At 40.7% G+C, this 107,229-nt stretch overlaps 5 protein-coding genes across 10 annotated transcripts; 3 read left to right on the top strand and 2 right to left on the bottom strand.

Moving 5' to 3' along the window:
• The first annotated feature begins 3,975 nt into the window (after positions 1–3,975).
• Positions 3,976–33,738, top strand: abcf1 (ATP-binding cassette, sub-family F (GCN20), member 1). Of its 2 annotated transcripts, none has more exons than XM_026300126.2 (26): positions 3,976–4,252; positions 5,076–5,122; positions 5,241–5,318; positions 6,506–6,620; positions 6,706–6,740; positions 6,834–6,920; positions 7,559–7,603; positions 7,792–7,881; positions 9,576–9,653; positions 9,740–9,835; positions 12,492–12,614; positions 12,767–12,867; positions 13,272–13,357; positions 13,444–13,583; positions 21,189–21,337; positions 21,429–21,512; positions 22,615–22,739; positions 23,256–23,368; positions 23,588–23,762; positions 24,534–24,608; positions 24,709–24,779; positions 25,706–25,738; positions 30,525–30,693; positions 30,766–30,830; positions 30,907–30,979; positions 33,462–33,738. In XM_026300126.2, exons 1-26 carry the CDS (start codon positions 4,192–4,194, stop codon positions 33,626–33,628), a joined length of 2,481 nt encoding a protein of 826 aa, XP_026155911.1. In that variant the 5' UTR covers positions 3,976–4,191; the 3' UTR covers positions 33,629–33,738. The 2 variants fall into 2 exon arrangements, with proteins under 2 accessions (XP_026155911.1, XP_026155910.1); XM_026300125.2 differs by having other exon boundaries at positions 3,977–4,252; positions 7,559–7,609.
• A 16-nt stretch (positions 33,739–33,754) lies between these two features.
• On the bottom strand, positions 33,755–38,454 carry mrps18b (mitochondrial ribosomal protein S18B). Its single transcript, XM_026300133.2, has 7 exons — positions 37,938–38,454; positions 37,325–37,463; positions 37,153–37,250; positions 36,991–37,059; positions 34,719–34,785; positions 34,571–34,630; positions 33,755–34,212 (listed from the first exon to the last, which is right to left on the bottom strand). Exons 1-7 carry the CDS (start codon positions 38,016–38,018, stop codon positions 34,013–34,015), a joined length of 714 nt encoding a protein of 237 aa, XP_026155918.1. The 5' UTR covers positions 38,019–38,454; the 3' UTR covers positions 33,755–34,012.
• Positions 38,455–38,497: 43 nt separating this feature from the next.
• Positions 38,498–48,745, top strand: ppp1r10 (protein phosphatase 1, regulatory subunit 10). Of its 5 annotated transcripts, XM_026300130.1 has the most exons (20): positions 38,498–38,578; positions 38,736–39,020; positions 40,268–40,318; positions 42,241–42,349; positions 42,469–42,555; positions 43,153–43,288; positions 43,373–43,424; positions 43,510–43,599; positions 43,689–43,817; positions 43,913–44,018; positions 44,145–44,248; positions 44,392–44,519; positions 44,883–45,039; positions 45,214–45,357; positions 45,438–45,684; positions 45,883–45,958; positions 46,072–46,290; positions 46,467–46,590; positions 46,705–47,079; positions 47,378–48,745. In XM_026300130.1, the coding sequence occupies exons 4-20, from the start codon at positions 42,243–42,245 to the stop codon at positions 47,536–47,538; spliced, it is 2,442 nt and encodes an 813-aa protein (XP_026155915.1). In that variant the 5' UTR covers positions 38,498–38,578; positions 38,736–39,020; positions 40,268–40,318; positions 42,241–42,242; the 3' UTR covers positions 47,539–48,745. The 5 variants fall into 5 exon arrangements, with proteins under 5 accessions (XP_026155915.1, XP_026155912.1, XP_026155913.1 ...); XM_026300127.1 differs by lacking the exon at positions 40,268–40,318; XM_026300128.1 differs by having other exon boundaries at positions 38,736–40,318.
• A 7,185-nt stretch (positions 48,746–55,930) lies between these two features.
• On the top strand, positions 55,931–59,101 carry agr2 (anterior gradient 2). The gene is made up of 8 exons (XM_026300353.1): positions 55,931–55,980; positions 56,359–56,480; positions 56,575–56,638; positions 56,744–56,796; positions 57,016–57,092; positions 57,591–57,654; positions 58,634–58,717; positions 58,838–59,101. The coding sequence occupies exons 2-8, from the start codon at positions 56,372–56,374 to the stop codon at positions 58,885–58,887; spliced, it is 501 nt and encodes a 166-aa protein (XP_026156138.1). The 5' UTR covers positions 55,931–55,980; positions 56,359–56,371; the 3' UTR covers positions 58,888–59,101.
• Positions 59,102–65,671: 6,570 nt separating this feature from the next.
• Positions 65,672–94,585, bottom strand: tspan13b (tetraspanin 13b). Its single transcript, XM_026301184.1, has 6 exons — positions 94,363–94,585; positions 89,338–89,505; positions 88,308–88,388; positions 67,813–67,926; positions 67,520–67,630; positions 65,672–66,311 (listed from the first exon to the last, which is right to left on the bottom strand). Exons 1-6 carry the CDS (start codon positions 94,423–94,425, stop codon positions 66,237–66,239), a joined length of 612 nt encoding a protein of 203 aa, XP_026156969.1. The 5' UTR covers positions 94,426–94,585; the 3' UTR covers positions 65,672–66,236.
• Positions 94,586–107,229: the final 12,644 nt, after the last annotated feature.

Below are 107,229 nucleotides of genomic sequence, written 5' to 3'. Positions count from 1 at the left end.
TTTTGGATCAAGTCAATTTAATGATACTGTCAGTATATTCTGTACTACATAGCAAAATTAAGTGTCACTGGCTAATTCTTATAATTCTTAGAATATGAGAGGGGCCTCACTTTGCAACCCACAGTGTAATTCACTATATCTGAGTAAACTTTACTTAGAACTTTACTTTATATCATGAGGTTTTTGAGATTTATTTAGTATCAAAGTTATGCACTGGAAGTTTTGAGTATACCCAGCACATAGTTAATAATGTTAATGTTAATAGTTTGATGTACTTAGATAAGACAGAGTTTGATCACCAAAGGCATTGTAAGGAGAAGTTTTTTTTTTTTATTCTTTTCTAGATTATACTTGTGAGCCAGTTCCTGCCACTACTTCTCACTGCAGCATTGAGTAATCCATCTTGAAGTCAAAATGCATGGACTAGTTTTCTGCTTCATTTTGAGACAGGATGTTCCTAATTTTGTCAGTATTGTGCAGGTGAAAGAAGGCAGTTAGAGAAATTTGTTTTATGTGTGAGGTAAAAGAGATATCCTGGCTCAATAGGGTCAATAACTTTAAAAAAAGAATAAATAAAGGTAGGATTGGAAATGTCAGATAAATACGTGTTGGAAAATGGGACAACTCAGGAGTCCAACTGTATTTTCTGTCGTCACTAATAATATCTTTGCAAATGTAATAGTCAATATTGCGAGATTGTTGTTTGCAGATGATGTATTTTTATGGAAGCAATGGATAAATATATCATATAGTCAGAAAAATGGAAGAAAGTAGCCTATTAATAAGGTTGAAATATAGGGCATAAAACGAGCATTTAAATGTTAAATGTAAAAAAAACAAAAGCTATGTACTTCCCAAGAAAGTTGGGGATTGCAGTTAAGGTAATTAAAAGAGACATTCAATTAGCATAATCTGAGAGAAGAAGTCATGTGTGCAGCATGGTGACTGAGTGGTTAGCACAGTTGCCTCACAGCAAGAAGGTCGTGGGTTTGCAACCCGGCCTTTCTGTGTGGAGTTTGCATGTTTTCCCCATGCTTGCGTGGGTTTACTCTGGGTACTCCAGTTTCCTCCCACAGTCCAAAAACATGCATGTTAGGTTGATTGGTGACTCTAAATTGCCCATAGGAGTGAGTGTGAGTGTGTTTGGTTGTTTGTCTTTGTGTGTCTATATGTGGCCCTGTGATGGACTGGTACCCCTGCCATCCACCTGAAAGAGAGCTGGGATAGGCTCCAGCAGATCCTAGATTAAAGGATAAGCGGGTATAGAAAATGGATGGATGTATAGGTGGAAGTCCTGTGTTTAACGAAATTACAGAAGTGGGACTCTGAAACCAAAGGAAGCAACAAGGAACACAGTAAAGAAAGAACAAGTAATAATACTTCAATATTGCATTGGTTGTAGTAATCCCAGCAGCACACTATTATAGGAAAACACTCAAAAGGTTAGTGTAGAATTTATCAGGAAGATGAAACGGTAACAGTAGGCTACAGCACGTTATCATCTCATGCAGAAAATATTTAGTGGAAAGGGCAACAGTTGTTATTCCCTTACAGAAATTCAAACCGTCAGAAACCAGTTTAAGAAATATTTTAGAATGTGAAAGAAGGGAAGAAGGATGTTATTTGAATAACTGAAGACTAATAAATAGAAAAGTCTGTAGAGTAACAGAACAGTTGCAAGGAGTAGTGACACAAGATGGCAGTAATGCAAAACCAGGGTGTCCACTGCTGTTTAACACAGAAGAAGAGTTTCTTCTTGAATTTCGCCAGACGTGGTAGTTGTTTTTTTTTTCTTTTCCTCCAAACTTTATTTCCATTAAACAAACAAAGGAAACAACATACAGAAGAGACACAAAGCATATATGGGGAAAAACATAATTTAGCACTACAATAGACAAATGGCAAAAAAAAAAAAGAGCAGCACTTAAAATATTAAAATAAGAAAGACTTAGAAATAGAATCCCATAGTTTCTTGGCTTTTATGTTCAGTTTAACCATAAATCTCAGCAATTTAAAGTAATTAGTAAAATAATTTAAAAAATAAGAGAAAGAGGGAGTACAACTTACATGCGTGTATGTGAAACTTAAACAAAAGTAACACAGGATTGACAGTATCAGAGACATCATTAAAATAGATTACATTTATATAAGAAAAAACAGGAATGTTGTCTATTTTTAAAGGCAGCCAATTGTGGATATTAGACCAGAAACGTTTAACAAAGGGACAATTAAAAAATAAGTGTTCAATAGTTTCAGGTTCTTTAGAGCAGAAGGTACGTGGATTAACTTCAAATTTAAAGTGCTTTTGTAAAAAATTATTCACAGGGTAAATTGCTGTGGCTAATTTAAAATGGGTTTCTTTAACTTTAGGAACAATAGGAAAGGAGAGATAAAAGGAAAATGATTTTTTACGCAAAGAAATGTCTAAACAATCCCTTGAATAAGGGATTCCACAGCAGTGCATTATGGGGTGAAAAATTGTGGGAAAATAACATTTTGCCAAAATTAAGGGCTTGTTTGCGGAAATTAGATAATTTCACAGGAATTTTTGTGATCTAAAAATCACATTTAAGCAGAAAATTAATCCCTCCAACCTTATTAAACAAACTATTGGGAATGTGGTACCATATTGATTGAGGTTGGGAAATACAATCTTTAAGCCATTTGGCTCTAAGAGCTGCAATAAAAGATTCAAAATCTGTGGCTTTTAAACCCCCATTTTCATAATCTTTAATTAATTGTGTTTTACGAAGATGCTTTGTTCTTCAAAATAAAATTCAAAATTTTGGAGTAATATGATCTGATAAATTTAGACAGATACAAAGAGTGGCAAGGGTATACAAGTCTAGATAATCCTTCTGTTTTAGATAAGAGAATATGGCCTAGAAATGATAAATCATGTGAGAGCCAATGATTTAAAGATTTCTGAGTGGCTACGATGCGAGGATTGAAATTTAGTTCCTCCCTATTCAGCAAATTTTTAGTTAAAACTAGACCAATATATTTGACTTTGTTGTTGACTGGGATGTTAGCTATACTTCTAAGGTCACAGTTGTGAATTGCGAAAAGTTCACACTTTTTAGGATTTAGGTGTAGGCCGGAATGGTTGTACTCCCTCTTTCTCTTATTTTTTAAATTATTTTACTAATTACTTTAAATCGCTGAGATTTATGGTTAAATTGAGCAAAAAAGCCAAGAAACTACGGGCTTCTATTTCTAAGTCTCCCTTATTTTAATATTTTAAGTGCTGCTTTTTTGCCATTTGTCTATTGTAGTGCTAAATTATCTTCCCCCCATATATGCTTTGTGTCTGTTCTGTATGTTGTTTCCTTTGTTTGTTTAATGGAAATAAGTTTGGAGACAAAAAAAAATAAAATTCTGTACCGAAAACTCGATTTGTACTGCGCATGTGCGAAACGGTGTCTACTTCCTGTATGAAATAAGTCGAAACAATTTACGGCAGTTTCGAGTATTTAAACTGCTGTTGTTCTACACTTGCGACCCGATCCGCCTTGTGTAATGCAGTTTAATCTTTTTCTATACACTTATTTGGTTTTTTATAGCTATATTTGTTTGTTATGCTGCTTTGAAATATTTCCTGGTTTGTTAAATGGTTGCAGCATTAATGCCCGTTTGTTTTAAAGCGTTAATAAGTTAATAAGAAATAACTACTTTTAAACATTTGTGAAGGCTAATATGTGGCACAAATTTACTTCATTAAAATAAATAAATGAGGAAATTAAAACTAAGCTGAATTGTTTAACTTTGTTAGACACAATTTGGGAAATACAGATGTGTATATATAAGTATCTTTATTTAATTTCATTGATGGTAATTGTCGAAGACGCCCGGTTCACTTTCCGACCTTCTGTCAGGAATTTCTTCTTTTAAAATAAATTTTTAAAGCCGTACATAAAATGTTAGCGATGACAGGAAGTGGCGTGAATTTCGCACATGCGCAGACCTAAACCTGAATTTTGTGTTTCCGGTACAGATCGTGTAGAGACAATTGTCAAGCATATCAAGCCCTTGGCAAGCAGAAGAAAATGGACTGAAACTCTGACGTCAGTAATCTGGCATCTGTAGCATTACGTCGTTGGGCCGCGTGACACGTGTGTTTCTCATAAACGTTACTGGATAGAAAAGAGCCGTAGTTGAGTTTGTTATATCGTCGCAATAGCAATTGTCAAAATGCCCAAAAAAACTAAAGGGGAAGCAGAGTGGGTGGACGACGAAGTTGTCCCGGCAGCTGGTGAGATAACGTTGACGGTGATGTTAGTACGTCTTGAGAAGCTAGCCAATAGGCCATGTAGCGTTATAGCTAGCTAACTAATACAACTAAGCCATCGCTACAGTTAATCTGACGTTAGCAGTGTCAGTTACGCCAAACTCCCTCTGGAAACCTTCAGTTTTCATTTTGAATTCCTTATTGCTAATGACATAATGTCATGTGATCTAATATTACATCTTTTCATAAACGACTATAACTTGATTCACGAAACTTTCTAATTTGTCTTCTGGGACTTTCAGATTTAAGGTGATTAGTAACGTTATAGCTAAAGGCGTTACTTTCAATAACAGTTTAACGTTGGAGCTGATGTAAGTTGTTCTTTATTGTGTCAAAAAGAGGGAAATTAGCGCTTGACAAGAATTTAGCTAGCTTTTGTGTAATGGTATCGCGGTGTCAGCATAGGGTAGATTACACCAAAATAACATGGCAGGTGTGTATCCACAAAGAAGCTTCTGTTTAACGTTACGCACTATATTTATGAATTAAGTTTGGTGTAAACAGTATTAAAACATACACCAGGCTCAGTTGGCCGACAATGGCTTTAAATGAATTTAAACAATCTTTGAACAGTAAAGGTTTGTAGCAAATGTTTCACAATGACCAACAAAGCACAATTCAGCTGTGGCAAGGTACGACGGGAAGCATCAACAACAGTTTACTGGACAAATTAATGGCATTCTTCTCAAATAGATTCTCTTATTTAGGATTGTAATTATAGTGGTAGTTTAAATACTTTGGTTACTGATGTTATTGTGATATAAAAAAAGTTGTTTTCCTCCAACAGAAAAAACAGTGAAAAAGGGGAAGAAAGATAAAAAGGAAAAAAAGAGTGTGAGTACTTACAATAGGTTATTTTACTTACTAATTATTAGAATGTTCTATATCTTATATTGTATTTCTGTGGCACAAAGGGTCTCATTGCCTTTGTTGTGTGATTGTTTTTCATCAGTTCTTTGAGGAACTCACCATAAATAGCAAATCTGAAAAGGCTGATGAAGCTGCTATGAAAGACACACAAGGAAAACAGGTAATCTTTACCCTGAAAATAGGTCTTTATACTTTAAGCAACTGAAAGGGGTCATTTTATGTGATTTATAACAAGGCAGTGGCAAAAGTTTTCTTGTGTCTTTGAGTTATTTTTGTTTTGTCTTATTGTCTAATATTCATTATAGATCCTATTTCAGACTTGAAAGACAAATGTTTCCCACTAAGCATAAACCTGATGGTTAGTGTGTCACTGCAGGATGTTTTGGTATCCATGCTGGTTAAATGTGCTGTGTATTCATAATAAATCACACACCAGCAAAGCACTTCCACACCATTACACCTCCTGTTCTGTATTTCATTGTCGGAAACATGTATGCCAAATACTTGTGGAGTCTACTTTCTCTGCTTCACAAAGAACACAGTACATGGAATCAAAAAAATCTAAAATTTGGATTCATCAGGCAATAGTACAGATTTCAGTTGTCTTGTGGCAATTCCTTTTGTTTTGTGGTCCTAGCAATTTTTAGTTGTATTGTCTTCTTCACTGGACAGTGATGCTGAGATATTTGTATTCTGGAAAGCTGCAGTTGAGTCAGATAGTTTAGGACCTTTCCAACTGTTGGAAAGTTGCTGTCTGTACAGCAAGTCAGAAACATTTACATTGTGGTAGATCTGATCCTGATTTGTCAGGAAACATCTTTAAATATATTTTATACATCTTTATCTAACATCTGTTAAATATCTAGACTGTTGAGGCTAAAAACTGATGTTATTTTAGGAAACTTCACATCTAATGTACCCAGATTTTGGGGTCTTTTAATACTTGTAGAGTTAAGTGAATAATATTCATAATTGTGGAGTAAAACAACAACAGGTTGTTTGCAGTATAATAAAATCAAAATCTCTCATTAAACAGCAAATTCGAAGCTTCTGTAAAAATTTTTATATTGAGGAGCATTATTCTGAAATTGTTCGACAATTTATAGATACAGCTTTTCACAGATTGATGAATCTCTGCTCATCTTTACATCTGAAAGACTCTGACTCTCTAAGATGCTCTTTTTATACCCAAACCTGTTACTGACCTGTTTCCAAGTAACCTAATTAGTTCCAAGATGTTCTTCCTAGCTCTTCCTTGTTAGTACCATTTACTTTCCAAGGCTTTTTATGACCATTTAATTACTTTTTTAATATTGTGATATTTTAAGTTGAATCTGTGCTTTTCAGACTCAGAAAAAGAAGAAAGATTGGCAGAAAGGAAAATGTGGCGATATAGATGAGGATGTCATGCTGAAGCTGAAAGAGCTCTCAGTGCAAGCAAGTGATGAAGATGATGAGCAAGGTATGTTTTATTACTGAATAACAATTTAAGTTTTTATTCTCAGATTTCTACTCTTATCCAGTGTGCTTGTCTTTCCTTTCCTCAGTCGTCTCTCCCAGTAAAAGAAACAAGAAGAATAAGGTTTGTCATAAGTTTGCATTAGCACACTGTGCTTCACCTCTACCCTCCTGATTTTTTGTTGGCAGTGTAAAGCATCTCTGGTGTCCCCTTCAGGATAGAAACATCTTTGCTGTTCTCAGTCAGAGCCAGAGTGATGAGGATGAGTCTGATGTGGATAAAGTAGATAAATCAGCTACAAAGGTACAGTTTGCTTGGCTTAAAATAAGCACAAACCAAAAGCAGCATTAGTGAGTAGAATTGACAATACCTTTTGGGCTGCTAACAAGATATAACTTTAATTCTCACATTTTATGACATTTGCTGAAATTGACATGAAACCAGTTCTCATCATCATCCAAAATAGAAGAGAGAGAAAGAAATGGTAGGGGGACTTTGAACCATGAGTGTTGTCTTAACTAATTGACAACAAATTGTTTCAGGGCTAGGACGACTGAATATGCCCTGTTAAATTGTTGTCTGTGTTGATAAACTTCTGTGTCAAGGTTATAAATGTATGAAAAGCAGGTTTTCGAGTTAGTGAAGTCATTACTGTTGACATCTCTTTATACATGCTAATACAAAAGGCAGCAGGTTGAGCAGAACATCTTAGTAACAGCACATTGATGACTAATCTGGCTAGTAACTTAAACGACCCTTCTTCCGGTTCTTCCAATACAAATAAATGTGTTTCTACCATGTGTAAGTTGATAGTTAAACTTGATATTGTTTGTAAAATATTTGAGGTGTTTTTTTATGTGAATTTTCTGCCACTACAGACGTGAAAATCCAACATTCTTGTATTGCGTATGTCTATACATGTTGGTGTGTGTTTTATACAGGAGGTCGAGAAGACCAACAAAAAAGAAAAATCAAAGGCCTTGAAGGTAAAGGTGAGTGTTGGAAAGCCTTTTTCTATCATATGTCATTGATTTCCCACATCCCACAGTACTTTCTTTTTTAAATATCTTCTCATGTGAGATTCTGTCCTTGATCTGACATACAGGTCTTCTCCAGTCTGAATTGTTTTCAGAGATGCTTGCTTACAATGATGTATGTGTAACCTGTGTATCAGGTTGCAAGTGATGAGGAGGATGATGCAGAAAAGGATGACAATGAGGAGAAAACTACAAAGAAGACCAGAAAGGCAGCAGTCAGTTCCAAGGTTGGTGTTGACTGAGATATTTCTAAATACATGAATTAAGATGAATAGACACTGTAAGGATTAAGCATGGTTTTGACATTGACATATTTCTGAATTATTAGACCCTACCATTAAACAGAAATTGCCCAGGCATAGTTTTGGAAGAGGAATAGATTAAACTGTATATTCTCATGTCAGCTGTGAACATTGATGTATCTGACTAATAGGTACCTGCTGTATGGTAGTAACTTGAGTGTTTTTGTGTTGTCAGATGCCATAAACTGCACTTCCGAAACTCATTACAGTTTCTACTTTGTTGCTGATAGTGTCATAAAACAGCAACATCACACACTCTCCTAAAAATGGGCTGTATGAGATTCATAAATGTCCAGCTGCAAGGTAGAACTCTTTTATTTGTCCTAGGTTAACTTTGTTGGATTCCAAGAGGTGTAGGACCAGGGTTCCTTTTTCTTCTATCTGTTCAGTGTGAGCATAAAAGGAAAGGAAAGCTAAAGAATGTTTGAAAATCAATGCAGGATAAGATATGTCGACACCTTTTTAATGTCCTGCACCTGTAATGTGTGGGTTCTTAGCTTTTTTTTAGTTTATTTGAAGTAGCCAGTGGCAACCCCAGAAATAGCTAGTAGCTAAATTTTATCTGCAATCCTTGGGCAGGAAAAACAACTACAGCAGTATAATGGCCAATAGAAATATTAGAAACCAATACAGTAATAAAGTTAGAAATAGCACAGAGTGAAAAAATACCTATAATGATCTATCCAGCAAATTACAAAATTAATTATGTACTACGCAAGTGATAGAATAATACCAAACAACGATCAGAAAGGAAAAATAAATCTAAAAATGCAAATTATAGGAAAATATGAACCATTGTCAAACTAGGTATTAAACGATACACCTCATTCTTAAATGAAGTAATCTGCATTACATTGCAGATTGATCTTTAACCACCTCACCTTAAATATGTTTTTTTAATGTCAGGTGAGGATCAAGTATACCTCTAGGGTATGTGAGTTCTTGTACAGTTTGCATTCTTTCACCATATGCATTAACATCAGGTAAAACACCTTTCTTTTTAATGGTGAAGAACAACTCAAAAGCCTCCTCATCTGCTCAGTTACTATGCACATAAAACACAATGTCATCAGCATACGTTTGTGACTTTACATTCAAACACACCTCTGGAAAATCATTGAAATACAAACTACACAATAACAGCCCCAAAAAAGACCCCCAAGGAACACCAATAGGACACAATGTCAATGGGGATACCTCTGCTGAAACCTGAGAAAATGTTTATGCATTGTCAATTAAGAATCCAATGTAACATTGCAAGAAAAGATAAAAGATGAAAGGTTAGAAAGAGGAAACATGATTTACCATATCAGATTCTTTACAGAGATCTAAAAATATACCTAACCCGTTCTACAACAGCGGTTTATGTTGAGTGATTTCTCTGAAAACCAAATTGTGCAGAAGACATGGTGCACCTCAACAAAAGTTCACAAGTTGCTCTGGTACTACTTTTTTAGCTACCTACAAAACAGTTGGCAAAAGAGAAATAGGTAGCTCAAAACATTAAATAGGTTAGCAGATTTAAAAATTGGAGAAATTATCCAAGCTTTCCAGCAAGAGGTAAAATACACTGCTTAATATACAAATTTATTAGCCGGTGCTTAACTGTGTCCATGTAGAAAGGCAAACCTGCTGAGCGATCCCACACTGACGATGAAGATGAGGTGGAGGATAGTGATGGAGGTGACATGATGATGGTATGTTTGTCCTCCACAAAGCTCTGTTCTCCTTCTCTGCTTTGGATCAATGTGTGTTAACCTCTGTTTTTGGCTGTTACCATCAGAGTGCTGAGGATGTCATTGCAGAACAAGACAAGCAGCAGGAAGATGACCCATTTGCTAATCTTAGTAAAAAGGAGAAGAAGAAGAAAAAGAAACAGGTAATGCAGTTAGGTTGTGTGAAACATATACAGTGGGGCAAAAAAGTATTTAGTCAGCCACCAATTGTGCAAGTTCCCCCACTTAAAAAGATGAGAGAGGCCTTCAATTTTCATCATAGGTATACCTCAATTATGAGAGACAAAATGAGAAAAAAAATCCAGAAAATCACATTGTCTGATTTTTAAAGAATTTATTTGCAAATTATGGTGGAAAACAAGTATTTGGTCACCTACAAACAAGCAGGATTTCTGGCTCTCACAGACCTGTAACTTCTTCTGTAAGAGGCTCCTCTGTCCTCCACTTGTTACCTGTATTAATGGCACCTGTTTGAACTCGTTATCAGTATAAAAGACACCTGTCCACAACCTCAAGCAGTCACACTCCAAACTCCACTATGGCCAAAACCAGAGAGCTGTCAAAGGACACCAGAAACAAAATTGTAGACCTGCACCAGGCTGGGAAGACTGAATCTGCAATAGGTAAGCAGCTTGGTATGAAGAAATCAACTGTGGGAGCAATTATTAGAAAATGGAAGACATACAAGACCACTGATAATCTCCCTTGATCTGGGGCTCCACGCAAGATCTCACCCTGTGGGGTCAAAATGATCACAAGAACGGTGAGCAAAAATCCCAGAACCGCACGGGGGGACCTAGTGAATGACCTGCAGAGAGCTGGGACCAAAGTAACAAAGGCTACCATCAGTAACACACCAGGGACTCAACACGCCAGGGACTCAAATCCTGCAGTGCCAGACCTGTCCCCCTTCTTAAGCCAGTACATGTCCAGGCCCGGCTGAAGTTTGCTAGATCCATGTAAAGGAAAGAATGAATGGGGCCATGTATCGTCAGATTTTGAGTGAAAACCTCCTTCCATCAGCAAGGGCATTGAAGATGAAACGAGGCTGGGTCTTTCAGCATGACAGTGATCCCAAACACACCGCCCGGGTAACAAAGGAGTGGCTTCATATGAAGCATTTCAAGGTCCTGGAAGTGGCCTAGCCAGTCTCCAGATCTCAACCCGATAGAAAATCTTTGGAGGGAGTTGAAAGTCCGTGTTGCCCAGCGACAGCCCCAAAACATCACTGCTCTAGAGGAGATCTGCATGGAGGAATGGGCCAAAATACAAGCAACAGTGTGTGAAAACCTTGTGAAGACTTGCAGAAAATGTCCATGTAAAAGACTTTTACATTGCCAAGTATGGTGATCCATACTTGGAATTTGTGCTCTGCATTTAACCCACCCAAGTGCACACACACAGCAGTGAACACACACTCACACCGTGCAAACACACCCGGGGAACAGTCGGGGGGTCCGGTGCCTTGCTCAAGGGTCTCACCTCAGTCGTGGTATTGAGGGTGGACAGGGCACTGGCTATTCACTCTGTGCCACCGACAATTCCTGCCGGACCTGAGACTCGAACCTGCAATTTTCAGGTTACAAGTCCGACAAAGGGTATATAACAAAGTATTGAGATGAACTTTTGTTATTGAACAAATACTTATTTTCCACCATAAATTGCAAATAAATTCTTTAAATATTTTCTGGATTTTTTTTTTTCTCATTTTGTCTCTCATAGTTGAGGTATACCTATGATGAAAATTACAGGCCTCTCTCATCTTTTTAAGTGGGAGAACTTGCACAATTGGTGGCTGACTAAATACTTTTTTGCCCCACTGTATCCCTTTTACAGGCATTATCTATCAGTTGATCGATCGATATAGAAAATCTGTAAAATGAAACGCAGAGATGAGCTGTTGAGTGAATGTCTGAGGCATCTTCAGACAGGTAATAAAGCTCAAGCAGAGGAAGTGCCATGGCAAGGGAGGATCTGGCACAGGATGAACCATTAATAGGGAGCTGAAGTAGCTGACAGTGGGAAATCCTACTGGTGGCTTGAAGAGGGTGGGCTAAGTTCTTGGGGTACTGATCATTGCTTCACAAGAACAGCCACTAAGCACCAGATCAATAGAACGCAGGGGTGTCGTACAATAGACAGGATGCTAGGTGCAGACCGTGCAGAGCAGCCTCAGACAGTGCAACATATAGTGGGAGGGTGCAAATTGCAGGCAGGAATAGCATACACTGAATGGTACAACTAATTTGCTGGCATTGTGTACTGAGTATTGGCTAGATCCCCCCTACTACCACCACCAAGTCCAGAGCCTTTGGGTCTTGCAGTTCCAGACACATGGAGGGACTAGGTAACTGCATTATGGTAGTATACAAGGAATAGAAGGCAGTGGTGGCAAGATGCAGCAAGTCCCAAGTGACAGCAACATGAGGAGTAGCCTATGAGAAACTGGAGAAATACCAAGACCTAAATTGGAGAGCATATGAAAAGTGAACACCAATGTGGTCCCAGTGGTGGTAGGAGCACTTGGTGCTGTGACTCTTAAACCAGGACAGTGGATCCAACAGATTCAGCATCAACAGCTAAACTTTCTGTTCAGAAGAGTGCAGTGCTACGAACAGCTAAAATGCTGTGCAGAACCCTCAAACTCCCAGGCCTCTGGTAGAGTGCCTGGCATTTAGAAGGACATGTGTAATCTTGTCAATATGGAGCTTATTGTAGCTTATTTTAGCCTAATTGGACGAATTATGTGAAAGCAGTTTCTCTGTTTTAAGTTCTTGGGTTCTTTCTTGTTTGTTATAGATGGAGTATGAACGTCAGGTGGCCAGTGTTCGTGCTCAGAATGCCCTGGAGGGAGATTTCTCTATTTCCCAGGCTGAGATGTCCTCCAGACAGGCTATGCTTGAGAATGCCTCTGATATTAAGGTTCCATTATCATTACAATGACTCTTCTCAGTGAATCAATTTAAATGTCGAATTCTGTGCTCTTGAAATATGAACTCTTAAAATATATATATGTATGTACTATAGAAACAGACTGTAGTCTCTTTAGTGAAAGTATGTTTTGTGTAATTTAGCTGGAGAGATTCAGCATATCCGCTCACGGCAAGGAACTTTTTGTCAACGCTGACCTTCTGATTGTGGCAGGAAGACGATATGGTTTGGTTGGACCAAATGGGTAAATATCTTTTTGTTTTTTTTAATTGGCTATGATTAAGAATACAGACCTGAATTTCCCTTTGGGGATTAATAAATCTTATCCCATCCCATCCCATCCCATCCCATGACATTACTGTGCTAATCAGGTATTGAGTTGTTTGAATAATAAACCTTAAGTAAGGGTATATATGTTTTACACCTTGATCATAATGAACTAGGTGACATTCACTCTACATATATTTTGATCATCCAAGTGCCAACCTTGTACAAGAAACAAAGTATGAGTACTCTAGCACTTTTCCTTGTGGTATGACCAATATCCAGGTTACTATGCATAGTATGATGTATAGTAGCCAATGTCTTGCTTCATTTTGTGTATTTTTAACTGATACAGAGTTTTCTTGTGATGGTTTTGTCTTCCAGCAAAGGAAAGACCACACTGCTAAAACACATAGCCAACAGAGCTCTCAGTATTCCGCCCAACATCGATGTACTACTATGCGAACAGGGTAAGTAATCTGTAACAATGTCCAGCATTTCTCTCCATCCATGTTGTTCTCGTCCACCAACCGTCATGTGTTTGTGCTTTTGTTAGAGGTTGTAGCTGATGACACGCCGGCGGTGCAGGCGGTGCTGAAGGCAGACACCCGCCGTCTCAAGCTTCTTGAGGAGGAGAGACAGCTCCAAGCTCGTCTGGAGAAGGGAGAGGACAGTGTTGCTGAGAGGCTGGAGAAGGTGAGTGTGTTTGGTACTGGTAATGGTAATGGTTTGTTACTTCAAAGCCAATTACAGTTTCATAAATTGCCATTAACTTCTGTTTAAATTGGGCTGCAATTGCTGTGCATATGATTTATTTTTTCACCTGTTCTGAAATGGGATAGTTTAACCACCTGTTCATCAATACACAAATATACTTTTGCCCAGGCAGATTGCCATAAAAATAAAACATTTTCATGTTTAAAATTAATTTGACTTGATTGATATGCCATATCAGTTCAAAACTACAACCAGAACTAGATAAATGTTTGTGATGTGTTCTAACAGCTTGTTTTACTGCACCCAAGTGCCCAAAAAATGTATTAAAATAAAATGTATTTAACTTTAACTATTGTATTTTTGGCCACCATTTTGCAATGACTAAATTGCACTGGTCAAAATTAATAGGTGAGAGCTGAGAAAGTGATATCACTAAAGAATTCTGAGCAGTCAGGCAATCGAAAAATTTGAAGACAGATCTGTTTTTTTTTTTTGTTTGTTTGTTTTTGTTTTTTTTGTTTTGTTTTTTTAGAACATTTAACCAAAGCATAAATAATTACAAAAATTATTCCCCAAACTGTTGCAAAATTTGGCATTTTTTCTGCCACCATAGGATCTCCAGCCCTGCTGGGACAGAAACGCAAGCACCATCCAGCAGTTGACACATTTATTTGCATTGTTGTTACTGAGCTGGCAGTTCCTTCTCCTGCAGCCATCTCGTGCAGACACTGTGTCTATCTTCCTCTAGCTCTTCACTTGGTGTGTAGTTGATGTCACCTACCTGTGCAGTCCTGCCTTGGTCTGTGCTTGTCTAGCTGATAGTGGAGATGTTGTTGGGCCATTTCCATTGCCACCCCTTTTGTCTCCTCTAGCACTTTTCAGCGCCAATGCCTGTCGACCCTCTCGATGCCAAGCATGGCCTGGCTCAGCTCCTCTACTGTCTGCTACCAACTTGCTGCTTGTCGTCTAAGTAAGCTGACTTCCCATTATGATCCCTGGCTGTTGGTTCCTTCCCTGTAATAGCTGAGTCCTCATGGGATAATCAGTCACCAGGGAGACTCCGCTGCCACACAAACATTTATAACAGTTTAAAGACTGACTTCAGGTTTCTGTCTTAATGCAGTACTTATTAGTGTGAATTCACACTATTGTTATCCAAACCTTTATTATTAGTGGGAGAGCACTTATGTTATCTCCGCTCTTTATTATTATTTCGCCCTTTTCTTCGGTCGCTATCTTCTTCCAGACGCTTTGGGCTAGAAACTCCATTCAAACTTTAAAACGTGCATCTTTCAGAGGACTTTTCTGCTATTACTTTTCTTCTTTTTATCTTTTATACTTTTTCTTTTATTCAACTTTTTTCACTTTTTTATAATGGTTTTCTATGGAGAAAACTTTCAACTTCCATGAAACTTTCCTCTTTATTTGAGCTTCCCAAATCGTCATACTTTGGGCTAGAAACGTCATTTCAGCTTTAAACCGGTCTAGACCCTTTAAACTTTTAGTCTGTAAGTCAGCTTCTTGATATCTTGATCTATCTTGATTCTTGATTTCTGGCAGTTTATATTTTAAGCTGTTTTTGCTCATTTTTCAACTTTTCCATTGGTGTGTATTGCGGAATCCTCTAGCTTTTGCTCTGCAGCTTTTTTCAAATTTTTTTGTCTCTTTTCTTCTCTTCTGGTGTTCACTTTCAGCTTTATGAACAATTTATATATTAAAGTAGTAGGGATTTTTGTCTTCTTTCAAGTAATGCTACTCTCACTCTGATAGGACCCACGGTTTTTCCACCAGGTGGCCAAAACCACAGAGAGTGACTGCTCAATCTCTCATTCACTCCCATTGTAAAAGAGCTACACACAGTTCTGGTGAAAAACACAAATGAAGGCCGTTTCTAACTCGCCACCAATCCTTCAATTTTTGGAACATCTACACAAAAAGTGGATCAATCTCTTTGCTGAAGCGTCCTGGTTCTGTTAGTGAAAGAATTATTTCGATAGGTCTTATAGTTTTTCTTTAGTCCTCCATTTTGTGAGGTGAGGTTTTGTTAGCTTCTCCTTCACTCAGCATGTGTAAAGGTCTATGTCACTGTCACTCCCCCTCCCACTCTGGCCTTAGTTCACCATAGCAACAGCTCAACACAAAGCAATAGCAGAACATCAGCTGTCTGTGGTTGGTAATTAGACTGACTGGCTGCCTAATGTCCACTGCTGTTAGACTTGGGGACTATTCCCATGTTGGAGGCCTTGTCCTCCAAACAGGATGTGACAACACTTTCACAATGCACATCATTTTATTCTTTTTTCATACTTCTTTCACTCCTTACCAAGCACTTGGCTCCTGGCAAATTGCTTTAGGCACCATTGTTGGCCTTGCTGTCTTTTAGTTTCTTTATATTCCTAGTTCTGTCTTTCCTCACCTTTCTTTCTTACTTTCATTGCTTTTCAACCAATTCTTATTCTTCCTGTACTTTCTTCTTTGTCTGTCTTTTTCTTCAGTGCCCGTCTTTTGAGTTCACTTGATAAAAAGCTTTGTTGATTGGTGTAACAACAACTGTCTAAAGCTCAATATTAAGAAAACCAGAGAACTGGTGGTGGACTTTAGGAGGAGCAGGAAGACCTCCGTCACTGTCTCCATCCTTGGAGACGAAGTAGAGATTGTGGACTCCTACAGTCAGCAGTCAAACAATACAGATGCACTCTTCAAGAAAGGACAGAGCAGACTGTTCTTCCTCAGGAGACTCTGTTCCTTTGGCGTGTGCAACAAGCTACTGAAGACGTTCTATCAGTCTGTTAGTAGCGAGTGCACTGTTCTTTGCAGTTGTGTGCTGGGGAGGTGGCATCAAGGCTGGTGAGGCCAACAGACTAAGCAAGTTGATCAGGAAGGCAAAATCTGTTGTTGGACTGGAACTGGACATTCTGGAGGCTGTGGCAGAGAGCAGGATGGTGGACAAAATCAACTCCATACTGGACAATCCTGCCCACCCACTTCACGAGGAACTGTGGCGAATGGGAAGTTCATTCAGCCCCAGAGTAATTCCTCCTAAAACCAAGACTGAGAGATTCAGGAAGTCTTTTGTGTTCACGGCCATAAGACTCTATAATTCCATAATATAAACAATAACACACACACACACACACACTCAAACCCCCCAAAACAAATTACTTTACTTTTCTACATACAGGTTAATTGCTTTATTACTTTAATTACTATCAATTTACATAATTTAAATAATATTAAATTTAATAACTTAAATAACTGCTGTAACAATTTAATTTCCCTTTGGGGATTAATAAAGTACTTCTTCTTTTCATGCTTACTTCTTGCCTTTTTTCTTTACTTTCAACTTCATTTTCCTTCCTTTTCTATCAACTTCTTTGCTTCCTTGGAACTTTTTTCTTTCCTCACCTTTCTTTCTTACTTTCATTGCCTTTCAACCCTTTCTTATTCATCCTGTACTTTCTTCTTTGTCTTTTTCTTCAGTGCCCCTCTTTTTATGCTTACTTCTTGTCTTTTTTCTTTACTTTCAACTTCATTTTCGTTCCTTTTCTTTCAACTTCTTCTACTTTGTCAACTTCTTTGCTTCCTTGGCACTTTTTTCTTTAGTCCGCTTTTTTGACTAGGTTATAAGTGTTGACTTTAATTTTCGTCAGCGCATCAGCTCTCCCACGTAATTTCTTCCGAAATTACCTTTTCTAGTTATTATTCTGACTTCTTCCGTACATTTTTTGTCCGCTATCTTCTTCCGCATACTTTGTGCTAGAAAGAGCATTCAAATGTCAAAATGTTCAGCTTTTTAAGGACATTTCTGCTTGTATTCAGCTTTTTGATATCTTTCATATTTTTTTTAAGATATTCAGCTTTTTTCAAATTTTTTGTCCCATTGAAATGAATAGAGAGAATGTTCAAATTCTCTTCAACTTTGTCCTCTTTCAGCTTTAACTACTTCAGCATACTTTCAGCTAGAAACACCATTCAACCTTTAAATGGGTCAGAAGGCATTAATCTATTAGTCTTGTATTCAGCTTTTTCATATCTGTTACGGTTTTTGATTCATCGCAGTTTAAGTTTTATGGGTTTTTTTTAGCTCTTTTCTGAATTTTACATTGGTGTGTATGGGAGAGAGCTGTCACTGATGACATCATGCACTCTAGCTTTTGCCCTTCAGCTTTTTTCAAATTTTTTTGTGTTTTCTGTAATCCTCCATTTTGTGAGGTGAAGTTTTGTTAGCTTCTCTTCTTTGCGTGTGTAAAGGGCTGTGTCACTGTCACTCCCCCTCCCACTCTGGGCTTAGGTCACCATAGCAACAGCTCAAAGCAAAGCAATAGCAGAACAACAGCTGTCTGTGGTTGGTAATTAGACTGACTGGCTGCCTAATGTCCACTGCTGTTACACATTCTCAGTGTGGGACATGTTGGACCTAAGCCCAGAGTGGGAAGTGGGGTACATTTAAAACAGCCACAGAGTCACTTGCTGTAAATAGCTGAGAATGGTCACCATGTGTAACAGCAGTGGACATTAGGCAGCCAGTCCTTCTTAATAACCATTCTTAATTGCTCTTTTCCAGCACATTTTTCCCTTTCAGCCTTTTTATCACTGCACATCTGTTTATTCTTTATTCATAGCCTACTGCTTCATTGCTTCATGTCTTCCCTTTTTTTCAGTCTTTCCTTCCTTCTTCTCTTCTTTCTCAGAAAACCTTCCTTCAAATATTCCTGGTTTGGATACACAGGCTTTACCTTCTGTATTTTTCAGCAATATTTATTGGTTTTTAAACTATACATTCTTTCTGTCTATACAGTCTTTCTGATATTTAACTTTTTTGCCTCATTCTTCCATTCTTTTTCTTTAACTCATATTTAATTCCTTTAGTTATTCCGTCCTTCACCACAGTGTCTTCTTTTATATTAGTATAACACTTCTTTCTTTAATAATTGACAGCCATTTTAGTTCTACTTCATCATATAATTCTCTTTCCACCCTTTTCAGCAATTTTGAATAGCTTTTAAGCTAAACAAGTTAAGCTTCCATCTCCGGTTTTACATTTCAGCTTCTAGGATTCTTCAGGATTGCATTTCAGCCAGTTTCAGCATTGTTGGGCAGCTTCATTCAGCTACTAGGTCTAGGTCTAGGTACTAGGTCTTATAGGTTTTCTGTAGTCCTCCATTTTGTGAGGTGAAGTTTTCTCAGTTTATGAATACTGCGTGTGTAAAGGGCTGTGTCACTGTCACTCCCCCTCCCACTCTGGGCTTAGGTCACCATAGAAACAGCTCAACACAAAGCAATAGCAAAACAACAGCTGCTTGTGGTTGGTAATTAACCCTCTGGGGTCTGAGGGGGTTTTTGGGGCCTGGACAAATTTTGACATGTCCTGACTTTTGTGCTTTTTTCAGTGTTTCTTAAACATATTAATGTCTAAAGTCTAATAACACTGTAATCAGCACAAAATTGGCTACAATAATATGTGAGCAGCAAGTTTATACAGTATTGTGTTTTTGAGAAAAAAGTGGTTATGCATGGTTAGTGAAAAACTACAATTTTTTACTCACTGAAATAAGACCATAAAACACAAACAGAACATTGAATAGTCATGTGATTTACCTGAGAACACAAAAGACGCACTGAACGACCAGACAAAGGCGCGCATAATGAGCCTTTCAGTCAATGTAGATGGGACGGATTAGTGCAGCACAATACAACACAATGAGGAGCCAAACAATCCTCATTTGAGTTAAAATCAGTGTTTTTACTCTGAGGACAAGCTAAACTATTTGTCTCTGTGTGGAATACAAGAAGCGCTTCATCACGTGCGTAACGCGCCATCATCCAAACGCGCCGAAAAAGTGAGTAAATTCTACGATGAAGTTTGATATTTTGTGTCATTTCTCGGGGGTGTGCACATATTTACCCGGTTCACCTGAGATTATTTACATGTGAACAGTGAACAGAGTACAAGGCGGGACCGCATTACCTGTAATGAGGTGAGACAGGAAAAAACGGACTTCTCCTTACGTTCATACGGATTAAATCAAAAGTGATGATTTGTTTTTGACTTGAATTGTTTCACTCAAAAGAAAACATTTCAAGCTTTCTAGCCATATAATTCTTATTTTTATGAGGCAAGTATTCGCTGAGATTCTGGTTGTTTTATTTACACGTCTGTGAAGAGAAATGGCAGAGACGGAAAAGTCCGAGAGCGCACCCTGTCGGCTTTTTTTATTTAAAAAAAGCACAAGGTTCTGTTGTTATTATGATGGTATACCACTAAAACTAGACCCTTTACAGATTTGAATGATATACTTCTTTTATCTGTACAATCAGAATTGACGGAGTAATTTAAGTTTGTTTCGGCCTTATCAGAAAAAGATGCGTCAAAACGCGCCGGCGCGTGCGTCGACCCCAGAGGGTTAAGAATGACTTGGCTGCCTAATGTCCACTGCTGTTACACATGGGGACCATTCTCAGTTATTTAGAGCAAGTGACTCTGTGGCTGTTTTAAATGTCATCCATGATGTCGTCTCCCAGCAGGCCATGCTTGGACTTTCACAATAAAAGTCTATAGTCATTAATAGGAAGATATTACATTTTTGTAAAGTATAAGGAACATTCAAAATAAGGTCCTGAGTCTAATAAAAGGTCCCAAGAGTCTCCTGCAGGACTTTGTCCTTTCAAGGTAAAAGCCCTAAAATAGCATTTTCTCAACAGAAAAGCCCTGAAACAGCAACTCAATATTAAAACGGTCATTGCCTATAGGCATACAGCTTCAGGCACCAAGTGAGGCCATTTTCAGTATCAGCCATGGTGTCTGCTACCAGGACATGGTGAGATTTTCACAATAAAAGTTTAGTTATTTACAGGAAGTTAACGCAGAGTTCCAAAGAATAACAAATAATAAAAAATTAAAGTTCAGATCTTAAGTCATGGTTACATGAGTCTTCTGCAGCAGGCTGCCTTTTAAAATAAAAGCATTTTTATTTCATGGTTTCAAAATAGAAGCTAAGAAATGCTAATATTTGCTCTTTTCCAGCACATTTTTCACATCTGTTTATTCTTTATTCATACTACTTCATATTGCTTCATATCTTCTCTTTTTCAGTCTTTCCTTCCATCTTCTCTTCTTTCTTCAAGAAAACCGTCCTTCAAATATTTGTGATTTGCTTACACAGCCTTTACCTTCTTTATTTTTCATCAATATTTTTTAGTTTTTAAACTATACATTGTTTCTGTCTATATAGTCTTTCTACAAGTTCACTTTTTTGCTGTTTCATTCTTCCCCTTTTTCTTTAACTCATATATTTGAATCCTTTAATTCTTCCTTCGTTCACTACACTGTCTTCTTTCATGTTAGTTTAACACTTCTTTCTTTAGCAATTTCTACATCATATGATTCTCTTTCCAGCCTTTTCAGCAATGTTGAATAGTTTTTTAGTTAAGTTAAGCTTCCAACTCCAGTTTTACATTTCAGCTTCCAGGATTCCTCAGCATTCCATTTCAGCCATTTTCAGCATTGTTGGGCAGCTTCTTTCAGCATTCACACGCATCTTCCGCAGGAAATGCAATTTTCTAGTTGTTTCTATTCTTCAACAGGTCTATGAAGAGCTGAGGGCAATTGGGGCTGCAGCAGCAGAGGCCAAAGCCAGAAGGATCTTGGCTGGTCTGTCATTTACCCCAGAAATGCAGAACAGACCTACCAAGAGGTTCTCTGGAGGGTGGAGAATGAGGGTCTCCCTCGCTAGGTAAACTATACCAAACATCATGGATGGAATCATTAGAAATAACCTGTTTGAAGTTCTTTTTTAATTCACCCTTAACCTTCTGTACCCACAGAGCCCTGTTTATGGAACCCACTCTGCTGATGCTAGACGAACCCACCAACCACTTAGATCTGAATGCCGTCATCTGGCTTAACAAGTATAAAGCATTTTAATCTGATGTCTTTCCTTAAATCATACCACAGAGCAATTGATAATGTTAGTTTTTAGTTAGGATTATGACTATTAAGGAACATTTAAATAAACAAAACTGCTGGAGGAGTTAAGGTCCAAAAGTTTGTATAGAAGAAGAATAATTAAACTGAGAGATGATGAACTGTCAGATTATGGTCACAAATTAACTGCACAGTTAATTTGTTTTAGATTGCGCTTTCAAATTATACCCCATGTTCTGTCATTCTTAAATGAGTTTATCATGTTTTTAACAGGAAACCAAGGGTTCTGTTTTTCTCGCTGAACTCTGCCAACAGAAGAGCATGTAGAAAAAATACTTAGAAAGAGTGGGCAGATTCAAACATCCCTCCCTGCCACACAGTGAAGAGCCAGTAAACTTTTAAGTGGTATTTATGGTCTGTCCAAAGTGCATGTTGGATGGTCACATAGCAGCAGAGCCCCAGCTCACACATGCCTTTTTGACATAGGACTGGTGTCTGTGTCAGCCAATGTCTGTAACCTTGAAAAACCCAGCAATCTGACATTCTGAGAGGAGGTCAAAGTAATGTAGATCTAATTCTAATTCCCCTGCCCTCCCCGATTAATCTATAGTCAATAACCTATAATAACTAAGTGTTGCCGAAGGTCAGAAAAAAAAGCCACAACAAAAACATGTTTTGTCTGTGTTCATGTTGTCATATGTTGAGTGTAGAAATCTATGACCTAAAAAGTGTGCAAAAATGACTGACTCTTATGACTATATATTCTGAGACAACTATTTTCCAGATATATTTCGATTGCAGCTGGACACTATATATATTTGTGCAGTAAATGGGCCCTGTGGATTTTGGTCATAGTGTTATGTTCATCCCTTGTGTGAAAAACTAAATAACACACATTTTGCCTCAATCTCCTCTGGTACGACCACCAGGCCAGAGGACAATCATGAATTTACATGATATACTTCTGTCCGCTACAGAAATATTGGTCATGGCTCATTATTAATAAGGCAGATGATTTTCTGTAACGCTATAATATTTGTCTGTGCTGGTCCTTCACGCAAATTTATGTACTGTGTCCATTTACAGCTACCTTCAAGGCTGGAAGAAGACTCTTCTCATAGTTTCCCATGACCAAAGTTTCCTGGACGACGTGTGTACGGATATTATCCACTTGGACAACCAGAAGCTTTACTATTACAGAGGGAACTACTGTAGGTATCAAATTTGGATCAGATTTGATTTGATCTTGATCTATGGCTAAGGGGGTAGAGCAGGTCAACAATGAACCAGAGGGTTGGTGGTTCAATCCTTGGCTTTCCTGGTCCACAGGCTGAAGTGTCCTTGGGCAAGACACTGAACCCCAAATTGCCCCCGTGGCTGTTCCACCGGTGTATGTTTCTGTTTAGAGCCAAGTTTTAAGATAACTTAACTAAAACTAAAAGTTTAATGGGACTATGAATAGTTTTGAATCAACCTCAAATATAATATGAAAAATAGGAAATCAGTCTGATTCGTATTTGTTGTAACAACTTTTTCAAAACAGTTATTGGTACTGTAGTGTTAGTATTGTTCAAACTTTAAGTGTGACAAACATGCAAAAAAAATAAAAAGTCAGGACTTCTTCACTGCATTGTAGCCCTAATGTTATGGTTTGACTACAACTGTAAGTTGACATTAGGAATCCTGCTTTATGTTATTACTTTGTGCCTTTTTTTTCCTTCTTTAAGTAACCTTTAAGAAGATGTATGTGCAGAAGCAGAAAGAACTACAGAAACAATACGACAAGCAGGAAAAAAAACTAAAAGAGCTGAAGGCTGGTGGCAAGTCAACCAAACAGGCTGTGAGTATGGCTGTGCCGCACATCCCTAAGATCCAGCAAGTTCCAGTTTGATATTTTTTATAGTTTTTGAGTAACCCCCTCATAAAAAATCTTTAAAACAGACATAATTAAAGAGTGAAATGAATATATGCAACATCTTCACTATTTCTGGTTGAAATTAATGCTTTAGTTTCGCATGGTTTTTTGCAGCTGAAACCATTTTTAAAAATGTCTTCTCAGGAGAAGCAGACAAAGGAGGCCCTGACCAGGAAGCAGCAGAAAGGCAAGAAAAAAGGTGGTCAAGAAGAGGAGAGCCAGGAGGCTCCAGAGCTGTTGAAGAGGCCTAAAGAATACACAGTCAAGTTTACCTTCCCTAACCCACCTCCTCTGTCACCACCCGTTTTGGGACTACACAGTAAGGATGTCCGCAGACTGCTGCAGCGCTGAGTGTTCAGGGCCTTAACTTTTTTTTTCCCAGAACTATGCAGAAAATGTTTCAATAACACAATTGTAAAATTGCAAGGAAGGGGGTAGTTAAGGAGTAGAGGAGATGGGGAATGTCATACAAAAATGCTCACAACATGAATGGTGCACTGAAGATGTTGTAGTTCATGGGCTGTACCTTAAGCTGCACACTGCCAGGGAGCTTGTGGCCATATTGATGGCAATCTTTAATTTAGAAGTTGTCCTGCCTTTCTTTTACTAAAAGGCATTACAGGTTGCCTAGTTTTAACATTTACTGATCATAATCATGGTTGTATTCAAGTGCTTTAATATGCAGTTTGAATTTATAAAAAGTGGGAAGAATTGAGACTACATAGGATGCACCCAACCACCTAGATCAGCTAGGATCAGCTAATTACATTCTAATGTAGCTAACCAGGCACCATTGTTACAAGTCACCCCTATCTTTCTCTTCTTTTTTTGCCAGTTGACATAAAAATCCACATGGTGTGTGGACGCATTTGTGTCCATTTCTGTGTGAATATTATCATTCCTCACAACTTCAAATAGGTGTTTGATCAATTAAGACTTACTATAGGTAAAATACCATTACTCCTGTCTTGGAAATGACAAACCTTAACATGCCTAATATAGTACATCCTCTTGTTTGTTTGCAGAAACGTAGTTGATGAAAACATTCAGACTTAGTTTATTTACTCCACTGCTTTAATCCCCTATGTAGGTATTGACTTTGGCTATCAGGGTCAGAAGCCTCTTTTCAAAAATGTGGACTTTGGAATTGACATGGACTCCAGGAGTAAGTATCTATTTAATCTAGGTCTTGTGTTGACCTCTTCACTTGTTGACCTTAATTTGTTTTGTAGTTATGAAATGACTTTCTTTCCTCTTTCTGCTAGTTTGTATAGTTGGACCCAATGGTGTGGGGAAGAGTACCCTGCTACTGCTGTTAACTGGGAAATTTAATCCTGTAAGTGTGTAGATATATGGAATGGTGAGAGAGTGAGTGAACCCTTTGGATATATTTTTATTTGTTTCAAATATGATCAGATCTTCTGTTAGCTTGGTTTTCCCACCAGTGTTGTGAATATTTGAGTGTGTTCCATTAAAGACCTGAAATACTATAGTTGTTCATATGTTTTAGTTTAAATGTAATGTGTTTTGTCTGCACCTTGCGGTTTAGATACGATAAGATAAACCTTTATTTTTCTCACAATGGGGTTTTGAACACAGCTACAGCAGCAAAGACACTCAGCAATAAAAATGGAAAAAGTACAAACAAGGTATTAATAATAAAAATATGACAATAGAAAGTAAATTTAGTATTGCACTCTACGTTGAGTATCCACAGTTTTACAGTCTAGGTTTGATAGGTCAGCTGGTGGGTCTACTAGGAGCAATGCTGATTCTACAGTCTTGACAGCAGCAGGAAGGTAGGATCTGTGCTAATGTTCCATCACTCACTTGAGGTGAAGCAGTCTGTCACTGACAGAGTTGCCCAGTGTTGTCAGTCTCCTACATAGGGTGGGAATCATTCTTTAGCAGGGATGTTAACATCCTCCCGTCTCCCACCATCTGAACTGGTTCAAAGGGGCTTCCCAGTACAGAGTTGGCCCTCTTGATCAGTTTGTCCAATTTCTTCCTGTCTGCTGTCAAAATGCTACTACCCCAGCAGACCACTCCATAAAAGATGGCTTATGCAACTACTGAGTGTTCCCTGCACTCCAAACAACTTTAGCCTCCACAGCAGGTAGAGCCTGCCCTGTAAAGTCCATGAGAGGAAGGTGCAGATCAAATCACATCTCATGACTAGTTAATGCAGAAAACCAAGTCATTCCAAAGGTTTTTTTTTGTGACATTATTTGTTAATGTGTTAACTGTATGTTTCTTCTTTAGACTAAAGGTGAAATGAGGAAGAATCATCGTCTGGTAAGTAGCTTCTTTTGACATTGGTCTTAAAATACATATTATACACAGTTAACCATATTCTCACACTGGGTTACTCTGACCTAACCTTTCTGGGGAAAACCTGGTCTGGTAGCGAGGGACGGCATCCATCCGACTTTGGATGGTGTGGCTCTCATCTCTGGAGTTTCTCTGGAGTTTGTCAGCCAACCTAAAGTTTGACAATCCAGAATGGGGACCGGGACGCAGAGACTGCCTCTTGGCAGTTTTTTTTTTTCTTAGAGCTGTTGAAAATAAAGCCTGTTCTCCGTGAGAACCAGAGGTGTCAAAAGTACTCACATTCTATAGTTAAGTAGAAGTAGAAATACTTGTGTGAAAAAGACTCTGGTAAAAGAAGTACTGATTCAACTCCTTTACTCAAGTAAAAGTAAGAAAGTACAGGGTCTGAAATGTACTTCAGTAAAAAAGTAAATGTTTTTTTTGCCATCAATGATACACAATGCATCTTTTGATAACTCCACAAAACTAAAAAAGTTCGACACAAAAAAGGGAAATTCTTCTTTTAACAGCTTGCACAGTGCTGGTACAGGGAACAAACCGCAATGCATTCCACATAAATCATTCTTGAAGCCGACAACATTGAACAGTTCTTTTAATTACAGCCATGGATGGGGAATTTCTTGCTTTTGCGAATCTGCTGCATCGTCATCGAACTTGGCAATAATCCCTGGATCCCTTTCTTCCTCCATGTTGCACTGCAAGTTTTCTCTCTATCATAACCTGTACACTCGCTCTATTTCCTTCTCTAGCTATGTTGTTTACGTCGTGATGTCACCTGCGGAGGTTGAAAAAGTAACAAGCCTGTTTTGATAATGTAAGTAGAACGTACAGATGTCTGTATTTAAATGTAGGAACAATTAGAACAATCAGTCTAATAACATGTAAAAAGCTCCCTGTAAAGCCGGAGCTGCATACTATTTTCCATGTCCTGTGTTTTGTGCTTCACGGAAACGGGCTGTGTGATCTTATACCAAAGTCTGTGCTACAGCTGAGTGGATTTCAACTCTACAGAGCGGAGAGACACACTGAGTTTTCTGGCCAAACAAAAGGTGGTGGAATCTGCTTCTACATCAACAGCAGCGATGTGACAATACTGTCTCAGCACTGTTCCCCACACCTGGAGGCCTTCACCATTAACTGCAAACCCTTCTACTTGCCTCATAAGTTCTCTGCTCCTTCGTTCTCGACGATGTTTACATCCCGCCGCAAGGCAATATGCGCGAAGCGCAGCATGCACTGGTACAAACCCAGACGCCTTGGTTATTGTCTTAGGAGATGTTAACGAAGGTAATCTTTCCCAAGACCTGCCTAAATACAAACAGTTTAAGTGCCTGCCCAGAGAGGGGAACTGGACCACTGCTACTCCACCATCAGCGGTGCTTACCGTGCTGTCCCATGTGCCTCACTGAGCCAGTCCGACCACATCATGGTGCATTTGATTCCTGCATACAGGCAGAAATTAAAACTCTGCAACACTCTTGTGAAGACATCAAAGAAGTGGACCAGTGAGGCTGCGTGGGTAGTTCAGGAGTGTTTGGACTGTACAATCTGGGATGTTTTTAGGTCTGCCACCAACAGTCTGGATGAGTACACAGACACTGTGATGTCCTACATTAACTTCTGTGAGGACAGCTTCATTCCATCACGCACCTGGGTGAGTTATAACAATGACAAACCCTGGTTCACAGCTAAACTCAGACAGCTCAGGTCAGAGAAAGAGGCTGCATTCAGAAGTAGGGACAGAGAAAAATACAAGGTGGCTAAGTACAGATTTAGCAAGGAGGTGAGAGGAGTCAAATCAGTGTATGGTGAGAGAATGGAACAGCAATTCTCAGCCAACAACTCTATCTCTGTCTGGAGAGGGCTTAAGGCGATCGCCAGCTACTAGCCTAGAGCCCCCCACTCTGAATGACCTGTGCCTGGCCAACTGAACGAGTTCTTCTGCTGCAATGGGACAAACCTGAGTTCCCCCACTCCTCCCCCCACCAGCCATTGACCAGCAGCAACCCCATGTCCATTTCCATACCTGGATCACATACACAGCTCCACACACCACACACACCTCTCTCCATCAAAGAAGGAGATGTGAATAGACTGTTCAAATGACTGAACCCCCACGACATCCCAGTCGTCCCTAAAAAGACAAGGATAACAGGACTTAATGATTGTAGACCCATCGCCCTGACTTCCGTGGTCATGAATGAAGTCTTTTGAGCGCCTCGTCCTGTCCTAGCTCAAGGACATTACAGACCCTCTCCTGGATCCCCTACAGTTTGCCTACAGAGCCAACAGATCTGTGGACAACGCTATGAATGTGGCCCTCCCTTCATTCTCCAGCATCTGGACTCACCAGGATCCTATGCCAGGATACTGTTTGTGGACTTCAGCTCTGCTCAGAGACGAGCTCTCCCAGCTGAATGTGCCTGACTCCATGTGCAGCTGGATCATGGACATCCTGACAGACAGACGGCAGTTCGTGAGGCTGGGAAAGCATGTCTCTGACTCCTGGACCATCAACACTGGATTCTCCCCTTCTATTCTCCCTATACACCAACGGCTGCATATCTGGTCACCAGTCTGTCAAACTCCTGAAGTTTGCAGATGAGACCACCCTCATCGGCCTCATCTCTGATGAGTCATCCTACAGGAGTGAGATGGACCATCTGGTGTCATGGTGCAGCACTAACAACCTGGAGCTCAACTCTCTCAAAACAGTGGAGATGATTGTGGATTTCAGGAAGGACCCAGCCCCCCTCCACCCCCTCATTCTCTGTGATACTCCGGTGACATTTGTCGAGTCCTTCCGCTTCATGGGCACCACCATCACCCAGGAGCTCAAGTGGGAGCAGAATAGGCCTGAACCCCCTCAGCCAGATCATCACTAAGACTGGCTTTGGATACCGACTACGAAATGGAGCAACCATCAGCCACCTCCTGTACATGGATGACATCAAGCTGTATGCCAGGAATGAGCGAGACATCGACTCATTAAATCTATATCACCAGGGTATACAGCAACAACATTGGAATGTCATTCCAACTGGACAGGAGCCACCGTCCAAGATGAAACAGCAAAGATCCATGCAGGAAGATGGCCCCAAGCAATGGAATATAGTGAACATCTCAGGCAACAGAAGCCCGATGCAGAGCAAGAGGAGCAAGAACCATCATTGCAGGACAAACCCCTGCACGGTATGTACCATCGACAGATACAAGAAGTGGCTGATATCGAAAAGTCCTACCAGTGGCTGGAAAAAGCTGGACTGAAAGACAGCACAGAGGCACTAATCGTAGCAGCACAAGAACAAGCCCTGAGCACAAGATCGATAGAGGCTGGGGTCTACCACACCAGGCAGGACCCCAGATGCAGGCTGTGCAAAGATGCCCCTGAGACAATCCAGCACATAACAGCAGGTTGTAAGATGCTAGCAGGCAGGGCATACATGGAACGCCATAACCAAGTGGCCGGCATAGTGTACAGGAACATCTGTGCCAAGTATGCTGGAGGTCACAAGGTCAAAATGGAACACACCTCCAAAGGTGGTGGACCAAGCTAAGATCCTGTGGGACTTCCAGATACAGACCGACAAACTGATGATGGCTAACCAACCAGACATAGTAGTGGTGGACAAACAGCAGAAGAAAGCCATAGTGGTAGATGTAGCAATCCCAAGTGATAGCAACATCAGAAAGAAGGAACATGAGAAGCGTGAGAAATACCAAGGGCTGAAAGAACTAGAAAAGATGTGGAAGGGGGGCCGCTGGTGGCGTAGCGGTAGCGTGCCCGTCCACGACTCCTGAGCCGGCTGTCATAAATGACCTGCATGTCTTCTCTCCCTGATTTCCTGTCTCTGTCTCCACTGTCCTATCAATAAAGGCAGAAATTCCCGAAAAATTTAAAAAAAAAAAAAAAAAGATGTGGAAGGTAAAAGCAACCGTGGTCCCCGTGGTAATCGGCACCCTCAAGGCTGTGACCCCCAAATGGGGAGAGTGGCTCCAACAGATCCCCGAAACAACATCAGAGCTCTCAGTCCAGAAGATAATCCATCTGGATCCATCGAGCTCCTCACCCTATCTCTCAGGGAGCGCCCGGCCACTCTGCGGAGGAGGCTTATTTCAGCCGCTTGTATCTGTGATCTTGTCCTTTCGGTCATGACCCAAAACTTATGACCATAGGTGAGAGTAGGAACGTAGATTGACCGGTAAATTTAGAGCTTCGCCTTCCGGCTTAGCTCCTTCTTCACCACAACGGACCGGTACACCGACCGCATTACTGCTGCCGATGCCCCGATCCGTCTGTCAATCTCACGTTCCGTCCTTCCCTCACTCGTGAACAAGACCACGAGATACTTAAACTCCTCCACCTGAGGCAGGATCTCTCCCCAGGCCTGGAGATGGCAAGCCACCTTTTTCCAGTTGAGTACCATGGCCTCGGACTTGGAGGTTCTGATTCTCATCCCAGCCGCTTCACACTCGGTTGCAAACTGTCCCAGCACACACTGGAGATCCTGGCTCGATGGATCCTGGAGAGCACTCTATCAATTACCATTTATAGATAAACTTCAGAGATAGCTTATCTAACAATATAGCTGTTTTAGATGGCATAGCGTACTACTGTGAAAAACTTTGGAATTAGTTTTGAGCATTTTATGTCCTTTAGCTCACACATAAAACAAATCTCTAGAACTGCCTTCTTTCACTTGCACTATAGTACCAAAAATTGTAACTGGGGTGTTTTGTCTCCCTACAGAAAGTAGGCTTTTTCAACCAGCAGTATGCTGACCAGTTGAACATGGATGAGACTGCCACAGAATACCTGATGAGGAACTTCAACCTTCCATACCAAGATGCCAGGAAGTGCCTGGGACGCTTTGGCCTTGAGAGTCATGCCCACACAATTCAGATCTCCAAACTCTCTGGTATGAGCATGATCCTTCAAATGTTTATTGTTGTGACTGAGAGTTTCTAAAATTATTTTTTTTCTCTAATAGGTGGTCAGAAGGCCAGAGTAGTATTTGCTGAACTGGCCTGTCGCCAGCCTGATGTACTGATTTTGGTAAGGTCACAAAGCCTTGTATTCACACTACTGGAAGCTAAATTCTGTACCGAAGTTTCTTGTTTTTCTCGCATAGGATGAACCTACCAACAATTTGGACATTGAATCAATTGATGCGTTATCAGAGGCCATCAATGATTACAAAGGAGGTAAGATTCAGTTAAAAGAAAATGGCATGTTCAAATCAAATCAGCTCGAGTGTTAGCAAAGTCAGCTAAACTACTTTTGAAGCAGATACTAGTACAACTTCTACTAGTTACTGAGATGAGCTGAACTGGGTGGAGTTTGTGAAAACTACTTTTACTGTACATTTCTGAGGCTTGTACACTAACACATTCAGACAAACTTTTAATGCCTGAAGGTAAATTCAGGTAGTCTTGTCACGAAAGTAATAAGTAGGAAGATTAGCCAGACAAAATCTTTTTCTGTTCTATACAAAGAATGTGTGGACCTTTGGACGTTATGCACCGTGAAAATGAAGCCAATTCAGTCACCATTTTTTACATCCATTTTATGGATGTTGCCATGTTGCTTTTGTGGAGCCAGAAGTACCATATTTGGACAATAAGGCAGTGTCTAGAGAACGTTCCCATAGCAACCTCTGAGCTAATCAGCAGTGAGCTTGTTGAACGTGCATGCCCCATGGAGAGAGCAGCAAAAAAAGCTCTGTCCGCATTCTGATCTGGCCTAAAAGGTTTTACACACCAGAGTCAAATTTCCTGAGATTTTTTTTTTTTCTTTTTTTTTTTTGGTGTGTCAATATTTTTCAGATCAATAACTTGTCAGTAGATCATTTCACACCAATGATGGAAGTTTACTGTCTGAAAAAGCGGTCGTTTTTTTCTGGAAATCATCACGAAATCCATTGTAGTGTGACTTCAGAAGCTTCAGTCGCATATTCATGTTGCATTTGATATCTGGTGTGTTTCATTCATCTCTGAATTTTTCACTTTTTTGTGCCGTTTATTTGCTTCGTTCCTGGTGTGTAAAGGCCTTAAGGTTAAATCTCAATATCTGTTATGCACAATTAATTCTATGTATAAATGGCAGGTGTCTGCGATATATATATATATTTTTTTTCTCCCCCCTTACCCCCCTTGCTTGCCTAAGCATCAGCAAATCCATTCCTACCAGGGAGGGCTGGGTAGCCTAAAGCCATAATGTGTATGGGTAAAGCAACCTGTCAGTCATCCCTACATGGGGGTGGAACAGGGCAACGTGGATTAATGGAGTCACCTGATTGGTTTGTTATTTACATTAGTATCTTGTGTTACAGAGCAATTATCAACATAAAAAATTCTGAATATTAAGAGCGTGTTCAAACTAAGATGATAAAGCCACACTGATTACTGTGGCAACAATAGTGACTTAGTAATTGGCACTGAAGTCCATAGGAGCCGGGGCTTGTTGGAGCCAACAGCTTCTTCCTATATGGCTTCAAACCCAGAAGCAGGCTCGTTATGTCTACCCCTTCTACTCACAGTTTTGTCCCATTTCAGGCGCTGCATCCTTCGAAAGCTGTATTTGAAGGTTGATTGAGTCAGTGTCATGACAAGGCCATCCCATTTCAAAGGCTCCTTCAAATGCAGCTGACAAATGCTGCCTTCTTTACCTGCTATTACTCTATTACTGTAGTAAATAAACTAAGCTAAAGTTTACACTGTCAGCCAAAAGTAACGTTGCACAATGAGATACATCACTCGCCGACGCTGGTGGTGTGAAGCATCTCATTCTTTCAAAATAATATGAATCCATCCATTATCTAGACCCACTTTTTCCTAATTAGGGTCACAGGTGTCTGCTAGAGCCTATCCCAGCTCCCCAGGTCCCCAGCTCCCCCAGGTCACCAGTCCATCAAAGGGACACATATAGACAAATAACCACACATGCACTTTCACTCCTATGGATAATTTATAATCCGCAATCAACCTCCCGGAGGAAACTGGAGTACCCATAGTAAGCCCACGCAAGCAGAGGGGGGGAACTCCACACAGAAAAGTCCCTGACGGGTTGTGAATCCGGACCCTTCTTGCTGTGAGGCAACAGTGTTAACCACTAAGTCAACATCAGTAATGGTCTCATAACAGTTGCTGACTTATTTTACCAAGATATTTATGTTGTGGTTACTAGTCTAATTTCATTAATCTGAGGCAGATTATGTGGGCCATTTATATTTGTTAGTCTGATGATAATCGACCATTAAATTAACAAATTTTTATAAGGTTAAAGAATTGTGACCAACATACAGTTTGTGTTGAGCAATATGCTGAAATGTGAAGAATGAAAAGCACTGACATTTCTCAATTTACATCAACTTATGAACTTGGTTAATTCCATCAGAAAAATGAAATTTAGTTTCTACTTACTTTTGACTTATATCATCTACTCTCATAATTCTGAAATTTATTTTTGTCATTCACAAGTTTTTTTTTGGCCATTTTATTTTCCCGTTGATGAGTTTCAATAAAGCACGTTACAAACTAAAATAATTAGCCTAGAATGTATTGGCCCTGTGTTGAAAGTATATTATATTCAAAAGATTAGTTAATAGATAAAGTGGTCCAGGTTTAAAATACTGACTTAATGGGTGGCTCTTTGCTACAGTACTTAACACTGTCCCTTCTTGTCCAGCTGTGATCATTGTGAGTCACGATGCCAGGCTCATCACAGAGACTCAATGCCAGCTGTGGGTAGTGGAGGACTGTACAGTCAACCAGATCGATGGAGACTTTGATGATTATAAGCGGGAGGTACTGGAGGCACTGGGAGAGACGATGGTCAACAAGGTCAACGCATGATGTTACAGAACTCAGGACACACTGTTGTGCTACACTCCCTGCATGATACTACATCTGTACTAACAAGCATTTCTTGTAATGTAACAGATAATAAATTTTAAAAAGTTGCATTTGTTGTGGAATATGTTCTTTCTTCTGGACTGGTGCATCTTTATTGGGTTGCAGCTACAACATACAACATCATGTTGAAAGTATGACAGTAGTAGAAAGCATGTTGAATAGTGTTCTGTGTTCCATTTTTTCATGTCATTTATTTTACATGCATATCTGTAACATAGGAAAACAGGATGAAAAGTCACATGGTCCAAAAACATATACGTAAGTGTAGCAGTTCAACATGTACATAAGTTACACTTGTTGTATTGACTGGTTCAGTAGTCTCCATCATTTCAAGTAAGCTTTATATGTCTTCTTGACTTTAGTCACTTCATTTTCATCAGGTGTTATTTCGCCGTACCATGTATACCAGGCATCCCCGGATGTTAAGGATGGGGCTGGAGGAGTAGACCCCACAGCACAATGAGAATTTGAGTAGTAGTCCTCTCCTGCAAATTCCACAAATGGAATCTGAACGGGAAGAAAACCTGCAGAGGACAGGGTGTTAGTGATACCTAATTATTCAAAACATGTCACTTCCGTTTGATGAGATTTAATACATTTAACAGACAAATCCCTTAAGTTTGATATGAAGATTTCATTGTTTAGAACCGAAGCAATACCTCCCACATCTCTTACCTCAGTGGTTGCTGAGATCTTAATATTTCTAAACATGTATTTTCTGAAAAGCTGGTGGTTTCTATGTCAGTTGTGAAGTAACCATGTAGGTAGTCTAAAAGTAAAACCCTTATGTAGAATAAGCTGTAAAAAAAGCTTTGAAGTAAAGTACTAGAGTTAAAATAAGGTGAAGGGCATTCATATGAAGCCTTGTTTCGTATTACCTACCGTGATCTCGTGCCATGCCGATTGCCTTATTTAGCTTCTTCTGCTGTTTCATGCATACTCCTATAGACAGAAACATGAGTCGTCTGCAAATCAACTGACAAACCCTTTTGCATCAGTAAATGTACTCACTTTCATGACTCTGACTTACCAGTTCGAGTAGGATCATGCACCATTCCAGTGTGGGGACAAACGAACTGCTGCAACAATTTCACATTCTACAAGAGATGATGCATTTGGTTCTATTACACAAATCTGTTTACATTCTATAATCTATATTTCTGTTGTGAAATACTGGGCAATTTTACATCTTCTAAAACTTAATCATCTGAAGTTCAGGCAACAAATTACTTGGTAACAGATATTTAAAACAATATATGAGACTCAATCTACATGCTTACTACTGTCCTTAAATGTCCGGTGAATTTAGACGCAAACATCAAATGCACCAGAGAGGACACTAAAGAGAACAGGCTAGCTTTTTTGAACTGTGAGGTCATCAACCTAGAGATAGAAGTCTACAGGAAACCCACACACACAGACCAATACCTTCTTTTTGACTCCCATCACCCACTGCAACACAAACTAGGGAGTCATCAGGACTTTACACCACAGAGCAAACAACATCCCTACATCTATGGAGGCCAAGAGAAAGGAGGACACACATCTAAAGACAGCCCTTGAAACCTGCGGCTAAACTAAGTAGGCTTTCAACAAGGTAACATCCACATCAGGCAGAAAAACAAGAGACATGGCTGAGCCTCAGGATCCATAGAGGAAAAACCTGGTCATTCCCTGTGTAGCAGGTGTTTCACGGCTTAAACAGATTTTTGGGAAACAGATTCATGGGTCATGGGTCCTCCAATGGGATAATGACCCAAAACACACAGCTAAAAATAATCAAGACTGCTTAAGAACAAGACATTGGACTATTCTGAAGTGGCCTTCTATGAACCCTGATCTAAATCCTATTGAACTTCTGTGGAAAGAGTCTGGAGAAGGCACCCTTCAAACCTGAGACAGCTGGAGCAGTTTGCTCACAAGGAGTGGGCCAAAATACCTTTCAACAGGTGCAGAAGTCTCATCGAGTTACAGAAATCGCTTGATTGCAGTGATTACCTCAAAAGGTTGTGCAACAAAATATTGTCTAAATTCCATTTGTTAATTTAAGGGAAATTTTTATTTTTACTTTTGTCAGCTTCAAGTTATTTCAGTGACCATTATAGGTTTTTCTTTCTTTAGTGGAAGGGTACCAACAATTTTGTCCACACCTGTAATATGGTATGCACTGGTTTAAGCTTCAACAATACATTTTATTTCAAATGTTTATCATACAATTTCAGAGTTTACATAAAATAACTAATTTTTTAAATAATTATTTATAATATAATAATTAAAGCTGATAAAATCAAAAGTACTGTATTTTCATTTGAAATGTATGAGAGTAGAAGTAGTAGAAAATGACTGATGAAACTGGCTGCTTGTATAAGTGATGATTATCAAGTCAACAGAAATTGACAACATTACTGATAATTAACTTACTGTCCCAGCAGAAATGAATAAATTATAGGCTCCAGCTTATCAAATTTATTACTCATACACTGAAGATGGCAGTTTCACCCAGAAGGACTAATTTAGAGAGCTGTCCAGCCGCAAAATAGCTGGTGGGCATTTTGGAGACAGACACGTTTCTGCCATTCATTTTAGCCTCTGATACAAATGGGGTAGACAAAATAACAGAAATGCTTGACAGTATAATGCAATATCATTTGACAGCAGCACAAACAATATCTGCCAACACAATCGACATGTCACTAAAACAGTTTCGACATAATCTGAAGATGTAGAAGGATATGTTGCACAACAACTGGATTAGACCTACTAGGTTTTAGCTTGGTGCACCTAATAAACTGCCCACAAAATGTATTTTATAATCTTCCATCTGACTAGTGTAAAAAAAATAAAATGAAGCCACAGCTACAAGGCTGAACAAATTCTGAATCAGGTGTGGGGATGATGGCACTACCACCTAGTATTTTGCATAGTAATATCTAAAGCTAGGTGGTAGTCTGTCAAAAAAATGTTAAAACTTTACACTTTCAAACAAAGTGTGTCAGTAAGTGAAGAGTCACAAAATGCCATCCTGGAAAGAGCATTAAATCCTTCTCTGAGGCTGTATTTGGTCCATGGATGATCAATTAATGCAGCAAAATGCTCCAAACACAAATATTGTCAACAATACACAATGAAATATTTTAAGTAACTGTTGGCATAGTGCTTTATTAGAATATAAACCTTCAGACTCATGAAACCTGATGGTTAAACACTGATAACTAATAAATAAACACTATGATGTTTCTCACACAATGTTGTGTGTGTGTATTTAAAGGGCAGTGAGGCTAGTGATTGAGATGCTAGCTTACCTGATGGTGGATAATAACATTTGGATCCCGACAAATTGGACAGGGGTTTCCACATATCTTATCTCCTCTCTGCAGTAAGCAATAACAGTGTTTTTTTAATTACAGATGGAAAGAGTGAAACGACTGTAAGGTATCTCAGGTGGATTCAAATAGAAATATTACGATGCAGGTCTTGCGTGTCTTTTGTGGGGGAATGCCGCCTCTGTGGTTCCTCCAGTAGCCTGTCCACACTGGACTGGCTCCATACCGTTCAATGTACTCTGTTAGGGGAAATGAATACATTGTACAACCAAATGTATAGACTAAAGCTGAGGCTGAATTTTGCACTGCATACCTTCACTCTCCAGGTAATCCCAGGGTCTGAAATTGTAGTGGGAAAGAGCCTCGGCAGTCTCATCTTGGAGCGATGCTCCTTTGCAGAATGAGTGACTTGGAACTACAAATGGAGAGACAGGCAGCCTCTGTAGGCAGCGCTGAATGCAAGAGAGAACCACCATATTATTGTCAGCACAAAATCCCAAACATCTTTGTAAGTGTCTCTGCCATCCCTGTATTCATTGTATGGATGGTAGCTCGTATATATTTATTTATGAATTATGGTCAAGATGGTCAGGATAACTACATTACACCGAAATGGATGCTGCTGCGTTGTCTTGATGCCGTATGTTGATGTAACGTTAAATAACGTTTGGTTCACCTTAGTCAGAGATTGTGTAATATTAACTCCGAGTTATACTGAATCAAATTAAGTACACGGGATCGTATATTTACAGTACAATACACCGCACCGCTAAAGTGACTCTTGGGTAACTAGCTAATAGCTACAAACCTGTCACGACACCGGAATCTGACACCAATGTTTTTCCATTATTACAGTATAAAATCAAACTAATCACATACACAATTATCGGGTGATTGATATATCATTGGCACAATTAATCTGATACCTGGTATCGTCGTAACGGACGTAAAACTGAGGACGATCGACTCCACCAAACCCTCGCAATGGTTTGTAAGGAGGCAGCCATTTTGTCTGTCAAAATGGGGTTGTAAGTGAAAGGTTAAAGATCAAGCGATATTGTCCCTATAATAAAGCATGATGTTTGATATTAAACTTTAATAAGTAGTAAATACGATATATTACGTTAAAAACACACCCCTTTATTTTGCATGCAGTTTCTTAGGTTTAGACTACTTTTAAAATATAGCGTTGTCTCCGCCCTACGCACGTTATTAACACGACAGGCAAACCAGTCGCCATTTTAAAGAAATATTAAAAATTAAATGCATATATGAAAAATACATATAATCCATCAAGGTTAATAATAAATAAGTTGGTGCCTATTGGTATTTTCATAATAACAGAAAAACGCAATGCTTTAAAGATAAATCTAGTGAATATTTTACAAAACTAGTTTCCAAACGTGAGATACGCCATTATGTCCTTGACGATACACAAAAAGGTCAGTTATCCGCCATTTTGTTGAAGCAGAAACGGAGAGAAAACGCTCTCGATGACGTCAAAAACGTCACTGAGTATAAATGGGAAGTCCCACCTCCTCGAGCTCATTCCTGGATGTGGTCAAAGGTAAGTGCAGTTAGAGATTCAACAGAGCTATAGTTCCCAGGATTTGTGTGCGAAATTTGTAGAGAATGTGTACAGAAGCCAACAAAACTCTTTAATACCGACGAAAAGCAACGAAACCTGTCAGAATTTAAGTGTGTTTTTTGTGTGTGTTTTCCAGGTATGAATTTGCTTTGCCGAAGACTGAGTCATCGAGGACCTTGAACAACTCTTCTCAAATTCATATTTTTTTCTTCAAGTAATGGACATTTGATTACTATTTTTGCCTCCACTTTGTTCCTGAAGGAAAGGCTAGCCTGTAGCTATCACAGCCCCACCCATAAGAAGTCTTTCAGTTAATATTAAAACCATGAACTTTGACGATATAAAATTTATGAAACAATAGATATAAGTACCTGAAAAGCATATTATATACCCGAGACGCTGAGGATCTATAGTTTCAATAGTAAGTTGATTCTTTTTGAAGTTAAAATTGAATCGAGATTCATAAAATGAAAATACTCGTAGATAATAGGCTAGCCTGGCTAGCATGCACCGTAAATTAGTGTGGTTCTTGGCAAACAATTTGAATATAGACAATAGTATGAGCTCACACAGGAAAGTGCACGGAAGCGCAAGGCTCCGTTTCTTTGTGTGTGAGACGGAATGGGCAACTTGTGCAAATAAAATTAATCAGTGAATTCGCCAAATAACCATAAGCAATCTATTCATAAAGATTGCCGTAGACATAGGAAGCAAATTTCAGATTATGAAGTCGGGACTTTTTGCCTGCCAAGACTTTGTAGGGGCTGCTCCACGGAACGAACACTCACCGCAATCTATACATAAAGATTGCATTAGTTTGACGATTGTGGATATCTGACGGTGAATTGTGATGAAAATGTTGATAATTATAGCGCAGGGACTTCCAGAAAACCCGCATCATGTACTCGACAATCTGTGGATAAAGATTGCGGGATGATTCGAGCGAAGTGGTCTTTCGAAGCACAGACGGGATTGGCAAATATGGTGGACTAGTGGCTTGCTTTTCGGACAGCTCCGGGGACTAGCCGTGTTCTCAGAGCAACGTTTGGAACCTTTTTTAATTTTTTTTATACAAAACTGAAATGCCGAACAAGTGTAGCCTGATGTTCATCTCCTCGTCAGATTGCCATATGCGTACAGTTCGCTAGATATCTGGTGCTCGTTACCTTGTTTTCTCCCACCCAGCATGTTCTCTGCTTTGAGAGCCATTGTGTGTTTGTGTAGGCATCGATTTGCCGTCGTCGAAGTGGTTAATGTGGAGGGAGGGCTTTGATGAGCAGTGAGCCTCTAGTTTCCTCCCCTTTGTCAAGCAGCTTAACCGCAGCAGCAGGCCTGTTTTAAGCTATGATAGGTTAAGCGCTAGTTTTTTATAGATTGCGTGAACCGTTGTTACATAACCGAGCTCATTTCATTCAGCCCTTAATTTATAGTGTCGTGTTCGCAGTCAAGTGTTGTTGCGCAACTGTTAAAACATTATTGTAAATATTTTTGATGTAGAAAGTTTGGTCATTGAGTGCAGTCAGATTGTTTTGCCCTGATGTGCCAGTGACATGTAATAACACCACAGTATGAATATGCACAAATCCACTGACCCGGGGCCATGTTCAACACTGATTTTGTGAATATGTATAACAATTGTGACATTTACAGGAGTTTGGTTATTTGCAGTGTTTTGGAGGTGTGAGACTATATAAAACATCTACTACAACAGTTACACGGGTAAGACCTAACTGATTCCTCACGTCATGACATTTCCAGTGAATAGATTTCCACCAGAATAACATGAATTGACAAAGTGGCAAAAAACTGTTCCATTATTAAATGCATTGCCATAAAAAAACATAAGTGCATGCTTACAAGGCTCAAGTATATGGTTGTATAGTGAACCATTTTAGGGTGTTTTATCACTTGAATTTTAAATTTCATAAAAGGTAAAGACTGCCACAAAGATCATTTGACTTAATCTTAGCTATTTCGATCTCATTGGACTTTTGAAGTAAAGCACCGTTCAGCCATGAGTTCGTTCAGTCAGATAAATGTGTGATAGTTCAAATCACTATAATGTGATGCTGTACTAACAATTGTATTAATTTGCCCTGCATTTCTATATTGTGTAACTACACAGAGTAAAGTGTCACAGTGTAAACAAAAACTAACCAGTAGGTGGCAGTAGGTGCCCTGACTGGCTGGAGCAATTGACAGTGCAGTCCTTAACACTGTTGTCCAACCTTCTGTCTGATAAACTTTGCAAGGACACACAGATAAGTGTTTAGCAAACTAATTCTACAATTTCCCAGCATTATATTCTTAATACAGTTGCAAATCCTGTTTTAATTTAGTGGAGCATATAATCTGTACCTTTCATTTGACCAGATGAATGGTGGTGATAGGTGTTTACAAGAAATTGATTTATTTTAAACATTTCCTTGTTCAGTTGCATTTCTGCAAAAATGTGAATGAATGTGGTAGACATACTATTAAAAAGTTCATAAATCATTATCAGTAACATTTCTTGCAAAAAAATGCTCTTGGGCTACTTTTATTCTAACCTTGACTTTTCCCCTCATTTTGTATTTCTTGCATATAATGCATATGTAGAAATAAATAATAGTGGTGGTAGTATATATTTTGAATGCGTAAATAGTAGAGGTCAATACTGTGGTTAAGAGATAATTTCATAGTGACCATGTGACGTTTTTTACATTACTGTTACAAACATGATTTGTGTTTGCATTGCTGCTCCCTCAATAATAATGATAGCTTGGACTGGAATAAACAGTGTTGCTTCACACACAAAAATGAACATTATGTCAGACTGTATGTCCTATCCTGGAAGGAAATGTCCAATAGAGAATTAGGCTACAGTGTTTTGCCCTTATGCCAACTGAACTGGTGTCAAGTTAGCCCCATGAAACATCCCTCAAATATCTCAAATATGAGGCAGTGCACTGGACTGTGGATGTTTGACTGCCAGAACAACAGAGTATGGTGTGGCTGGAGAATGCTGCTGTCTGTAATTTGTATTGTGACTGCATTAGCCAAATCAATCTCGATAATAATAGTTAGCTGTTTCTGTCTTCATGTGATATTCAAATAAATCTACTGGGTTGTAGGTCAGAGTGGTCTGCTCATGAATCACTATTTTGTTAGTTGGTTTGTAATTAGATCTGCTTTAGTAGCTTGATGATTATGCTGTTGCTCAAACCTTCACCGAATCTAAAGGGACCTTGCTGGCCACCTCATGGTGTTCCTCTAATTTGGCATCAGTTCGCAACCTTGATACAAACAGGCTGATGTTGTCAAATTGTGAACCAGTAAAACTGAGATGACTCAAAATAGAATATGAATGACGATAGTACTGCTGACTGCCGTAGCCCTGTTTGCGTAATACATTTTAGTTTTATGTGTTTTTTATGTGAAAATGATGTGTCTTTGTGGTGTTAACTCATAAATCCTAAAGTTAGATTGGGTGGAATTCTATAGTAAGGAGATCCCTTTTCTGTTTGACAGGCAAATAGTTTTGAATAAACAGCAATTCAGCATCTTAAATACAGACAAAATATGGTCTGTACACATCAGCAAGAGTAATGTGCCTCTGTCTTGTTGGTATGTGTATTGATGATTTGAGGTGTGTATTTCAGATATGGCAGGGGGACCAGTGGACCCCAGAGAGATTTTGAAAGGTGTGGAGTGTCTACTAGGAAAGGATGGAGAGCTCCGAAGCCTGGAGGGAGTCCCAAAGGTGTTCAGGTGAGGAACTGAAATTACATGTAATGTATCTGTATTCCGTAACTGTTAATGTTTTAACATTTGTTTCATTACACTCGCAGTAGGTGGTATTTCAACATCATTGCTCTTTTTCATTGTAGCCTTATGAAAGCTTCTACCAAGATGGTCAGCAGATGCATGTACCTGAACATCCTCCTTCAGACAAAATCCCATGATGTTCTCAACCGGTAGGTCCTACTTCACCTTTGTATACTAGAATTGTGGGTTATGACCTTTATTCCATTCAATATAACAAACTGAGGACTCAAAACACATTTTGCACTTTTGCATGCAATTCTGAAGAATTACTGGAGGGTTTAAGCTTGAATAAAAATACACAATAGGGGAAACACTATCTTATTCCTCTATGCCATAGAGGACTGTTGATAGAACTATTAACAATTAATACAATATTAAGCACATAAGTTATCCCCACTACCCCACTGGATGACATGTTCCTCCATTACCATGAAGACACATGATCTGTGGGTGTAGTGTCTGTGGTGGATGAATCAACTAAAGACAGAAATTATCAAAAGGTGCAGGTTTTTGTTTAGATCCATTTATTGACAATACTTACAATTTAAAAAAAATTATTGACAATACTTACAATTTTAAAAAAAGCACCAACCCTGTTGTTTAAGCAAATCAATACGTTTGCTACTCTGGATGCAAACAGTTATGGTACTCTGAATAACTGGTACTTACTTGGTAATTAGTGACTACCTCAGTTTGTCATTGAAGGCCACCTCCATCATAAATTAGTTGTTCCCTTCTTCATCCAGGTTTATCAGAGTTGGTGGCTACAGGCTGCTCAACTCCTGGCTCACCTACTCCAAAACCACCAACAACTCCCCTCTGCTGCAGCTCATCCTACTCACACTACAGAAGTTGCCTCTTAAAGTGGATCATCTCAAACAGGTACTTTGTGTATCCACCAGAATAAACTTCCAGTACCTTATACTGAAAGCTGCAGAAATTAAACCTGCTTTTATACTCTCCCAGAACAATACAGCCAAGCTGGTGAAGCAATTGAGCAAGAGTGCAGAGACTGAAGGTCAGTTTACTTGCACATCTCTTTAATAGTCTTTTATAAATACAGCAGTGTGTATCCCACTGATTTTCTTTTCCTTCTTTTGTAGAACTGAGGAAGTTGGCTTCTGTGCTTGTAGATGGCTGGATGGCAACAATCCGCTCCCAGAGTGTCTCAAGCAGCAGTAATTCTCCTGCTGGTACAGACTGATCATTTCCCTTTTTAAATGTGTTTTTCTTAACTTCTTCTCTTCCTACGAGTTTGTAACACACTATATTTATATTCTAGATAAGAAAAAGAAGAAAGAGGAGAGTAGGGTACCAGTACGAGATGTGAAGGAAAAAAGTGGAGATCAGGAGAAGAAGAAGGAGAAACCTAAAGCTCATGCTCCCAGTCACACAAAGATTCGCTCCATAGGTAATCATTATATTTTGAGTAGTGTTGTAGTTCACCCTAAATGTTAGATATTTAAAGTTCTGTATTAAATAACCTGTGTGTTTTGTATTGTGTAGGACTAGAGATGGACACTCCTAGCCTGGCACCTTCTAAAAAAGCACCTTCAGCCCCACAATTGGGTGACAAGTACAACATCAAGCCTCCGGTTCTCAAGAGGCCCAGGTAATGTACCTTGTTACCTGTAGCTCTGTGAGCACAGCACCATCTTGTGATGTATTCATGCAGCTGGCTTATTGTTTCCTTCAAGTGTCTCACATTAGTACTTCCATATTAATTTTCTGTCATCAGCTCTGGTCCATCTGATGCTCCTCATCAGGAGAAAAAATACAAACCTCTGAATACCCCTTCTAACTCTGCTAAAGAGATCAAAGTCAAGATCATTCCAGCACAACGTGAGTTAAAACATACATCACATTTTTTCTTCACAACTAATTTTAAAATGATATTATTTTTAAATAATGTAGTATATTGATAGTATAGTATATTGATGTAGCAGCCATCGTGTTTACCGGTCTTTTGTGAAATTTCATTTCAGCCATGGAGTCTCCGGGGTTTGGGGCTGCTTTGAACTCTGCCCCAGTTCCTGGGATCAAGATCAAAAAGAAGAAACCTGGTAGTGGTACTACAGCTAGTACCAAGGCTGTCTCCCCCACCTCTAACAAGGTACTGATCGAGTAGATTTTTAAATATATATTATAGCCACTGTCAGTCCAAGTGCTTCATAAAATATATATTTTATTCATTTTCAAAAATGTATATTTGTTATATATTATTCTATTTATATATTTATGTGTCATTATGATTGTATACTGAATTAATTATTTATTATTAGAGTTTTGTTTTTTTTTGCTTCAGATCTCCAGAATAAATCTAATTGGCTAAAATTAACCAAGCATAATGTACCACTACTATTGATGTTAATGTTAATTCGATTCCAAGAATTAGAAACTTTTAGCAGTCCTCATCTTTATTGTTTTATCATCTGAAATTTGTCACTTGTCTCACTTGTTCCTTTTTTGTCCTCAGGTGAGTCCATTTGACAGTAAAACCTCTGCGTATTCTTCATCTTCTACTAAACCATCATCTCCAGAAACTGCTGCTTTCACCACTCCTGATGAAAACCAAGAGCCAGAGCAGCCTGGGACCCCTGTTCCCTCGGAGGACCCTGAGGCCTCTGACAATGGTAATGTCCAGACCTTCTGTGTTTAATGTTTAATGACTGAGAATTTAATGACTTTCTTCATTATTCTAAATTGTATTTTTCTAGCTTCATTGCAAATAAGCCTTTTTCTCCTAGCATATTCTTTCTTTCTCCTAACATATTTCTTTCTCATTGTGTCATTGTTGTTATTTATAGGTGAGAAGCCTAATGCCCTGGCAGAACCACGTGGAGAAGAAGAAAGTTTGACCAAGAAAGGGAAAAAGAAGAAGACAGTTCACTGGGCTGAGGAGGAGCAGCTCAAACACTACTTCTACTTTGATCTGGATGAGACAGAGAGAGGTAAGACATGTTTTTCTGAATATCCAAAGTGTCTATGTTGAGTATTTAATAATTTTGATATTATTACATTTAATTCACAGTAAATGTCAACAAGATCAAGGACTTTGGTGAGGCCGCCAAACGAGAGTTGATGATGGACAGGCAGACGTTTGAGATGGCTCGTCGGCTCTCCCATGACACTATGGAAGAGAGGGTTCCTTGGACACCCCCGAGGCCCCTGACACTAGCTGGGAGCTTGGTCTCCCCTGGGGCCAACAGCACAGAGAAACTCACCCAGAGAGATCGTGAGATGGGCATCCTGCAGGAGATCTTCCTTAGCAAAGAGAGGTAGGACACTGGGTAAAAAATTTCTTTTTTTAAATTTTAAGTGTGTTTAACAGGAAATATGGGCTATAAATGCCAAAATAAAGACTGTCAATGAAAAATCAGAATATTTGACCCTTTCTATATATCTAGATTGAATTTCATTGTTAGAGGTTAGTATGCAGTGTGTGTTTATGGTCTGCCATTCTTCATTATCAATAGTGTACCTGACAGTCCACATGAGCCAGACCCTGAGCCTTATGAACCCATGCCTCCCCGTCTCATCCCTCTGGATGAGGTTTGTACATCCAAAAAACACACAAGTCTCTTCTCTTCAGTTCTTTGTCTTTTGTTAAGCACATTCTGTAAACAAGCGTGTAGTACCTTACCTGTTGTGTGTTTGCCCTGAAGGACTCGTCCATGTTGGATGATAGTTATGTTGAGCCCATGGACACCACATCACAGCAAGGCACCACCACAGCCCCGAATGACAATCCCAAGCTGCCTCCCGTACTGGCCAATCTCATGGTCAACCTGAGTAATAGTTCCCGCAGTCCGCAAGCTACAGCCACCGTCAACAACCCTGTGGCTCCCACTGTCAATGTACAGGAGCTGCTCTCATCCATCATGGTAAATTTATCATAGCATAATTAAATAGTTAGCAGGAGAGGGTAATTGTTGTTTTGTTATGTTATTGTTTGTCATGTTTAGATTTTCATAAAATTACAGTATTGTGTGTAAAGTATATCTGTGGTAGTTTGTGAAAATGAATTTTAGATGTGTAGCTAATAACTGTTTGTCATAAGGGTGCTTCTGGTAACCAGTCTACTGAAGATTTGATCAAGCAGCCTGACTTCTCGGATAAGATTAAACAGCTCCTGGGCTCCCTGCAGCAGACCCAAAACCAGACCCAGGGTGGCCCTCCACCAGGTAAAGTAAGCCTCTTATTCCAGTCTTAGATCCTCCTGCTATCATAGCAAAATGTCCACCTTTGCAGATCCTTCTGCTACTCACTGTTTTTAACCAGTTTTTCTCTCTGTCTAGTCAATCAGGGTTTACTGGGCCACGGTCCAGGCATGAACAATATGAACAATATGACCAACATGAACATGCACATGCAGATGCCCATGAATGGTGGCTACCCACCCAACAACCCGCCCGGTGGACCCCGATTTAGCCACCCCCCACCCCCTCATAACCACGGACCACCTTTTAATGCTGGTGGAGGCCCTCGCATGATGGGACCGCCTCCTGGCCAGGGCCGAGGCGATAATGGCAACTACTGGGGAGATGACTCCATGAGAGGAGGGCCCCACAGAGGGGGTCACTTTCACCGAGGAGGCCGAGGCAGAGGAGGAGAGCCAGGTTTCAGGGGTCGAGGACGAGGAGGGCCCAGAGGAGGACACAATAGCATGAATGGTATGTGAGACACAGAGCTCTCATTATTCTCAAATAATGTCTCAGTCTACAACAGAGTGATGTCCTACTCACCACTTTGCTTTCACTTTCTTTTTCACACAATACTTGCTTGATGGTTCATTCTTGACCTAAGAAACAATAGAACAGCATTGAGATAAATGGGTTTTTTACCGTCTGTATTATTTATTCATTTTTACTGAATTAGTTACAGTCACTAGTATTTATTAACACCGTTCTTTCAAAAGCTGGGTATGTTCCTATGTGGTGTGATTGTAAGGCTGTTGTTTTCTCTTGTCAGACATGTCCAAGCGTCCTGTGTGTCGTCACTTTATGATGAAAGGAAGCTGCAGGTATGAGAGCAACTGTGCTTTCTACCACCCTGGCGTAAACGGACCACCACTGCCGCCCAACCACCCAGCTAACAGCCAACACAACCAGCACCCACAGCATGGACATTAGGTGGCAATGGTCCCAATCCGGGTAGAACTGTGAACTAGAGGCCGGTGGAAGGGGCGATAAAGCCATCATATGGTTCCAACCCTTTTGTTTAAAGCAGCACAGAAAGAGGAGGGTCATTCTGTCCTACACTCACAAGTGTCATGAGAGCTGACTGTCCTGAGAGAGAACATAGAGAAGAGAGTAACTGAGAGACTCAAAGCTGTACTATGATCACTAATGCTACTGTGTTTTAATGTGATCATTTTAAACCATGAGACTGAAACACTTGACCACTATGTCTGAGTTGCTGCAGCTAGCTGCCTATCTGCTCTGCCACCTCCCATAACATTAACAAGGTCCAAAGGACAAGGACCAAATGGAGGTCTCCTGTTTTGCAGAAAGCTTTTCACACAACTGAATTATCTTCCTATTGTGGTTATTGTACCCTAGTACCTCCATGTGATATTGCTTTCACATATTCATATCTAGTTTTATTTGTTTAGTCTGGTTTGTAAAGTCAGATTTTTTTCTCTACTTACATGATTGTTAAATATGAGACAAAAATGTAGAAAGCACTTTATAAAGTCCAACAGAATTTAGCCACAGCTATGATTTATGGAAAACTGGACTTGAAAAAGAACCAAACTGCTTTATTTCATCCAATCTTGGTAGAAAATTAGAATTGAAGTCTGCTGAGCTGATGAGGAAGGCCTTGCTTTCTTCTTTCTAGCAGGTATTGAGACTGTGAAGAGCCAACAGCAGTATATGTTGTCATATGTCAGGCTGTGATGTGACAATCATGACTGTCAAACCTGCTATGGTTCTGTTTAAATAGCATCTACTTCTCCCTTCTACTCTATTGTCTACTCCCAGAGCTACTACCTGTGTTTTGTTCTCCCATCTAGGAGGGGTTTGAATCATCAGTGTTAACAAGTCAAATTAATGATGAACCACTCTATGGCTCAGCTAGGTTGGGTGTTTTCTGTGAAAACAATAACCTTTACGTCTCTTGTGGGACTATAAGAATGTAATGCTTTTTTTGTTGCCCCCCCCCCCACCCTATTTTTTTATATAATCTTGTCAATGTTGGCCCTTTTTAAGATGGGTTCAGTTTTTTGTGACTATAAAATATTTGTATTCATGTGTTTGTATGAATACAGAATACACTGTTATATTTTCAGTTGAATTCTTTTGTACAAAGTGTATTGAATAAATGTCAAAATATAAATGCTGCTATGTTTTCTTTGAAAGTGGCTCTGCTGTTGGATTAAACGAACAAATACAGGGAATTGGACATAATGTGAAGATCTGTACAATGTGTAATGCATACTGTACATTCAATTCAATTCAATTCAGTTTTATTCGTGTAGCGCCAAATTACACTATAATCATCTCAATGGACTTTACAAAAAACAAAAAACCCAACAAATCCCTTGTGAGCAAGCACTGACAGTGACAGTGGAGAGGAAAAACTCCCTTTGACGGAAGAAAAAACCTCCAGCAGAACTGGGCACAGTTTGTGCGGCCATCGTCCTTGACCGGTTGGGGTGAGTGGATAGAGGAGAGAGAAAAACAGCAACAATAAACAACAGACACTGCAGGTTGGTGCGGCCAGTAACTGCACATCAGCAATATACAGCTCCAGGACCAGGAGAGGAGCTTGATAGCTAAGGCTCTGCCTCCCAGTCTACTTTTGGAAACTCTGGGAACCACAAGTAGACCTCCACTCTGAGAATAAAGTGCTCTATTGGGATAATACAGTATTGTTCAAAATAATAGCAGTACAATGTGACTAACCAGAATAATCCAGGTTTTTAGTATATTTTTTTATTGCTACATGGCAAACAAGTTACCAGTAGGTGCAGTAGATTCTCAGAAAACAAACAAGACCCAGCATTCATGATATGCACGCTCTTAAGGCTGTGCAATTGGGCAATTAGGTGAAAGGGGTGTGTTAAAAAAAATAGCAGTGTCTGCCGTTGACTGTACAAACTCAAAACTATTTTGTAAAAATGTTTTTGTTTCTAGGATTTAGCAATCCTGTGAATCACTCAACTAATATTTACAGTGGGTACATAAAGTATTCAGACCCCTTTAAATTTTTCACTCTTTGTGTCATTGCATCCATTTGCCAAAATCAAAAAAGTTAATTTTATTTCTCACTAATGTACACTCAGCACCCCATCTTGACAGAAAAAACCAGTAATGTAGAAATTTTTGCAAATTTATTAAAAAAGAAAAACTGAAATATCACATGGTCATAAGTATTCACACCCTTTGCAGTGACACTCATATTTAACTCACATGCTGTCCATTTCTTCTGATCCTCCTTGAGATGGTTCTGCTCCTTCATTGGAGTCCAGCTGTGTTTAATTAAACTGATTGGACTTGATTAGGAAAGGCACACACCTGTCTATATAAGACCTTACAGCTCACAGTGCATGTCAGAGCAAATGAGAATCATGAGGTTGAAGGAACTGCCCAAGGAGCTCAGAGACAGAATTGTGGCAAAGGCACAGATCTGGCCAAGGTTACAAAAGAATTTCTGCAGCACTCAAGGTTCCTAAGAGCACAGTGGCCTCCATAATCCTCAAATGGAAAAAGTTTGGGATGACCTGAACTCTTCCTAGACCTGGCCGTCCAGCCAAACTGAGCAATCGTGGGAGAAAAGCTTAGGTGAGAGAGGTAAAGAAGAACCCAAAGATCACTGTGGCTGAGCTCCAGAGATGCAGTAGGGAGATGGGAGAAAGTTCCACAAAGACAACTATCACTGCAGCCCTCCACCAGTCAGGGCTTTATGGCAGAGTGGCCCGACGGAAGCCTCCCCTCAGTGCAAGACACATGAAAGCTCGCATAGAGTTTGCCAAAAAACACATGAGGACTCCCAGACTATGAGAAATAAGATTCTCTGGTCTGATGAGACCAAGATTGAACTTTTTGGCGTTAATTCTAAGCGGTATGTGTGGAGAAAACCAGGCAATCAGGTGCCCAATACAATCCCTACAGTGAAACATGGTGGTGGGAGCATTATGTTGTGGGGGTGTTTTTCAGCTGCAGGGACAGGACGACTGGTTGCAATTGAAGGACAGATGAATGCGGCCAAGTACAGAGATATCCTGGAAGAAAACCTCTTCCAGAGTGCTCAGGACCTCAGACTGGGCCGAAGGTTCATCTTTCAACAGGACAATGACCCTAAGCACACAGCTGAAATAACAAAGGAGTGACTTCGGAACAACTCTGTGACCGTTCTTGACTGGCCCAGCCAGAGCCCTGACCTAAACCCAATTGAGCATCTCTGGAGAGACCTGAAAATGGCTGTTCACCAACGTTCACCATCCAGCCTGACAGAACTGGAGAGGATCTGCAAGGAAGAATGGCAGAGGATCCCCAAATCCAGGTGTGAAAAACTTGTTGCATCATTCCCAAGAAGACTCATGGCTGTACTAGCTCAAAAGGGTGCTTCTACTCAATACTGAGCACAGGGTCTGAATACTTATGACCATGTGATATTTCAGTTTTTCTTTTTTAATAAATTTGCAAAAATTTCTACATTTGTTTTTTTCTGTCAAGATGGGGTGCTGAGTGTACATTAAAGAGAAATAAAATGAACTTTTTTGATTTTGGCAAATGACACAAAAATTTAAAATTTTAAGGGGTCTGAATACTTTCCGTACCCACTGTAGTTGTATGACCACAGTTTTTTATAACTGCTTCACATCTGTGTGGCATGGAGTCAACCAACTTGTGGCACCTTTCAGCTGTAATTCCACTCCATGATTTTTTAACAACATTCCACAATTCATTTACATTTCTTGGTTTTGCTTCAGAAACAGCATTTTTGATATCACCCCACAAGTTCTCGATTGGATTAAGGTCCGGGGATTGGGCTGGCCACTCCATAACATTAATTTTGATGGTTTGGAACCAAGACTTTGCTCGTTTACTAGTGTGTTTGGGGTCATTGTCTTGTTGAAACAACCATTTCAAGGGCATGTCCTCTTCAGCATAAGGCAACATGACCTCTTCAAGTATTTTGACATATGCAAACTGATCCATGAGCCCTGGTATGCGATAAATAGGCCCAACACCATAGTAGGAGAAACATGCCCATATCATGATGCTTGCACCACCATGCTTCACTGTCTTCACTGTGTACTGTGGCTTGAATTCAGAGTTTGGTGGTCGTCTCACAAACTGTCTATGGCCCTTGGACCCAAAAAGAACAACTTTACTCTCATCAGTCCACAAAATGTTCCTCCATTTCTCTTTAGGCCAGTTGATGTGTTCTTTGGCAAATTGTCACCTCTTCCGCACATGCCTTTTTTTTAACAGAGGGACTTTGCAAGGAATTCTTGAAAATAGATTAGCTTCACACAGACATCTTCTAACTGTCACAGTACTTACAGGTAACTCCAGACTGCCTTTGATCATCCTGAAGCTGATCATTGGCTGAGCCTTTGCCGTTCTGGTTATTCTTTCCATTTTGATGGTTGTCTTCCATTTTCTTCCATGTCTCTCTGGTTTTGCCCTCCATTTTAAGGCATTGGAGATCATTTTAGCTGAACAGCCTATAATTTTTTGCACCTCTTTATAGGTTTTCCCCTCTCCAATCATCAATAATAGTCATCAATAATCTAGCCTTGAAGTAACAAATGCATGAAGTAGTTTTTCTGCATCATTTTGAGATAGGATGTTCCCAATTTTGGCAATATTGCATAAGTGAAAGAAGGTGGTTCTAGAGATTTGTTTTATGTATGAATGTACATACATATTTCCTGGTCAAAAATAACTTCAAGGTTTTTCACAGTAGTGCTAGAGGCCAGGGCTATGCCATCTAAAGTATCTATAATTTTAGGCCCAAATACAGTAACTTCTGTTTTCTCTGAATTTAAAAGTAGAAAGTTACTGGTCATCCAGGTCTTTTTAGACACACCTGAAGACTGGCTAACTGGTTTGTGTTATCAGGTTTCATAGATGGATAAGGCTGAGTGTCATCTGCATAGCAGTGGTAATTAATAGAGTGCTTCCTAATAACGTTGCCTAAAGGAAGCATGTATAAAGTGAACCAAATCGGCACAGAACCTTGTGGAACTAACTTTTGTTTGCATGGACGGTTCATCATGAACATGAACAAACTGGAATCTGTCCGATAAATAGGATTGGAACCATTTTAATGCTGTTCCTCTGATACCAGTCACATGCTCCACTCTCTGTAATAAGATGCTGTGGTTGATAGTGTCAAATGCAGCACTAAAGTCTAGCAGGACAAGTATAGAAATCCATTATCTGAGGCTAAGAGAAGATTGTTGGTGACTTTTAACAGTGCTGTTTCTGTACTATGATGTGTTCTGAATCGAGTCAAATAAAGATGAGTTAATGGCAGGGTGTTTTTAAGCAGTCTAGTTGGGATGGGCTCTAAGAGACACGTTGATGATTTCGATGAAGCAACAAATTCAGAGAGATCTATGGGAGAGAAGCAGTCTAAACATAACTGAGGTCTTACAGATAACTCAAGAGCTACTGTAGTAGAAGATTCGAGCTTTTTTATATGTTTAATAGACTGTTTTTCCAGGCTAGATAAAATTTCTCTAAATTTGTGGAACGCCACTTCCTTTACAGCCTTCCACACAAACCTGCTGGGTTTACAGGAACCTTTTTTGCTGTGAGGCAACAGTGCCAACCACTCAACCACCGTGCTGCCCATATTTATTAAATAGTTATTTATACATATAGTCTGCATATTTAGTCTGCATAAAAATATGATCTTATATAGGGCTTCTTTCATAAATCTCTGACAAGCCATAGTAATTTTTACTAATCTGCATTAATGATTTGCCTGTACAGAGCATGTTAACCTATAACATAGCAATGGATTTTTTAAAATTTGTCTATATAATTTTGGGGGGCTTTTCTGGTGCTCTGTTTTATACAGAAATAATAATCATAATCATAATCAAAAGTCCATGGCTATCTCTACTTTTAACAATCCAAAGAAAAGGGAAATTACCACACAATTAATTCCAGACAAATAAGTATTGCTACTGACTTTCAAAGACATATGAAAGTCTTATAAAATAAGACCTGTGTTGATGTCTTACCTGAATTACTAATGCTCATTATCGGTCCTACTGGCTGCATCATCTTTTCATTTTTGCACAAAGAAACAGATTATTACATAACAAGCACATAAATTAAAGATTGAAAAGAGTAAACTAACTATAAATGGCGCTATACAAATTAAATTGAAATTGAAATTAAATTAAGTGATATAGGGTGAAACAGTAAAAGGTGTGTTAATTATTTTATTTCCTCTTTTTCTTATTATTATTTTTATTATTAATAATAATTTGTTTATTTTATGTTATTTAGAAAAAATTATGTGTTAGTATTGTTCAGCGTTGTTTCAGCAGAGTTCAAGAGCCCCTGTTTTTTGCTTCACTTTAAACCAACTATTTGCAAACCAAGTGTGTGTGTGTGTGTGCATGTGTGTGTGTGTGTGTGTGTGTGTGTGTGTGTGTGTGTGTGTGTGTGTGTGTGTGTGTGTGTGTAAAGAGTCACTGGCAGATCCGTGATATCAGGGCAGGGCTGAGTTTAGCCGGTGAATGTGAAGTGTTAATAGGAGTGGCCTTTAACCCTGCCTTTTAGTTCAAATATTGATCATGGTGCTGTGACAACACACAGTGACATAAAGGAAGGAATGGACTGAAAGCCGGTACAGAAAGAGTGGCGATTTAAGGACACCTCAGCACTAAACTGCTCCCACATCCTGGTTACAAGCAAACACACACAGCATCATCCTGTGTTTCATACTGTAGGCAAAGAAAAATAACACTTTGGCATCTTAGCAATAGGTAAAACCGATCTCTAGTTCATTTGGAGAATAGATTTTAGGCCTTTAAAAACACTAAAGCTCAAAGGGTCCCAGAATCATTTTTGTCGGTAAGGGCTGTAGCTTGTCACTAAAGCTTTAAGGTGTTATAGTTCAGACATTGATATGCCTAACGCCAGAGTGTTATTTTTCTTCTTTCTGCCATATGAAACCACAGACTCTCTCTCCTGATGGACAATATGTTCCCATCAGTATCTGTATTTATATCTTTATTTATTCCCTTATTACATTTATATCACCCTGTTACATATATTCTATTATATTCATCCTAAATACAATATTTCAAATTGAAATTTAGAGTCACCAATTAATCCAACCCCAATCTGCATTTGTTTGGACTGTGGAAGGAAGCTGGAGTACATGGCGAAAATATATAGGCTAAACTCCACATTGAGAGGCCCTGGGTCACCTGAAGTTTGAAGCCAGAATCTACTATCTGTGCTATCTATTTTTCTTTGCCCATATATTTTACATTATTCTGTGTGTAATTGGGCAGTTCTAGTTAGATGTATAAAACACACATGCAGGCAAACAAACAAAACAACAAAAGAATATATAGCATGCCGGTCAGGAGAGGACACAGTAGCAGGACAGCGAAGAAAGTAAGGAGGGTGAGTGAAGTGTAGAAGGACTAGGAGGCACAGGGAGACAGTTCGGTTGCCAGGAACAAAGCTGCCTTTGATAGCAGACGGGCACACTGAGCTCCCTGCTGCAGGACAGGATACTGTTGCGATGTTTCAAGATAAAGCTCAGAAAGAAAACACACAACATTTTCTAATCTGAATTCGATCATGTCATTTAAATTTTAGATGCTTTAATTATTAATCATAGGTTGGTTTTAGTGCTCATCAAACATCATTCACTGTTCATCTTCATGACTTCATGAACATGTTGCCTTTGCAGGAAAGACGCATTCAGCTGCGCCTTTGTGACTTGAGCCAATCACATAAAGCCCAGTCATCATCCAGCCTCTGATCTCGTTTCTCAGTTTTATGCTGACTTGTCCTTGGATCCGAACCAAACATCCCTTCTCACAGTGTAGCCCAAAAATGAATACAACAGATCAGTGTCCAAAGTGCATCAACTAATTCGTTTATAATATTGATTATTAGTATAATAAACTAAAGAAATTAATGCATTATTCCGTTAAATTAAGAGACCGTTCAGAAATACACGATAGCTATGTATAACAGCCCCACTTGAGCGACATTTCAGAAAAATAAAATGACTGTTCATTGTTGAATACACGGTATTCTCTAATTAGGATATATGCCGATTATTACCGGGTTATTCCGTTTTACAACGTAAAATGTTTGTGCTCATGACTTTACACGAGGATGTTTTTGGAAACAGACAAATTGCCAATTTCCACAAGGGAATTTGGTCCATAAGAAATCGTTCAGAAAGTTTTGCGTCACCTTAGCATTCCGGCACAGAGAATGTGCTTAGGGGGATGGGAAGAGGGCGTGACCGCAGGGAAACAGGCCTTTAAATACAGCACAGGTGATAGGGAAGGTACAGCACATCTTGGAGCTGCGGTCACCGTGTATTCTCACCTGATCAGTCCACAGCAGGTAAGATACAGGGCTTGTCTTCACAGGCCACTTTAATTTCACTATGCTGCATTTATGAATTTTATGAAAATACCGTTTTAGAGATGTCTTTGCTTTCTCTTCAGTGAAATAGTCTAGTTATTACATTACAGTCATGAAATTAAGTGTGAAGCCTGGAAAAATTGAACAGCTTAAAGTTCAGTAGCATTATATCAGGAAAGTAATCTGACAAATGACATACTGCTGTATGGTAGGAAACACTAGAGAATAAAGCTCATCACCTCAGTCTTCCACTCACACAAACCTGGTGTCAATTCAAAACTGTTTCTTGATTAATCACACAGTTTTGAACAGTTAACTAAGTTCTTTTTTTGCCTTTGTTTGGTCTTCATGTTGCAGTAAGCCTATAAAGATGATCAAAGCGGTGTTCTCTGTATTCTTGGTCCTGGTAGCTGTGTCCTCTACCTTTGGGAAATACATCCCAAAGACAGGAAAAAGGATCCCTCAGACTCTGTCCAGAGGTTTGTGACAATCATCTGCACCTCACAAGTGACTAAGAAGTATAGTAGAATCAGTTTTGAAATGGACCTTTAATGGTCCCCATGTTTATCTCAGGTTGGGGTGATCAGCTGATTTGGGCTCAGACTTATGAGGAGGGTCTTTATTGGTCTAGGTCAAGGTAAGAAATCACTTTAATGCTGTTGTCAAAATGCTGGTTAAATGCAGACACCAATGTTTACTGATGTTCATGACTGAATGTAAGTGAAGCTGATTTGTGTTTCAGAAACAAGCCTTTGATGGTCCTATTTCATCTGGAGGACTGCCCCCACAGCCAGGGTAAGTCTTACGTCAGGAAAAACATTAGCTGCTGTTATTTGAGTTATTAACTTACTCATGAATAGAATTTATGTTCTAGTGAAAGTGAATGAAGAACCAAACCTGTTCAAAGAGGAAGAAGTCATTTGTTTGTTCATGCGTAGAGTCAGCTCACACATCCTGGTGCTGTTCTGCACAGTGCTCATTTAGTAGAATTAAAAAATCTTGATTCTTCTGCAGCACTGAAGAAAGTTGTTTCTGAAGACAATGAGATCCAGAGAACCCTTGATGAGGACTTCATTGTCCTCAATCTGGTGGTAAGTAGCACAATTTTTCAAATCAAACTACCCACCTAAACAAAATATTTTCTGTTCTGCATTAATGTCCCTAAAAACGTGGGTTTTTTTCTTATAATATTATTATTATTATTATTATATTATTAATGACTATGCAAACTTCGGAAAATGCATTCATAGCAATTATTTACCAGACATTTAGGCAACATAAGCAAACAGTCCAATAACTGTCTTTTATATATATATATATGTTTATATATACTATATATATTATATAGTATATATATTATATATACTATATATTTTTATATAGTGAAATTCTGGCTGCATAGACATCACCTTTTTAAAACTGAAAGCCAGTGAGAAGTCAGACAAAAAAATGTTCAACAATAGCCAAAACTGCTCTTCAGTTCATTTAAAGAATAAATTTTAGGGCTTTAAAAACACTAAAGCTCATAGGTGTTATAGTTCAGACATTGATATCTCTAATGTCAAAGTGTTATTTTTCTTTGCCTACAGTATGAAACCACAGACAAACATCTCTCTCCTGATGGACAGTATGTTCCCAGAATCATTTTTGTTGGTAAGAGCTGTAGCTTGTCACATCATTCTTTCTGTAAGCATGTTACCATATCCCTGTGTAGATTATGTTACTTCCTGCTACAACAAAAAGGCATACTAAATCACTTGGTTTCAGTACAGTGGTATCAGCTGAAAATGTGAGGGGATAAAATTTTAACCTCTGACCTTCATCAGAATATAGACTATGTCAGCACCACTGGTACTAACTAATTTTCCTCCTTGCGACAAATAAAGTATTATATAACTAGAAGGTGTTTAATGGTATGTTAATGTTGATAACATGCAATTGTTCAGTAAAGCTGTAATAGAAGCTTTGCCAAATTACAGTATATAATGGAGGAAGAGAGATTCCAATGCTTTAATACAGCAAGAAAGATACAAAAGCGTATTACTGTAGTCCCTGCTTTGAAAATGTTAAATTAAAGTACATAAGTACATAAGTACACCACAATTTTGTGACACCAATACATTATTTCATTATAATCTTGGTCAATGATTATACTTGCTCAATGTTATCTGTAACTACAGATGACAATAAATGTAATGAAGTAAAAAGTTCAATATTAGCTTTAAATAAGAAGTACACTGAATCCTGAAAGTGAAATATTGTATGTCCAAGCATCTCACATTTGTACTTAAGTATAGTACTTGAGTAAGTATACTTCATTAGCAAAGTAAATGTTTAGTCACTCATACATACAACTCATACGTACACAGCATCAGCACATGCAAAAACAAATATGTACAGTATCTAAAACTAAGCTTAAATATAAAACTACTGAACAGTGGCCACTATGGCTACAAGTGGATATTACATGATCATGGCAAATGACTAAACGTAGCCTAGGCAAACAGTAGTAAAGAAGACAAAGTCAATGGACTGACTCAGTAATAACAGTTGCACAACTTTATCTGAATTTTGCTTATTATTATTTGCTGTATTAAATCTGACTCACACAGTATCTATAATGTCCCCCCAGACCCTACAATGACAGTTAGAGCTGATATCACTGGTCGGTATGGCAACCGCATGTATGCCTACGAACCAAGTGACCTCAAACTCTGTAAGTACTGCAACACACATTGAGGTTTACACAAATGTCTCCTCTGTCAGCAGTCTTAGTGTCCCTCGAACATGGAGTGAATGTTCGAGGGACACTTAATGTTTCTTGCTTCTTCCTCAGTGCTTGCCAACATGAAGAAGGCTAAGAAGCTCTTGAAGTCTGAGCTGTGAGCACAGGGATGACCCACATGCTTTCACTTGTGACCCTGTCACAACAGATGCCAATTAAGTGGTTTACTCTTGGTAAACTAAGCACTGGAAAGTTTCTTCTTCACTTTCCCTTGAAATGTCTCCTCCTTGAATTCCCTTCCTGATTCTTACCTTTGTTATTATTGCTGTATATTCAGAATGTCTTTTAAATAAATATTGAACTGTTCATACAAAATAGATAGTCTGCCTTGTTATTTGCCAGACATGATACTCATACAAGAATAATCATACTTCACTGTAAAAGCACACTTGCTATGGCTGGACTAGTATTGCAGTTACAGAACCTATAGACTATAAGCTATATTAGACACTAAAACAAGTATCAGTTGTGTGATACACTAAGGCAACTCTCGAAATTTATCACAGCAAATGTTATTAATAAAAATCAATAAACAATAATAAAAATACATTGCCGTTCCAAAACCCAATATTGCTTTACTTATGCAGAAGTAACCTGCTTCGTCACTTTTGTATATAGTGCTCTTTGCTTTTATTTTTAACTCAATAAGTTCATCTGCTTTGTGTCATATCGCTTATGACAGACGGACACTGATAAATATTGGATTACAGTACGCTACTGAAGACATCCTGCGCCAGGGGGGCCGACACAAACGTTCGGTAAAGTTAGCTCGATAATCACAGATTCGAACTTCCGGCTTCAATAAATCTTAAAAGAAACAATAAAAATAACACGCGTGATTCCTACCACGCAGACTATGTACTACAACCGCTTTTTTTCTTTTACATCAAAATCATTCATATTTCAGGCGCTACACACAACATGGCTCTAAATGAGCTGAGGCGACTGCTTAGGGACCGTTAATAAATGGCAATACCACAGCGGAGAATATTCAATAACAGAATGTGCACTGTAGTGACGTCAAACTCCTGTCACACATCAAGGGTGAACTCCTCTATGGACTGCAACTCTTACTTTGGCCATTTTCACTCTGCAATATTTTAAATGAATTTGTATTACTTTTTAAGCAATGTTATATTTCATATCTCCCATATTGTTTACTGTAATAACACAAAACTCTTGTCACTTGTCAAGTTAATAGTGGCCACTTCGTCACTTGGTCACTTTGGCCATTTTGGCCATTTTCACTCTGGGATAACTACAGTCACTCTATTAACAGCAAGAAATCATCCATTAAGCATCAAACAATAAACATACCTTCTTTATTTACAATAATTTTTTTCAGCTTGAAAAAGAGTGTCTTCATATTGTTCCTGGGGCTTTTTTACACAATACACAACTGTGTACCAATGCCAGTAGGGTCTGCCAAGGTAAACAGGTCCTAGGTGATGAGTCAGACTAAACCACCTTTATGGATAAATCAAGATTATGGACTGTGACATTGCACGGCATGGCGGTGCCGGGGCCCCACTCTGGAGCCAGGCCTGGGGTTGGGGCTTGCAGGCGAGTGCCTAGTGGCCAGGTCTCCCAGAAAGGATGACATGGGGCCATCCTTCTATGGACCCACCATCCACAGGAGGAGCCGTAAGGGGTTGGTGCGGTGTGTATGAGGGTGGTGGTCGAAGACAAGGGCCTAGACCACCCTATCCCTGGATAGTGAAACTGGCTCTTGGAACATGGAATTTCACCTCGCTGAGGGGCAAGGAGCCTGAGATTGTGCAGGAGGTGGAGCGGTACCGACTAGATGTAGTCGAGCTCACCTCCATGCATAGCTTGGGCTCTGGAACCCAACTCCTTGAGAGGAGCTGGACCCTCTTCTCCTCTGGAGCTGCCTGTGGTGAGAGGCAGTGGGCAGGGCTTACTTATAGCTCTCCTGCTAAGCCTGCCATGTGCTGGAGTTTTCCCCCGGTGAATGAGAGGGTCAGTTCTCGGCACCTTCGAGCCAGGGATAGGTCTCCATTGTTGTCTTGGCCTACGGGCACATGGCACCAGGACACCGTAGGCCAAGGTCAATGATCGATTTTGTGGTCATGTCATCTGACCTTCGGTGAGGAGAGAGGCTGAGCTGTCAACAGTTCACCACCTGGTGGTGAGTTGGATCCGCGGGCTGCAGGGAACATCTGGCTGAACCCTCTGTCAGAGATGTCTACAACTCCCACCTCTGTGAGAGCTTTGACCAGATCCCGAGGGAGGTTGGGGACATTGAGTCAGAGTGAACTATGTTCTCCACCTCCATTGTCACTGCGGCTGCTCGAAGCTGTGGTCGTAAGGTCTCTGGTGCCTGTCGTGGCAGCAATCCCCGAACCCGGTGGTGGACAGGGATGCCATCAAGCTGAAGGAGTCCTATCGAACCTGGTTGGCCTGTGGGACTCCCAAGGCAGCTGAGAGGTACCGGCAGGCCAAGCGTGCAGCGGAATACTTCGAGGATCTCCTCAATCCCACCGACATGTCTTCCATAAAGGAAGCAGAGGCTGAGAATTCGGAGGCTGATCCATTGATCAGCTGGGCCGAAGTCACTGAGGTGGTTCGGAACTTGCCACCGAGGTGCCCTGAGTACCTCAAGTCTCTGGATGTTGTTGGGGTGTCTTGGCTGACACGACTCTGCAACATCATTTGGTGATTGGGGACAGTACCTCTGGGCTGGCAGACCGTGATGGTGGTCCCTCTTTTCAAGAAGGGTGTGTTCCATACACAGCGGGATCACACTCCTCAGTCTTCCCAGGAAAGTCTAAGCCAGGGTACTGGAGAGGAAAATTTGGCTGATAGTAGAACCTTGGATTCAGGAGGAACAATGAAGTTTTCGCCCTGGTCATGAAACACCGTTGGACACTGTTGTCCTGCTGGCTTCATCGAGTCAGGCCTTTCAGCATGCACACATTTGTGGCTCTAGGAACATGGTAGCTTGATGCTTTTTGTGAAGATTCCAATCTGACTAGACTATAACTGTGTCAAATTCACTAAGTGTAGATGACAATCCTCTTCAATAGGATCACAAACAGAAGAGAGGCAACTGGATCCAAGTGCACAAAACACAGTACAGACAAGGTGAGTTATCCTAGGGTAGACTAACAATTTTTCTCAAGCTCCCTGCTTTTATACCTATGGTCAGGGCCCGTTACCAATATTAACTTCTCTTTTTTGGACATATTTGTGTATTATCTACACATATTTTTTTTTTCAAAGATGCTAGGGGGGATTACACCCCTCCCATCTTCTCCTTCTGGGCTTTGTCTGATTCCCCCTCCTTTCCCACCCTCAATTCTTTATTTATTTCTCGGCCAATGATCCAATAACAGGTGTTCTCTAATGTCTACAACCACAGCCTCTAAGCTTACTCAAGCATATCCCATCTTTGTCTATTCATGGTCTAAGTGCAGGTCATTAGTCACATATGTACTTATGAATTATTTTAGGTACTTCCTTTTGCATAGATAAGCTTTCAAAGACACACACACACACACACACACACACACACACACAGTTAGCTTGAGCATAAGGCACCAAATAGAACCCTGGGTACATCATCTTAAGGCTATTTTCCTTTCCTATTTTCCTAAGCTGCTCTAGCTTGCATCTATTCAATTCAATTCAATTCAATTTTATTTGTATAGCGCCAAATCACAATACAAATCATCTCAAGGCACTTTACAAAAACTAAAACTAAAAACCCAACAATTCCCTTATGAGCAAGCACTTGGCGACAGTGGAGAGGAAAAAACTCCCTTTAACGGAAGAAAAAAACCTCCAGCAGAACCGGGCTCAGTTTGGGCGGCCATCTGCCTCGACCGGTTGGGGTGAGTGGATAGAGCAGAGAGAAAAGAACAGCAACAATAAACAACAAATAGACACTGCAAGTTGGTGGGGCCAGTAACTGCACATCAGCGATAAACAGCTCCAGGACCAGGGACACCTGCAGAAGGTACAGAGAGAGAGAGAGAGAGAGGGAGGGAGAGAGCACAAACTAGGGGAGAGAGAGAGCACAAGGTTAGTAACATTCAATGGTGGAATATACATGAGGTGGGAGAGAAGGGGGGGGGGGGGGGGTAGGGTAGGGGAGCTCAGTGCACCAATGGTCCTCGGGCAGTCTAGGCCTATAGCAGCATAACTAACTAAGGGATGGTTCAGGGTTGCCTGAAGCCAGCCCTAACTATATGCTTTGTCAAAGAGGAAGGTTTTAAGTCTAGCCTTAAAAGTACAGAGAGTGTCTGCCTCCTGAACCCAGGCTGAGAGCTGGTTCCACAGGAGAGGAGCTTGATAGCTAAAGGCTCTGCCTCCCATTCTGCTTTTGAGAACTCTGGGAACCACAAGTAGGCCTGCACTCTGAGAGCGAAGTGGTCTATTGGGATAATATGGTACTATGAGGTCTTTAAGGTATGAAGGAGCTTGATTATGAAGGGATTTGTATGTGAGAAGAAGGATTTTAAATTCTATTCTATATTTTACAGGGAGCCAATGAAGAGAAGCCAATATAGGAGAAATATGATCTCTCTTGCTAGTTCCTGTCAGGACTCTGGCTGCGGCATTCTGGATTAATTGGAGGCTTTTTATTAAGATATTAGGACATCCAGATAGTAATGAGTTACAGTAATCTAGCCTTGAGGAAACAAACGCATGGACTAGTTTTTCTGCATCATTTTGAGACAGGATGTTCCTAATCTATGAAGCCAGCTTGCATCTATGAAGCCATCACCATTCTGTTTTTGCAGAATAAACATAACACATACATAGCCCCATGATCTTTGACGTGTGATAAGAGTTTGGTGTTACTACAGGAAACAATATGGGAGATATGAAATATAATATTGAATAAACAGTGATAAAAAATCATAAAAATATTGCATCGTGAAAATGGCCAAAGTAAGAGCTGTAGTCCATAGACTACACCCTTGACGTGTGACAAGGGTTTGGTGTTACTACAGCAAACAAAATGCGTGCGGTTGTACACCACACGCCACTGCCTAGTAGCTTGCTAGCTAATGTCCAGTCACTAGAGAACAAGCTGGAGATGTGAGGGGCAGAATACAGTACCAGAGGGAAATACGGGACTTTACGCAATGTTCGTGCCGGGATACAGTTCATCGCACCGACAGAACGAGTGAGTCTGGGAAATCAAGATGAGGTGGAGTGTGTCTAATGATTAATAAGAACTGGTGTTACAGTAGGAACCTTATTCCTCTCAAACACGCCTCCTCGACTAACCTGGAGCTCCAGCTAAAATGTTGCCCTCACTACCTGCGCCGTGAGTTTACTTCCGTCATCATCAACCATTATAGTCCACCCCAGGCGGATGTGACGGTTTTGCCTGGGTGGTCTGCTTTCTGCACAATGGAGACAGTGTGTGCAAATAGGGTTTCACTGATTCAGTACGAGAATAAACCATTTCCACAGCAATACTTCATTAACTCTGCTCTGTTTAATTTAAATCAGTTCTCTGTTTTAAAATTTGTCACTTAAAGTCTTTTTATCGTATAGTGTTTCAGTTGTGAATATAGATGGTACACACTTTCAATTAATTATAAATCACAAATCACTGAATGGAGATTCTACATGAAATACAGAGCAATAGTATTAAACTCACAATGAAGTGAAACATCCCCACCTAGAGGCGAACTTGAGCAATAACTTTACAATAACCTGTTTTTTTCTGAATTTAAAAGTACAAAGGTACTGGTCATCCATGAACATTTATTTGGACTGGTATTTGTCTTGACCAGATCAATCTAATTTCATTTTTAGCTGTGTTTTTAGTTACTATCTTCTCCTGCAAAATTATCTTGCTTTTTAGCTACTAAATGCTCATTTATGTTTACCAGTAAGTTTGTGTCTACTGTTAGCTCCTGAGCAGCGAGGTTTTTAGAATTTTGTCTTTAGAAGCAGCTGTTTAATTCTTCAACTGCTACCATGACAGCAGTAAGAGACAACAAAAACAGTAACGTTACAGGTCAAAAAATATAAACAATAAGCTGAAATATTCTATGAGGCTCTGTAAAGCTGAGAGTAACTGCAGAGATAATTCAATGTAGGAAGCAATATTTACATACAATCAATTATGTGATCCAGTGTTAATTTTTGCTGTACCCGCTTCAGTTTTGAAATTTTGATAGGTGGAGCTTTAAAGGTAATTATGTATTCTCTAATCATTACAACTACATAAGCAAACTGTGATTTTATTGGCCCAGGACTTCCTTGTGGTTCAGTGTACATCCTACTTAGTACAGAAGGAGGAATGTAATAAACAGGAAGCAGCATTGACCATATGGGTACAGAATTTCCTGAAGAACAACTGCTCAAATGCAGAACCGCAGTATAGCTAACAAAAGGTTTTTGTTCATCTGCTGGATGGACAGTTTAGTAAATGATTGGAAGGAATAAACTGTGAATTTAATCAGTTTATGATAACTCATGATTCTCATTTTAAACTGATAATAATCAGGTCTATATGGACTAAGATATGTCCAGTAGTCTGTTTATTTTTTTTAACATCCTGGATTGGTGGGTCCACACTGACAGCATTTTCTTGTTCCCAGGTTACTAAGCCTCAGCTGAAAATATAGTCCTGTGTAATCAGCTCCACAGAGCAGGAAGAGTGTGGTATTAGGTAGTTGGTCAGGATTTCAGTTTAAAATGTGAACATTAAATAAGCCTGTAGAAACTAAAAAATACCAGAATTCATTCTTTAGGACTTATTTTAAATATAGTAGAAGTGGGTTAGACACATATTCAGTTTACTGAATTAAGTTAGTCATAGAGGCAGGGGATTTCTCCCAATCCTAGGAGCTACAAGTTGACAGTGACAGAAGTTGATTTCTTTTTCTTCCACTAGTGATTTTATTGTGGTTTACAGTACAAAGGCTCAGACAGGTTACAGAATCATTACGGCAGTTCTAATACAGTAGCTTATATTTACAAAAGAGTCATGCAAATGGCCAAACACACAGCACATGGCCAGGAGAAGATGCACACACAGAAACGCATGTGTTGTCACATGAGCAAACACTTATCCTCATTACACATGAATCTGACTTCTCACATGGTCAAATCAGTTTGCAGAGTAGTGGTTGAAATTATTGCATTCAGTAGATCAAAGAAAAAATAAAATCGTGTTCAGGGTCAACATCAGGCAGTCTGCATGAATACATTTGCAAAGCAGGCTGTTTTTATAACCACAAGTGCTCACTGTACTAAATATAGGCCACTTGAGACACTTCTTATGCAGAGCTGTCATGCTGAAGGCACTGCAATATTCCTTCACACTCAACTGGTTTTCAGAACACACCATATCACATAACAGCAATCAGCTGAAACACAAAGGTCAGTGTTGTATTTACAGTTAAAACCCAGAGAAAGTCCAGAGAAGTGACATTGTAGAGGGGCTGAAGATGGTGCCATCTCACAGGAAGGCACTGGGATTTGCTCTGGGGTCCTTCTGATTCCTGTAGCAATAAGTGAGCCAAACTCCTAAAATCTGACACGGATAAACAAGGATAAAGTAATAATCATGAAGTAACAGACAGCCAGGTGCTCACAGCGCAGTAACATTTGCTTTTCTCTGTGCTAAATATTAGGACTGGTAGTATTTTGCACTGTTTTGCCAAAAAGTTTATAAACAGACCAAACAATAACTGTCTTCTAATAGTGTATTACTATGTAAACATATCTAAGTGTGACATATTTTATTCCTCAGTGACATAGAACCAGACTGTTGCACTGAGCAACATATTCCTTCATGCTGTTTTGGGAAATTACTGATCCATACCTCCTTCTTTTTTAATACTACTATTAATACTACTACTAATACATATGAATGTCACTAACTTTGTGCTCTCTCTCTCCCCCCTAGTTTGTGCTCTCTCTCTCTCTCTCTGTTCTCTCTCTCTGTTTAGTTTAATGCTAATGTGCAGTTACTGGTCCCACAGCCCGGTTCTGCCAGAGGTTTTTTCTTCCGTTAAAGGGGAGTTTTTCCTCTCCACTGTCAACAAGTGCTTGCTCATAAGGGATTTGTTAGATTTTTTGTTTTTTGTAAAGTGCCTTGAGATAATTGTGATTTAGTGCTATACAAATAAAACTGAATTGAATTGAATTACTACCCTTAGCACTATTTACTGTTGCTGTTTTTTTTATTGTTATTGCAATCACAGCTACTACTAAAACAACTATTATTGATACTAATTTCAATTTCAGTTTATTTGTATAGTGCCAAATCACAATTCAATCATTTCAAGGCACTTTACAAAAAAGAAAAACCTAGCAAATCCCTTATGAGCAAGCACATAGCAACAGTGGAGAGGAAAAACTCCCTTTAACGGAAGGAAAAACCTCCAGCAGAACCGGGCTCAGTTTGGGCGGCCATCGGCCTCGATTGGTTGGGGTGAGTGGATAGAGGAGAGAGAAAAGAACAGCAACAATAAACAACAAATAGACACTGCAGGTTGGTGGGGCCAGTAACTGCACATCAGCAATATACAGCTGCTGGACCAGGGACACCTGCAGAAGGTACAGACAGAGAGAGGGAGAGAGCACAAACTAGGGGAGAGAGAGCACAAAGTTAGTGACATTCAATGGTGCAATATACATGTGAGGGGGGAGGAGAGGGATGGGAGGGGACCTCAGTGCACTACTACTAACTGCTAATGCTAATAGTTCTAACAACCCAAAGCACGTATGAAGGCTCACCTCAGTGAAGCTGAAAAAGAATCCGATCCCTCCAACAAAGTGCAGAACCTCTCCAACATGTTCCTGGATCTTATCTGCACAGGGCAAACAGGAGTGGTTTGGGAAACAGGCCTGCAGGAGAACAAGATGTAAACCACTTTTCAAACGTTTTTCACAGCAGAATTAGAGGCTTCTGTGATTTCAAATGAAATTTTACTGGTGCTCTTCAAATGAGTCTTAATGAACAAACCAAAAGTGTGAAAATGTTATGGGCCAGGAAACATTTCATAATGAGCACTGACTTAAAAACTCACAGCATCACATGTGCCATTGGGATCCACCTGTTGGAATCCACAGCAGTTTAGATTCTTCTCCACATCCCTTTGAGTGCTCAAAGAGTTATTCCAGCCCACTTCAAGTAAGTGATCCTGCAGCATACACAGAGGAGCAACATGAAGGATTACTGCTCCTTTGACAGTATTTTCACATTTAGCTATTGTATATAAATGACTTAATTTCTGATATGATCATTTATTATTAATATTCTATAATCATAATGGCAAAATGCTCAATAGTCTACAGAGGGTTTGGAACACCGTCAGTCTGTCTAGAACGGGTGGGTAATCCATGTTCCTCAAGGGACAACTATCCCTGCTCTGCCTACTGCTGATTACCTTGGTCAGGTGTGTTCAGTCAGTCAGAAGATGGAAGATACCATCTCAGATGAGCGTGGAAGTGGAGGAAGACATACTGAATTAGTACCTTTGAAGTCATTACCCATGAGAGTAGTGTCCTGTCTCGGAGGTCTACAGACAATTCCTTGAACTTCATGGCTTGATTTGTGCTCTGACATGCACTGTTGGACCTTATGTAGACAGGTGTGTCTTTCCAAATCATGTCCAATCAACTGAATTTACTACAGGTGGACTCCAGTCAAGTTGTAGAAACATCTCAAGGATGATCAGTGGAAACAGGATGCACCTGAGCTAAATTTTGAGTGTCACGGCAAAGGCTGTGAATACATGTGATTTTTTTCAATTTTTATTCTTAATAAATTTGCAAAGATTTCAAACAAACTTCTTTTAAGTTGTCATTATGGGGTGTTGTTTGTAGAATTTTGAGGAAAATAATGAATTTAATTAATTTAATACTTTGAATCCATGGAATAAGGCTGTAACATGACAATATATGGAAAAAAACGCTGTGAATACTTTCCAGATGCAGTGTAATTCACTTCAAAGTCTTGCAGCATAGAAGGACGACAGGTTTGTCATTTAGGCCTCACATTAGGACACTTCTCTCTGATATTCAGTATTGCTTCAGTCTGAAATGATAAACCCAGTCTCTATTAACACTGTTACCATTAACCCTATTGTCATAGTAAATCAAATAAATGCTGCACATACTGCACATACAGTATGTGTAGAATTGGTAATGGTAATGGTAACAGTGTTAATAGAGATTGGTTTTATCATTTTCCCTAACCCAAACCCATAGCCTTAGAAAACTTGCAATGATACTGAACTGTTCAAGTATCAGATACTTGTGGATACTTAGTGAATCAGAGAAGATTAGCTCCATGGTACAGTTCACATATTCGTACCTTAAAGCAGGCATCACGAAGGCTGGAAAGAAAGTGGCGTTCCACAAACTTAGAGGAAATTTATCTAGCTTGGAAAAACAGTCTATTAGCATATAAAAAAGCTCTCTGTAAAACCAGAACTGCATACTATTCATCACTAATAGAGGAAAATAAGAACAACTCCAGGTTTCTTTTCAGCACTGTAGTTGTAGTCACAGCTCTGTTGAGCGCAGTGTTCCCTTAGCTCTCAGCAGTGATGACTTTATCAGTTTCTTTACAAATAAAATCATAACTATTGGAGACAAAATTCGTCAGATGCTTCCTATACCTGCTACTACAGTAGCTCTTGAATCATCTGTAAGACGTCAGTTATGTTTAGACTGCTTCTCTCCCATAGATCTCTCTGAATTCACATCAGTAGTTGATTCATCTAAATCATCGTGTCTCTTAGACACCATCCCGACAAGACTGCTTAAAGACACCCTGCCATTAATTAACTCATCTTTATTAGACTTAGTCAATTTATCTCTAGTATCAGGCTAGGCTTACCACAGGCCCTTAAGATTGCAGTGATCAAACCCTTACTCAGAAAGCCTAGTCTTGATCCATAAGTCTTGGCTAATCCTTGAAAAAGCTAAGCAGCTAACCAGATCACTTACACAGAATTTTTTCAATCAGGATTTAGAGCACATCATAGTACAGAAACAGCACTGTTAAAAATCACCAACAATGTTCCTTTTTGACAAAGCTTATAGTTAGGGCTGGTTCAGGTAACGCTGAACTATCCCTCAGTTATGTTGCTACAGTCCTAGACTGCTTGAGGACTTCCCATTGGTGCACTGAGCCCTCCCTTCCCCTCCTCTCCTCCCCCCTCACATGTATATTCCACCATTGAATGTCACTAACCTTGTGCTCTCTCTCTCCCCTAGTTTGTGCTCTCTCCCTCTCTCTCTGTCCTCTCTCTCTCTGTACCTTCTGCAGGTGTCCCTGGTCCTGGAGCTGTATATTGCTGATGTGCAGTTACTGGTCCCACCAACCACCAGCCCGGTTCTGCTGCCTCTCCCAACCGGTCAAGGCAGATGGCCACCCAAACTGAGCCCAGTTCTGCTGGAGCTTTTTTCTTCCATTAAAGGGAGTTTTCCTCTCCACTGTTACCAAGTGCTTGCTTGCCCTACTTTATTTGTTGGGATTTTGTGAAGTGCCTTGAGATGACTGTATTGTGATTTGGTTCCATACAAATAAATAAGAGTTGTGGGACATGATTGGGACACTCAGTTTGGGTGAGGGACCCCCCACACCTGGTGGGCCTAGATGAATTTCTCTTCAGTGTGCAGGAGCAAAGAAAGGATATGACCCATTAGTGATAGCCCAGAGAGCTGCACTCCAATGAGATAGAAATACTGTATTCCTAATTATAGCGCTTCAATTAATGTACTGTTATTCTTACTTCTGTTATTCTATTTATTATTAAGATCAGGAGCCAATCCCAGTTTAAACTGGGTGACAAGTCACCCTGGACTGCTGAAGGCCTGAAAGCATTCACATTCACAGCTCAACTCAATTAAATTCAATTTTATTTGTATAGCGCCAAGGGGGGGAGCTCAGTGCACCGATGGTCCTCGGGCAGTCTAGGCCTATAGCAGCATAACTAAGGGATGGTTCAGGGTTGCCTGAAGCCAGCCCTAACTATATGCTTTGTCAAAGAGGAAGGTTTTAAGTCTAGCCTTAAAAGTACAGAGAGTGTCTGCCTCCTGAACCCAGGCTGGGAGCTGTTTCCACAGGAGAGGAGCTTGATAACTAAAGGCTCTGCCTCCCATTCTGCTTTTGGAAACTCTGCACTATGAGAGCTTAATGGTCTATTTGGATAATATGGTACTATGAGGTCTTTAAGGTATGATCCTTAATCCTCCTTATGAAGGGATTTGTATGTGAGAAGAAGGATTTTAAATTCTATTCTGTATTTTACAGGGAGACAATGAAGAGAAGCCAATATAGGAGAAATATGATCTCTCTTGCTAGTTCCTTTCAGGACTGCGGCTGTGGCATTCTGGAGGCTTTTTATGAAGATATTGGGACATCCAGATAGTAATGAGTTACAGTAATCTAGCCTTGAGGTAACAAATGCATGGACTAGTTTTTCTGCATCATTTTGAGACAGGATGTTCCTAATTTTGGAAATGTTGACAGGCAACCAGATAGTAATGAGTTACAGTAATCTAGCCTTGAGGTAACAAATGCATGGACTAGTTTTTCTGCATCATTTTGAGACAGGATGTTCCTAATTTTGGAAATGTTGACAATTTCGAGTCGCCTATTAACCTTTAGACTGCAGAGGTAAACCTGAGTACCCAGAGAAAACACATGCAGACATGGGAAAATCTTACAAATTCCACACTAAAAGGGCCAGCCAAATCAATAGTTTCAAACCAAGAACCTTCTTCCTGTAAGACAACAGTGCTGCCCTGACAATAAGATACCAGACACAAATGATTATTCAAAGCAGAGTATTTTTCTTCTAAAATCCATCTCATCCTGATGGGTACAAATAACATGCTTTGAAAATACTGTGCAACACATACTGTAAAGCTCTACTTTTAGTGACATATAAATAGTTTACTCCATTTACAGACAATATATGAGATGGTTATGATTGGAGTGGTGTCATGGAGACTGGAGTCTCCCAAACACCAAGTGTATCAATTGCATGCAAAATCTCACATTGATTAATACGTACACATTGCATGCTTTTTCAATGCTGGTATTTATACATCTTCTTCTTTTCCTTGCGGCTGCTCCCTTCAGGGGTCGCCACAGCGAATCATCTGCCTCCATTTAGCCCTATCCTCTGTATCCTTCACACCCACACCAACTATCCTCATGTCCTCCTCCATTACATCCAAAAACCTCCTCTTTGGTCCTCCTCTAGGTCTCCTTCCTGGCAGCTCTAACCTCAGCATCCTTTTACCAATATATTCACTGTCCCTCCTCTGAACATGTCCAAACCATATTAGTCTGGCTTCTCTGGCTTTTTCTCCAAAACATGTAACATGAGCTGTCCCTCTGATATACTCATCCCTGATCCTATCCATCCTCGTCACTCCCAGAGAGAACCTCAACATCTTCAGCTCTGCTACCTCCAGCTCGCCTCCTATCTTTTTTGCAGTGCCACTTTCTCTAAACCATATAACATTGCTGGTCTCACCACTGTCTTGTACACATTTCCTTTCATTCTTGCTGAGACTCTTTTGTCACACATCACACCTGACACTTTCCTCCACCTGTTCCAACCTGCTTGCACACATCTCTTCACTTCTTTTCCACACTCTCCATTGCTCTGGACTGTTGACCCTAGGTACTTAAAATCCTCCACCTTCTTCACCTCTACTCCCTGTAACCTCACCGTTCTACTTGACTCATTTACACACATGCACTCTGTTTTAATGCAGTTAACCTTCATTCCTCTCCTTTCCAGAGCAAACCTCCACCTCTCTAGATTTTCCTCCACCTGCTCCCTGCTCTCACTACAGATGACAATGTCACCTGCAAACATCATGGTCCACAGAGATTCCTGTCTAACCTCATCTGTGAGCCTCTCCATCACCGCAGCAAACAAGAAGGGGCTCAAAGCCAATCCTTGGTGCAGTCCCACCTCCACCTTGAACTCCTCTGTCACCCCTACAGCACAACTCACCACTCTTACAGCTCTCATACATGTCCTGCACCACTCGAACATACTTCTCTGCCACTCCAGACTTCCTCATACAAAACCACAGCACCCTGTCATACGCTTTTTCCAAATCTACAAAGACACAGTGCAGCTCCTTCTGGCCTTCTCTGTACTTCTCCATCAGCAATCTTTCTTGGCACAAAACAATACTGCTGGTCACAAATGCTCACTTCTGACCTCAGCCTAGCCTCCACTACTCTTTCCCATAACTTCGTTGTGTGACTCATCAGCTTTATTTCTCTGTAGTTTCCACAACTCTGCACGTCTCCCTTGTTCTTAAAAATGGGCACCAGTACACTTCTCCTCCATTCCTCAGGCATTCAATTCAATTCAATTCAATTCAATTCAATTCAATTTTATTTGTATAGCGCCAAATCACAATACAAATCATCTCAAGGCACTTTACAAAAACTAAAACTAAAAACCCAACAATTCCCTTATGAGCAAGCACTTGGCGACAGTGGAGAGGAAAAAACTCCCTTTAACGGAAGAAAAAACCTCCAGCAGAACCGGGCTCAGTTTGGGCGGCCATCTGCCTCGACCGGTTGGGGTGAGTGGATAGAGCAGAGAGAAAAGAACAGCAACAATAAACAACAAATAGACACTGCAGGTTGGTGGGGCCAGTAACTGCACATCAGCAATATACAGCTCCAGGACCAGGGACACCTGCAGAAGGTACAGAGAGAGAACAGAGAGAGAGGGAGAGAGCACAAACTAGGGGAGAGAGAGAACACAAGGTTAGTAAGATTCAATGGTGGAATATACATGAGGTGGGAGGAGAGAAGAGAGGGGAGGGGAAGGGAAAGGGGGGGGGTTAGGGTAGGGGAGCTCAGTGCACCGATGGTCCTCGGGCAGTCTAGGCCTATAGCAGCATAACTAAGGGATGGTTCAGGGTTGCCTGAAGCCAGCCCTAACTATACGCTTTGTCAAAGAGGAAGGTTTTAAGTCTAGCTTTAAAAGTATAGAGAGTGTCTGCCTCCTGAACCCAGGCTGGGAGCTGGTTCCATAGGAGAGGAGCTTGATAACTAAAGGCTCTGCCTCCCATTCTGCTTTTGGAAACTCTGGGAACCACAAGTAGACCTGCACTCTGAGAGCTTAATGGTCTATTTGGATAATATGGTACTATGAGGTCTTTAAGGTATGAAGGAGCTTGATTATGAAGGGATTTGTATGTGAGAAGAAGGATTTTAAATTCTATTCTATATTTTACAGGGAGCCAATGAAGAGAAGCCAATATAGGAGAAATATGATCTCTCCTGCTAGTTCCTGTCAGGACTCTGGCTGCGGCATTCTGGATTAATTGGAGGCTTTTTATGGAGATATTGGGACATCCAGATAGTAATGAGTTACAGTAATCTAGCCTTGAGGTAACAAATGCATGGACTAGTTTTTCTGCATCATTTTGAGACAGGATGTTCATAATTTTGGAAATGTTGCGCAGGTGAAAGAATGCAGTTCTAGAGATTTGTTTTATGTGTGAGTTAAAGGACATGTTCTGGTCAAAAATAACTCCAAGGTTTTTTACAGTAGTGCTAGAGGCCAGGGTTATGCCATCTAGAGTAGCTATTATTTGAGAAAAGTCATTTCTGAGATTTTTTGGCCCAAATATAATGACTTCTGTTTTCTTCGAGTTTAAAAGTAAAAAGTTACTGGTCATCCAGGCCTTTATGTCAGTTAGACAGGCTTGAAGTCTGGTTAACTGGTTTGTGTTAACAGGTTTAATAGATAGATATAACTGAGTGTCATCTGCATAGCAGTGGTAATTAATAGAGTGCTTCCTAATGACATATCCTAAAGGAAGCATGTACAGGGTGAACAGAATCGGTCCTAGCACGGAGCCTTGTGGAACTCCATAACTAACTTTTGTTCGTGTGGAAGGTTCATCATGGACATGAACAAACTGGAATCTGTCCGATAAATAGGATTGGAACCACTTTAACGCTGTTCCTCTGATACCAATCACATGCTCCAGTCTCTGTAATAAGATGTTGTGGTCAATGGTGTCGAATGCTGCACTAAGGTCTAGGAGGACAAGTATTGAAACAAGTCCATTTTCTGAGGCTAAGAGAAGATCGTTGGTAACTTTCAACAGTGCTGTTTCTGTACTATGATGTGCTCTAAATCCTGATTGAAAATCTTCAAATAGTTCATTCCTGTGTAAGTGGTCTGATAGCTGCTTAGCAACAGCTTTTTCTAGGATTTTAGAAATAAATGGCAGGTTGGATATTGGTCTATAATTAGCCAAGACTCCTGGATCAAGACTAGGCTTTTTGAGTAAAGGTTTGATTACTGCAGTCTTAAAGGCCTGTGGTACGTAGCCTGATACTAGAGATAAATTTACCAAGTCCAATAAAGATGAGTTGATTAATGGCAGGGTGTCTTTAAGCAGTCTAGTCGGGATGGGGTCTAAGAGACACGTTGATGATTTCGATGAAGCAACTACTGATGTAAATTCAGAGAGATCTATGGGAGAGAAGCAGTCTAAACATAACTGAGGTCCTACAGATGATTCAAGAGCTACTGTAGTAGAAGATTCATTTATTGCAGTTATAGGAAGCATCTGCTGAATTTTATCTCTAATAGTTGTGATTTTATTTGTAAAGAAACTCATAAATTCAGCACTGCTGAGAGCTAAGGGAACACTGGGCTCAACAGAGCTGTGACTTTTTGTCAGCCTGGCTACAGTGCTGAAAAGAAACCTGGGATTGTTCTTATTTTCCTCTATTAGTGATGAATAGTATGCAGTTCTGGCTTTACGGAGAGCTTTTTTATATGTTAGTAGACTGTTTTTCCAGGCTAGAAAAATTTCCTCTAAGTTTGTGGAATGCCACTTCCTTTCCAGCCTTCGTGATGCCTGCTTTAAGGTACGAATATGTAAATTATACCATGGGGCTAGTCCTCTCTGATTCACTAACTTCTTTTTCAGAGGGGCTACAGAATCAAGTGTTTCACGCAGTGAGGTTACAGCGCTGTCAACAACATGATCAATTTGGTAGGGAGTGGGATTGAAGCAACTGCCCTCCACTATGTTTATACTTGGCATAGATGTAAATAAAGATGGAATCATTTTCTTAAATTTATTAACAGTGTTGTCGGATAAACATCTGCTGTAGTGGAATTTTCTTCCAAACGCTGCATGATCCATCATTTTAAATTCAAAAGTTATTAAAGAATGATCTGACAAAACAGGATTTGGGGGAAAAACTATTAGATGTTCAATTTCGATGCCATAGGTCAGAACAAGATCAAGGGTGTGATTGAAACAGTGGGTGGGTTTATTAACATTTTGAATGAAACCAATTGAATCTAATATAGAATTAAATGCAATGCTGAGGCCGTTATTTTCAACATCTACATGAATGTTAAAATCTCCCACTATAATGACTTTATCTGATCTAAGCACTAAATCAGACAGAAAGTCAGGGAATTCAGTTAAAAACTCTGAGTAAGGGACAGGTGGGACGGTACACAATGACAAGTAGAACTGGTTTTTGTGTTTTCCAGTTTGGATGTGAGAGACTAAGAGTGAGTCTCTCAAATGAGTTATAACTGTTCTGAGAATTAAAGTTTAATAATAAGTTTGAGTGGAAGATTGCAGCTACTCCTCCACCTCGACCTGTGCTTCGAGGAACATGATAATTTTTATGACTGAGGGGGGTTGATTCATTCAGGCTGACATATTCATCCTGCTGTAACCAGGTTTCAGTAAGATAAAGTAGGTCAATTTGGTGATCAGTTATCAAATCATTTACTAACAAAGATTTAGATGAAAGGGACCTAATATTTAATAGTCCACATTTGACAGTTCTGTTTTTCTGTTCAATAAGAGGAGTGGTCTTAATTTTTATTAAGTTTTTATGAATAACTCCTCTTCTGTTAACTTCTGATTTATTTGATTTATATGTTCGAGGGGCAGACACAGTCTCTATGTGGTCTGAGGGGGGCGGCAGCTCTAAGGAAACTGCAGAGAGGCGTTTTAGACTGAGTCTCTGCATCCCGGTCACCACCCTGGATTGTCAGGCTTTAGGTTGGCTAATAAACTCGGCCAAATTTCTAGAGATGAGAGCTGCACCATTCAAAGTGGGATGGATGCCGTCTCTCGCTACCAGACCGGGTTTTCCCCAGAAAGTGGCCCAATTGTCTATGAAGCCCACATCGTTTGCTGGACACCACCTAGACAGCCAACGACGGAACGACGACATGCGGCTAAACATGTCATCGCTGGTCAGATTGGGGAGGGGTCCAGAGAAAACTCAACATTAATTTTAGTGACCTCCGATTGGCGTAATCGGGTGTCATTGCTGCCGACGTGAATAACAATTTTCCCATATTTACGATTAGCCTTAGCCAGCAGCTTCAGATTTGACTCGATGTCGCCCGCTCTGGCCCCAGGAATACATTTGACTATGGTCGCTGGTGTCTCTATTTTCACGTTCCTGACTATGGAATCGCCAATTATCAGAGTCGGTTTCTCAGCGGGTGTGTCGCTGAGCGGGGAAAATCTATTAGAAACGTGAACAGGCAGGTGATGAGCCGTGGGCTTCTGCTTAGGAGTACGTTTCCGTCGGACCGTCGCCCAGGCTAATTCTCCGGGCTGCTCCGGAGCTGCCCTTGGACCGCTACCAGACCCTGAGCTCGGTGGCTCCACATCAGCTAACGGGGCTAGGCTAGCTGGCTTTTGTTCGAAGGTGCGGAGCCGCGCTTCCAAATCAGTGATCCTCGCCTCCAAGGCTAACAGAACCTTACACTTATTACAGGTATCATTATCGCTAAAGGAGGCAGAGGAATAACTAAACATGTGGCACACTGAGCAAGAAAGAGAGAGAGAGGGAGAGGCCATGTTAGCTAAGCTAACTAGCTAGCTAAGCTAACCGGTAGGCTAACGAACGCTAAGTCAGGAAATAGCACTAAATACCGGTCAAAATAGAAAGGTACTTGACTAGTACCGGAATGTAGCAGTTAATGAATTGTTTAGAGTTTAGTTAGTTTTTAGGTGTGTTAAACTATAGCTAGTCTGTTGCTAGTCTGTAGACGAACTATGCAACACACACAACACGATACGCTTGCAAGACAAAAGTGATTCGCTTACCCGGAGAGCAACACCAACAGGGGGCGCAACGCAACAATAGAGCACTTCCAGGCATCCTCTCATTCTCCAAGATCTTGTTAAATAGCCCAGTCAAAAACTCTACTGCCACCTTTCCTAAACACTTCCATACCTCCACAGGTATGTCATCAGGACCAACTGCCTTTCCACTCTTCATCCTCTTCAATGCCTTCCTCACTTCATCCTTACTGATCAGGGGGTGCAAGTAAAATTCCCACAAAAACAAGATATGGGTATGATCAGCACAATGCATCAGAAGTCGGAGGAATCTGTGGGAGCTTTTCTTTCCCAGCTTACTGAAACTTATGACATCCACAGTGGTCATGTCACACCTGAAGATGAGGTGGGAGGCAACCCAATGAGTACCTATGAAGTCCACCTGAAGGATACTTTTTTTAAACAGGCTGTAACCTGAGGTCACTGAGGCAGTGAAACAGACCTGTTTGACTTGGAAAACCTGCATACTTAGGGACATTCTGCAGCATGCAGAGCATGCAGAAGAAACACAGAAGCGGCAACAAAAAGCTGATCTCACACACTACACCATGTTCAGTGCCATGGCGGCAACAAAAAGCTGATCTCACACACTACACCATGTTCAGTGCCATGGCCAACCAGATCACTCATGGCAGAGGACGAAGACATTACCACCATGAACCAGAAGTCTGTTTCCGATGTGGAGAAAAAGGACATTGGGCAAGAGACTGCCCTGTGAATAAACAGAAAGCTGACTGACTTGGAGAGGGGGTGGAGCAGATGCCAGGTCAGGTGACACCTACACAAGAACAAACGCCAGACCAGGTAACTCCAATCAACACATCTACACATAGGAAGATAGAGCCAAAGTATAAATTGCTAAATTTTTCCATGTAAGATATACCCAGAACTTTGTCTTTCTAACGATAAACATGAAGTGACATTCCTGGTTGATTCAGGAGCTACAAGCTCTGTACTGAAAACTGATTCACTACCATACACTCCTAAAATGAGTGGTAGGTGCTAGTGGAAAACCTGTTTTGGAAAGCTGCTCTGTTCCTCTCAAATGCACTTTGGGGAAGCAGGCCACCAAACACTTATTTATTATGTCACAAAATTGTCCTGTAAATTTATTGGGTAGAGATTTGATGTGTCAATTTGGCATAGTGTTACACTCATGGAATAAAGGTCCTGAAACAGGGAGATGAGGATTATCCAACACAACTCACTCAAATGGTTAATGTCCTTTCACAATTTGCATATAAATGGAAGGTTGTACGTGGGACTCCTGTTACACAACAACCCATAGACTTTGCACACTCACACTGTACACAAGCAGGTACCTTCATAAATCACTACACTGCACAGCACATGTAGATGTAGGACCAGAAGTTGAATATGAAAGACTGTGGAAGGTAGAAAATAAAGAAATGGAAGTGATAGATTTGACACGTCTATTGGACAAAGACTGCTGCTGTCGCCTCTGTTCTGCTCTCCCCTACCCAGAAAGAACTTTTTACAGGAAACACACCACAGATCCCATTGCCAAAACCTGTTGACTGGAGTTGGAAAAGACCTAAACCGCTGGTTGCAGAGCTTGCTGTTCCTCGAGGAGTTTCAACCAACAGCATCAGATCCTAGGACAGAGTACAGTAAGAACGGTGATGTACATTGTACACTATTTACATCAGTTGTACAAGTTTGTAGAACCGTTGAGGTCATTAATAGCCAGAACACTGCTAATGCTGCAGCCTTTACCATCACAGAAACTAGTTTACTACCAGAGCTCAAGCAAATTCCAAGATCTCTCTGGGCAGCCCATAAATATGATGTTGGCCTTGTAAAAATGCAGAGCCTCTGATAGTACATCCAAAATCAGAGTACACACCTTGTAAAAAGCAGTACCTTTAAAACAGTAAGCCATCGATGGTATAAAGCCTGTGTTCAATTCTTTGTTAAAAGCAGTAGTAGATTTGGCCAATGGTTTCTTTTCTGCCAGTACTGGTTTGCCTTTTCATTTAAAGGAAAGATTTGCACCTGGACCAGATGTCTTCAAGGTTACTTTGAAAGTCTGAATTACTTTCATCAGACTCTCAGTAGAAACCTTCAAGGCCTTTATTTTTACCTGCCGGTTCAGCATTACTACAGTATTTAGATGATTTGCTGATTTGTAGTCCATCTGAAGAAGCATGCAAAATAGATACAGTGCACCTTGCAGAAAATGGCCATAAAGTAAGTCTTTCCAAACTGCAGTTTGTGCAACAAAAAGTGACATATCTGGGTCACATCATCACCCCAGAAGGAAAGACACTGTCACACAAAAGAATTGCTGCAATTCAAAATGTTCCTAAGCCAAGTACAAAAAAACAAATGATGAGTTTTCTTGGCATGACATCATTTTACAGACAGTGGATCCCGAGCTATTCATTGCGTGAAGCTCCCCTGTCTGCTATGGTGCATGGTAAACAACTCTCAGCACATGACAAAATGTCATGTGGACTCCTGAAGGAGAAAAGGCCTTTCTGGATTTAAAGGCAGCACTTACCATAGCTCCCACACTGGGTCTGCCTAATCCTAACTTAACCTTCACTCAGTTTGTCGACCAGAAGGACAGTTACATGACTTCTGTGTTATGCCAACCTCACAGCGGAAAACTACGACCTGTTGCTTATTTCTTGTCAAAACTGGATCCAGTAGCAACAGGGCTTCCTCTCTGTCTGAGAGCCGTTGCTGCAGCAGAGAAAGCCATTCTAACATCACGTGACTTGTTTTGTTTCCTATTCTGATCTAACATTGATGGTTCTGCATGCCTTTGCACACATACTGCACACACAGAAAACTGCACACTTGTCAACACAGCGCTGGTTAAGATATCACACTATTTTGCTTGAAATGCCTAACATCACTGTCAAAAGGTGTAACATGCTAAACCCTGCAACTCTTCTTCCCACAGAAAATGATGGAGGGGCTCACATCAGCCGGAACACCCATTGCACATCATGCTGTTGTTTCAGCTCTGTTAGATGTCATCCTGTTGCCTAAACAAATATCAGTTACGAAATGTGAAGCTCATACTAACAAAAAGGATACTATTTCTACAGGAAACTCAGCAGCAGACGCTGCTGCAAAAGCTGCAGCCACAATGGGCCAGATGTTTCACCTCACTCAACTTTCTCTTTCACAGGAACTCATCCTACAGGCTGACTTGTCAACCATGCAGTCAATAGCAAGTATATCAGAAAAACATTTGTGGAAAAACTCTGGCGCAAAATTACAAAAAGGGATATGGCTTGGCCCAGACAACAAACCTTGTTTACCTAAAGCTTATTTCCATCTCTATGCAAAGCTTGCTCATGGTAAAGATCATGCATCCAAAGGAGGGATGTGTACGTATGTTAGTACCCACTGATACACCAGGGGTTTTTTAACATATGCAGCTGAGTACTGCAGAAGATGTATAATCTGTGCAGCACATAATGCCTCTGCTGCCATTAAAATGCCATTGCAAAGCCACCCCCCACCTGATGGCCCTTTTTATTGAACTCTCAACATGCCAGAATAGGAAATAACATAATGACATAAAGGCCTGGATAATGTGAGGATTTTACAACAGAGCAAATGGTCACTAACTTAAACCAATGTGGGGGCTGAATGTTTGCTTGACCCTTTCATGGTATGTGGTTCTGTCTGTTTTATTGGTTTAGTGTTTTAGGGTAGGAAGTTGTAAATAACTGCCAACAATTTGTTTCTTTGATGGTAAGAAGACTGAAGATAGTACCTGAACAAACGTGGAGTCTGTTCAAGATTAGTCCACCCCTTTCTTGTCAAAATGTATATAAACTGGTCTTTTAACACAGACGGGAGAGGACATTCTGCAAGAACGTCCTCTCCGGGCCCATGATTAAACTGAGATGATTCATCACACTTGTGGTTGTTTTCTGAGAATTAGCAACTCTCAAACTTAAAGAAATTTCTACCACAATGACCAGTAACTTTTTACTTTTAAACTCGGAGAAAACAGAAGTCATTATATTTGGGCCAAAAAATCTCAGAAATAACTTTTCTCAAATAATAGCTACTCTAGATGGCATAACCCTGGCCTCTAGCACTACTGTAAAAAACCTTGGAGTTATTTTTGACCAGGACATGTCCTTTAACTCACACATAAAACAAATCTCTAGAACTGCATTCTTTCACCTGCGCAACATTTCCAAAATTAGGAACATCCTGTCTCAAAATGACGCAGAAAAACTAGTCCATGCATTTGTTACCTCAAGGCTAGATTACTGTAACTCATTACTATCTGGATGTCCCAATATCTCCATAAAAAGCCTCCAATTAATCCAGAATGCCGCAGCCAGAGTCCTGACAGGAACTAGCAAGAGAGATCATATTTCTCCTATATTGGCTTCTCTTCATTGGCTCCCTGTAAAATATAGAATAGAATTTAAAATCCTTCTTCTCACATACAAATCCCTTCATAATCAAGCTCCTTCATACCTTAAAAACCTCATAGTACCATATTATCCCAATAGACCACTTTGCTCTCAGAGTGCAGGCCTACTTGTGGTTCCCAGAGTTCTCAAAAGCAGAATGGGAGGCAGAGCCTTTAGCTATCAAGCTCCTCTCCTGTGGAACCAGCTCCCAGCCTGGGTTCAGGAGGCAGACACTCTCTATACTTTTAAGGCTAGACTTAAAACCTTCTTCTTTGACAAAGCATATAGTTAGGGCTGGCTTCAGGCAACCCTGAACCATCCCTTAGTTATGCTGCTATAGGCCTAGACTGCCTGAGGACCATCGGTGCACTGAGCTCCCCTACCCTAACCCCCCCCTTTCTCTTCCCCTCCCCTCTCTTCTCTCCTCCCACCTCATGTATATTCCACCATTGAATCTTACTAACCTTGTGTTCTCTCTCTCCCCTAGTTTGTGCTCTCTCCCTCTCTCTCTATTCTCTCTGTACCTTCTGCAGGTGTCCCTGGTCCTGGAGCTGTATATCGCTGATGTGCAGTTACTGGTCCCACCAACCTGCAGTGTCTATTTGTTGTTTATTGTTGCTGTTCTTTTCTCTCTGCTCTATCCACTCACCCCAACCGGTCGAGGCAGATGGCCGCCCAAACTGAGCCTGGTTCTGCTGGAGGTTTTTTCTTCCGTTAAAGGGAGTTTTTCCTCTCCACTGTCGCCAAGTGCTTGCTCATAAGGGAATTGTTGGGTTTTTAGTTTTAGTTTTTGTAAAGTGCCTTGAGATGATTTGTATTGTGATTTGGCGCTATACAAATAAAATTGAATTGAATTGAATTGAAATACTGCTTGACTATGGTCTGCATGTTCAGCAAGTGGATAGAGGTTTTTTTCCTTCTTTCAAACAGTGTCAAAAGCCCTTATCAGAGACATCATTGTACGATGGGGTATTCCAAAAATGATCAGCACTGACAATGGTCCTGGGTGGGCCAACAAAGTGTTAAAAGATTTGTCTGACTACTTTGGGTTTGATTTCAAATACCATTGCTCGTATCATCCACAGAGTGCAGGTGCGATAGAATGACAGAATGGCATACTCAAAAGCTAACTAACAAAATGCTGTGAAGAAACAGCCCTTTGTCCACAGGTGAAAGCTGCTCTGTCTAGCCCTGCAGATACTATACTTCATGATGTGGAACCAGGTGACTACGTGCTCATCAAGAACCACCAGAGGAAACACTGGAAGCAGAGACGATTCACCGGACCACATCAGGTGCTTCTGACTACGAACACAGCAGTGAAGGTGGAGGTACGTAAATTCATGGGTCCACGCCAGCCACTGTAAGAGGATTCCAATACCAGACAACTCGTCCAGTTGTGGTGTGTCTGGGTGGGGGACGTTCAGGGGGGGAGAAGTGCTGATTGGGCGGGGCACACACTTCGAGCTCCAATAAACGTCAAGACAGATGAATACAGGAAGGTGACAGAGGCGATATCTGGTGCCCAACGATAGAGAAATCATGCAGAACAAGTGCATCCTCTCTCTTCACTGTGATTTTAACAATCAAATGAGTTACAAATTATGGCAAGATCAGCAGATCACACAGAAGTTCACCACCAATACGGGACATATAAGGAATATGACTGAACCTGGACATTTGCTCAATAGGAGCTGAGAAGACATTCTGACTACATTGACACCAGTACTTGAGGCTGGTTTGATGCTGTGGTTGGAAAATGAAAAGCTTTTCTTGTTTCTTCACAAAGTTTGTGCTCTCTCTCTCTCTCTCTCTCTCTGTACCTTCTGCAGGTGTCCCTGGTCCTGGAATATTGTTGATGTGCAGTTACTGGCCCCACCAACCTGCAGTGTCTATTTGTTGTTTATTGTTGCTGTTCTTTTGTCTCTCCTCTATCCACTCACCCCAACTGGTCGGGGCAGATGGCCGCCCAAACTGAGCCCGGTTCTGCTGGAGGTTTTTTCTTCCGTTAAAGGGAGTTTTTCATCTCCACTGTCGCCAAGCACTTGCTCATAAGGGATTTGCTGGGTTTCTCTTTGGTTCTTGTAAAGTGCCTTGAGATGATTGCATTGCGATTTGGCATGATACAAATATTACTCAATGACAACGTTTCCCCTGTATCTCTTTACATCTCTGATTGGGAAGTTCCGTTTAATGAAGAAGACATCAGTGTCTAACCCTGAGCATTATTTCTGGGAAAATAATGACAAAATGCTATGAAAATCTTTGTGAATTAACATTTCTGCGAAAACATCCTGAATTTTGCTCTCCCTTAAGAAATCCTGACCATTCTTTATCTTTTTAGCTGTGGTTATCATAGAATGATAAAAGGAGGGATATGTGAGGGAAATTTATACCTTGACAGACAAATATCTGCTACCTCCCTCTGTGTCCTATGTTAATTCAACAAAGACTTTTAACACGGCTTTGTAGTCACAAGGAAGCAGACGGAAAGTCATGGAGACGCTAATTATATTATGTATGCCATCCTGCCAGCATGATTTACATGAGTGACTGATGTGTAAATTAATGCTGTTCAACTGATACAAAAGCTGATCATTTTCTGTGCTCGTGGTCAATCGGTATCTGCAGAACGTATGCTCTGTTGTGACTCTGTTGCTTTGCCCGTTGCTTTGCCTATTAAATTTGCCATCCTTTGACCTGAGATTTGCCTCCAAGTGTTTTTTCCACGACATCCTTGATCACCCTAACCTACTGCACATCCTTCGATCTCTGTCTCTCTGCCTCGCCAACCTGTACAAATCCACCTCTCCCTCCTTAGTGTCCAACCTATCATACAAATCCTCATATGCCCTTTGTTTGGCCTTTGCCACCTCTACCTTCACCTTACGCTGAATCTCCCTGTACTCCTGTCTGTTCTCTTCTGTCCTCTCAGTGTCCCACTTCTTCTTAGCTAACCTTTACTCTTAACACACTCCTGAACTTCCTCATTCCACCACCAAGTCTCCTTATGTGCTTTCCTCTTTCCAGATGACACAGCAAGTACCCTCCTACCTGTCTCCCTGATCACTTTAGCTGTAGCTGTTCAGTCATCCTGACCTCCAAGAGCCTGTTTTCAGCTCCTTCCTGAAAGCCACACAACACTCCTCCTTTTTCAACTTCCACCACTTGGTCCTCTGCTCTGCCCTTGTCCTCTTCATCTTCCTCACCACCAGAGTCATCCTACACACCACCATCCTATGCAGTCTGGCTACACTCTCCCCAGCCACTACTTTGCAGTCCAGGTCACTTTCAGGCTGAAACATCTGCACAAGATGTAATCAACTTGTGTGCTCCTGCCTCCACTCTTACAGTGGGTACGGAAAGTATTCAGACCCCTTTAAAATTTTCACTCTTTGTGTCATTGCAGCCATTTGCCAAAATCAAAAAAGTTCATTTTATTTCTCATTAATGTACACTCAGCACCCCATCTTGACAGAAAAAAACAGAAATATAGAAATTTTTGCAAATTTATTAAAAAAGAAAAACTGAAATATCACATGGTCATAAGTATTCAGACCCTGTGCTCAGTATTGAGTAGAAGTACCCTTTTGAGCTAGTACAGCCATGAGTCTTCTTGGGAATGATGCAACAAGTTTTTCACACCTGGATTTGGGGATCCTCTGTCAATCTTCCTTGCAGATCCTCTCCAGTTCTGTCAGGTTGGATGGTGAACGTTGGTGGACAGCCATTTTCAGGTCTCTCCAGAGATGCTCAATTGGGTTTAGGTCAGGGCTCTGGCTGGGCCAGTCAAGAACGGTCACAGAGTTCTTCCGAAGCCACTCCTTTGTTATTTTAGCTGTGTGCTTAGGGTCATTGTCCTGTTGAAAGATGAACCTTCGGCCCAGTCTGAGGTCCTGAGCACTCTGGAAGAGGTTTTCTTCCAAGATATCTCTGTACTATCATCTTTTCCTTCAATTGCAACCAGTCGTCCTGTCCCTGCTGCTGAAAAACACCCCCACAACATGATGCTCCCACCACCATGTTTCACTGTAGGGATTGTATTGGGCAGGTGATGAGCAGTGCCTGGTTTTCTCCACACACACCGCTTAGAATTAATGCCAAAAAGTTCAATCTTAGTCTCATCAGACCAGAGAATCTTATTTCTCATAGTCTGGGAGTCCTTCATGTGTTTTTTGGCAAACTCTATGCAGGCTTTCATGTGTCTTGCACTGAGGAGAGGCTTCCGTTGGGCCACTCTGCCATAAAGCCCCGACTGGTGGAGGGCTGCAGTGATAGTTGTCTTTGTGGAACTTTCTCCCATCTCCCTACAGCATCTCTGGAGCTCAGCCACAGTGATCTTTGGGTTCTTCTTTACCTCTCTCACCAAGGCTCTTCTCCCACGATTGCTCAGTTTGGCTGGACGGCCAGGGCTAGGAAGAGTTCTGGTCATCCCAAACTTTTTCCATTTGAGGATTATGGATGCCACTGTGCTCTTAGGAACCTTGAGTGCTTCAGAAATTCTTTTGTAACCTTGGCCAGATCTGTGCCTTGCCACAATTTTGTCTCTGAGCTCCTTGGGCAGTTCCTTTGACCCCATGATTCTCATTTGCTCTGACATGCACTGTGAGCTGTAAGGTCTTATATAGACAGGTGTGTGCCTTTCCTAATCGAGTCCAATCAGTTTAATTAAACACAGCTGGACTCCAATGAAGGAGCAGAACCATCTCAAGGAGGATCAGAAGAAATGGACAGCATGTGAGTTAAATATGAGTGTCACTGCAAAGGGTCTGAATACTTATGACCATGTGATATTTCAGTTTTTCTTTTTTAATAAATTTGCAAAAATTTCTACATTTCTGGTTTTTTCTGTCAAGATGGGGTGCTGAGTGTACATTAATGAGAAATAAAATGAACTTTTTTGATTTTGGCAAATGGCTGCAGTGACACAAAGAGTGAAAAATTTAAAGGGGTCTGAATACTTTCTGTACCCACTGTATATGCAGTCTGTGAGCATGATGAGTTCCATAATTTCTAAAAGTTCCGGTGCTTGAATACATTATGTGGCATTCACCAGTAGCATTAGAAAAGTGTGCATATCACTGGTTTCAGAAGCAAAAGAAGTAGAACATGATATTCATCACTGCCAAGGAGTTGTGTTGAATTACTGGTAACGGATGATGGTTCTTGAGGGTGCTGAGGTTTTTTGTCTGTTTAACTATTCATATTAATTTCTTCAGCGGTGACTGCCTAATATTTTACTATCAGAAGGAAAGCACAAATATTCCTTCAGCTACTTGTACCATGTTTAATAACATTATGAATTAGACTTCCTGGTAACTTAGGAGATCACTCAGAAGTTGAGACATTACTGGCAACACAAGTAAATCCACATGGTTTGTGACTACTGCGAGCTATTTTACAGGTAACATTCATATATGCTGGCTTAATTTGTTTGGTGGTGAGAGGTCATTTAACCCACCACTTAGTTTTTACCCCAGGACTTCTAGAGAGCATGTGAATTGTTTAATAATTTCTAGTTAACAATCCATCTCTATCATCACTGTTTTTTTTAAATGTTAATGTTTACTGATGTATTTTCTTGACAAATGTTAGTAATTGTTTATGGTTAGCCAAATTTCCCCATAGTTAGTAATAGTCTGTAATAACCTGTCCAGGGTATACTACACCACAGCCTGGAGTTGTACACAGTTCTTTCTCAGGGTTGTGTGCCAGTTGGAGCTTATCAAGCTGGGGGTCCTAATGAGACAGGACTTAAACTGGACTATTTCACAGACAGTGAAAAGAAATGCACAATATATGGAAAATAGAGCATATATACACTGCCAGTCAAAGGTTTGAACAAACTTTACCATTGAATTGAATGAGAAAGTGTGTCCAAACATTTGACTGCTACTGTACATAAAAATAAAAAAATCAAAATATAAAATTAAAAATCAGCATAACTATCACTTTAAAGTTTCAAAAGATTTTTATCTTACCTGTTGCTCTCTGTTGATGGCCAAACAGGCACTAGAAACAGAGAACTGCACAACAAACACCAGAAACAGGATGATCATGTACTGAGCTTCTTTATCAAGGAATCTAAAAAAGACATCTGCTGACAGGCAGTGTAACCTACTGTACAGCAATAGAATCAGGCCTCCAGTGTGTACAGCCATAAATAAAGCACTATAGACTGCCTGGACATGGCTGACTACAATGTGAAATACAATGCTGCTCTGGATCTTATTGCACATGCATTCATGAATGAAAAGCTAAATTTTCCAAAACACTGAGGTGAGGTGAACATACCATGATAAATTACAAAGAGCTGGTGGGTCATATTCACGACAACCATTACCCTTCATCAGAAAGAAAATTCAGTTCTTAACATTTCTGACAATTTCTGAGGGTTATTAGGTTATTACTTTGAAAGTGCAAAAACATTTACAAATTAAAACTATTGTCTACCATTATATAGCTGAATAAAATCAGGAGAGTGAGAAAAGGCTTGTTATTCATGCACAGAGTCATCTTTGCTTCTGAAGTTCAGGCAACAAAAGTAAAGAGCTGATCAGCACTCACAGCAGGTTTGATCATAAGGAGCACTTATTCAATTATGCAATTAGTCTTTTTCTTAACCTAAGTGAAAACAGAATTTTTATAACAATTCTATATCTGCGTCTAAAGTACAGAGGCAGATTCTGGATGTAGTAGCCATAGCTTGGTATTAATATTGTAAGTAGGAGAAAACAACTAGCCTGGGTCTGTGCCTAGCATGAGGTTAATAATGATCTTGTCACTTCACAGATGGAAATACGCATATGAAGTAAGTGTATATAAAATATTTGGGGTTTGTTTCTCTGACAGTTTCAGACATTTCTGAGACCAGCTTTAAAACTGGAAACTGTCAGAGCAGTAAGTCGTCACAATGATTGAACAGCCAGTGGGAGCAACGTGTCTGTACATTGCCTGGACACCACTGATTGTCTTTACAAACAGGAAATATAACAGCAGTGTGAAGGATACAAAGAAAAGCATGACCTGGTGATGCTTCATGGCCCCAATGAGGCCAGCCAGGGCCACGAAGAACAGGAAGACCCCTACTCCAATGACACCTCCCACCACCTGGAAACTGGAGACCAGACCAAACCACTTTCCCCATGCTGCGATGCCAATCATCAGCAGACTTACCATCTGCAGGAAAGACATGCAGAATGAGTCCAAAAGCTAGAATTGATGTGGAAAGGAATCTGTGATGTATATATATAATTCTGGTAAGTTTTCAATGACAAATGACAATATTATCTGTCCATCCATCTATCCATCTTCTTCCGCTTATCCGGGACCGGGTCGCGGGGGCAGTAGCCTAAGTAGGGATACCCAGACTTCCTTTTCCCTGGACACCGATGCATTCCAGGGTCAGCCGATAGACATATTCCCTCCAGCGTGTCCTGGGTCTTCCCTGGGGCTGCCTCCCGGTGGGACATGCCCGGAACACCTCCCCAGGGAGGCGCCCAGGATGCATCCGGAACAGGTGCCCGAGCCACCTCAGCGGCTCTAATCCAAGCTCCTCCTGGATGACCGAGCTCCTCACCCTATTTCTAAGGGAGCGACCGGCCACCCTGCAGAAGAAGCTCATTTCAGCCGCTTGTATCCAAGATCTTGTCCTTTCAGTCATGGCCCAAAGCTCATGACCATAGGTGAGAGTAGGAAGATAGATTGACCGGTAAATCGAAAGCTTCTCCTTTCGGCTCACCTCCTTCTTCACCACGAAGGACCGGTACACTGACCGCATTGCTGCTGCCGATGCACCGATCCATCTGTCAATCTCACATTCTGTCCAACTCATCTCACAACTCCTCCACCTGAGGCAGGCTCTCTCCCCTGGCCTGGAGATGGCAGGTCACCTTTTTCTGGTTGAGAACCATGGCCTCAGACTTGGAGGTGCTGATTCTCATCCCAGCCCCTTCACACTCAGTTGCAAACCACCCCAGCGCACACTGGAGGTCCTGGCTCGATGGAGCCAACAGGACAACATCACCTGAAAAAAGCAGAGATGAAATCCTGTGTTCCCCGAACTGGACTCCCTCCAGCCCCTGGCTGTGCCTAGAAATTCTGTCCATAAAAATAATGAACAGAACCAGTGACAAAGGGCAGCCCTGCCGGAGTCCAACATGCACTGGGAACAGATCTGACATACTGCCGGCATTGCGAACCAAGCTCCTGCTCCATTTGTACAGAAACCGGATAATCCTTAGTAAAGGGCCCCGGACCCCATACTCCTGGAGCACCTCCCACAGGATGCCATGAGGGACACGGTCAAATGCCTTCTCCAAGTCCACAAAGCACATGTGAACTGGTTGGGCAAACTCCCATGAACCCTTGAGCACCCCTGAGAGGGTATAAACCTGGTCCAGTGTTCCACGGCTGGGATGAAAACTGCATTGTTCCTCCTGGATCTGAGGTTCGACCATCGGCCAGATCCTCCTCTCCGGCACCCTGGCATAGACCTTCCCAAGGAGGCTGAGGAATGTGATCCCTCTATAGTTGGAACCCACCCGCCGGTCACCCTTCTTAAAAAGAGGGACCACCAACCCGGTCTGCCAATCCAGGGGTACTGTCCCCGATCACCACGCAATGTCGCACAGATGTGTCAACCATGACAGCCCAACAACATCCAGAGACTTGAGGTACTTGGGGCAGATCTCATCCACCTCATCTTGGCTTTGCCACTGAGGAGCTGCCAAACTACCTAGGTGATGGATGGATCAGCCTCCGACTCCTCAGCCTCTGCTTCCTTTATGGAAGACGCGTCAGCGGGGTTAAGGAGATCCTCGAAGTATTCCTTCCACCGTCCGACAATACCCCCAGTCGCGGTCAGCAGTTCCCCACCTCCACTGTAAACAGTTTTGGAGCACCGGACAGTTTTCCAGAATCTCTTGACCAATAGTCCTTCTCCATGGCCTCACCAAACTCCTCCCATACCCAAGTTTTTGCCTCCATCACCACCTGGGCTGCAGCATGCTTGGCCCGGTGGTAATTGTCAGCTGCCTCAGGAGTCCCACAAGCCAACCAGGCTCGGTAGGATTCCTTCTTCAGCTTGATGGCATCCCTTACCTCCGGTGACCACCATCGGGTTCGGGGATTGTCGCCACAACAGGCACCCGAGACCTTACAGCCACAGCTCTGAGCCGCTGCGTCGACAATGGAACTGTCTCAACTGTGGAACCTTCTTTTTAAACAGAAGTCCAATAACAGAACACCACTTGGGTTCAGATCGTTCCTCCCGATCACGCCCCTCCAGGTTTCTCCAGGTCGCTGCCCACGTGAGCATTGAAGTCCCCCAACAGGATGATGGATTCCCCAGTAGGAGCACCTTTCAGCACCCCCCCAAGAGACTCCAAAAAGGCCGGGTACCTGACCTGTCCCTGACCCGAAGGCGCAGGGAAATTACCCTTTCATTCAGGGGGGAAAACTTCAACATGTGGCGGCTGAGCTGGGGAGCTATGAGCAAGCCCACACCAGCTTGCCACCTCTCACTGCGAGCAACTCCAGAGTAGAAGAGAGTCCAGCCCCTCACAAGGAGTTGGGACGTGAGGCCAACTATCTCTAGTCAGTACCACTCAACCTCCCGCACAAGCTCAGGCTCCTTCCCCCCCAGTGAGGTGACATTCCATGTCCCTAGAGCCAGTTTCAGCGTCCAGGGATTGGGTCATCCCGGCCCCTTATGGATCTTTTGATCAGCTGGGCACCAGTTAGAGAGACCAGGCCACCAGGCGCTCACCAACTGGCCCCAACCTCAGGCCTGGCTCCAGGGTGGGGCCCCAGCTTCACTGTTCCGGGCGATGTTGCAGACTTTACTGTTTTCTTCATCATAAGGGGTGGTTGAACCACTCTTGGTCAGGTCCGTCACCTAGGACCTGTTTGCCTTGGGAGACCCTGCCAGGAGCATATAGCCCCGGACAACATAGCTCCCAGGAGCAAACATTAGCTTGCTCTCCCACATAATCTAGAGGTTGAGTCAGTTTTTAGGTTGAAACTTTTCACCACTCATCCGAGTAGCTTCATCAGTCAGAGAAAGCTAGTATGTAAACTCCAGTTTATCTTCCTAGTCCTATAGGCTCATTAGGTAAGCTATGTAAATCAGGTGGGAGTCAATTCAATTCAATTTTATTTGTATAGTGCCAAATCACAATACAAATCATCTCAAGGCACTTTACAAAAACACAAAAACACAACAAATCCCTTATGAGCAAGCACTTGGCAACAGTGGAGAGGAAAAAACTCCCTTTATCGGAAGAAAAAACCCCCAGCAGAACCACGCTCAGTTTGGGCGGCCATCTGCCTCGACCTGTTGGGGTGAGTGGATAGCACCCTGTCATACGCTTTTTCCAAATCTACAAAGACACAGTGCAGCTCCTTCTGGCCTTCTCTGTACTTCTCCATCAGCAATCTTTCTTGGCACAAAACAATACTGCTGGTCACAAATGCTCACTTCTGACCTCAGCCTAGCCTCCACTACTCTTTCCCATATCTTCGTTGTGTGACTCATCAGCTTTATTTCTCTGTAGTTTCCACAACTCTGCACGTCTCCCTTGTTCTTAAAAATGGGCACCAGTACACTTCTCCTCCATTCCTCAGGCATTCAATTCAATTCAATTCAATTCAATTCAATTCAATTTTATTTGTATAGCGCCAAATCACAATACAAATCATCTCAAGGCACTTTACAAAAACTAAAACTAAAAACCCAACAATTCCCTTATGAGCAAGCACTTGGCGACAGTGGAGAGGAAAAAACTCCCTTTAACGGAAGAAAAAACCTCCAGCAGAACCAGGCTCAGTTTGGGCGGCCATCTGCCTCGACCGGTTGGGGTGAGTGGATAGAGGAGAGAGAAAAGAACAGCAACAATAAACAACAAATAGACACTGCAGGTTGGTGATCAATTGGTGTTTCCATACCAGCTTTCTCTCAGACTGATGAAGCTATTTGGTGAAACATTTTGACCTAAAACTAGAAGTCCAGTTGCAGAATTCTCAACCTCTAGATAACTCCCCCTGGATGACTGAGAATCTTCACACTCTCCCACATGAATTCTGCCCTGACATTAAAAAGAAAGTTTATTGTGAAGTCTTATAATGTTGTCTGCGTAGACATTGATCTGCATGAGTCACGAGCATGCAGCCTACATCTGGAGCACTGACACAAAGTCTGCTGTTTAAAGCAAATATAGTGTGTATACAAAGACTGGAAATGATATGTTGTCTAAGTCCATCAGATCCCTTAACTCACGTACACATTTAAGTAAAAGTTCTGCATTTAAGTTTAAAATGCAGACATATTTAGTAAGTAAAACCTACTGCAAATATAAAAGTAAAAGAGTTTGTTTTCCATTGGATTATTAATATTGACACATTCATTTAAAACTATGATCATTTTAAAACAATGTACAATATATTATTGGTATGTAAAATCTTATTATGTAACAAGTAATTACAGCTGTTATATGAATACAGGAAAGTAGAAAGCACTATAGTTTACTATATGTACACCACTCAAGAGAGGTTCAAACAACCCCTCTATTATAATTGATTATTATCATAAGCACAGAGCAATATGTCTTTTTTTTAGCCCAAAACAGTTTTATAGACTGTCTGACATTATCATTTTAACGACAGTGAAAGGGGTCCCAAAGACATGGAAAATCGGTGGAGTTTGCATCCAGGCCCTTTCTGAGGCCCCCCATGTGTACCATGAAATTAAACCTTTTTAGAACCTGTAGGGGCCATATTCACGTTGGTCTATGGTTTAAGTTGAAAAGAAAGCAGTGATAAGAGCTTATATTAATATTAAGAGTTAATACTTCCACCTGCAGTCGATTTGAGCTATCTCTTTTTTTTTGTCTGATACAGGATTAAAACGGTGTCTGAGCTCATCAGTGTGTTGTTTACAGTCCGACATTTCCTACACTGCATTTACACACTCACAAGAAAAACAAAATATTCTCTGTTGTAATAGTCCATATGGTAAATTCTGCTGTGGATACTCACAACATAGAGGATGTTGAGCGCGCAGAGGGAGTGTTTGGAACAGGTAAATCCAGCGCAGCCCATCTTGTTTAATAAATAAAAATAAACAGGCTACAAAGCCTTTAAATCAAGCGTTTGGATAAATATCTCGGCTCTGGAAATTAAACCTAGTTGAATCCTGCAGAATATGCGGTCGCTCAGCACCAGGTCCTTTATGTAACGAACGGAGCTTGATGTGTTAATACCAAACAATACCACAGGAATACAGTGGAAGTGAGGTGTCAAGCCTTCAAAATAAATGCTTGCTATCTATGTTAGCTCGATTCAAACTAAAATACCAGACTGGGCTGTCAATTCAGTACATATGGAAGGAATTTGGGGATTTAGCAACCTGAATAAAATATTTAAAAAAGACGCTCTACGTGAATAAAATATTACGAACAGAGATTTAGACGAAAGCGACGTAATATTTAATAATCCACATCTGACTATTCTCTTTTTCTGTTCAGTAAGAGGAGTGGTCTTAATTTTTATTAGGTTTAAATAGGTAAATATTAGGTTTTTATGTTGATTCTGAAATGACAATAACCTTAATTATCAGTCTTCATTAGATATATATTAATCTCTTTTGTGTTTTTTTAGGGTATGAGGAAGTAACTTTTATTTTGAAGAGAAAATTACGTTCCATTCAGGTGTTAAGAGTGGGCACCTGTTTTAACTTGATGTATGTTCAGCTTATGACTAATGAGGGATGGGCTCCAGGGGCAGCCAGCCTCCTGATTGGCTACAGAGAGGTCCAGCTATTTCCCTTTCAAATCTTCCAGAAAGAATCAGGATGAGTAGGCCCTTTCCTCCCCTTTTGGTCATCGGGGCCAGTAACTGCACATCAGCAATATACAGCTCCAGGACCAGGGGCACCTGCAGAAGGTACAGAGAGAGAGAAAGGACAGAGAGAGGGAGAGAGCACAAGTTAGGAGAGAGAGAGAGCACAAAGTTAGTGACATTCAATGGTGGAATATACATGTGAGAGGAGAGGAGAGAGGGGAGGGGAGAATGGTGCAGCTCTCATCTCTAGAAATTTGGCCGAGTTTATTAGCCAACCTAAAGTTTGACAATCCACAGTGGGGACCAGGACGCAGAGACTCAGTCTAAAATGCCTCGCTGCAGTTTCCTTAGAGCTGTCACCCCCCTCAAACCACATAGAGATTGTGTCTGCCCCTCGAACATATAAATCAAATAAATCAGAAGTTAACAGAATTCATAAAAACCTAATAAAAATTAAGACCACTCCTCTTATTGAACAGAAAAACAGAACAGTCAGATGTGGATTATTAATTATTAGGTGTCTTTCATCTAAATCTCTGTTAGTAAATAATTTGATAACTGATCACCAAACTGACTTACTCTGTCTTACTGAAACCTGGCTGCAACAGGATGAATATGTCAGTCTGAATGAATCAACCTCCTTCAGTCATAAAAATTGTCATGTTCCTCGAAGCACAGGTCGAGGTGGAGGAGTAGCTGCAATCTACCACTCAAACTTATTATTAAACTTTTATCCTCAGAACAGTTATAACTCATTTGAGAGCCTCACTCTTAGTCTCTCACATCCAAACTGGAAAACACCAAAACCAGTTCTACTTGTCATTGTGTACCGTCCACCTGTCCCTTACTCAGAGATTTTAACTGAATTCCAGACTTCCTGTCTGATTTAGTGCTTAGTTCAGATAAAGTCATTATAGTGAGAGATTTTAACATTCATGTTAATGAACTATGATGTCTTTAAGGTATGAAGGAGCTCGATCATGAAGGGATTTGTATGGGAGAAGAAGGATTTTAAATTCTATTCCGTATTTTACAGGAAGCCAATGAAGAGAAGCTAATATAGGAGAAATATGATCTTTCTTGCTAGTTCCTGTACTGTACTCTGGCTGCAGTATTCTGGATTAACTGGAGGCTTTTTATGGAGATACTGGGACATCCAGATAGTAATGAATTACAGTAATCTAGCCTGTCATCAAGGTGACAAATGACATTTATCTGTACACCGACGCTGGCAGAGTCTTTGTCTTAGTACTGTTAGATCTGAGTGCTGTTTTCAACAGAGTGGACCATATGATCCTGTTGACTGGATAGGCATCTCTGGTACTGCCCTTAAATGGTTTAAGTCCTGTCTTGAAGACAGGAAGTACTTTGAAACTTGAAATTGGTAACTGTGTCTCAGACCAAATGACCTTAACATGTGGGGTCCCCTAGGGGATATTGGATCCCTTTTGTTCAAGCTTTACGTTTCCTTTAGGCCAGTTAATACGCAGCAATAATGTGTCCTATAATGTGTCACTATGCAGATGACACTCAGATTTTCATATCACTCACAGCAGATGAATATGAACCAGTCGATTCACTGTGCCACTCCACAGATAACTGTGTGTATGCAAAATAACTTTCTCCAAACAGAGATAAGACTGAAATAATCATCTTTGGGCCACAACAAACAAAGAGAAAGTGTCAGTCACTTTGAGTCTCTTTCTCTAAAATCTAAAAATCAGTTTAGAAATCTAGGGGTAATCATGGACTCAGACTTGAATTTTAATCAATTACATCATCAGCATTTTACCATGTCAAAAACATTGTATTATGTCTAAACCATCCTTGGAGAGACTCATCCATGCATTTATGTCCAGCAGGTTAGAGTACTGTAATGGTCTTCTTATGGGGCTCTCAAAATGAGCTGTAAGGCAGCTACAGTACATTCAGAATGCTGCTGCTCAGGTCCTGACTAGAACCAGGAAGTGCAACCACATTACTCCTGTTCTCAGATCTCTGCACTGGCTTTCTGTCGCTCAGAGAATAGATTTTAGAACAGCACTGCTTGTGTATAAGTCTCTTCTTGGTTCAGAACCACAGTATATCTCTGATTTGTTGGTGCCATACAAACCATCTTGAACTCTGAGAACGTCAGGTACAGGACCGCTTGTGCCCAGAGTCAGGACTAACCAGGAGAAGTAGTGTTTCAGTTTTATGCAGTTAAAATCTGGCATAGTCTTCCTGATGATGTTAGACAAGCCTTATCTCTGGCAATGTTCAAGCCCAAGCTAAAAACACTAAACGTGTTTTATCTGCCACTAGGTCACAACAGTACACAAGTGCTTGGTAAAAGTCATTCGTGCATACTAAAACATGTGCGTCTATTCCAGAAGTCATGCTTTAATTCCAGGGCAGCATTGTCTGTGCTGAGGCTGATGAATGGTGGGGACTAGCTCTTAATCCAAGTATTTAGAGAGGGGTCTGTGTGTCTGTGTTTTTTGTGTTTGGAGAACCTCCACGACAGCCTAGGTACAATCTACATTACACTAAAGTAGCTGCTGTGCTGCCTTTAACACCATAGGATGCAGAATAGAAGAGTTCTTGCTGCTCTTCCTCTAGCCCTCATCTCCTTCTCATGTTATGTAGGGAGGACAAAGAATGAGTCAACACCTCCACCTGCTGGTTACACTGAAAATTACTGAAAACTCATTTGGGTACATCTGACCCTCAAGCTAAAAGGCATGACAGCAAATTAAAACTAATTAGAATGAAAATTCTCATCAGTATCTTAGTTTTAAATTTCTGTCACTGATTTGGCATGGTGGGAAGAGCTCTGAGGGAAGGGGCGAAGGATGTGGTTAAATAAATAAATATTCTGCATATAATTTCCATATTAGGGAGTGAACAGCACAGCTCACGCCTTTCTGTTCAGTCAATCTACTATGCTCTACAAATAGTCAAATATAGTTTCTACAGTTTCTATCATGCGACCACTTACATGGGTAGCTGTGGCTCAGGAGATAGAGCAGGTCAACTATGAACCAGAGGGTTGCTGGTTTGACCCTTGGCTTTCCTAAGTCCACAGCCTGAAGTGTCCTTGGGCAAGACACTGAACCCCAAGTTGCCCCTGGTGGCTCTTCCACTGGTGTAAGAATGTGTGAATGGGTGAATGGACAAATAGTGAAAAAGTGCTTTGAGTACACTTGAGTGTAGAAAAGCACTATTCAACTATAAGACCATTTACACAGGAATGAGCTGTGTAACTTTTAAACTCAGAGAAAACAAACAAACAAACAAACAAACAAAGTTATTGTATTTGGGCCTAAAAACCTTCGAAAACACTGTACCCTTCCGGACTGTAGGATGTTTTCCAAATAGCAAGCCATGGATTACCCCTGATATAAAACCTCTACTGAAGGAGAAGAAGAGAGCTTTCAGATCAGGGAACAAGGAGGATCTGAGGACTGTACAGAAAGAGCTGAGGAGGACGATCAGAGAGGGGAAGGCCAGCTACAGGAGGAAGATGGAGGAGCAGCTGCAGCAGCAGAACATCAGTAGAGTGTGGCGGAGCCTGAAGACCATCTCAGGTTTCAAAGCACCCCATGCCCAGGCTGAGGGGGATCTGCAATGGGTTAACGATCTAAATCTGCATTTCCTTAGGTTTGATCAATCACCCTCTCCTCTCCCCACACAGCTGCAGGCATTCTCCCCAGCACCTGGACAATGCCCCACTCCCTCAGCCTTTCACACCTCAGGCCCACCCCATCACCCTACCACTTCACAGCTCCATGGACTCACCCACCCCTCCAGCACACTACCCCCCTGCCCTTCCTTGTCCCTCACACCAGCCCAGGTCAGAAGTGAACTGAGGAGGATCAAGGCTAGGAACGCAGCTGGACCAGATGGCATCAGCTCCATGGTCCTTAAGTCCTGCGCAGATGAACTGTGCAGAGTTATGGAGCATGTCTTCAACCTGAGCCTCAAGCTGAGGGTGGTACCACAGCTCTGGAAGACTTCGTGTGTGGTACCAGTGCCCAAGACACCGCACGCTAAAGACCTCAACAGCTTCAGGCCGGTGGCTCTCACGTCCCATCTGCTGAAGACACTGGAGAGACTGGTCCTGGGCCACCTCCGCTCCGTGGTGAGCTCAGCGATGGACCCGCTGCAGTTCGCCTACCTGAACTGTTTCGCCTACCTGAACGGTGAAGCAGGAAGTCTGCTTCACCGTGCTCTGGCACACCTGGAGAAGCCCAGCAATGCTGTGAGAATTCTGTTCTTTGACTTCTCCAGCGTATTCAACACCATACAGCCGGTGCTCTTAAGGGACAAACTGGAGAAGGCTGACGTGGACTTTGACCTGGCGGAGTGGATCCTGGACTACCTCACAAACCGACCGCAGTTTGTGAGAGCCCGGGACAGTGTGTCCGACATCCTGACCTGCAGTGTGGGGGCCCCCCAGGGGACCGTCCTGGCCCCCTTCCTCTTCACCCTCTACACTGCAGACTTCAGACACAACACGGACGGCTGTGTTCTGCAGAAGTTCTCTGACGACTCTGCGATTGTCGGGCTCATCACGGACGACGATGACGCGGGGAAGACCAAGGAGATGGTGGTGGATTTCCGCAGACGTTGGTCTACTCTCCCCTTGTCAGTGAACATCCAGGGAATAGACATTGAGAGAGTGGACTCCTATAAGTACTTGGGTGTTCATCTGAACAACAAACTGGACTGGACTCATAACACAGATGCACTGTACAGGAAGGGCCAGAGCCGACTCTGCCTCCTGAGGAGACTGCAGTCTTTTGGGGTGAAGGGGGCACTCCTGAGGACCTTCTATGACTCTGTGGTGGCATCAGCCATCCTGTATGGTGTGGTCTGCTGGAGCAGCAGCATCACGGAGAGGGAAAGGAAAAAGCTGGACAAGGTCATCAAGAAGTCCAGCTCTGTCCTATGCTGTCCTCTGGACTCAGTGAGGGAGGTGGGGGACAGACGGGTCCTGGCTAAACTGACATTTATGCTGGACCATGAGTCTCACCCCCTGCAAGACGTCCTGTCTGCCCTGGAGAGCAGCTTCAGTGATAGACTGATTCACCCTCGCTGTGTGAAGGAGAGATTCCGCAGGTCTTTCCTTCCTGCTGCTGTCAGACACTACAATAATCACTGCTAACTGTACATTTGTCATCCATCTACTGTAATCATGTACAATAGTGTAGTATAATGTAAATTTAAAGTTATATCTATCTATTAAACCTGTTAACACAAACCAGTTAACCAGACTTCAAGCCTGTCTAACTGACATAAAGGCCTGGATGACCAGTAACTTCTTACTTTTAAACTCAGAACAGAAGTCATTATCTTTGGGCCAAAAAATCTCAGAAATAACTTTTCTAAAATTATAGCTACTCTAGATGGCATAACCCTGGCCTCCAGCACTACTGTAAAAAACCTTGGAGTTATTTTTGACCAGGACATGTCCTTTAACTCACACATAAAACAAATCACTAGAACTGCATTCTTTCACCTGCGCAACATTTCCAAAATTATGAACATCCTGTCTCAAAATGATGCAGAAAAACTAGTCCATGCATTTGTTACCTCAAGGCTAGATTACTGTAACTCATTACTATCTGGATGTCCCAATATCTCCATAAAAAGCCTCCAATTAATCCAGAATGCCGCAGCCAGAGTCCTGACAGGAACTAGCAAGAGAGATCATATTTCTCCTATATTGGCTTCTCTTCATTGGCTCCCTGTAAAATATAGAATAGAATTTAAAATTCTTCTCCTCACATACAAATCCCTTCATAATTAAGCTCCTTCATACCTTAAAGACCTCATAGTACCATATTATCCCAATAGACCACTTCGCTCTCAGAGTGCAGGTCTACTTGTGGTTCCCAGAGTTTCCAAAAGCAGACTGGGAGGCAGAGCCTTTAGTTATCAAGCTCCTCTCCTGTGGAACCAGCTCCCAGCCTGGGTTGAGGAGGCAGACACTCTCTGTACTTTTAAGGCTAGACTTAAAACCTTCCTCTTTGACAAAGCGTATAGTTAGGGCTGGCTTCAGGCAACCCTGAACCATCCCTTAGTTATGCTGCTATAGGCCTAGACTGCCCGAGGACCATCGGTGCACTGAGCTCCCCTACCCTAACCCCCCCCTTTCCCTTCCCTTCCCCTCTCTTCCTCTCCTCCCACCTCATGTATATTATGTATATTATTATAACCTTGTGCTCTCTCTCTCTCCCCTAGTTTGTGCTCTCTCCCTCTCTCTCTGTTCTCTCTGTACCTTCTGCAGGTGTCCCTGGTCCTGGAGCTGTATATCGCTGATGTGCAGTTACTGTTCCCACCAACCTGCAGTGTCTATTTGGTGTTTATTGTTGCTGTTCTTTTCTCTCTGCTCTATCCACTCACCCCAACTAGTCGAGGCAGATGGCCGCCCAAACTGAGCCCGGTTCTGCTGGCTTTAACGGAAGTTTTTTCTTCCGTTAAAGGGAGTTTTTCCTCTCCACTGTCGCCAAGTGCTTGCTCATAAGGGAATTGTTGGGTTTTTAGTTTTAGTTTTTGTAAAGTGCCTTGAGATGATTTGTATTGTGATTTGGCGATATACAAATAAAATTGAATTGAATTGAATTGAATTAAATCACATCAGTACAATATACTGTAGTCACTTTACCTGGTATTTATTTATATATCCAGTGATGTCCATATACTGTACATACCCATAGGCACATATTGTATATACTTATAGTCTGTAGCTTCATAGTTCTATTCCACTTAGTACTTTTAAAATATATTTAATTTCCTATTTATCTCACATCTTGCTACTTCTGGCTCTCTGCTGTGTACTGTACTTACTGTTGCAACAATGCAATTTCCCCATTGCGGGACAAATAAAGGTTTTCTTATTCTCTTATTGTTATTCTTATATACAATACACACAATAGACAATATTGCCAAAATTAGGAGCATACTGTCTCAAAATGACGCAGGAAAATTAGTCCATGCATTTGTTACTTCAAGGCTAGATTACTGTAACTCATTACTATCTGGATGTCCCAGTATCTCCATAAAAAGCCTCCAGTTAATCCAGAATGCTGCAGCCAGAGTCCTGACAGAAACTAGCAAGAGAGATCATATTTCTCCTATATTAGCTTCTCTTCATTGGCTCCCTGTAAAATCCAGAAGAGAATTTAAAATCCTTCTTCTCACATACAAATCCCTTCATGATCAATCTCCTTCATACCTTAAAGACCTCATAGTAGTACCATATTATCCCAATAGAACACTTTGGCAATACTCTGCATGAGGACTCTCCACCGGTGCACTGAGCACCCCCCCCCGAACACACACACACACACACACACTGAGCCCAGTTCTGCTGGAGGTTTTTGTTACGTTAAAGGGAGTTTTTCCTCTCCACTGTCGCCAAGGGCTGCTCATAAGTGATTTGTTGGGTTTTTTCTTTTTTGTAAAGTGCCTTGAGATGATTTCCATTACTCCAGTCACAGGTGACATGGGTTGACAGTAAGGAGGTTCGGGGTTCAAATTTCATTTACCCTGCATGTGCATCTGCATGTGTCGTTTTTCTGCATTTACTCTGGCTTCCTCACCAAGTCCAAACACATGCAGGTTGGCGTTTAGTTAATTAGTGACTATAATTTGCCTGTAGGTGTTAATGTGTGAGTGTTTTTTATGTGACAGACTGTGAGTGTACCCTACCTCTTGCCTTATGTCAGCTGGGATTGGTTCCAAGTGTCCCGTGACCCTGAAGTACCAGGATAAGTGGCAGATAATGGATGGATTACTCCAGTTGTAACACTAGATGGCAGCTTTTCCTATTCTTTTGGATAGATAGATAGATAGATAGATAGATAGATAGATAGATAGATAGATAGATAGATAGATAGATAGATAGATAGATAGATAGATAGATAGATATATTTTTGGTGCATCAAGACTGATTCTAATGGGTAGACATACACATGCAACCTTAGAGAATGAAAAAGATGCCACGTTCCAATAAAAGACTATATGTTTATTAATTCCTGTTTAACAATAACTCTGTTTTAAAGGTAAAACACCCATCCAAGAAAGCTATTTTTGCTTTGCTAAAATTTAACTTCAGCGTAGTCACTAAACAAAACTGATGGTCTATAACATTATAATAGCTTGAAGACAAATCTCCACACTGATGACAAAAAGGTAACCAGGATAATAAAGAGGGTTCTCCTGAGTCCCTCTTTCTCATATGATGAACATCCTTTGGCGATGCATATGATTTCTATAGAACTCCGACTTTCTGACTGCATTGACTTTTTTGTTCATGGGAGTACACTATGTCACCATATGTTCATAGGTACAAGCAGCAGACATGGCTGCTGTCATGCCGATTGTCAGTAGAGTCAATACTTAAGCTCTGTCCTGTTTCCAACCTATTATACCCTCTTGCCCTGTGTATAATACTCTCTCACATAAGTAACACTCACTGAAGTATAAAAGGTAAATCTCAAATTCCCAGATGTAAAAATTAAGAAATGCTTTGTGGGATCAAATTACTTTCATAGTCTTCTTTCAAGCAACCCCCAAGGTTCATTTTAGTGCAATGATGTGATATCACAAATACAGTTTTTTGGGGTAATTTGAGATCAGGCCAGGCCAGTCCTGGAGTGCATTCATTTTGAGTGGTACAGTATCAAAGAAGACACAAGGAGAGTTGTAAGCACAGTCATTGTCAGAGATCCCTGGGAAAGGCATGAAAGAGGACACCCTGGGTCTTAGGGGCAAAGTTTCTGTAGGATGAAGGTGCCGAGCAGGCATTGTCTGGCTACTGTATGATTAGGATAATGGTCATATCCATCATGATGGTGAGCTCATCCTCACAGCTAAAATTCAAGAAAGGTTTTTTTATTTACCAAGGTGAGTCCTACAGAGGTTTAAAACTTCTTTCTTAAGTGAACCCTGGCAAGATGGAGGCATGTATAAAGTAAAACTCAATACAATACAATACAGGAACACCAATCGGATCATCGACAACATATTGATTAATATAAAATTGGCTGAAACAGCAGCTAGAAGATAAACTAGCAAACACCAATGACTTTACCCTATAAATTAAAACTAAAACCATTTCCTTTTGCAGCATGTTCCATATATCTTGAGTAGCATATGCAAAAGCTTTTTTTCCCCGTCTCTCTCAATACTGATTGATAGCAGGGAGTCATTCTGTGATCTTAGATTATAACTTACCAAGTTAATTCTTGTCAATTAATTTAAAATGTCTATTAACTTAAATTTGTCTAGTTTACAAAGATATGGAGGTTTGTTCAGAATATCTTTATAAATAAAAGTATACCAATGACTCATATAATACATCAAACTGTATTTAATACTCATCTATTAGACCTGCCATTGACTAATTAATACACTGTGAACATCACAATTATTGTATAACCTTTACAAGTGTGTTTTACTCATCAAAATATGAAATTTGTGGAATTTTTTTCAAAATATTTTTATACATGTATTTTTTGCATACATGTAATGTTTTAATTAATTTCTTTGTTGTTTGACGTGAATGTGAGGTATGATACTAATTGTTAGCCTCACTCCTTTCATCAACCACTTTGACATATATATTCTGGAAGTAAGTTAAACTATTTTATATTTTGCTTTGTTAGGTGACTATAAATAGTGAGAGTGTAGTGTAGTGTATTAGTGCAGGTTTGTGGGTCTCTCAGAAGATATTTTTTAAAATATCTAGATCTTAAAGACAAAACATATTTTACATATTCAAATCCTTAACAAAAGTTGTGTGCATTATCAACACTTTGAACAGTAATTTAAGTACAAGTTCATCATAATGCAGGTTTCCAGAAGGGTGAGATCATCAAGAAGATAACAAGGCTATCAAATGCTTCTCAAGCATTCTGGTGTTGTCACTTAATACCTGAAGGGGAACAAACGGCACAGCTTTTATGTTGTTGTGTCTGAAGGGTTTGTGTCTACATATGTGTCACAGTAAGCCAGCCATGTGGATAAAAAAAACCCTGTATTCTTAATGTACAGTAGGTACAGAAAGTATTCAGACCCCTTTAAAATTTTCACTCTTTGTGTCACTGCAGCCATTTGCTAAAATCAAAAAAGTTCATTTTATTTCTCATTAATGTACACTCAGCACCCCATCTTGACAGAAAAAACCAGAAATGTAGAAATTTTTGCAAATTTATTAAAAAAGAAAAACTGAAATATCACATGGTCATAAGTATTCAGACCCTTTGCAGTGACACTCATATTTAACTCACATGCTGTCCATTTCTTCTGATCCTCCTTGAGATGGTTCTGCTCCTTCATTGGAGTCCAGCTGTGTTTAATTAAACTGATTGGACTCGATTAGGAAAGGCACACACCTGTCTATATAAGACCTTACAGCTCACAGTGCATGTCAGAGCAAATGAGAATCATGGGGTCGAAGGAACTGCCCAAGGAGCTCAGAGACAAAATTGTGGCAAGGCATAGATCTGGCCAAGGTTACAAAAGAATTTCTGCAGCACTCAAGGTTCCTAAGAGCACAGTGGCGTCCATAATCCTCAAATGGAAAAAGTTTGGGATGACCTGAACTCTTCCTAGGCCTGGCCGTCCAGCCAAACTGAGCAATCGTGGGAGAAGAGCCTTGGTGAGAGAGGTAAAGAAGAACCCAAAGATCACTGTGGCTGAGCTCCAGAGATGCTGTAGGGAGATGGGAGAAAGTTCCACAAAGACAACTATCACTGCAGCCCTCCACCAGTCGGGGCTTTATGGCAGAGTGGCCCAACGGAAGCCTCTCCTCAGTGCAAGACACATGAAAGCCTGCATAGAGTTTGCCAAAAAACACATGAAGGACTCCCAGACTATGAGAAATAAGATTCTCTGGTCTGATGAGACTAAGATTGAACTTTTTGGCATTAATTCTAAGCGGTGTGTGTGGAGAAAACCAGGCACTGCTCATCACCTGCCCAATACAATCCCTACAGTGAAACATGGTGGTGGGAGCATCATGTTGTGGGGGTGTTTTTCAGCAGCAGGGACAGGACGACTGGTTGCAATTGAAGGAAAGATGAATGTGGCCAAGTACAGAGATATCCTGGAAGAAAACCTCTTCCAGAGTGCTCAGGACCTCAGACTGGGCCGAAGGTTCATCTTTCAACAGGACAATGACCCTAAGCACACAGCTAAAATAACAAAGGAGTGGCTTCGGAACAACTCTGTGACCGTTCTTGACTGGCCCAGCTAGAGCCCTGACCTAAACCCAATTGAGCATCTCTGGAGAGACCTGAAAATGGCTGTCCACCAATGTTCACCATCCAACCTGACAGAACTGGAGAGGATCTGCAAGGAAGATTGACAGAGGATCCCCAAATCCAGGTGTGAAAAACTTGTTGCATCATTCCCAAGAAGACTCATGGCTGTACTAGCTCAAAAGGGTACTTCTACTCAATACTGAGCACAGGGTCTGAATACTTATGACCATGTGATATTTCAGTTTTTCTTTTTTAATAAATTTGCAAAAATTTCTATATTTCTGTTTTTTTCTGTCAAGATGGGGTGCTGAGTGTACATTAATGAGAAATAAAATGAACTTTTTTGATTTTGGCAAATGGCTGCAATGACACAAAGAGTGAAAATTTTAAAGGGGTCTGAATACTTTCCGTACCCACTGTATACTGCAAAGGACTTCCTCATTGCCAGTTCTTACTGCTTATCCTAATAAGTAATGTAATAGTAAATACAACTGGCTGGCCTTGTTTGATATATTGATGAGGCTTGTCTGACAAAAAGTTTTATGACAGTGTCAATTTATCAGCATTTTCTGGAGCTTTCAATCGTACATCATGAGCTTCCTCTGCAGATTTTGCCATTCATCAGGGAGAACAAAGTATGATAACAATAATGTCATACAAGGATGCATTCAGGGTTACAAACTGGGACCTTTTCATGGACGCTCATGGTGAGGACATGGAAGGCATCTCTCACTGCGTCACAGATTACATCCACTTCTGTGAGGACAATATTGTTCCATCCAAAAAAGTTCGTTGTTTCCCCAATAAT

Source organism: Mastacembelus armatus, chromosome 11 (assembly GCF_900324485.2).
Source record: "Mastacembelus armatus chromosome 11, fMasArm1.2, whole genome shotgun sequence".
Classification (NCBI taxonomy): domain Eukaryota; kingdom Metazoa; phylum Chordata; class Actinopteri; order Synbranchiformes; family Mastacembelidae; genus Mastacembelus; species Mastacembelus armatus.
The sequence above is the reverse complement of the archived record's forward strand: the minus strand, read 5'-3'. Positions and strand labels throughout refer to the sequence as shown.

What these genes read in the sequence shown, in the direction of transcription:
- abcf1 (XM_026300125.2), top strand. Translation starts at nt 4,192, where the DNA reads ATGCCCAAAAAAACTAAAGGGGAAGCAGAGTGGGTGGACGACGAAGTT. An exon ending in CTATTACAGAGGGAACTACT is followed by an intron (nt 22,740 to 23,255) that starts GTAGGTATCAAA and finishes TCCTTCTTTAAG; the next exon opens with TAACCTTTAAGAAGATGTAT. An exon ending in CATCAATGATTACAAAGGAG is followed by an intron (nt 30,980 to 33,461) that starts GTAAGATTCAGT and finishes CTTCTTGTCCAG; the next exon opens with CTGTGATCATTGTGAGTCAC.
- mrps18b (XM_026300133.2), bottom strand. Translation starts at nt 38,018, where the DNA reads ATGGCTGCCTCCTTACAAACCATTGCGAGGGTTTGGTGGAGTCGATCG. An exon ending in ATGTTATTATCCACCATCAG is followed by an intron (nt 34,786 to 36,990) that starts GTAAGCTAGCAT and finishes CATCTCTTGTAG; the next exon opens with AATGTGAAATTGTTGCAGCA. An exon ending in GCATGATCCTACTCGAACTG is followed by an intron (nt 34,631 to 34,718) that starts GTAAGTCAGAGT and finishes TTCTGTCTATAG; the next exon opens with GAGTATGCATGAAACAGCAG.
- ppp1r10 (XM_026300127.1), top strand. Translation starts at nt 42,243, where the DNA reads ATGGCAGGGGGACCAGTGGACCCCAGAGAGATTTTGAAAGGTGTGGAG. An exon ending in GGAGTCCCAAAGGTGTTCAG is followed by an intron (nt 42,350 to 42,468) that starts GTGAGGAACTGA and finishes TTTTCATTGTAG; the next exon opens with CCTTATGAAAGCTTCTACCA. An exon ending in CAGCAGTAATTCTCCTGCTG is followed by an intron (nt 43,600 to 43,688) that starts GTACAGACTGAT and finishes TTTATATTCTAG; the next exon opens with ATAAGAAAAAGAAGAAAGAG.
- agr2 (XM_026300353.1), top strand. Translation starts at nt 56,372, where the DNA reads ATGATCAAAGCGGTGTTCTCTGTATTCTTGGTCCTGGTAGCTGTGTCC. An exon ending in CCCTCAGACTCTGTCCAGAG is followed by an intron (nt 56,481 to 56,574) that starts GTTTGTGACAAT and finishes TGTTTATCTCAG; the next exon opens with GTTGGGGTGATCAGCTGATT. An exon ending in TCCCAGAATCATTTTTGTTG is followed by an intron (nt 57,655 to 58,633) that starts GTAAGAGCTGTA and finishes ATGTCCCCCCAG; the next exon opens with ACCCTACAATGACAGTTAGA.
- tspan13b (XM_026301184.1), bottom strand. Translation starts at nt 94,425, where the DNA reads ATGGGCTGCGCTGGATTTACCTGTTCCAAACACTCCCTCTGCGCGCTC. An exon ending in CCATCAACAGAGAGCAACAG is followed by an intron (nt 67,927 to 88,307) that starts GTAAGATAAAAA and finishes TGTATGCTGCAG; the next exon opens with GATCACTTACTTGAAGTGGG. An exon ending in CCAATGGCACATGTGATGCT is followed by an intron (nt 67,631 to 67,812) that starts GTGAGTTTTTAA and finishes GTTCTCCTGCAG; the next exon opens with GCCTGTTTCCCAAACCACTC.